This window comes from Pyrus communis, chromosome 3 (assembly GCF_963583255.1).
Source record: "Pyrus communis chromosome 3, drPyrComm1.1, whole genome shotgun sequence".
NCBI lineage: Eukaryota > Viridiplantae > Streptophyta > Magnoliopsida > Rosales > Rosaceae > Pyrus > Pyrus communis.
Genome location: NC_084805.1, coordinates 2828560 through 2950505, shown reverse-complemented (window position 1 = coordinate 2950505; position 121946 = coordinate 2828560). Strand labels below are relative to the sequence as shown.

At 37.3% G+C, this 121946-nt stretch overlaps 13 protein-coding genes, 1 long non-coding RNA gene and 3 pseudogenes across 21 annotated transcripts; 10 read left to right on the top strand and 7 right to left on the bottom strand.

Annotated features, from left to right (window-relative positions):
• The first annotated feature begins 2678 nt into the window (after positions 1–2678).
• LOC137729087 (disease resistance protein RPV1-like) lies at positions 2679–7073 on the top strand. The gene is made up of 5 exons (XM_068467913.1): positions 2679–3321; positions 4162–5263; positions 5484–5762; positions 5881–6303; positions 6392–7073. The coding sequence occupies exons 1-5, from the start codon at positions 2861–2863 to the stop codon at positions 6494–6496; spliced, it is 2370 nt and encodes a 789-aa protein (XP_068324014.1). The 5' UTR covers positions 2679–2860; the 3' UTR covers positions 6497–7073.
• Positions 7074–27212: 20139 nt separating this feature from the next.
• LOC137727657 (uncharacterized) lies at positions 27213–27578 on the bottom strand. The gene has a single exon (XM_068466480.1). The coding sequence runs from the start codon at positions 27576–27578 to the stop codon at positions 27213–27215; it is 366 nt and encodes a 121-aa protein (XP_068322581.1).
• A 1565-nt stretch (positions 27579–29143) lies between these two features.
• On the top strand, positions 29144–43576 carry LOC137727788 (uncharacterized). 3 transcript variants are annotated; one of them, XM_068466608.1, is made up of 12 exons: positions 29144–29676; positions 30615–30677; positions 33510–34025; positions 34537–35632; positions 36318–36596; positions 36711–37538; positions 37679–38181; positions 38671–39742; positions 40167–40433; positions 40551–41327; positions 41616–42086; positions 42923–43576. In XM_068466608.1, the coding sequence occupies exons 3-12, from the start codon at positions 33562–33564 to the stop codon at positions 43058–43060; spliced, it is 5895 nt and encodes a 1964-aa protein (XP_068322709.1). In that variant the 5' UTR covers positions 29144–29676; positions 30615–30677; positions 33510–33561; the 3' UTR covers positions 43061–43576. The 3 variants fall into 3 exon arrangements, with proteins under 3 accessions (XP_068322709.1, XP_068322707.1, XP_068322708.1); XM_068466606.1 differs by having other exon boundaries at positions 40548–41327; XM_068466607.1 differs by lacking the exon at positions 30615–30677 and having other exon boundaries at positions 40548–41327.
• Positions 43577–44727: 1151 nt separating this feature from the next.
• LOC137727656 (MA3 DOMAIN-CONTAINING TRANSLATION REGULATORY FACTOR 2-like) lies at positions 44728–47255 on the top strand (annotated as a pseudogene).
• Positions 47256–48358: 1103 nt separating this feature from the next.
• Positions 48359–50337, top strand: LOC137729366 (uncharacterized). Its single transcript, XM_068468304.1, has 2 exons — positions 48359–48759; positions 49818–50337. Exons 1-2 carry the CDS (start codon positions 48406–48408, stop codon positions 50028–50030), a joined length of 567 nt encoding a protein of 188 aa, XP_068324405.1. The 5' UTR covers positions 48359–48405; the 3' UTR covers positions 50031–50337.
• Positions 50338–52029: 1692 nt separating this feature from the next.
• On the bottom strand, positions 52030–55951 carry LOC137729365 (ras-related protein Rab7). 2 transcript variants are annotated; one of them, XM_068468302.1, is made up of 7 exons: positions 55698–55946; positions 55574–55600; positions 55224–55323; positions 54960–55106; positions 53418–53498; positions 53202–53347; positions 52030–52396 (listed from the first exon to the last, which is right to left on the bottom strand). In XM_068468302.1, the coding sequence occupies exons 1-7, from the start codon at positions 55748–55750 to the stop codon at positions 52327–52329; spliced, it is 624 nt and encodes a 207-aa protein (XP_068324403.1). In that variant the 5' UTR covers positions 55751–55946; the 3' UTR covers positions 52030–52326. The 2 variants fall into 2 exon arrangements, with proteins under 2 accessions (XP_068324403.1, XP_068324404.1); XM_068468303.1 differs by lacking the exon at positions 53418–53498 and having other exon boundaries at positions 55698–55951.
• Positions 55952–57081: 1130 nt separating this feature from the next.
• LOC137729363 (uncharacterized) lies at positions 57082–65802 on the top strand. 4 transcript variants are annotated; one of them, XM_068468299.1, is made up of 9 exons: positions 57082–57393; positions 57486–57537; positions 58426–58499; positions 59105–59203; positions 60901–61044; positions 61211–61262; positions 61943–62016; positions 62522–62611; positions 65673–65733. In XM_068468299.1, the coding sequence occupies exons 1-9, from the start codon at positions 57269–57271 to the stop codon at positions 65716–65718; spliced, it is 756 nt and encodes a 251-aa protein (XP_068324400.1). In that variant the 5' UTR covers positions 57082–57268; the 3' UTR covers positions 65719–65733. The 4 variants fall into 4 exon arrangements, with proteins under 4 accessions (XP_068324400.1, XP_068324399.1, XP_068324402.1 ...); XM_068468298.1 differs by having other exon boundaries at positions 57083–57393; positions 65670–65802; XM_068468301.1 differs by lacking the exon at positions 65673–65733 and adding an exon at positions 63383–63837 and having other exon boundaries at positions 57083–57393.
• Positions 65803–66573: 771 nt separating this feature from the next.
• On the top strand, positions 66574–70603 carry LOC137729362 (polyadenylate-binding protein 3-like). The gene is made up of 7 exons (XM_068468297.1): positions 66574–67028; positions 67463–68241; positions 68395–68472; positions 68632–68721; positions 69330–69626; positions 69815–70039; positions 70149–70603. Exons 1-7 carry the CDS (start codon positions 66773–66775, stop codon positions 70365–70367), a joined length of 1944 nt encoding a protein of 647 aa, XP_068324398.1. The 5' UTR covers positions 66574–66772; the 3' UTR covers positions 70368–70603.
• A 406-nt stretch (positions 70604–71009) lies between these two features.
• LOC137727655 (uncharacterized) lies at positions 71010–72278 on the bottom strand. Its single transcript, XM_068466479.1, has 4 exons — positions 72216–72278; positions 71394–71661; positions 71211–71300; positions 71010–71077 (listed from the first exon to the last, which is right to left on the bottom strand). Exons 1-4 carry the CDS (start codon positions 72276–72278, stop codon positions 71010–71012), a joined length of 489 nt encoding a protein of 162 aa, XP_068322580.1.
• Positions 72279–72892: 614 nt separating this feature from the next.
• LOC137729361 (uncharacterized) lies at positions 72893–74634 on the top strand. Its single transcript, XM_068468296.1, has 3 exons — positions 72893–73238; positions 73335–73499; positions 74302–74634. The coding sequence occupies exons 1-3, from the start codon at positions 72942–72944 to the stop codon at positions 74398–74400; spliced, it is 561 nt and encodes a 186-aa protein (XP_068324397.1). The 5' UTR covers positions 72893–72941; the 3' UTR covers positions 74401–74634.
• An 831-nt stretch (positions 74635–75465) lies between these two features.
• LOC137730128 (DEAD-box ATP-dependent RNA helicase 39-like) lies at positions 75466–80988 on the top strand (annotated as a pseudogene).
• Positions 80989–83106: 2118 nt separating this feature from the next.
• LOC137727262 (embryogenesis-like protein) lies at positions 83107–86329 on the top strand. Its single transcript, XM_068466112.1, has 3 exons — positions 83107–83688; positions 85406–85474; positions 85890–86329. Exon 1 carries the CDS (start codon positions 83154–83156, stop codon positions 83679–83681), a length of 528 nt encoding a protein of 175 aa, XP_068322213.1. The 5' UTR covers positions 83107–83153; the 3' UTR covers positions 83682–83688; positions 85406–85474; positions 85890–86329.
• Positions 86330–88147: 1818 nt separating this feature from the next.
• Positions 88148–91488, bottom strand: LOC137727529 (LRR receptor-like serine/threonine-protein kinase RGI5). Its single transcript, XM_068466380.1, has 2 exons — positions 88647–91488; positions 88148–88530 (listed from the first exon to the last, which is right to left on the bottom strand). The coding sequence occupies exons 1-2, from the start codon at positions 91486–91488 to the stop codon at positions 88148–88150; spliced, it is 3225 nt and encodes a 1074-aa protein (XP_068322481.1).
• A 9717-nt stretch (positions 91489–101205) lies between these two features.
• Positions 101206–104545, bottom strand: LOC137728767 (GTPase LSG1-2-like). 2 transcript variants are annotated; one of them, XR_011067940.1, is made up of 6 exons: positions 104058–104545; positions 103672–103942; positions 103529–103585; positions 102972–103051; positions 101461–102864; positions 101206–101420 (listed from the first exon to the last, which is right to left on the bottom strand). XR_011067940.1 is itself a non-coding variant. In XM_068467525.1 (5 exons), the coding sequence occupies exons 1-5, from the start codon at positions 104279–104281 to the stop codon at positions 101760–101762; spliced, it is 1737 nt and encodes a 578-aa protein (XP_068323626.1). In that variant the 5' UTR covers positions 104282–104545; the 3' UTR covers positions 101206–101759. The 2 variants fall into 2 exon arrangements, 1 of the variants encoding a protein (XP_068323626.1); XM_068467525.1 differs by having other exon boundaries at positions 101206–102864.
• An 885-nt stretch (positions 104546–105430) lies between these two features.
• LOC137729354 (uncharacterized) lies at positions 105431–107818 on the top strand. The gene is made up of 2 exons (XR_011067989.1): positions 105431–106547; positions 106654–107818. It is a non-coding gene; the product is annotated as an uncharacterized lncRNA (long non-coding RNA).
• Positions 107819–108152: 334 nt separating this feature from the next.
• LOC137727654 (protein PIGMENT DEFECTIVE 338, chloroplastic-like) lies at positions 108153–110977 on the bottom strand (annotated as a pseudogene).
• A 2040-nt stretch (positions 110978–113017) lies between these two features.
• Positions 113018–115200, bottom strand: LOC137729141 (uncharacterized). The gene is made up of 2 exons (XM_068467984.1): positions 114868–115200; positions 113018–113739 (listed from the first exon to the last, which is right to left on the bottom strand). Exons 1-2 carry the CDS (start codon positions 115073–115075, stop codon positions 113528–113530), a joined length of 420 nt encoding a protein of 139 aa, XP_068324085.1. The 5' UTR covers positions 115076–115200; the 3' UTR covers positions 113018–113527.
• Between the last annotated feature and the right edge of the window lie 6746 nt (positions 115201–121946).

Below are 121946 nucleotides of genomic sequence, written 5' to 3'. Positions count from 1 at the left end.
CTGTCCCGAGCCCTCTCTCTCTTCCTTTCCTATCCTCTTTGTACGAACACACCCAAAAACCATCCAAACCTTCACAGATCGAGGAAACAAATTACATATTCGTGCTCGTGAGGTCCTTGGGAGTTCAACCATACCCATTTCAGGTAAGGATACCTTCGTTTTCACGTCGAACTCAGGATACCCCGATTTGGTCACTGTTCATGCACATGTTAATTTTTGTGTTTTTGGGAATTTCAAGCTTGTTGGAAGCTTGGTGAGGTCCTTAGGAGGCTCGGGGTGGTTCGTTTGAAGGTTTTGGACGTCGGGATCGTGAGTTACAAGGTTGGCCAGAGTTGGTGGTGTTTTCCTGGCGAGATTCTGTGGATTTTAGTGCTTGAAAGTGGTATGGATTTGTTCCTCTTGTTGTAAGCTTCATTTTGGTACCAATTTTGTGAATTTTGGTTGAAAAACGAAGAAGTTACAAGGTTTTAAAGTTTTCTCGATTTTTCGGCACCTGCGACGGCGCCGGAGCTCCGCCGGAGAAGATAACGGAATATTCCGTCAGTTTGGACGGAATATTCCTAACGGCGTTAACGGAATCCGTCAGTTTTAACGGAATATTCCTGACGCCGTTAACTGACGCCGTCAATGTGCTAGGCACGTGCCTGCGTGTGGCCGTGCCTTGGTTGGCGCGTGGGGGCGCGTGCGACGGTGGAAAATTTTTCTAAAAATTTGGGGATGTTCCTGAGGTTGAGTAGATCACGTTGGTGTATTCATACACCCCATTTGAGCAATGTATGAGAAGTTATTTCATAAGGTTGGTTATGTGCTTTAAAATTAACGTTTTATAATTATTTCGCATATAGGTGAGACCTATCCCGAGGACGAGCGCGGTCACTCGAGGTAAGGGGGTTACGACCCTTCTACATATCAGTGAGTGGGCTTTTGGTTTTCCGTATATACCTATATACTTATACTTTTCCCAGAAAGTGAAATGAAACGTTTATACATTTATATGCCATGCTTATTGTTTGCCATTTATTTACACATTATTAGTCGCATATGTATATATATGTCTGGTGCTGCGGACGCACAGATAAGTGCCAGGTGAATTATGATTTATGTTTATGTTCAGTAGTGATTTGAGATGTATAGAGAGCTCATAACCTGCACCCCCGGTGTTAGTGCTCCCGCCCAGAGTTGGGCACAGTCCTTCACGTGATGTTCACCTCCCGCACCACACGCTCATCTTGGATCCAAGTTAGGTGCACAGTCCTGTCGTACAGACCACTTTAGGTGGTTTCGACTCGTAGGTGACCCGCGATTATTCGCCCAGCCTTCATGTGATTGTAGCACTTGAGCGTACTTATATTACACCCAGGCCTGTCGTACATACCACTTTAGGTGGTTCCGACTCGTGTGCAGGTATAGTTAGTGAGATGGAGATTTGAGCTCTAGATTCAGCCATACAGGTCACGTTAGGTGACTCCGGCTGACAGATTACATGACATTAATTTGACATTACCTGAGCACTTGCATTTTTCTTCGAGGCTTTTGGCATGGCATATTTCTGACCATGACTTTTATAGATATATGTATACTCTATTTTCTGGGAGGTATACAGGTTTTACAGCGAGGGGTTAGAACTTTGTTTATGAAATGGTTTTCGAAAAGCTTTGTTTTTGCCCACTCACACCTTTTGTTTTGCGTCCCTCCAGGTTCTAGTTGGCTAGCACTTTTGGTGGCTCCCCAAAGGATTTCCCCGGCATATCTGATAGATTATCACCAATGTAGGACCACCTTTGGGTGTGTTTTTGTAGTGTTATTTCTCCCGGACTGCATTAGGTCTTCAAGCTCTGAACTTTGTTTTTCACACTTACGCTTGCACATGTATGTTCTTACGTTGTGTAAAGCTACTTCTTTTTATTTATTCGTATTTTTATTATTATTTTATTAGCTTCCGCACTGTGCACATGGTTACGTCACTTCCACGTGACGCCCAGCATGCCCTGATTTCAGTCGGGGTGTGTCATCATGCTATCCATAGAGTGGTTCAAAGAATTCCAAAAGCTTCATTCACCTAATTTCTGCTTTTCATATAAAAATTCTTTAAAAAAACTCAAACATCTTTCAGTTTAAATAACATTAATCTTTTGTAACAATCTCTTATAGCTTCGAAACATATTTTTTTCATATGGTTTATAATCACACAACAATGCGCGGATTATACTTCTAGTGAAAGCTATGATATTTCATAGTTCGAAATAAAAACTTGAGCAAATTGATAGGAGCACAATGACATTTGCGAGGATTCTTTGTATTTGTATCATTTTTTTCCTTCTATACATTTTTTCAACCAAAAAATCAATTGTGCTACAACATTCTACGATTACATTGAAATAAGAGTTCAGTCCTGATTTTTACTATTTATTAAGAAATTCAAAGTTCAAATAGTGGAACAATTACCTGGTTTATCATATAGGAGAACAGTGAAAAAGTTACTAAGAAATTGATAACAAGCCTCAGGGCAGCGACAATTTGCAGGTTGAGATGACAACTTGGCATTCACAGCCTGTAATTCCTGGATTTTTATTTTCAAATAAGTTATTAAAACTATACATGCGTTCAAAAAATGTAAATACTTTGAAATAAATCTGATATTATAGGATGGGTTAGAGGTAAAACTGGATGTGGTTAGCAATAATCTTTGAAGATATATATATTTTTTTTTAACAAGGTACATTTGTATGGTCAGCATTTTCTTTTGTGGACTTAGAAACGAGGTGTAGTGGACTTTGCCAGTTGGATTAAAAATCCATCTGCCCATGTTGCCATTTTGCAGTTCCGATCAGACATCAGAGAATCGGTGACTTGCCAACAGATGGATAACCAGGGGAGCAAGTACGACGTGTTCTTGAGCTTTAGAGGCGAAACACGCAGGGGCATCACGGACCATCTCTACCATAGATTAAACGACTACAAGTTCAATGTCTTTCGGGACAAGGACAAATTGATTTGTGGGGATGTTATAAAAGAAAGTCTGAATCAAGCAATCAAAGAGTCCAGGCTTGCTGCCATCATGTTCTCAAAGGGGTATGCGGAGTCCAGATGGTGTCTTGATGAGCTGGTGGAGATCATGGAGTGCAGAAGAACACTGGGTCAACTTGTTTTTCCGATTTTCTTCGATGTTGCTCCTTCAGATGTCAGGCATCAGACTGGTAGTTTTGCAACCGCGTTTCGGAACCATCGACACAGGTTTGAGGTTGAAAAAGTCCGGCAGTGGAGCAATGCTCTCCAAGCAGCTGCAAACTTGAACGGCAAGGATTTTTCAGAGACTGACAGGTAATAACTTTGCTCATTTCCTTTAATCATTGCAAAGCTTAGAAACTCTAATATATAAACCCTTGATCTATCTCACTAGATATTAGTGTATAAGATTCAAATCTTATACTTTCTGATTAAATTCTGTACCCGTCGGAATTAAGAGCAAGTCCACTCCTCCCAAATTGCCCAAGTAATTGGGTGATTGTATTTCCCAAGACCCACAAAATTCTCTCCACCCCAACCCAAACAAGTCGGGATATAGGTGGGCGCAACACCTCCCGACTGGGCAGTCGGTGTGATGTCTTGCTAACGTCAGCATGACGTCATCGTCTCCAAACGTTGATTTACCCTCGTCCCAGGCCGCCAAACTGTCGTTTGCAGAAATTTCATGGATGTTTGGGTCGGATTTGCGGTCTGGGAGAACGGCTCAGCATGTAGGTGCTGGATTGAAGGATGGATTTGATAAGTTTGAGGGACGAGGACTCTGAGTGGACGATCGAGAGAAGATGGCGAAGATTTTACTTGGTGTTGAAAGGGTACTGAAAATGGCAGAAAGGAAGTCGAGTGAAGGTGGTTATATGGAGATCATGGCTCTGTGATTCGGGGCAGGGAGAAGCTGCAGAAGGATTTGGTCTCCACGGCAGAAAAGAAGGATCAGGAAAGAGACAAAAAATGTTTTTATTAATTTTTTAATATTATTTGTCTGGGCGAACCATTTACGGGATGGAGTAACTACCCAGTGCCCAATTGCCTGGGCAGTTATTGTCCGGAGTTGCTCTAAGGTATATATTGGTACATTTTAATCCTTCAGTCTCATAGTAAATCTTACTTTTCCTTAATTACGAATTTTAATTCCAGGTATGAAGCAGAGTTTATCACGGAAGTTGCTCGCCAGATCACTAGACAACTGAAGAAACCACGCCTTCATGTAGCCAAGTATAAAGTTGGAATAGATTCTCGCGTGCAAAAAATCAGTAATTATTTAAATGTTGGAGGATCAGAGGGTGTTCGCATAATTGGAATTTGGGGGATGGGCGGACTAGGTAAGTCCACGATCGCAAAAGCTATTTTCAACAAATACTACTACGAGTTTGATGGTGCATGTTTTCTTGAAAATGTGAGAGAAGATAAGAAACTGGTTAATTCGCAAAACAAACTTCTGTATGATGTTTTGGGACCGGGCCACATAAAGGTGCATATGGCCGATGAAGGGACCGAGGAGATAAAAAGAAAACTTTGCAACAAAAGCGTTCTTGTCATAGTTGATGATATAGACTCTGTGTCACAGATAGATACATTAGCTATAAAACATGACTCGTTTGGTCCAGGAAGTAGAATTGTTATAACAACAAGAGATAAACATTTGTTACAGATACCTGGAGTGGTGGATGAGGTATGTTCTCTGCCGGCAATGAATAACGATGAAGCTCTTGAGCTCCTTAGTTGGCGTGCCTTTGGAAAGAGTTCTCCTAATGAAGGATATCTCGAAGTCTCAAGAGAAGCTGTTGATTATTGTGGGGGTTTACCATTTGCACTTGAAGCCGTAGGTTCTTACCTATGTAAAAGAGACACAGAGAGATGGACAAGTGCACTGGAGAAATGGAATGAATCACAGCATAATCTGAAAATTCACGAAATTCTTAAGATAAGTTATGACGGGCTTAAGGATGGCGAGTGGGAGGATATATTCCTTGATATATCCTGTTTCTTTACTGGAATGGACAAGGACCATGTCATGGCAATATTGAATGGGTGTTACCTTGATCCAGCAACAGGTATTGAAGTACTCCAGCAGCGATGCCTTGTAACTGATGATCCAAATGGCAATCTGATGATGATGCACCGTTTGATTCGGGACATGGGCAGAGAAATCGTACGTGCTAAATCCCCTAAGAAGCTTGAAAGTCGTTGTAGATTGTGGAATCATCGAGATGTAATAAAAGTATTGAGGAAAAAACATGTAAGTACATCCTCAATCAAAATGCATTTGAAAAAAGATACTGATCTTATTTACTGAATTATTTGAAAATTATCCCTGTAACACAGATGACTAATTTAGATTTTTAAAACAAAACTGATGTCTTAGCTCTATGGCATGGATCCAGTACTGGTGCTCTGCACCGGTTAAAGTCTGAGCAAATAACCCTTGTCTTACTTTATTTTCTTTTCCTTTCTAACAGGGAACGGAAGAAATCGAAGGAATCGCTTTAGATCCTCCAGAATCTGGCCAGCTTAGCTTCGATACAGAAACATTCAGAAATATGTGGAACCTGAGATTACTCCATATAAAAGGCGTAAAGATCACTGGAGACTGCAAAAATCTTCCCGAAGAGTTAAGATGGTTAAGTTTGTCTTACTTTCCTCTGCAGGTGCAGGTCAGACCAGAAGATTTTAATCAACCAAACTTAGTTGACATCGACCTGAGTGGTAGCAATATAGAACTCTGGAATGACAACATGGTACAATACAAACCCAACCAAACTATTAATTTTTTCCACCGGGCTTTTTAAATACCAACATCATGCTTTCTCTCTTCCATTTGAATTTTGATATTTGTTTTCCCTTTTTGTCTCACAGTCACTTGAAAAGTTGAAGTTTCTCAATCTTGGTTATTGTGCTCAACTGAAACAATCACCAGACTTTTCAAGAATCCCAAATATTGAGATATTGATACTCGAAGCCTGTAAGAGTTTGTCAAAGATTCACCACTCTGTTATACTATTGAAGAACCTTAAGTATTTTTCTGTTGATCATTGCAAAAGCCTTCAGGAAATTCCAAATTTACCAACAAATTTGGAAATCCTGAAAGCCAATGAGTGCATCGCATTGGAAAAGATGCCAGATTTTTCAGCAATGTCGAGAATGAAAGAACTGCATCTGAATCACTCCCCCAAGCTCACTGAAATTCCAGGCTTGTGTAAGTCATTAGACTCCATGAAAAGGATTCGTATGGAAGGGTGTACCAATCTCACTGCTGCTTTTAAAAATGAAATCCTACAGGTCCTCTCTCTCTCTGCACCCATCCGTATACAGCTTATATATACGTGCATGTATTAACTTTTTGTACAAATCTTACTCCATGGTATAGGGAATGAGCGCGAACAGAAATGGTGTTCTTTTTCCTCCCGAAATAGGGGTTTACCTGGAGCAGGAAAATTTAGTCAATCAATTTTCCAGTCTTACGACACGTTGAATTGCGTAAAAGAAATTGATGTCACATATACTGGAGACTTATACCGAGGATTTCAGAGGCCAGGCACCGCAAGGTGGTTACGAGTCGACGATGTATTATTGAGTGGGCTTTGTTTTCTAACCCATATTATGTTTATATAGTTTCCAGAGTGATTTTATGAATGTTTTACATCATGCCACGCTATTATTTAGAAATGTTATTTGTTGAGGTCGATTTGAGATTTATGAAATTATTTTGGCATGATAATACATATTTTATCTGCTCATCATGCATGTTGACACCAGTGTCTAGTACTTGTCCGGGATCAAGACTAGCTTCATGTATATGTTCACTTTGCACCGTTATGCTTACTTTAGATTCATTGTAGGTGACAATCTGTATTAGTTGCTTTTGTATCTTGAACTCGTGTGTGACGCACTTAGCACCAGCTTCACGTGTATGTAGTACTTGAGCGTAGATTTATTACACACAACTTGTTCCATGTACCTCTTTCTCCATGAACTTCTGTGTGTGCATATCATTAATGAGCATATTACTTGTGTGTTTGCTTATCATTAATGAGCAGATTATGTTACAATTGATGAGATATTTGTGATTTACCCATATTCTTAGCATATTCGCTTTTATACTATTACTGGGTTTTCATACTTACTTATATGATTTTACAAGGGTTAAACTCTGTTGACTACCCTCATATTTCGTGGTTTTCAACATTTGGTACATCAATTTTTTTTCGTCCCAGAGTTATAAGAAGAAGAAAAAAAAAAAAATCGAATCTGCAACGCAAAAGAAGAAGAGGAAGAACAACAACAAAAAAAAAAAAGAAAAAAAAGAAAGAGCAGCTCAAACCCAGTTCGTTCCACCCCCTGCCCTGCGACCACGAACCCGAACCCAGACCATGAACTCCGTATTTTTGGGATTTTCAGTGTGGGTGAATTTCGAAAATACTTTGAGATGAGGAGTTTGAGTTTGAGATGATTTTTGGACTGGTTTTGTGGCAGATCTCCATTAATGTGGACGAACTGGGTTTTTGTTTTTTTCCTTCTTCTTCTTCTTCTTCTTATGGGTTCTTCTGGGTTGGGGGTGGGACTGGGTTTTTTGTTTTTTTTCCTTCTTCTTCTGGGTTCTTATTCTTGTTCTTGTTCTGCGTTGGGGACCGCCCCGGGGGGGGGGGGAGTGATAGGTTTTTTTTTTTAACTTTTATTTAATTAATTATTTTAATATTTTTAATGACACGTGGTGCCCAGTCATTGTCCACCTAAGTGCCACGTCATCACTTAACGGGAGAATTAACAGTTTGACTAACGGATGTATGAGACTGTCCCAAAATTAACACTTTAGGAATGACTATGGGATGAAAAAAACTTGATGTACTAAATGTTGAAAACCACGAAACATGAAGGTAGTAAACAGAGTTTAACCCATTTTACAAACTATAAGGGTTTGATAGTGAGGGGTTATTATGTTACGAAAAGCAAGGGTTTTAAAAACCCTTATTTTTGCCCATTCAAACTTTTTGTTTTGCACCTCTCTAGGACTTAGTAGTTGGATTTTGTGACGACGAGGGATCATTGGTGGTTCTGATATTCGGGTACAAAAATGTAGGAATTCTACCTCCTATTAGTTGTATAATATCCATCCTACCCAGTATGAGAATATTCTCTTTTCTACTGCAATGGTAACTATGCTTTGACACAGCATGCATTGTAACAAGGGTTTATTCCTGCGCTGCGCACTCTCACTCTTAGTAAATTTAGTTTTAGACTTTAATTTTAACTATGCTCTGACACTACATGTTATAACTCTCACCATCTCTCCAGGTGTCAGCCAACATGCCCAATGGCAGAGCCACATGGAGGCCAAAACGATCTTGTTGTTTACGTTCGCGTGCCACAAATAAAGTACCTACAACAGGATCTTGCTGCACATATTTGGGCCAAAAGAAGCATGGAGTGGGCATTTAAGTTTTTTTTTTTTTTTTTTAATGTTGTTTAAGTTTCATATTTAGCCTATGGCTCTTTGGCTCCCTCGGTTGGAGATGGTTTTTTGGTCAAAGGGCTATGTTTGGGCTATGGCCCTTTGGCCCCCTCAATTGGAGATGAAATGAAATATGGTATGACACTGTTCATTAAAATATAATTTCTTAGATGGCTATAGGCCTAAAGCAAGCCATCTGGCCCTCCTTCGGTTGGAGATGGCCTAACTTCCCAAAACCTCTTAAATATATACTTAAAGGCTTGGATGTCTTGGGCGTTTTAGCTTTTGTCTCCAACTGGCCATGTGTCAAAATTCATCTGGAAGTTGGTGTTGGAACCAAATTCGCGCGTCGTCATGAATGGTAGTTGTGCACAAACTCAAGCAACGTACAAAATAGTAAACAACTATGAGCAAGCCTAAAGCCAGGGTAGGGGAGCCGGCCAATGGCTCTTCGATGGTCAAGTTATTGAATGATTTTAGACTCAAGCAGTGTGCAAGAGAAATCAAGTGTTTAGATTGCATTACTAGAGCAAGTGCAATTTAATCACCAACCTTCTCACTCCTCAGTTACTCATTCTCTTCAACAAGACCAATATGGGCACTTTGCAGTTCAACCAGCTCCCTTTTCAAGTTCTCACTACCAAACAGGGCACCTTGCAACTCCACTTCCTTGGACTCAAGCTTACTGGCAACCTTCTAGAGATGAGTTACTTTGTTATACACGGAGACAAGTTCCTGGTCTTTGGCGAAGCTAGAAGATCGAAGTTCAGAGTTTACACTTTCAAGGTCATGGATCTTTAGTAGGTTGAGGGCAAAATATTTATGTGTAGCCTCTAGCAGCCCTTAAGACATAACGAGCCTAACCTTCAAGTCATCAACTTTTTGGCGAATTGCTTCCAGCTGCACAAAAGTGGGGACAGAGACATTGGATCCTCTCAAATTGGTAAGCTCAAACTCAAACTTTTCAATATTTTAGGCAGTCGAATGAACTTAAGCTACCCTTGCCACCTTGACCCCCTTAGCAACCCTAGTTAGGGTTGGGCACGGGCTGGGCCGGGTCCAATTTTGAAGGAATCAGACCGTACCAAAGTTTAAAAGAAATGGGCGAGTCCAGGACAGGTACAACAGATTTTAAAATAGAAATTGGACCGAACTCAAACCGTTTAATACGTGCTGATTTGGTCTGGGTACATGGGTCCTCTTTTTTTGGCAAGAAAAAAAAAACACAATTTTTTTGTCAATCAATTGGGTTATCGACAAGGACTAAATAACAGCAGAAATCTCAGTAATTGCTCTGAAAATCTCTGAGTTGAAAGCAAAACATGGTAATATATATGATATCCACATTCAAACCTTGTCGTAGATTTCAAGTTACAATCTTCTATGTATAATTGATTTTTTTACAACAATTGCACATCAGCACAGATTGACGGAAAAAATACAACATCTACCCATATTGCACAGTTTGAACACAGATCACACAATATGACTCAATAAACTGGGGAAAAAAAATACATAACAAGATAATATCATTGTAGGAAAAACATCTGAAAAAGGTGTAGTGTGAATAATTGTGCGAAAATGGAATAAGACATAAACTATTGCATCGTGGTTAGCAGATATTGAAAGTGCACTTAAAAGATAAAGGACAATGGTCATGCATAGAAATCAACCAGCTTAGATCAAGAAGAAACCATTACCCAAAATAAAGTTGAATATGAACCCATTAGCCAACAAATATATAACTAATAAATTATAAATAAATGAACAATATGATAAAAACCCATTAGATATACAGAAGCACATAGACAACCACAAACCCGGATGAATGAACAATCTGATCAAAACCTAGATGAATAAATGAACAATCTGATCAAAGCCCTATGATTTATAAATTATAAATAAATGAACAATATGATCAAAACCCAGATGAATGAACAATCTGATCAAAACCATATTGCTTCATAGATAAATGAACAATCTGATCAAAACCCAGATGAAATGAGTATGAGAAATTACCAATTCCGCCAGAGACAAAGCTGCGATAGCTTCAAAAGGAATACGAAAGTTGGACTGACGGAGAGTGATGGCTCATGACGGCGGTGATGTCGGAGTGGTGTAGGAGATAACTAACAGAGAGTGACGGATGGGAAGGGACAATGCACGCTTGACAGGGAAAGATAATCGAGTTCGAGGTCTAGTGTCCAATGACATAGTCGAGGGCTCGAGATGAAAGAGAGACTGAGAAAGAACCTAGGCTAAAATTAATGGTTCAAATTAAATGGTAGCTTACTCTTCAATCTCGTTCGTCCATTGCATTTACAAACGAGACGGGCCGGGCTGGGTACTCGTTTTTCTATACTTTAAGAACCAGCCCGAACCTTAAATTTCAAAGCTCCGCCCTACCCTATTTCTCTTTTTAAAAATTAGGAGCCGGCCCGTACCCGTCCTGAACCTTGATTACCCGCCCCGACCTACGGTTCCTATATCTGTTTGGCCACTTCTAGCCCTAGTAGCTTCCTGATTAAGACGCGTGGACTCAGCAGCTAGGATCAAAGTTTTATGTATAGTAGTGAGCAAATAAACCTTTCTCAAGCTAGTAAGACGTTTCGAAAAAAAATATGAGCGAACTATCTACCAAACTTTGTTAACAAATTTGGCACGAGCATCAAGGTCTTCAAGCAGGCCAGCCTTCAGCAATATACAATTCTCAAGTAACTCTTCTAAAGCAAACTCGGTGAATTTCTCACAACTGCCAATGGAAGCAGTTTCTTCTTTTTCAGTAGGCAAATCAGACACATCAGTAGAATGAGAGGCAGGCTTAGGCACCACCTTAGCAATAAAATGCACCTTCTTGTTTTTCATAGGGGCGAGTCTTTCGGAAGCTGAACTAGACTTAGCTCTATATTGTTGTTGCAGGACAATATTGGTCGTAGAGAATGTTGAATAGATTTTCTCCAAGAGATCCTCTTCAATCAAGTCCTCATTACAGAACTTGACAAGTGATCAAATTCGACAAACTTCAGAATTGAATTTATTCACAGAGTTAAAGTCTTGGAAGCTCAGATGCTACCAGTGTATCTTACTTTAAGCAAGAAGATGTCCCTTTGGTGATCGAAACAATCGGCCAAAACGACCCAAAGTGCTTGTGGATCTTCCTCAACAAGGTACTCGATTTGCAGTGCATCATGACTATGTATTCGGATGAAGATCATGGCAGTGACTTTCTCAGCTTTGCCAACCAGGTTATCTGTCTTAGCTTCAATGAATGGGCACAAATTCTTTGCAGTGAGGTGGAGCTTTACGTCTTTGACCCACTTGGGATAGTTTCTTCTGGATACCTCTAAAGCAATGAAGTTAAGTTTGTTCAAATTCGACATGTCTCTGTTACAAAATAGATGGACGAGAATGTGGTTGGTATAATGGAGACAAATCAATCCATTCACATAGGGGGTAAAATATTCGGGTTCTAATAGACATTTATTGGTTTAAATTTACATTAAAAACTTCGGGTTTTCATGGGTGATGTTTTGAAAAAAAACTTCGGTTATTCAAACAAGGCCTACTCCGAAAAAACTTTGGGTTTCGAAAGAATTATGAACTTCAAGTTCATAGGTTCCTGCAGGCAAACACAAATATATAGATTGAAATAAGCAAATAGGTCTTCGAGGCCTGTGATTATAATTGAATTAATTATTTGGACTTCGGGGCAAGATTAAAAGGTTAGGCAAAAAATTATAAACCCAATAGTGCCTAAAAAATAGGCGTTTAAAACACGGGGTCCAAAACAATAGACGAAAGCCCACTGGTGGGCTGAGTAATTTTGTGATATGAAGTTTAAGCCCAAATCTGGGCTGGGATAGGCACAGGCCCAGACTACACAAAAGGTGGGTTACAATTGCAGGCCCAAACACAGAGGCCCAACAGAGGTGAACTTCTATGTTACGCGGATACGGATGCACCAGCATAATAGGCTGGGATCCGATGTGATGCAGTGCAGGGAGAGCACCTCAGCACAATGGCTGGGATCCGCTGCTATGTGGTGCATGGGGATATATCAAAGCCCTCTTGGGCTGGTGTCGTTTGCGGGCCAGGGATTCATCTCAGCTCAGAGGGCTGCTAAATTGGGCTGAGGTAGCATAAACAAGCAGCAAACCCAAAAAAGGTGTTATGCGCTGTTGGCTAGAGGGTCCGACGTCCACTTGGGTTAGTGTTAAAAACCTAGGACGCCTAGCGGCCCTGGGTGCGGGTATCGAACCAAAAAATTCTCCAATGCCGCTTCAGACGGCCTTCCCTTGGTCGGTCATGGCACGGTGATGCATGAGGTTCAACTAAAACCGTAAGTTTTGGACGAAAAACAAGGTTTCAACGTTAGGGGTCTTAGAAATCATAAGGATTCAAATAAGCCTTTGAAAATTCAACAAAATTCATCTGATTTTTTGAAAAACCTATCGTCACCGACGATAGTTGGTCCCAAAACATGACGGCAGGTCATGGTTTCCTCTGAAAAACGGCAGTGAGGCCGTGGTCGACTGCATGCAGCGCTGGGTTTGTGGCTTTGAAGCTAAAACGACATCATCTTCTCAGACGTAGCTCGGGGTTGTGCTCCAGTGCATTACGGCTCGAAACCAAAGGCTCGCTAAGATTTCATGAAAAACCCTAATTTTTTTTCAATTTTTTTTTCTTAATTACATATTATAATCCTGCATAATCAAGGTATAATTCCATGCATGAACAAATATTTGATGCAATTCATGGCAATAGTAATTCACATAATTCATCAATTATGAATATAATGCATATACAACTTATGTTGAATCTAGAATTTGTAAAATGTAAAGTTAGGTCATGCATTTAGGGCTGCAAAAATATTGAAATAAAAACTAATGTTTTGGAAGAACCTAATTGCGTAATGATAATGATGAATTGGTTTGATGCAGAAAATTCCACGTCAGATTCCTAAGTGCAGTAATAGGAGCATGTTGATAACATGTTGTGGCTCATTTAATTTGACAAGGGAGAAAAGGGTTAAACATCAATAGCAAAGAGATAAATGTGTTTGTAGGGTTGTAGTGAAGATGTGTTTTTCCCCCTATGTACTGCCTTTATTTATAGTAATGGAGGGAAAAATCCTTCTACTCCAAGAAATACAATCCTAATAGAAAAGAATAACTAGTATAAAATCTAATTTAGGATTTACACAATCACACTTTAATATAATATCTATAACAAATCTGTCTTTTTGCTTATACTAATACTCCACTAGTTGGTTTGAATTTTGGATAACAGGTCATGTCCAATTTATCTCAGTAATGATGAAATAAACTATCATAATAAAAATAATTAATTAAATTTTTTTAACTTATATATTGTAATACAATATAATACATTTTTAATCCAATATATATTATAATTATCGTATTTTATAGTAAGTTTTTTAATAGTTTAACTTTAACATTATCACAATATATTTTTCTTAACGGGTCGAAATGAATTACCTACATGTAAACCTGTTAAGGATCTATTATTAACATGTTCTTAACATATGATATAATAATAGCTCAATTAATGATCATATTAATCTAAAATTTATTATTTTTGTGTCGTATTAAAAGATTATCAGGTTTACTTTAACACGTTATTAAAAGATTATCAGGTTTACTTTCAAGTTCACGTTCTACCGTTTGGTACGTGGGACGAGATGGAACGGAGTGGGACGAGGTGTTCCGTCTCACATTTGGTGTGCCTAAAACGGGTGGAATGCGTTGTTCCACGGGACGAGTTTTTGGTGAATTTTCGTTCAGCCTCACCCCCTGGAACGACTTGTTCCATATTCGTGGAACATAAAATTATATATTTTAAGACAAAAATGCCCCTCTCCTAGGTTTACTTTAACACGTTATTAAAAGATTATCAGGTTTACTTTCGGGTTCTCATCCTCCCGTTTGGTATGTGGGACGGAACGGAACGGAACGGAGTGGGATGAGGCGTTCCATCTCACATTTGGTGTGCCTAAAACGGGTGGAATGTGTTGTTCCACATGACGAGTTTTGGATGAATTTTCGTTCAGCCTCACCTCCTGGAACGACTCGTTCCACATTTGTGGAACACAAAATTATAACATTTTAAGACAAAAATGCCCCTCTCCCATTGTTTCTTTCCTCAGATCTCAACTTCTTCGTCTCCTTCTTCTTCCTCCTCACTTCCATCCAAGCCCTAGTTCTCCACGGCATCTCTCAATATTTAGAAATGGGGAAGCTATCCAAAGGCAAGAAATTTGAGAATTTGGGGAAGGGAATGGTCACTCCCATCCAAATTGCCTTCATCGTCGACCGATACCTCTGCGACAACAACTACTTGGTAACCTGCTCTCTTTTCAGAACTGAAGCTTTGTCCCTCATCGCCAAATTGTTGATTTGAGAGGTACCCACATGGTTTTTCCCAACGATTTGTTCGAAATAAATCTGAAAGATTTCTTATTTGTCTAATTTGGGATTTGGGTTTTTCTGTTTTTTGCAAGTGTCGAAGAGTTGCTGAGCGTGATGAACACTTACAATGTCGGCGAAAGCCCGCAATCTCTGCACCTCTGGCTGTGGCTCCACAGTCATTCAATATTTTGGTTCCATTCCGTCCAACGCATACCAAATGCAGAACGGAACAACCGTCATACTTCGTCCTGCCTATACCAAACATAACACGGAACGGAGGTTCCGTCTCGTCCCATTCTGTTTTGTCATGTCTCGTCTGCGTACCAAATGGTAACTCAGAGAAAAAGCCATCTCAAACTGTTTGCTTTTAAAGATAGACAAGTTGGTCGTACTATATTTAATTTAGAGGTGTGCTATATCCACACACTCCATTTTACTTTTCATACATCCCTTAATAATTTCTGTCCATTGATCTTCTTCAATTCATCTGATCCGAATGTCGAAAATTAAAAAAGTGTGTGAGAAGTAAAATATGATGTATGAATATCACACCCCCTTAATTTATAGGGTTCTCATTTTTAAATTCTCATAAATTTGAAAATTGGACTTGTCAAAGAATCAAAAGTCTTTTATTATAATTATAATAAAAGGGAGAAAAGATAGCAAGTCATGCTGGGAGAAAAGATAACGTGTATGATGATAACGTGTTTAATTGACCCAATAAAAGGATAACGTGTATGATGATGAAGAAGCAACCAAATGGCGATGTCAGCAGCAGTACTCGCTGTCGTTCACCATGAGCACAGCTACCATAAATCCTAAAGCCACTCACGTGGCATTCAAACAGAAAATGCAAAACAAAAGCCTGCCCTGATTTTCTTAGAAAAACTAATAGAAAAAGTTTGAAAACTTAGAATTTTAATGATAAGGATAAAATAAAAGAGAAAGTAAATAGTATCAAGATTAACTTTTTAATATAAAAAAATAATTTTCAGTTAAAATGAATAATATCCGAAATTTTTCGTTAAAGTTCCTTATTTTCTTTACTTCTGCTGGTCACCGAAAGCAGCCCATGGGGGAGCAAGTGGACAACAAGCGAAGGGGATGGGGTGGGAATCAAAAAGAGCATCCAATGCCAATTGCCAAAACCTTAGCCACTCACGTAGCTTTCAAGCATTAGTCACGATTAGTCACCATTAGTCGTGGTCTTCTTTACTTCTGCTGGTCACCGAAAGCAGCCCATGGGGGAGCAAGTGGACAACAAGCGAAGGGGATGGGATGGGAATCAAAAAGAGCATCCAATGCCAACTGCCAAAACCTTAGCCACTCACGTAGCTTTCAAGCATTAGTCACGATTAGTCACCATTGGTCGTGTTCGTTGTTCTTATTATTATTACTAGCATATAGGCACATATAAAGTGTGTGAAATTTTTTATTTTTTTTATTTTCGAAGTAGAATGAGGGATGAAGAGAGTGACAGAGAATGCGGGGGTGTGATTTTTTTTTCTTCTTTTTTTAAGTTTTAATTAAAGATACTAGCAGAGAGCACACACACTCTGTGTGTGAACAATTTCTCTTAATAAGTGCTTTTTTTTTAATATTACATAATTACTGTTTTGTCCTCCTTATGTAAATATTGTGTATAAAAAATGAGGGTAAAATTGGAAAAGTAGGTATATGATTGTCAATTTCTAAAAAAATGGTAAAATAGGAAAAATAGGGATATGATCGTCATTTTGTCAAAAGGTACATGACTATGTATTTTGCCCTCCTTTTTGTCAATAGTGTGTATCAAAAGTGAAGGTAAAATTGGAAAAAAAATGGAAAAAGTTGACAAGGAGGGTTCTCTTAATAATAGCATGGATGTTAGGATTACATGTAGATGAGGTTTTGAAAAAAAAAAATAGCAAAATTTAGTTGTGTGAAGTAACATTTCTGCCCATATTATTTATTCATGTTTAGTTTTAATTAAAAGGTTAAACTGATAATTTCATATAATTTGGTTGACAATGAGTGTTTTATTAATATGTAGTTTAGATTATTATTATTATTATTATTATTTTAGTATTTTATTATTAGATGTTATCTACATCAAATTAATCAAATTTCTTTTAAAATGACCAAATTGGTCACAATGGCACAAAATCGTTTCAAATTCCAAATAGTGCAAAGCCGTTTCACATTTCAAATGGCACATAGTTGCACCAAAACATCCCAAACTACATCAGGTTTGAACTCATCGAGGGTGTAGGCAATTTAGAGATTCAATCTAGATGCATATTCACAAAACCAAAAACAAGTCCAAACCAAATCCTTGGTTCACCTCAACCAAATCCAAATCAAATCCCTAGTCCATACAACCAAATTCACCAAAATACAAAATCTTTCTTTCAGTCATTCACTCATCGAAAAATCTAGAATGATGCCGATTTGATTCTGCCAAGGATGCGTAGTCAGTCTATTATCATATTCTAGACGCAATTGCGTAACCAAATCTTTCTTTTTCAGTAGGTCATTCACTCATTGAAAATGTTGAACTACGAGTTGCTTAATCGCTTAAAAATGGTATGTAAGCAATCTAGGGCTCCACCTAGGTGCAGCCGCAAAACCAAACAAACATATCGATCTCCAAAATTCATTTTTATAATCTTAGAAGCAAAGCATATTCTATTCTAAAAAGAAGGGGTGTAATTAATAAGCGCAATAACGCATCGTCTAGAATGGATCAAACTCAAAATTAATAAAACCATATTTGAAAAAATGAAAGAGGGTGAAATTGGATCGAGTAAATTGTATGTTACATTTTTTGTATGACTTATTTTTGCTTAACACTCAATTGAGAGTGCAGAGTGTATTAGAGTCGGCACAGGCCCAATGCGAGTTGGGCAACCATTTGTCCCCCTTAAAAAAAAAAAAAAAATTAGGAGCACCAAAATTATGAGGGTGGTATATTTATGTATGTTTTCATAATAGTGTAAATATATACAATTTAGTTAAATACTAAAGAAGTTTAACTAGAACTAGCAATTTTTGTTGTATAAAATTAATAAGAAGGTCTTGAGTTCAAAACCCATGTGTGTGTGTATTTACTTTTCAATTTTTACTAATTTCTTTTGATAAGAGTATACATTTTTTAAATTTGGTCAAATGATCAAGAAATGTAACAATAAGCAATGATTTATGCTAGTGTTTATATCACAAATGGTCATTGGAATTGAACCAAGATGGTCTTTGAAATTGAAAATCAATCAATGTAGTCCCTAAAAATAGATGTCACAAATCAATGTTTCATCATAATGCTGTAAAAAATTCTATTATGTCATGATGTTACACATAAATAGGGCCCACAAAATGTAAGAGTTTTTATCACAAATGATCCCTGAAATTGACCCACATGATCAAGATGGTCATTGAAATTGAAAATTGATCAACATAGTCCCTGAAAATAGGTATCGCAAATCAATGTGGTCATTCTGTCACACTTTAGTAAAAAATTATGTTATGTGCTAATGTGGTTTAATAATTAATTAAAAAAAGTTGTCAAAACACACTTCTACACACTGAGATTATCTCAAGGCAGAGCTTGACTGTCTTCGCGTCACCAAGATTGGTGAGGAAGCACCTAATAAGCTTTCAAATATTAAGGTTATAAGACTGTCGATCGCCCAAATGTTGATGGTGGAGTCACAAAAGTCGTCACCAAATGTGGTATCGATCCTGGTCTAATTTGATGAAGGGTGTAACGATGAGTGTCTTGAGATTTTTTTTCTTAGAGAAGAGACGGCGAAGGTTACCACAGATGAAGGTATAGGAGTATGGATTGGGATCAGACGTGATTGCAGGTCTGAGATTTTAGGTTGACAATATTTTTTAATTAATTATTAAATTATTAGACCTATTTCTAATTAATTTTTTTTATTTAGTTAGACTTGTGGGTCCATTTATGTGCCACATCAACACATAACAAAAAAAAAAAAAAAAAAAAAAAAATATATATATATATATATATAATTAGAACTAAAGAACCAGATTTAAGACATCTATTTTAGGACTACATTGATTGGAGATATTTATTTTAGGACTACATTGATCGATTCTCAATTTCAGGGATCATTTGTGATTAAAAATGACTTGTGGGATTCATTTATTTGTCACTTCATCACATAACATAAAATTTTGACATAATTATGACGGAATGACTACATTGATTTGCGACACCTATTTTTAGAGGCTTCATTGATCGATTTTCAATTTTAGGGAGCATTCGTATGGAGTGAGTCAATTTCAGAGATCATTTGTGATATAAACCTTTATTTAAAATTAGGTCAAATATCAGTTTACTACCCTCAAGTTTCATGGTTTTCAACATTTGGTACATGAAATTTTTTTCGTCCCAGAGTCATACCTAAATTGTTAATTTTGGGAAAGTCTCATACATTTATTAGTCAAACTGTTAACTCTGCCGTTAACTGATGATGTGGCGCCTATGTGGACAATGACTGGACGCCACATGTCATTAAAGGGTCCACGTAGAAATTAAAAATTCAAAAAAATAATTATTTTAAAAAAAGTTATAAAAAAAAAAAAAAAGAAGCAAAACCCAGATCGTCTTCCCCAAATCCCCCCATGCCCACCTTCCCACCCACACCCAGATCTTCTCGTCGACTCGTGTCCCCCTTAACCCAAACCTTCCTTCACCACCCCACTCTCGCAATCGCAGGTGACGCAGAGGGTTGGGACTCTCTCTCTCTCTCTCATGTCGATTCTCGATCTCCTCATTCTCAAATCTGGGAGCGTGACCGCTCGAAGTCTCCCTCATCGCCTCGATATCTCCATCAACGTCGAAGAAGTAACGGTCATCAAGGAAGTTGACAGTGAATTTGATAGCGAGGATGAAATCGATAGTTGAGTTCATCGAGTCGTAAAAGAGCGTGAACGGGACTTGCTCATGGCGTCTGCTAAGAGGGTTGGCGAAATGGATGTTGCGGTCGTAGGTGACGCAGAGGGTCAGGACTTCTTCTTTCTCTCTCCCCGAACCTTTTTCTTCTTCTTCTTCAAGTTCTTAATCCCAGCTGGGGGGGGAACGGTCGATGGGGAAGATCTGGGTGTGGGTGGGTTTTTTTGGTTTTTTAGTTTAGTTTAGTTTTTTTTTTTTTTAATTTTGTTAATATTTAGTTAATTATTTTTTTGAAAATTTAATTTCCACGTGGACCCCTTAATGACACGTGGTGTTCATTCATTGTCCACACAGGCACCATATCATCAGTTAACAGTCTGACTAACGGATGTATGAGATTGTTCCAAAATTAATACCTTAGATATGACTTTGGGACGAATAAAAACTTCATGTATCAAATGTTGAAAACCACGAAACTTGAAAATAGTAAACTGATATTTACCCTTAAAATTAACAAGGAGGTCTTGGTTTCAAAATGCCATGTGTGTTTTACTTTTCAATTATTACGAATTTCTTTTCATAAGAGTACAAAATTATAAATTTGGTTAAATGATTAAGAAGTTTAATTTGAAGCAAAGGTCTCTATTGTTAAATTAACGAAATGTCTTGAGTGCGAAAGTTTTTTTTATTCTTTTTATTTTTTATGAAATTTTGTTTGGTTGTTATTCTTTTTAATTACTAGCTAGTAACTATGTGGGTATCAACTTTTGGACATTCATTCTAATTGAAGTGTAACCTTCAACAAAGAGTAATGTGTATACTAATTTTTTTTAACCAAATTTGCAAACCATATGATGTGTAACCAATAGGAAATAAACACGTAATCAATACTTAAGTAATAATCCAATCATTAATAATCACATCATACAATTTCAAATTTTGGTTTAAAAATTTAGCATCCCTTAGCATTAGCCTTCAAGAAATTAATGTATGTATGTGTTTATCAGTACTAGGTTTAATTTATTGTTCATTCATTGCTTGTACATATCGATTAAAGACTTGAAAATTTGGTTATTTTTTTCGTCCCATATTGACAAGGTTGGTAAATAAGAAAGAACAGCTCATGAGGTACATAAAATAATTTAAAAGTTTAGATATAAAAGAAACAAAACTTATCATCCATCTACTTGTAACATCTCACATCGCCTAGGGGAGTGGATCCTGTAAGCTTTATATGTATATTCCCATCTCTACCTAGTACGAGGCATTTTGGGAGCTCATTGGCTTTGGGTTCCGTAGGAACTCCGAAGTTAAATGAGTAGCACACGAGAGCAATCCCATGATGGGTAACCCACTAGGAAGTTCTCGTGTGAGTTCCCAAAAACAAAACTGTGAGGGCGTGGTCGGGGCCCAAAGCGGACAATATTGTGCTACAGCAGAGGCAGGGCCCAGGATGTGGTGGAGCCCGGGTCGGGATGTGACAATTTGGTATCAGAGCCAATCCCTGGTTGGATGTGTGCCGACGTGGATGTCGGGCCCCTAAGGGGGGTAGATTGTAACATCCCACATCGTCCAAGGGAGTGAATCATATAAGTCTTATATGTATATTCTCATCTCTATCTAGCATGAGGCTTTTTGGGAGCTCACTAGCTTTAGGTTCTATAGGAATTCCGAAGTTAAGCGAGTAGCACGCGAGAGCAATCCTAAGATGGGTGACCCACTGGGAAGTTCTCGTGTGAGTTCCCAAAAACAAAACCTTGAGGGCATGGTTGAGACCCAAAGCAGACAATATTATGCTACGACGGAGACGGGGCCCGGGATGTGGTAGAGCCCGGGTTGGGATGTGACATACTTGTAAGCCTGGGGTCTCTTGGTTCCCTTATCTCAATACAAAATTTGTTTTTCAGTGTTTGAAAATTATTGAGTTTGAAGTACTATTTTAAGTATAATTTTATCGAAGTCTTACGTATGAAAACAAATAATGTTTCTTATATGAAGATGGGACACAATTTTTTTAGATTGCCATCCAGGCTTTTAAAATTTCAGGACTGACCCTAAGTGTATATGATTTGCCTGACTTGTATCCATATAATAAAATGTTCATAATATAAAATTATATTTATCAACCAAAAGAGGGTAAAAAAAAGGTAAAAAGATAAATTTGTCTTCTACAAGAAAACATAATCACGGGCAATAAAGTAAATTCACACAAACTAAATTTTACAGTTATTTTTTTAAAAACCTCACCCAAGGGTGATCCTAACATCATCTAATTTTTCGAAAATAAAATATAAAAAAGAAAATTTCTCTCTCTAATCCACATTCCCTTTTTCTCCTTTCTCATTCCCTATTTTAAAGTAAAAATAAAAAGGGTAATTTTATTTGAACCTAAATATTATCTCACAACACCCAACTTGAAAGTTTTGTTTCATGAACTTCGTATTTTACCCTAAAAAGTAACTTCAAATAAACAGACAAAGAAACCCATTGAGCACGTTAGCAGCAACTGCCGTTGACCTTCTACCCTCACTTGTCATTGTTCAGTTTTTCTGAGAAACCTCCATAGGGATGGATCTTGTTCTGAGTATTTTATTTTCTTCAATGAACTAATAATTAAGCTCCTGATTGTTGCTTGGGAGATAGAGAGAGAGAATTGTGGATTAAGCTGGTTTTTGATTTATGGGGTTGATGTTTTTCTTAAGATTTTGGGTTTGATGATGGAGGAGAATGAAAAAATAGAGAATTTGGGTGGGGGTGGCAACGGTGAATTTGAGTATGCACCATACCTTTTTCTATTAGGGTTTATGGTTACAACGAGAGGCCAAAATTGAGAGAGAAAGAGTGGTGACCAGCTACTCGATGGCGGCTGACGAGGAGGAGGTGGAGGCTGCTGTCGTCTACAACATCATAACCGCTCTTTTTTCTCTTACGAATCTAATCCAATTATGGCAACATTCCTCCTATTCCAACAACCAAACTCCACGATCCCTCTTGATTTTCGACGACCCACCCATTTGCCGGTTGTTAATTCAATAATTTTTTCTCTACACCCATTTTTTATTTAGGTCAAACTTGGAATATAATTTTTTTCAAAAAAGACAATGGGTGTAGAGATAAGATTGCAGGGTTCAAAGAAAATTTCTCAAATAAAAATTATTTTCACACACAAAGTGTGGGACATATATTAGGGAGTGTAGTCAAATAAGGATTTGGAAGGATTTTAAAGAATTTTTATAAGTGATGGATTTGATAGAATTTGTTAAATCTCAAGGATATGAAGGGATTTTCATATAGATTTTAGAGGAGTTGTGTGGACTTTATTTTATAGATTTTAATGGATTTGGAATGACTCTATTTTCATTTATACATATAATTTTTTTTAATAAAAATACATAAATGAAAAGCTTTTGCTCTTCCCCTCCATCCTCTACTCTTTTTAGTAGCAAAGTTGTTTGCGTCCCCACCCTAGATGTGGACCCACTTCCAGTGATTGTGCAGCAACCTAAGGCCATCTCCAACCGAAAGGTCCAGATGGCCAGAGGGCTGTGGAATCTGAGAGGGTCCCACATAATCGGAGAGGACTGGAGGGTTGGTCAGAAAAATCATCTTTCATGTCGGTTAATGCTTAAGAAAAAAATTCAAATGCAACGCCGTTGCATTTGATTTTTTTTTTTTAACAGTTTTATTATTATTTTTTATTTACAAAATTTTTCCTGTAACTTTTATTTTTCATATTTCTTTTAAATTCTATTTTTTTCCTATAACTTTTATTTTACAAAATTTGTTTCATATTTTTTTTTTAATTCCATTTTTTCCTATAACTTCTATGTGACAGCCCATCCCAGATTATTCGTACCGTACACGTGAAATGACTGTTTTGCCCCTAATGATTTTGTTTCGTTGTGTGGTCGTTTTGGGGATTTGGTTGGCTGCATTTGGACCATACACACACCCACACTCATCCTCATCCTTCTGCCCTGTCCCGAGTCTCTCTTTCTTTCTTTCCCTTGTTCTTCATATGTACAGACAAGAACCCAAACCCTTGAAAATGTTACGGATCGAGGAAGAAAATCATACCTTTATGTTCGTGAGCTTCATATGAGTTCAACCATACCCGTTTCAGGTAAGGAAACCCTTGTTTTCACGTCGAACTCGAGATCCCCGATTTTGGTCACTGTTCATGCACACATAAATTGTTGCGTTTCAGGGAATTTGAAGGTTGTATGAAGCTTGGTGATGTCTTTAAGAAGTTCGGGGTGGTTCGTTTGGAGGTTTTGGACGTCGGGATCGTCAGTTGCAGGTTTGGCCGGTTTTGGTGAAGTTTTTCATGCGAGATTCCGTTGGTTTTAGTACTTGAAAGTAGTAAGGATTTATTCCTCTAGTTGTAAGCTTCATTTTGGTACCAATTTCGTGAAATTTGGGTGAAAAACGAGTGAGAAACGAAGGTTAGAAGTTTTTCCAGTTTTCCGACGACGGCGACAGCGCATGAGGTTCGCTGGGGAAGACGACGGAATATTCCGTCAGTTTGGACGGAATATTCCTAATGGCGTTAGGTTAACTTTAACAGAATCTATTAGTTTTAACGGAATATTCCTGACGACGTTAACTGACGTCGTCAGTGTGCCAGGCACGTGCCTGCGTGTGGACGGCGTGTGTGGCCGTGCCTTGGCCGGCGCATGGCGGAACGTGCGACGTAGGAAAATTATTTTAAAATTTTGGGGATGTTCATGAGGTTGTGTAGATCACGTTGGTGTATTCATACACCCCATTTGAGCATTGTATGAGAAGTTATTACGTAATGTTGGTAATGTGCCTTAAATTAACGTTTTTATAGTTGTTTCGCATATAGGTGAGACCTATCCCAAGGACAAGCGCGATCACTCGAGGCAAGGGGGTTACGACCCTACTACTTACCAGTGAGTGGGCTTTTGGTTTTCTGTATATACTTATATACTTGTGTTTTTCCCAGAAAATCAAATAAGTGTTTATATGTTTTAAAGGCCATGCATAATGTTGTATATTTACTTATGCATTTGTGGTTGCATATATATATATATATGTATTGGTGCTGTGGATGCACTTGTAAGTGCCAGGTAAGTTTATGGGTTATGATTGTAAGTTAGTAGTGATGTTAGATGCATAGAGAACTCATAACCTGCACCCCCGGTGTTAGTGCTTCCGCCCAGAGTAGGGCACAATCCTTCACGTGATGTTCACCTCCCGCACCACACGCTCATCTTGGATCCAAGTTAGGTGCCCAGTCCTGTCGTACAGACCACTATAGGTGGTTCTGACTTGTAGGTGACCCGCGATTATTCGCCTAACCTTCACGTGATCGTAGCACTTGAGCGTATTGATTTACACCCAGTCTTGTCGTACAGACCACTTTAGGTGGTTCCGACTTGTGTGCAGGTTTAGTTAGTGAGTTGTGGACATGAGCTCTAGATTCAGCCGTACAGGTCACGTTAGGTGACTCCGGCTGACATGTTATTTATATTGTTTATCGTTACCTGGATTACCTGCATTATTATATCGAGGCATTTGTCATGGCATATTTCTGAGCATGTTTCGATATATATATATATATATATATATATATATATATATTATTTTTTGGGAGTCTATACAGGTTTTACGGCGAGGGGTTAGTGTTTTTGTTAATGAAATGATTTTGAAAAGCTTTGTTTTTGCCCACTCACACTTTCTGTTTTGCGCCCCTACAGGTTTTAGTTAGTGGCAGCTTGGACGGTCCACGAGGATTTATCGGTGGTTCTGACAGAACATCTTAAGAGTAGGGTTACCTTTTGGCGTGGTGTATTTTTGTATTCGTTCTTCTGGACGATATTTAGGTTCCTGTGCTCTGAATATTTGTCACTCATACTTACACTTGTACTACTTTGTTGTGTAGTTGTTTTTATTTGTTCGTACTTTATTATTATTCTAAGCTTCCGCACTGTGCATGTGGTTTCGTCACTCTCACGTGACAGCCAGCACGCCCTGATTTAGGTTGGGGTGTGTCATTCTATTTCACAAAATTTGTTTTATTTTATTTTAAATTCTATTTTTATCCTATAACTTCTATTTCACAAAATTTATTTCATATTTTTTTAAAGTATATTTTTTTCCTATAACTTCTATTTTACAAAAAAAATTTCATATTTTTTTTAAATTATATTTTTTTCCTATAACTTCCTAAGTCATTATACAACATTAAATAACATTAACCAATATACAAATTATACAACATAAAAAAAGATATTTAACAACAAGAAACTTAAACAACATTTTTAAAAACATTTAACAACATAAAACTTAAACGCATACTCCATGCTTCTGTTGGCCTAAAGATGTGCAATAAGATCTTGTTGTAGGTACTTGTTTGTGGCACGAGAACGTATCATTCTATAGGCACATGTACTCATTTATAGAGATATTACCAGTTCTTAGATTGAAAGGCAAATTAGGCCCATTATATATTTTTGCACGAGCCTTTTTTGACCTATTTGGATCTTCTTGGTTGTTATCAGACTTTCCATCAATATACTTATCTCGCTCATCCTCCACTATCATATTGTGTAATATGATGTAAGACATCATGATGGAGTTTAAATTTTCTCGACTCCACCCTCTTGCCGGTTCGCTAATGATCTTCCACCGTGCTTGTAGAATACCGAAAACTCTCTCAACATCTTTCCTGTATGCCTGTTGGTGTAAGGTAAACAACTTTTATGCGTCATTCCTAGGGTTTGGAATTGCTTGGACATGTGTTGTCCACTTTGGGTAGATGCCATCTGCCAAGTAATACCCCATATTGTATTGACGGTTGTTGATGTAGTAGTCAAGTTGAGGTGCTTTACCTTCCGTCAAGTTATTGAAGAGGGGTGAACGCCTAAGAACTGTAATGTCATTTTGGGATCCAAGGACTCCAAAGAAAGCATGCCAGATCCATGTATCATATAAGGCAACCGTCTCTAAGGTATCGTTTGGTATGCAAAAGGGATGGGACGGAACGGAATGGGACGGGACGGGACGGAACGGAGAGGGAGCAAAGATGTCCTCGGATGGAAACAAGGAGGAAGAAGAAAGAGACGGAGATGTTATAATTTTGTGTTCCACGGATGTGGAACGAGTCGTTCCAGGGGGTGAGGTGGAACGAAAATTCACCCAAAACTCGTCCCGTGGAACAGCTCGTTCCACCCGTTTTAGACGCACCAAATGTGGGACGGAACGCCTTGTCCCACTCTGTTCCGTCCTGTCCCACGTACCAAATGGTACCTTACACAACAGTTAGCTTTCTCAACCTTCTTCTAAAGCTTCTTTGCCATCCGGTGGGACAGTTCTTCCAATCCCAATGCATGCAGTCTAATGACCCTATCATGCTCAGAAACCCACAGTCTTTAGCTTTGCGAATGAGCTAATTCAAATCTTCTTGATTTGGCTTGCTGCGGTACTCGTCTTTGTAAACATGAACAATTATGTCACAAAATTGTTCAAGAGTATCAAGGCATGTAGACTCAAACATACCATGGGTTTCTTTCATCGAATCAGTTGGGGAGCCATAGACCATCATTCGGAGTGCAACAATAACCTTCTGATGAGGTGAGAAACCAGGGTGGCCCGCTCTGTCCCGTTTCTGTCGAAAGTATGGATTGCCCTGCTGGACATCACAAAGTAATCGCTCGAAGACACGACGCCTCATCCGGAAACGACGTCTGAAATCCTCTTCTGTGTACACCGAGTTGGGGTTGAAGTAATTGCTCATCAAATTGGCATGCGACATCGCTCTGTTTCGTGGTTTGTACGAACGACCAGCAATAAAGCCACCTCATTGAGGTTGTTCCTCAGTTGGCTGACACATTATGGCTACTGCTCTGTTTTGTTTGTTGCGCCTTACTTGAACTTCTTCATCAGACTCCTCATCTTCTCGTCTCATTTACGTCCATTTTGCTTCCAATTTGGAATTGGATGAGGACCCCTAGTTGGAATTCGAAGAGGATCCAAAGTTGGAATTCATTTCAAACTTGAATTGAAAAAGATTGAATTGAAAGAGATTGAATTGAAATAGATTGAATTCAAAGTTGTGTGAATTATAGCCCAATATCCACCCTATTTATAGCAAAAGAAAAATTCAAATCCAACGACTAGCTGACGTCACTTAGCTGTTAGATTTGAATTTAAGTTGTAGTTTTTAAACAATAAATTATGTTTGGCTCTATGGCCATTTGACCCTCGGTTGGAGACGGTTTTTTGTGACAGAGCTAAAACGAGCCCTATGGTCCTTTGGCCTTCGGTTGGAGACGAAGACAAATATGACCTGGATTGTTCATTAAAATATTAATTTCTTAGAGGGTCAGAGGGCTAAAACGAGCCCTTTGGCCAGCCCTTGGTTGGAGATGGCATAGGACATCAGTTTTCATTACGAGAAACCCTAAATTTGAGCCAAACCATTGTGCCAAAAATGTAGACGGAAGCACAAGCTATAGTTATGGCACCTTGAGGGCAACTATAAATGTGAAAACAGGGGCTCACGCGGTGCCGATAACATAACTGTCACAAGGAGAAAGAGGAAGTCTATGATGAAGGTGGCAATGCGGACAAGTAGCTTAGGGCTTTAAAATTGAAAGCAATTATTGGATTTGAAATCCTAGGGGTTGAGGTGACATTTTATTGGTGGTGGTTATATATACTTCTACTCTCAAATTTATTAAAATCCTTCTTCATTAAAATCTTTGCAAATCTTTGGAACTTTCACTACATCTAAACTTGTGTGGACTTTTTAAAAATCATAAACGACTACCTCTAAATTTAGATGTATTCTCTAAAACCCTTTAAAATCTGAATTTGAATACATTATAATTTCAAAACCTTTTAAAATAATCATTTAAAATCCTAATTAACTACCCTAAATTTTAAACTTTATTAAAATCTTATCAAATCTTAATTTGACTGCACTCTCGTTAGTATATGTATACTAAAAGAAGTATATCTACCCTCCTATTCTCATCTCTTTCTATCATCTCCTCTCACACATTCCTTTTTGTCTTATTATCTTTATAAAAAAATCAATATAAAATGTTAACATTACTTAACTAGACCGTTCAAATATGAGGGAATGGAATGATAAAGAGATTAGGAGGGTAGAGAATCCCTTCCATACTTAAAAAGAGAATTAAGATAAATACACTGTTCCTTCTACAGTGTGTTGTCGGTTTTACGCATTCTTTGTTTCTTTGGTACTGTTCATTATACAGTGTAATTCCGTTTTTACCCCTTTTTTTTGGTTCTTTGGGCGTTTATTTCATCTCTGCCTGGAATTGCAGGAGTTCCAGAGAGTTCTTTGTTATTTTATTCTCACCAATTCGTTGCTTCCTCCTCCACCGCATAATTCTTGCTCTGCTGCCAATCCAAACCGAAAACTGCTCCTATCCAAATTTTCTCACGCTTTCATTCCTTCCTCCTCCGCTGCGAATCGAAACCATAAATTTCTCATCCAAATCAATTTCGGTTCCCTCAAATCCCTAGAACCCCTAAACCCAATTTTCTCCGGATCGTTCCTTAATTCAGCGGCAAACACAAAACCCTTTTCTGTTGCTACGAGCATGAGGATGCGGCCGAGATTTCTTACACCTTATTCTATCACTACTGTGATGTTTTCCACCCCAAGTTTGTGTTGATTTGATTTCTAAGCCTCCCCAAAACTTCACCTGGAAAAATTTGCACACCAACTGGCCTTTTAAATTGCTGTTGGGAGATTTTATCTCTATAACCTACGGATTATTGTGATTTAATCCCTAAAACTTCTGTGATTTTTCCGACCCGTATTCGAAGATTTCGGCGACGGCGTTGAGGTTGTCTCAACCTATTCCTCATCGCGTCAGGTACCTTATAGACTTATTGCATGTAAAGATACAAATTTGTGATTTAAAATAATTGAGTTTTAGTAAATTATTATTATTTTTTGAACAAAAAGTTTTAGTAAATTATTAGTTTAAATATCTGGGTTTGGAGAATTATTCATTGAATTTATGGGTTCTTTGATGTAATTTTATCTGAGATTCAGTAATTTCTTATAAGTTTCGTAGAATTCTTCGATTAAATTTCTGGGTTTGGTAGTGGTGTTTTATTTTGTGTGCATTTGAATGAATCTGGTAATTGGATTTTGGATTTTTTGAGTGCTTATATCCGAACTCTCTCTCCCTTCATTTTCCATCAACCTTTCTACTCAAATACTGTCGAAAGTGAAAATTTGTGGAAGGGGAAAATATTTGTTGTTAGGGAAAAGCTATATTGTTGTTAAAGATTGGAAAGAGCTGAAATAGTTGAAATGTGTTTGCTTTCCATTTATCTCAGTTTTATCCGGTGTAAACACTCACTTCTCTGGCTCTATTTTTTTGTTTGTTTTTCTGGGTTTTGGCAAAAAAGTGGTAATTGTAGATTTTGATATTGAAGGGAAAATGATAAAAAGGGCTGAAAGAAATTTTTATAATGATTGAGGGTTTTGTGTGACTGTAGTAGTGTTCAGTTGAATACCCAAGAGACCAAAAGGGGATTAGTGATGTTCTATCTGAATTGCAGTTCATTGGGGACATTTTGATTAAGTAGAAGAAGGAATAGCTTATGAGAATTCGTCTTAATTTTAGATCCAACTCAACACTAAACCCAACGGAAACCACTGAATATATATGCTTTCTTATCAATTTTTTCCCAAGTTTTTCGTTTTCATTCTTCCCTACTGTTGTAATAATTTCATTGTGCCAGGATTGTGTTAATTTTTTCACTGCAACTTTGTATGATTTCTGATCATTTCATGTCTTAGATTCAATATTTGTGAGGATGTTGGACCCAAAGAAGAAGATATCCATCAGTTGATAAGGAAAAGGTGAAATACATTAATTTAGTAACATTATTATCCGAGATTTTTTTTTATGACTGACATTAAACATTTCTTAAGATTTTTTTGAAAGTGTTTAAAAAGAGAAAAAATAATATTTAATAAATAAATGATTGAATCATATTATTGCTATCGAATTGTGAGGCTAAGCCTGCACTCCTACCCCTTAGTTTAGATAATATCGTTTGTTAAAAAAAAAATCATTTGACAACTAATTTAATCACATTATTATCTGTCTGCGAATTTTTTTTTATAGTGGCATTATATGCCTTTTAAGATGTTTTGAACATTTTTAAAAATAAAAAAATGGGTAAAATACGAAAAATTACCTCAACTATTAATGTCACAACATTTTCATACCTTATCCTTTAAAATTGTTAATGTCATATCTCATCTTTAGAATTTGGTTAAATGTTATACTTTCCGTTACTTGGTCGTTTATTTTTCAGTTAAATACTAACATGATTTGATTCGGAGCGTATTTTCTATTAAAAAAATATTAAAAACTAAGAAAAAAAATGTTTAATATTTTTTAAATATTAAAATAATAATAAAAAGTAAAAAAAAAAACCCTCATTTCGTTCTTTCCCCTCCCCCTTCCTCTTTCCTCTATTCTTCTCATTTTCATCTTCTTCACCCACTTGCAAATCTCAACAAAAAAAAAAAAAAAAATCAATTTGTCTTTCCCCACTCCCACACTATTCTCGCTCGTGCAACCCAAAAAAAAAAAAAAAAACTAGATCCTATTGATGGGAAGATGAATGTGCAGAGAAGGTAGAGGATGGGTGCGGAAAAGGACTTGGAGAATGGATAAGAGTGGTGGATTTGGAGTTTGATAGGTTTTCAAATTTTTTTTTTTTGTCCTTTTTTTCCTCTTTCTCTTCCTTTTGCAAGGGAGTTGATGGTTTTCAAATTTTTTTTTTCCCTTCTTTTTTTCCTCCTCCTCTTTTCGCAAGGAGATTGATGGGTTTTCAAAATTTTTTTTTTTTTTTCTTCCTTTTCTTCTTCTTCCTTCTTCTTCTTCTTCCGCGTGGAGAGGGGGGAATTTTTTTTTTCTTCCTCCTCCTTGTTCTTTCGCATGCGGGTTGATGAGTTTTCAAAATTTTTATTTTTTATTTTTGATTTTTTGGGTTTGTAGGTGAGGAGAAGAAAATGAAGATGGGGAGAAGAGAGAGGAGGGGGAAAGACGAACTGATGTTTTTTTTTTCATTTTGTTTTCAACTTTTTATTATTATTTTAATATTTAAAGAATATTAAATTTTTTATTTAGTTTTTAATAATATTTTAATAATTTTTTAATAGAAGGTGGACTCCAAATTAAGACACGTCAGCATTTAATTGAAAAGTAAACGTAAAGTAGTGGAATGTATAATATTGGACCAAATTCTAAAGATGAGATATGAAAGTGTCGTGATGTTAATAATTAAGGTAGTTTTTTGTATTTTACTTTAAAAAAATTGAATCACATAATTGCTGTAAGGCACTAATTAAAAAAAAAAAAAGCACAACAAAATTAATTTAAAAAAAAAGCATTGTTAAAATGATGAAAATGCCCTTGTCTTATTTGATGCATTATTTTGGAATGCTTTTGAATTTTTTTGTCTTGGGGTTTCTGTGTCTAAATATTTTTGTTGAAGCTTGGTGACATCAAAATTACTATTCACTTTTCTATTGGTTTTATTAGTTTTATATATGGATTTATTTATACTCCCTGCAACATATAAAAAAATCAACTGTGTTGTCATACTTTTTTGATTTAGCTTTGAGTTATGATTTATGATATTGTAATGGGTTTGTTCTCATAATTCATGTCAAGGCATTTGACTCTGTTGGTTCCATGTTTGAAGTCAGGAAAACTCATATGTTGCTTTTGCAGTTTGATTAGCAGTTGCTAATTAGAATTGGCTAATTCTTCTTCATATAAATATTTAACAAGTGTATGATGAGACCAATTAGAATTAGTCAGCTTATGGATGTGTTAACATGTTTAAGTGGTAGTTATTAAACTCAAAAGATTTTTGGTAAAGAGAAGAGTGAAATACTGAGGAACGAATGAAAGTTGGGACATGGAAAAACAAGATATTTTCCTATTTATTGTGTATTATATCTATATGAACATCTTAATTCCAAACTTTTGCTATGTAATATATTCTACAAGCACCTATCTTTTGTTCCATATTGAACACAAGTATGAGAATAGATTTTGATAATTTCACACGTTGAAAACAATTTTAAAACCAGAAACAATTTTAAAACTAGCGGCATTGCGTGCAGGCATGTGTTGCTTGTACTAAACTAGATAACGATTGAGACGATGTAGCACCATTAACATACCTTTTGTCTTTTTTTTTGGATAGAAAAAGCATTCATTAAAAGAGAAAAGCCCCTTGGGTGACAACTGTTATTTTTTTTATGGAAATGCGGCTGTTATTTTGTTTTTAACAAACATTTGGTTTAATCTTTTAGTACTATGTTTAGTGATATTCTTTTTTACTTCTAAGCGAAAGATTTTAAATTTGATTTTTGTCAAAAGCAATTTGGCAACAATACTGTGGAAGCTTATTGTAAAATTTGGTCTACTCCCACGCTCTGGTAGTGATAGACGCTGTTGTGTGTTAAAAAAACATATATTTGGTTTGTTAAAAAAGCAAACATTTGGTTTTAAAAAAGATAATATTTTCTTCCTTGCTGAGCACTTTTGTACCGTTGGATCAAAAACAAAAATGGGTGGATGGATCTTATCGTAATTGAGTCATTACTTGCCCGTTCCGACTTTTCTTTTCGGAGTTTTGAGTTTACTTTTCCTTTACGGTTCTGTAGATCTCAAGTTTGCTCTGTGCTGCCTGCCAACAAATCCCTGGAGTAAGAATTGATGGATTCATCCTCCAAAGAGGATTGCAGGTACGACGTGTACTTGAGTTGTGGAGGTGAAGACATACGCAGGACCTTCACGGGCCACCTTTACTGTTCATTAAAACATCACCGATTCAACGTCTTCATGTACGATTACAAACTAGAAAAGAGTAATGGAGGTATACCAGAACGTCTGATTCAAGAAATCGAAAGGTCTAAGGTTGCCGTCGTCGTATTCTCAAGCGGGTATCTGATGTCCGAGTGGTGTCTCGAGGAGCTGGTGAAGATCATGGAGTGCGGAAAAAGACTGGGTCTAATGTTTTTTCCAATTTTATATGATGTTGATCCCTTAGATGTCCGGAACCAGGTTGGTAGTTTTATGCAGAAGTTTCAGAAGGTTAAGGGTGAAAAGATGCTTCATTGGATAGACGCTCTTTATGAAGCTGTAAGTTTGGCCGAATTAAATTTGAGGAAGACTGACGGGTAAACTTTTTATTTTCTTTATTTGTGTGCTTTAAATTTCCGGTCCCTTTTTTTTCATTTATTTATTTATAATGATTAAATCAGGCTTATAAGTTTTAAAGTTAGTTTGATATTTTTAATTTTTACTTTCAGTTTTGAGTTTTAAAGAAAAACTGTAAAACAAAAAATGAAGCTTCTTGTTATGGTTTTTTTTCAGTTTTCACAATTTGGCATTCAGTTTTTATTTTTTGTTTTCAGTTCTCATTTTTCTGAAAGTTGAAAGTTGTTAAGAAATAAGATTTTAGTTTTCAAAAAAGTGAAAACAAAAACTGAAAACCGAAAACGAAATGGTTATTAAACTGCCCCTTAAGTTTTCACTTTTGCTTTGCTGAATTTTAACAACCAAGATTTGAGTTTAAGAAATTGTAATGGTATCCGGAGATTTTGACTCATCAAATTTTGAAAGATTAATGTAATCTTGAAGTTGCATAATAAATGTTTTACTTTTGCTTTGTTCAATTTTAACCCCCAGGCATGAAGGAAGCTTTATCAGGAACGTTATTGCTCAGATCGCTCAAAAACTGAGCTGCACCACATGCTCAGAGGTAGCCACCAGCCTAGTGGGAATAGATTCTCGTGTTCGAGAAATTAGTAAGCATTTAGATGTTGGAGGATCAAATGATGTTCGCATAATTGGAATTTTGGGTATGTGCGGACTGGGTAAGACAACAGTTGCACAAGCTGTTTTCGACAAACATCATCATAGTTTTGATGGTGCAAGTTTCCTTCAAAATGTGAGGGAAAAGAAACTGGTTGATTTGCAAGAACAACTTCTTTCTGATATCTTGAAACCGGCCTACATAGTGATAAGTTCTATGGATGAAGGGACCGAGGAGATAGAACAAATGTTACGCAAGAGAAGTGTACTTGTCGTAATTGATGGTGTAGACAGTGTAGAACAATTAGATACTTTGGCAATAAAACCTGACTCCTTTGGTCTAGGGAGCAGAATTATTATAACATCAAGAAATGAACATTTGCTAAAGATACTTGATGTGGATAAGATTTGTACTCTACCAGCAATGAATGAAAGAAGAGCTCTTGAGCTACTTAGTTGGCATGCCTTTGGAAAGAATTATCCTAATGAAGAGTATGTTGAACTCTCAAGAAAAGCTGTTGGCTACTGTGGAGGTTTGCCACTAGCACTTGAAGCCTTAGGTTCTTATCTACGTACAAAAAGCACAAGCGAATGGGAAACTGTACTGGATAAATGGAAAAGATCACAGCCTTATGGGGTAATTCACAGAAGACTTGAAATAAGCTATGAAGGGCTAACTGATGATGACGTGAAGGCCATATTCCTTGATATCTCTTGTTTCTTTACTGGAATGAACAAGGACTATGTCATGACAGTACTGGATGGCTGTCAGTTTTATCCAGAAATAGGAATTCAAGAACTCCAAGATCAATGCCTTGTAACTGTTGATAAAGAAGGCAATCTCATGATGCATGATTTGATTCAAGGCATGGGCAGAGAAATTGTGTGTGCAGAATCCCCTGACAATCCTGGAAAACGTAGTAGATTGTGGCATAATGAAGATATAACAGACGTATTGACAAAACAATCTGTGAGTACTTTCTGCAATTAAATTTGATGTTAAATGCGCATACTAATGTGGCAGAGAAAGGAACCTGTAAGAGACAACAAAGGAGCCGATTGTATTGAATTTTCTCAAATTAAATAGCAGAATCAACATGTCCTGCTCTTCTTAAGTGCAATTTGTTAAATATGATACCCGTAACAGAAGCTTGCTAAAGATGCCTAACTAATGTAGACAGTTGTAAAGGACAACTCTATGGTTATTATCCAGACATGTGTGCACATTATAGTAGATATATATAGGGGTGTGATATCCACACACCCCTTTTTACTTCTCTCACACCTTTTTAAATTTTGGCCGTCGGATCGGATGAATTGAAGAAGATCAAAGGACAGAAATTAACAAGGGGTGTGAGAGAAGTAAAAAGGGGTGTGTGGATAGCACACCCCTATATATATAAGTACATAGCGTAGATATATATATATATATACACATATATATATAAGCACATCCTAGTAGATATATAATAAAAATTGCCTATGAGAGGTCCCATGTTCTATATTGTCTAATTGTCTACCTCTCATGTGGTTCATCCATCCAATTCAGGGCTTTGTGGTTCTGATATATGAATTAATTATCTTTTCCCGTGCCAATAACCCTTTTCTTTGTTTTTTTTTTATTATTTTAACTTTTAATTATTTATATGTAATAGGGAACGGAAGACGTTGAAGGACTCGCTTTAGATGTGCAAGAGTCTGATGAGCGTAGCTTCAGTTCAGACTCGTTTAGAAACATGCAGAGTCTGCGATTGCTCAAACTCAATAACATAAAGCTCACTGGAAGTTACCACAATCTTTCCAAAGAGTTAAGATGGTTGTGTTGGCATGGATTTCCTCTGGAGGTCATACCAAAAGATTTTGATCAACCAAACCTAGTTGCTATTGACCTGAGCTATAGCAAACTCATACGAGTTTGGGAGGATTCCGATTTGGTATGATATGGCCTCAACCAAATTATTTATTCTTTCTTCCAAGTTTTATAAACATGAACTCCTTGCTTCCTCTTTTCCGTTTGTATTTATTTTGGTTTTTTTCTTGTCTAACAGTTGCTCGAGAAGTTGAAGCTTCTTAATCTCAGTCATTCCCATAACCTGGCACAAACACCAGACTTTTCAAAACTCCCAAATCTCGAGGAATTGATTTTGAATGATTGTGAGAGTTTGTCCGAGGTTCATTCATCCATTGGGAATCTTGAAAGGCTTACTTTGGTAAATCTTGAAGGCTGCAAAATGCTCAAGGATCTCCCACTGAATTTCTTTAATTCCAAGTCTATTGAAACTCTTCTTCTTAACGGCTGTTCAAGATTTGAAGACTTGGCTGAAGGGTTCGGAAAGAGTTACCTTAAGACAGCAGATGGCTCACCTATAAGACAAATACTAAAGTTGAGGTTTTCATCTCAATATGGAGTGAAAGAGTCACCATCAACTAGTCTTTTGCCCCTTTCTTTTCATGGCTTAAACTCTTTACGGAAATTAGATCTTGGATGCTGCTCTTTAACCGATGATGAAATCCCGAAGGATCTTGGGAGTCTAATTTCTTTAGAAGATTTAGATCTTCGAAAAAATAGTTTTTGTAGCCTACCAAGTCTCAGTGGTCTTTCTACGCTTGAAACATTGTGTTTAGATGATTGCACAAACCTACATGCAATCCCAAATTTACCAACAAGTTTGAAAGTCTTGCGAGCGGGTTTGTGCACTGCATTAGAAACAGTGCCAGATTTTTCAGAATTGTCGAATATGAGAGAGTTGTATCTAAGTCATTCCTGCAAACTCACTGAGATTCCGGGCTTGGAGATGTCATTAAACTCGATGACAAGAATTCATATGGAAGGGTGCATCAATCTCACTGCTGATTTTAGGAAGAACATCCTTCAGGTCTCTCTCTCTCTCTCTCTCTAGTCTGTTCTCTTTCTCGTTCTACCACACACCGAAGCACTTGTATAAGACACCATATATATGACACATGCATGCATAACAATGTATTGTTGTTACAAATCTGGCTCTACATGGTACAGGGATGGACTTCTTGTGGATATGGTGGCATTTTTCTCAATGGAAATTATATTCCTGACTGGTTTGATTTTGTCAAGGGTGATCCGGATCCGGTCAGTATTCACATACCTCAAATTGTTGGTCGCAATTTTAGCGGGTTGACTCTGTGCTGCATATACTCTTCAAAGACACAACGTGAAGGTCCTCTCGGCATTATCGTTAGCAATAAAACCAAGCGTACTGCTTTGCTCGCCCGGATAACATATGCCTCGGTACCAACTTCCTGTACACTTGATGACCATTATCTTTGGCAGGGGCATATATCGAACTATGTGCTAAGTTTGCAAGGAGGGGACAAGGTCGATATAGTTGTAATGCCTGTTGAAACCGCAGATGCTTCTGTGAGAGTGAAGAAAATAGGGGTTAATCTAGTATGGGACAAAGAGATGAAGGAAAATATGCATGATTCAGACTTTAATCTCTATGATTTTGGCCTACATCCGGATTGGTTCTTGGGAGCTGATGGGTACTTTCTTATCTCTTTTTTCCTTTCCCGTATTTTGTATTTTTTTTTCATACACAAGTATGCGGTACCTTAGTTCCTTCTTGCAGAAGTTATTAATTGGCTACATAATGTATTGGTCTATTTAACTCTCATATTTATCAAATGTCAACAAACAATGAACTTATATAACTACGGCTTAGGGTATTTGATTTTAAACATTGCAATGTAGAGCTTCCAGACTCTTCCATGAGAAATCTGTGTTATTTATGGTCAGATATTGAGCGAGCCACATGAATCAAATATTTGATTTTACACATTTATGCATACATAAATATAAGTTCTGAAGTTCATAATGCTTTAATGGTTTTTGAAGATTTTGATTTGGGCTTTCAAATCTTCCACTCTCAAGCATTGTAGTCATAGTGAGTAAGATATTAGTTCAATTTAATTGTGCCATTTTTTAAGTAGATCTTACTTTTGATGAATTTTGAATTGAATTTTACCTACCAGGTATGAAGGATTCAGTACTAGAGAACTGAAGAACAATTACTTGGACGTAGCCGTACACCCAGTTGGAATAGATTCTCGCGTGCAAGAAATCAGTAATTATTTAGATGTTGGAGGATCAAATGATGTCCGTATCATTGGAATCTGGGGTATGGGCGGACTGGGTAAAACAACGGTTGCAAAAGTAATTTTCAACAAATATCAGCACATGTTTGATGGTACAAGTTTTCTTCCAAATGTGAGAAAAGTTAAGGAACTGGTTGATTCACAAAACAAACTTCTTTCTGATATCTTGAGATCGGGAAACATGAAGGTTAGTAGTATCTATGAAGGGATCAAGGAGATTAAAAGAAGACTTGGCAACAAAAGAGTACTTGTTATAGTAGATGGCGTAGACCGCGATGCACAGTTAGATGCATTAGCTCTAAGGCATGACTCATTTGGCCCAGGAAGTAGAATTATTGTAACAACAAGGGATCAACATTTGCTAAAGATACTTAACGTGGAGGTGATATGTCCTTTGCAAGAAATGAATAAAGAAGAAGCTCTTGAGCTATTTAGTTGGCATGCCTTTAGAAAGAATTATCCTAATAAAGAGTACGTTGAGCTCTCAAGAGAAGCTGTTGACTACTGTGGAGGTTTGCCACTAGCACTTGAAGTCTTAGGTTCTTATCTACGTTCAACAAGCACAAGTGGATGGGGAACTATACTGGATGAATGGAAAAGCTCACAGCCTTATAGGGTAATTCTCGAAAATATTAAGACAAGCTATGATAGGCTAAATGATGACCTGGTGAAGGATGTATTCCTGGATATAGGCTGTTTCTTTATTGGAATGAACAAGAACGATGTCACGACAATATTGGATGGCTGTGACTTATATCCAGAAAAAGGAATTCGAGAACTCCAAGATCAATGCCTTGTAACTGTTGATACACAAGGCAATCTGATGATGCATAACTTGATTCGAGACATGGCCAGAGAAATCGTACATGCACAATGCCCTGACAATCCTGGAGAACGTAGTAGATTGTGGTATCATGTGGATGTAAAACGCATATTGGTGAAACAATCTGTAAGTACTTCGGCAATCAAATCTTATGTTAAATATGAACTTCATTAAGGGATAACTATGTGCCACCTATTATTTCAATAATTAACTTTTAAAATTAAAAACGCCAAACCCAACCAGTAGATGCTGAAGCAGTTACCACTCACCCCTCCAACCCTCCACCCATATTTTTCCTTTTTTAATTTCAGAAATAGAAGTCCAAAACAATATTAAAGGCACACGCGTGTGCCAAGGGTTTAGTAATACGTAGAGTAACACCGTGTAACCGATGCCGACTGAGATACCTAATTAATTTGGTAAAATGTAAATCACAAGTGAATTCTTGTTCATGCATCTAATTCATTGCTTTCTTCATGTGTATAAATTCTCTTGTCACGTGAAAATAAATTTTGTCTTACTTTGTTCCTTTTTTCTTTTCCTTGAATAGGGAACTGTGGCAATTGAAGGACTTGCTTTAGTTACGTCTTTTAATTCAAGTACAGAAGCATTTAGAAAGATGCGGAGTCTAAGATTGCTCAAACTCAGTAACACAGAGCTCAATGGAAGTTACAACAAATTTTCCAAAGAGTTAAGATGGTTGTGTTGGCATCGATTTCCTCTGGAGGTCATACCTTTAGATTTCGATCAGCCAAACCTAGTTGCTGTTGACCTGAGCTGTAGCAAACTCAAACGAGTTTGGGAGGATACTGACGTGGTATGATACGATCTCAAACAAATTATTAATTATTTTCTTCAGCTTCTGTGAATACCAATATCTTGCTTTCTCTCTTGTATTTGAATTTTTATTTTGTTATCTGTTTTTTCCTAGCAGCTGCTCAAGAATCTGAAAATCATCAATCTCAGTTATTCCCATGACCTAACAGAATCACCAGATCTTTCCAAAGTCCCAAATCTTGAAAAACTGATATTGGTAAACTGTAGAAAATTGTCTCAGATTCACCCATCCATTGGGCATCTTGAAAGACTTTCATTGGTAAATCTTGAAGGCTGCAAGACGCTTCAGTATTTTCCACGGGATTTCTATAAGTCAAGGTCAGTTGAGACTCTTATTCTTAAAGGCTGTTCATGTTTTAAAATGCTGGATGATAGCTTAGGGGGGATGGTATCATTGACAACACTTCAAGCATGCCATACAATGGTAAGGCAAGTACCATCTTCAATAGTAGGATTGAAGAACCTGACATTTTTAGGCCTTAGAAACTGCCGGTTAACTGATGATGCAATCCCTAAGGATCTTGGGAGTCTATTTTCTTTAGAAATATTGGAGCTTGATGGCAATTTGTTTTATATCCTACCGAGCCTCAGTGGACTCTCCAAGCTTAAAATGTTACGTTTGAGTTCTTGCAAGGATCTTCGTGAAATCCCAGATTTACCAACAAATTTGGAAATCTTGAGAGCGAATCATTGCATTTCACTTGGAAAAATGCCAAATTTTTCGGAAATGTCGGGTATGGTTGAACTGCATCTAGATTTCTCCCCCAAACTCACTGAGATTCTAGGCTTGCATGAGTCGTTAAACACTATGAGAAGGATTCATATGGAAGGCTGCACCAATCTCACTGCTGCGTTTAGGAAGAACATCATACAGGTCTCTCTCTCTCTCTCTCTCTCTCTCTCTCTCTCTCTCTCTCACGCACACATAAACATGCACAGATACACGCGTAAGACATGCATATACTAGAATATATTACTTATGCATAAGAATGACGTGTACATGCTGAGTTTTAGGAAGAACATCCTACAGATCTCTCTCTGAGAGCTGTATTCTCTTGCTCTTTCTATCACACGCCCACAGAGGCACTGTACATGACACACGCATGCATAATTAAGACTTTTGCTTCTACAAATTAATCTGGCTTTACATGGTATGCTCTAGGGATTGACTTCCTTCGGACATGGTGGCATTATTTTTCTCAATGGAGTTTATGATATTCCAGAGTGGTTCCAGGTTGTTGGTATTCGTAAGTCCAATGATGTTCGTTTTAAAGTGCCCCAATATTTGGGTCGTAATTTTAGAGGATTGACTCTGTGCTGTGTTTTCAACCGCTGTTGTCCTGGATTTACTGTTACAAATATTACCAAGGGTAAGGCTTTGCACATCCCGCGAGAATCTTCATCCAGTTTCACTGGTCGTGTACTCCGTTTGCAAAGTGTATTATCAAATGATGTACTCCGTTTGCAAAGTGGGGACGAAGTCTCGATTTCTGCAGTTACGACAAGATTGGGTGGGATGTGGCGATTGATGAAAACAGGAGTTAATCTAGTCTGGGATGATGGTGATGGCGGTGACGCATACTCTAGCAAGGACGAGATTGTTGCCGTACCAAGCAATACTATGTCTGACGAGGTTTGTACTTCCGAAATTATTAGAGTTATATCTTATATTTGCCAAATTTTAGCACCTAAGTTTAGGGCATGTTTGGTATTTAACTTGAATCCAACTTTTTAAACTCAAAAATAATTTTCAAGTTTTAGGCCTTAAAAACTTGTTTGGTATAACTATTTTCAAAAACTGAATTCAAAACTAACTCAAAAATATAGTTTATTCTCCAAAAACACAAAAAGTGAGTTTTTAAACTAACTTTTTTTCTTTCTCTCCCTCCTCCCCTCTTACTCCAAATCTATCTCTTTTCTTCTCTCGCCCCCTTCTTTTTTTTTCCGATCATTTTCGTCTCTCCTTCAATCCGTTTTCTTCATTCTCTCGGTTCTTTCTCTCATTCCTTTTCCTCTCTATCTCCTTCGATCCTCTCTTCTTTCTCTTTCATCCAATCATCTTACTTGCTTTCCTCGTCTCTTCTCTTTCTCCCTCGACCCTTCTTTTTGGATTTCTTTGTTCAGTTTGAGTTGTAAAATTTAAAATTTTTAATTCGCATCCCAAACAAGTTTTTGATTCTTAAAGAAAATTGTTTTTAAGAAAAGTTCTTAAGAACTGTTTTGGTTATTTTTATTTTTTGTCCTGTTTTTATTTTTGATTTTCTATATAATTAAACTTCTTTAAATTAATAGCCTCGAGACCCAGGAAGACTATTATTTAGCAAAATATTAAATAAACGATAAATTAAAAATTTATTAATTTATCAACGTATTTTGTATTTTATTAAATACTATAAATTGTATTTAGTTTCTTATCTCAAAGATGTAAAGAAATCAACAATTAACGATAGTTGTATACTTTTTTTCTAGACTCTTCCATCTCCCTCATTCCACACGGACAGTTGTCCGCCCATGGCTTCCGATCTCAAAATGCGTGGGAAGGAGGTGTCCATCTATGACCCCTTGGAGTTGGCCGTAGCATCTGTCAAACCAAAGTACGGGCTTTAATTCTACCAGAAGCTAGAAGAAGTGGTTGTGACTATATTCGCCAAGGGCATACCAGCCAAAGACGTTAATGTTGAGTTTGGTGAACAAATACTAAGTGTTAGCATTGATGTTGCTGGTGAACATACATATTATTTTCAGCCTCGCTTATTTGGAAAGATAATACCTGAAAAGTGCAGATTTGACGTTCTGTCCACCGAAGTTGAAATTCGCCTGGCTAAAGCTGAACCATCACACTGGACATCTCTTGAATTCGGCAAGGACAACTCTGTTCCACTAAAGGACTGGCAAGGACAACTCTGTTCCACTGAAGGACTGGACATCTCTTGAATTCAGGAAGTACAACCCTGTTGCACCAAAGGCGTAAAGGAAAAAAAAAATTTGGCAAAAATTGAGGGCGTTTTTGTTATTTTATTCTTATTTAATGCAGAATTTGTATGAAATGATCAAAATGATTGATTGTGAACAAATTCAGATGCTGATTTTATCGATTTTAAACATCATAGATGTAAATCACCACATCAAAAATGTCATGCCCCAAACTGTTAGCGAAGGGCATGAACTCTGGACTACCACTAAAGTAAACAATCAGTCACCTTAAGCTTAATGGAGTCTGAAAAATTCCTTCAATACTCACTCGACCAGAAAACCTTACATAACTAAAATTCCCCCGTACTTTCCCCAAAAGGGTAATAAATTCCCTTTCCTTACGCCTAGCTCCACATGAGCTATTACAATTCTTCTATCAAATCTCATTTTTCTCTATTGAAACATTATTAGTTTTCTCTCGTAAACTTAAGAAAGCCCTCTCACGCTCCACTAATAATTTTTATGATATCATCATTTTCATGCACTATTACTGATAAAAATTGAGATTTCACCATAAAACTAATTAGCAATATGTTATATAGGGAATAGTCCCACATCTTATAGGCCCTTGTAGGATTTCGATTTCGATTTCTGATCATGGTTATATATCTTTGATTTTTGCTTTTATTCTCATTTTTCCATCTACATATCTTATGTGTTTGCCCAATAGCTCTTTAGTTTCTGATTATTTATATAATTGTGTGTTTCTTGAATTTGTTGCAGACCTGCATTTTCTTCTTTCCCAACATGGCATTGGCAGGAAGAAAGTGAGGTGACGTTGAATTTAAACTTTCTCAGGAGAATTCATTTAATGGTGAATCTTGTGTATTATATGCAAAGATTTCATTGTACTTGTACGTTTCTTGCGTCTCAAGTATCGAAGGGACGTCCTGTATAAATATTTTGTGTGATTGCGCTGGTGAATGGTTGGCTAAGTGATTCAACACATTCTACAACTTATGCTCATTAGTCTTTCACATATTCGTTAATCACCTGAGTTGTCTGCGCATGAACTCGATTGTTGTTAGATATGGAGCAATTGCTGAAGATGTCCTAGTATTATTGACCATTGAATTGTTTTATTCTTCTTGTGAAACAGGCTCTAATTGATTCTTAATTTTGAGGCATTCTCCGTAGAAATAATAGATTAACAACGTAGTAAACATATTGGAGATTGGTGCTGGTGATCACAGCAGAGAGCTTGCGATTTATTCGGTTTTACCCATCACAAACAGAAGGTATTATATGTTGCCTCTTGAAAACTATTGAGTGAGCAGGCTTGAGTTCAAAAGATAAGCAGAATGGACTTCAGTGATGGGTTTGTATCAAAGGAGCATCGGGAGCTGCACCGATCTGCTTCAGAAAGTGCAGATCCATTATCTGCGTCTCCATTGCCCGTTTCTCCAAGGTCCCATAAGTTCCCTAAATCTTCAAAGTCCCCAAAGTCTCCAAAGATTCAGGGGAAACATGGAAAAGGAACTCCACTCAAGCATGATAGACATTCACATTCTGCAGTTGATGGCCGTCCTAAAAAGGGTAAACTACACTTTCGAAATTTTCTCATGGATTCGGGTTGAAGGCATTCTTTCGCATTATATAATTGCTAGCAAGAGGCACTAGCGAACAATGTTTTAGACAATGTCGTATAGCTACATATTGTTACCTGACGTGTGCCTTGGAAAGTTAACTCTAGGCATTTACCATTATCTGATGGTTAATAAGCAAAGAGTTCTGAATGTCAAAATTCAAAATTAGGTTTTTACTCTTAATTTTATGAAGATTATCATAATGCAGGTGGTTCTGGGGCTAAAGGCACCTGGGGCGGGTTACTTGATAAAGATGACAGTTTCACTGCTGACCCGAATGACCCAAACTTCAATAGCAGTGAGGTAAGTAACTGAACAGCTCACACCTTCATATTTAACTCTTTTTGGATCTTGTTATGAAAAATGATCAGTTTATTTGCCATCTTCAATATTGATTGTCTTATTTTCATTGTGTTTACCAATTACGTGTATTGGTTGCAGGAATGTGAAAATTCCGATGCAAGAAAAGAGAGGGTCGATTTTGAGGAGTACAAAAAGAAAGCTACAATAGTAGTGGAGGAATACTTTGCTACTGATGACATTACCTCGACTGCAAATAAACTTAGAGAGCTTGATAGGCCTACATACAACTACTATTTCGTAAAGAAGCTTGTCTCTAAGGCGATGGATAGGCATGATAAAGAAAAAGAAATGGCTGCTGTTCTTTTATCTGGACTATATGCTGACTACATTCACCCCCCACAAGTTTACAAGGGGTTCTGCAAATTGATAGAATCTGCGGATGACTTCATTGTGGATATACCAGATACAGTTGATGTCCTTGCACTGTTCATTGCCCGAGCAGTGGTTGATGACATACTTCCTCCTGCATTCTTGAAGAAACAAATGAACTATTTACCCAAAGATTCGAAAGGGATTGAAGTATTGAAAAGAGCTGAAAAGGGCTACTTAGGAGCCCCGCTCCATGCAGAAATCATTGAGCGGCGATGGGGAGGTAGCAAGAAAATGACTGTGGAGGATGTCAAAGCTAAGATTAATGATTTGTTGATAGAGTATGTAGTGAGTGGTGAGAAGAAAGAGGCGTGCAGATGCATCAAGGATTTGAAAGTTCCTTTTTTTCACCATGAAATAGTTAAACGAGCTCTTGTAATGGCAATGGAGAGGTGTCAAGTTGAAGGCCAGCTACTAGATTTGCTGAAAGAAGCTGCTGAAGAAGGTTTAATAAACTCAAGTCAAGTATCAAAAGGCTTTAGTAGGATGATTGACTATGTTGACGACTTATCACTCGACATACCAAATGCACGGGGTATATTGCAGTCATTGATCTCCAAGGCAGCATCAGAGGGCTGGTTGTGTGCTTCATCTTTGAAATCACTCTCTCTGCAACCAGAAAAGCGATCTTTAGAAGATAGTGTTCCCAATCTATTATTCAAGAGTACTTATCTGGGGATATCTCAAAAGTAAACAGTAGTCTAGAGTCTGAGAATAGTACTTATTCACCTGAGCTGAATGTTATCTTTGTTAAAAGATTGATAACTCTAGCAATGGATCGGAAGAACAGAGAGAAAGAAATGGCATCCATTTTACTGTCATCCCTGTGTTTTCCAGCTGATGATGTTGTAAATGGGTTTGTGATGTTACTAGAATCTGCAGATGACACAGCTCTGGATAATCCAGTAGTTGTCGAAGATCTTGCAATGTTTCTCGCTAGATCTGTGGTGGACGAAATTCTAGCCCCACAGAACTTGGAAGAGATTGGAAGTCAGTGCTTGGCACAAGAGTCAATTGGGAGCAAGGTCCTTAAAATGGCCAAGTCATTGCTAAAGGCTCGGCTTTCTGGGGAGCGGATATTAAGGTGTTGGGGTGGTGGTGGCAGACCTGGATGGGCAGTTGAGGATGTGAAGGACAAGATTGGGAAGTTGCTGGAAGAGTTTGAGTCTGGAGGGGATGTAAGAGAGGCTTGCCGCTGCATGAAGGAATTAGGCATGCCATTTTTCAACCATGAGGTTGTCAAAAAAGCTCTGGTGACGATTATGGAAAAGAAGAATGAGAGACTTTGGATTTTGCTGGAGGTATGTTTTGGCTCTGGACTCATCACAATGAACCAAATGGCAAAGGGGTTTGGTAGAGTTGCAGAGTCTCTAGATGATTTGGCTTTGGATGTTCCTAATGCCCAGAAACAATTTACACATTACGTTGAACGAGCAAAGAATGCAGGGTGGTTGGATTCCTCATATTGTTTCAGCAAATCAGGACACAGTACAGAGAATGGCACTGGCTAATTAGTTAGCAAGTTTCTTAATCGCACATACGAGTGTATGCACACAAAATATGCATGCAACCAAGCATATTGTAAACAGCTAGTTACATTTTCCTTGTCCATCATCTTCTTTAGCTACTCTCTCCTCCTTTTTTTCTGGCTTATTGATCATTGATCAATTGAATACTGGTAGATTTTCTTTTGGATGAATAGGAGACTATTTTTCAGTGTAATCGCGGAATAAGCAGACTGAGATGCACATGATTATCTGGTTTCTCGGCACAAGAAACGCAATAAATACTGCAGAAACTCAAAAGCAAGTCCATTACCGATTACTAGCTGATAAACCCATCACAAGATTCCTATTCTCAACACTGTTCTTTACATTGGGAAGAACTGTAGCATGGATATATCTAGTTTCTTGTGTGACAAGTAAACTGAATTAACTGATCTTTCATGGGGCATTAAGTCTTGTTAATTCTACTTTTTATACGTCTCAGAGCAGTGACAACAAATGCATTCCAACAGAGAATCTCTCATTCATATTTCATCAAAACTGTAGCTACTCATCTAGGCTCCCAATTCATACTAATATACAAGAGTTTTTTTTTTTTTTTTTCACAAAACAATATGCATCTTGTAATCCTACCGGACGCAGATAAATTGACCAACAAAAAAAAAAAAAAAAATCAGGCGCGGGTAACAAAATGTTTTGATTAAATTTTTTTGGTTATAAACTTTAAAATACACTACAAAATCTCTTCAATTCTCTCAACTTTTTAAAATTCTTAAAAATAAATTCCTAATTGAATGCACCTGGAATGTTATAAACTTCTTTAAAATCCTAATTCGATACACTTGAATTTCTAAAGATTTTAATAAAATATCTTAAAATTCTGATTGAATACAAATTGAATTTCAGAGAATTATTTACCATTCAAATTAAATAGATCTAAATTCATTAACAAAAATTAAAATCTTTTTAAAATCTCAATTGAATAGGCCCGGCTAAAATCCATGAGTTATAGAGGACGTAAAGGTGAACCGCCTGCAAGCATGTGCGTGTTGACCCGTTTGCCTTTGATGCCTCCGATGCGCACCTCAAAAACAAAACCTATAAATAATACAACACAAACTTGGACATAAAATATTGCAACCTAAAATCCAAAAAAATGGACGAGAAAGCCGACAACAAAACCGTGGAAATCGAGGAAACGGGTCCAAAATCCGACGGGTCTTCTCCTAATCCGAATCTCAAAACTGCGAGGACGAAGGTTCCAGAAGTGGAAGTCTGCCTGTATCGACAAGGGAAAGGCCCGATCGACACGTTCAAGTCGAGTCTGGGAGGTTGGGACCAGAACCAGTTGGAGGTCGGAGACATTCTCGACAAGTATGGATTCAAATCGCTTTACGCTTTCAATACCGAATCGGGTCGCGGGGTTCCGATCCGGTTTAACCCTAGAAACGGCAGGTCTATGCTGCCGTATAGAGATGGAGCCACGGTTCACATCGACGGAGAGCCTAAGGTAAAATTTTATAAGATTCACCTTTTGTTAGAACATGATTGCCAAAACCCAATTGATAAAATTAGTCAGATGAATTATCTGTTTGGATGCCGAGAAAATTGTATTGCATTGTATATTTTTTTTGTAGTGAATTGTATTGTATTTAAATAAGGGAGTTTTAACGAAAGTACTGTTCATTCTAGCAAAAAAAATCATATTTTTACACTAAAAACTCAATCATGTACTATTCATTTTATCTTTTATTTTGTCCTTATTATTAACCCTTAAAGTTTTCAAGCCTTTTTCATTAATTTTCCTTTTAAATAAATTTACTTTGCATGTGTGAGAGATATATTAGGGTAAATACATTTAATGTTTTTTGGTTTTGGAGTTATATATGTGTTTTCAGTTGTCACTCTCAGTTAGCAATATAGTAGTTCCTCTTACAATTAGAGGCTTTAGAATTTAGAGCAAGAGATATTAGCAACTTACTTGGTTGAATTCGAGCCATCGCCATCGGTTTTCATGTTTCGATTAGTTTAACTTGCTGCATTTCATTTGTGGTCTAAGCATGTAAATGATTTAAATGCCCCTAAGAACCCTACGTGATTCATCTTGTAGAGCTTTGATTGTTTGTTTGATAAACACCGAGTTTTAGGACCACATATTCCTAAAAAATAGGATTTCACGTCGTTGTTTTGGTGGATGCTTAAGCCCATTTTTATGACGAGCAAATGTGCAATCACCCCCTTAAAGTGATTGGGTTTAGGCACCGTGCTAATAGCACTGTGCCACAACAACACAGCGGTGTTGTTAACTGTAACATGAATAACTGCCCACTAAATCCATCTCTAGGATTTCAATTCGTACCTTGTTTGTCGTCTATTTTATGAGCAGTCTGTAAGGAATTGTTACCTTTCTGTATAATTTGTGTTTCCATACTCCCATTTCCTTCTGATCACGAATACTGAAAGAGGAACAATTGTTCTCTCATTAAAGTGAAACAGTGACACTTCCAGTATTCTTTTGGTGCCAGTTCTGCTACTGAGTTCTTGTATGTTCATATTCTCTTAATGCAGGATTCCATGATCCAACCAGTGACGAAAATCTTAATTGGAGTAGCTTTTATGACCATCCTGATAACTTTGGTTTTGAGGGATCCTCCGCAATGGATCCAGAAATTAAACATTACTGGAGGTAACTTCCCTCCATGGATCATCGCTCTCGTGATCATAGTTTTTACTCGAATGAGGAAGAGAACCCGGGATTTGCTGAAAAAGTTTGGTTGGTGAAAGGCGCCATTGATGCTTCTCTTGTAAGGTTCATTAGTTTCTCCAATTGCTCTCAAATTTTGTTAAAAATTGATTCGTAATCACTGAAAGCTACTCTGAAGTATTTACTGAATTTTGACAAAAAAAAAAAAAAGATGCTCATCCGCGACAAGCTGCATGGGGATTAGACTTTGTCACAAAGTGTAATCCCCTTGCAAAACTTTTGTGGATGTACTCACGGGGTTAGTTTCCATATTTTCCCGCTTACATTTTATATAGCTTCTGTAAAGAATCCAAGATATTGTATGCTTGATTTTTGAGGTTTTTTGAAGAGGATTGTGCATTTATTGATTTTGAACTGCTAGTAAGCTGGCTATGGAGGTTTGAGACATTATTCGAAGGATTTAAAAAGGGAAGTGTTATTGACACTCCAAAAATCTCATTCTACACTCTTCATAAGTGTATTTTTCTTTCTAAATATAGAAAGTTTGGAGTGTAGAATGAAGAATTTGGAGTGCCAATAACAATTCCCTTTAAAAAACAAACTTATTTTATGGTATGCTGCAAAAGTGTATTCGGAACCTCGGAAAAGGATTAGCTCTGTCTACTGGGCACTGGTCCCAACCTGAAACCCGTCGGCTGTTGCCTAGCTCTTGTTCTTTAGGTGGATGGACGATCACCTCTCTAATCATCAGGTGCTTTGAGACCTTAAGCCCTTTCCCCTTCCCATCACCTGCGGAACTTAAGCACTACCCTATTGCATTAGGCAGGTATGAATATAAGGTTTATTTTCAGCAACTCCTCTTGAAACTCAAACTCGATCTTACTAACCCCTGAAACTTATTTCGTCTTATTTCGTCTCACCTGATTCACGCGAAGTCAACTCGCTCACTACGCCCCATTGCCATACGTTCCGTCAAAGAATCGATATGATGACTTGTGCTGCAAGAATGATAGAGAATCCGTTATAATGATTTATGTGGCAGGAATGTCAGGGAAAGTGTCGTCATTTCACGAACAAGGCCATTGATTATTAGGGAGTAGGATTCTCTCCACTCTTTTTTTCCTTCCCCTCCTATTTGAACGGTCACGGTTAAGCCACGTCAACATCACATCTTATATTAATTTTTTATAGCAAGAGAAAAACAAAATAAGAGAATGTGAGAGGAAGGGGATGGAAAGAGAAGGGGAGAGAATTCTAGTCCGATTATTAGAACCGCAAAAAAATCAACCTAATTCATCTCCGCATAATGTAAACGTCAAAATCACATGTCCCCGCCAATTTGACTCTTTTATTTTGAAATTTCGTCAAATCCTCTCTAGTACATAACGTAACGCGATTTACATTTCAAAACCTATAAAGTCTTCAAAGTCAAGGAATTGAAGAAGTGAGGGAGGGTGGACAACTGAAACAACCAAGATTTTGGTATAGTGAGAGGTTTTGTGTAAGGGGAGGCTTATTGCTAGCAAAGATTGTTGGTTTTTGTGTCGGGATTTTGGTTTGATTAGTATACATGTTGCAGGAAAATTGAAAATTGTTGACACATAGCTGTAGTTTAGGGTAGGCTATGTTATGTAGGTTTCGTCGAGAGAAACTCTTGTATCCACAGAGATACCATGTGGCAAACATCCATTGAACGGCTGGTGCACATTTCGAACATATAGCATTTGAAGCGAGAGGGAATTGGATCAACTAGCCCCTAGTCAACATGATTCCCGAATTTTAGGTATTTGATTATGGATTTTAAGATAAGCCAACACTTTCGATTCTCTTATGTGTCAGTAATCACCCGGAAGAGCCTAGAAGTGAAATGATTCTCATACATATGTTTTAATATACGCAAATAATTCCAGAATCAAATGACTTCAATTCTCATTCTTTGTAAGTAAACATGGCTTGGCGTATGATAGAGATTACTAAACTAAACTATAAAGCTATAATATGTAAGATGAATATCCGTACTTGGGGTACATGGTAAACAAAAGTTGTAAAAAGAATCAAAGATAGTAGCTCAATATCACATAAGTCAGTCCATCCCATATATTAACTTTGAAAATTCCATGAAGTTGATTCTCTCACAAGTCAAAACTACAAGCATCGATTTCGTTTCCAAGGTCAAAGCAAAACTCATAGCGACTGCTTTCCTTGGCGTTCCTCTGACAAAAATAGGGACTACTTTCCTCAAATTGGAAAAAGTAGAGCATCGCTAAACAACAGAACTTAGTATACATCGTGTACAAACAATGCCTATGAATCGGACAACAAAATAATGAAAATTAGGCAACCCAGCATTGGAGGTGAATTGCTCGAATAAATTCAGCATGCACAGCCGCCACCTCCTCTCTGATCGGACTCTGTAACAGCCTCCGGGACACCCTGGAAATATCTGCAAGTAGAAAGGAAAAAGGAACAATGATGAATAAGGCAGGTTTGGAGGGTCATAAAATACCTCATATAAGCATACAGCAATAATAGCAGGAAGATAGATACTGATGCCCTGTAGATATACAGTTGGGGTAAACTGTAAGGTAATTGAAAGTTGGGGACACCATAAGCTGATTGAAAGGTTTTCATGTTCTGAAGGAAAATTTTCATTATAATCATATGCTTATTCTACAAAGAAGTTTTTGACGGAATTTGGAAAGATCAAGATCAGATGCTTATACTTTGATTGCTTTACAGCAAAGATCCGTTATGTGGGACAACGAGACTTAGTTTAGTCATCTGCTTCCACACAGCCGAGCCCCTTACCTCGTCTCAAGCTGTACTTAGTCCAATTCAAATGCACATCCTCTGATGCGACCGGTCAAACCAGGCTTTATCTATACTTACAACTATTGTGACTGGTGAAACCAGGCTTTATCTACGCATGCGACCATTCTTCCCTAAAAGATCTTAACTAAGTTCTAAGAAGACCAATATACTAGGTTTTATCTTTCATGTCATAAAAGTGAGAACTAAAAACTACATTCATAATGAAAACTATCATGTTCATTATCTAATTCTTGTCTAGGGTTATCAAATACACTATTATCAAATACACTATTATCAAATACACTATATAGAATTATCGATCCACTATGCGGATGCTTCCAAAAGAGAGCAGATGCTCGTCTTCTGAATCTGGAATAGCTGATGAACTTAAATATATTCTAAAAAAGAACTTGGCAATATCCTCCATATAAACTTACATGTCCTGCTCATGTTCATTTGCAAGAGCAGTCTTCGCAATACAAAGAAATGCACCATCAACGTTGTAATCCTCTTTTGCTGATGTCTCAAAATAAGGTATATTCCCCTTTGATGCGCACCAGTCCTTTGCCTTCTTCTCCGACACCTGTAAAGAAAATAATTAGAATGATGTACATGGACAAGTTGTAGACAGCACTACAAATGTGTATCCTTACCACACGACTGTTCCCCCCATCTATATCAATCTTGTTACCAAGCAAGATAAACGGAAATGTCTTGGGATCGGGAGGGTTGGCCTGGGAAACAATTAGAACAGAAACGATATACGCATTAAAACAAAATATATGCATTTTCTGAAAAAAAAAAAAAAAAAAAATTCAAATTACAGAACTGTACGCCAAACTGCTTAGGCTTGAAAGGTATATATTTACAACTTTCAAAACTGCTTAGAGACATCTTTATCAAACCACTATGTTTTATAATTAAATCAATGACAACATAAAATAAGGTAATCGTGTTAATTCAGATAAACAAACTGTTATAAGGAATGTATAGAATTAAAGAAATAAGAGAAAGGCAGCCTTATGTAGCCATCCATGGAAAAGCAAGCACAAAATGGAAAATTAAAAGCCTATAGCATGGAAACTTAGTACCATCCGAGGCTCAACTGTCCTCTCGTGTCAAATACACCATAAAACACACACAGAACAGCATTTGGAAATTAGTGCTAAAATGGTAATTCATCTGGAAGAATCCTCTGCAAATTCTACAATTTTTCAGCTGAAGCAAGAAATGATGGATGGAAGTAAGATAAGCAACCTTTACTCCCTACATGGGAATTCCCTTCTTGCATACGACATAAAGGTCCCAGGAAATGGAGCATTGATGGAATATTGATTGCTTTTATACTTGGGAAGAAAAATACTTTTGCATTTGTCTCAAAGGCCAACGAAAATAAGGGGAAAAAGAGAGAATGGTTAATAGAAAAAACTAAAACGTCCAATATCAGAATTGTATTCATTTTACTTAAAAAACTCTTAATTCTTCCTCCTTTTTTCTTGTTACCTCTCTCATTAGACAAAAACAATAGAAAACATATATATTATCAAGCCAACTCTAAATAAAAAACAAACCAATAAAAAATAATTACGCATTAGACAACTACTATTCAGTATTTTTAAGCTCTAAACTAGTCTTCCCTGCCGCCATATTCATTCTTCAGTCTAGAAAACCCCACTACCAAAAGAAATTGTTATAACTTAAGTAGCTAGCCCAAGATAAAGCAAATAGCTCATTATTGATCAAACTGCAGTATGAACAGAAGTGATACAGAACTAGCATTACTTCTCTAAGGCAGTTATATTCCATTGTGCCAATGCTGCCAATGTTTACTCAAGTTTTATTATGTCAATTATCATGAACTTTTCTCCTTTATTTAATTCACTTGGGAGGAGTACTATATGCCTTTTTGGGAGTGCAAATGATAGGGCCCTTTTGACGAACATATATCCTTGCTTGAATATAGAATGACTGAGAAACGCTATGTGTGTGTACACATTTATATAAGTAGTTCGATCTTGTAACACAATTGGCACACTATGCTACCAGATAACAATAAGAACTGCACCTCAGATCCTCAACATATGTTTCCAACTGATAATGGTCCTACTTGAGAATCTCACAGCACAGTACATCAGTTTGGCAAGAGAAAGTTATCAGATAAATATATAAAGAATTGAGAAAGGCATGAAACAAACCTGCTTGAGAAACTCCTCATGCCAATTATCTAGAGTATCAAAGGACTTCATTACGTTAACATCATAAACAAGAACACAGCAATCTGCTCCTCTGTAGAATGCAACTCCAAGACTCTGAAATCTTTCCTGCCCGGCTGTGTCCCAAATCTTCCAGACGAAAGAAAACAGTTAAAACCACATAAATTAGCACCCACAATTCCAACAATAATTACCCTAAATTATACCAAACAGAACACTGAAATACCATTGAACCAGAAAACCCACTTGTAAAGTGACGAGCCTGTCATCGATTTGGAGTTCTTTGGTGACAAAATCGGCACCAATTGTAGCTTTATACTGCTGACTAAACTTCTTGTGCACATATCTAAGCCATCAGTTAAAGAACCACACAGTCTTAACACCCAAAAAAAACATAATTAAACCGATACCTCATTAATATAACAGTGCCCCATCTCTAGATCATAAACAATATCCATCTAATTAAACTTAATTCACCTCAATTAATTAGATTTCTGAGATCGCACGACGAAAATTACACAAATCCAACACCGAAATTGGAAAAAAAAAAATTAAAATTAACGAAAATAATCTCACAGATGGTGAATGAAGGATACTGGTTCATCAACGAGGTCTTGCCAACCCTAACAGAAGAAAAAAACACAAATTTAATCCCTAAAATTCACACAAAATATAGAAATAAACTACAATTGCTGAAGAATCAGAAACCCTAAAACGTACCCACTGTCGCCGAGAACGATGACCTTGAGCAAGGTTCGCCTGCGCAATGACATGGCGACGAATTTAAACTGATGCCAAAGGCGAAAATTTCAACTATTTCGACAGTAAACAGATTTCACGCACCAAGGCGATTGATTGGTCGGCGTGTTTGAATTTTTCTTTCCACTTTTATTTTTATTTATTTATTTTTTTTTTTCTTTCTCTTTCTAGGAAAGGAAAGAATGAAAGGGAAGAGAAAGAGAGAAGAAAGGGGGCGCCAATTTCGATCGGTGGTTGTGTTGTTTTTAATTTTTGGAATTATATTTGTGTACGTCGGCAGGACGGACAGCAACATATATTATTACAATGACAAAGACCACAAAGACCAAGTGCCAGGTGACATTATTATATTAAGAAGTAAGTTTAGTTTAGACATGTGTATTTTGGGTCCCACTTATCCACACAACAAAAGTGGTTTAGGATGGGGGCCATCACACTAGGGTGGGATTAAAAGTTTAAATCTTGATTGCATCATGCAACCAAGTTGTAATTTCAGCTGTCTCATCCACCAAACCAGGAGCCAAGCGTTAAATCCAAGCAAATGACACGTGTTGACCTTTTCACATGAATTTGAGCACGCGCTGAAAAATTAATAAATTTTAAGTAAAATTAATAAAAAGGGTTTGAAAGTTTTGAGTTTTAATGATAAAGATAAAATAAATAATAGCATGATTGACTTTTTAGTGTAAAAATATGGTTTTTCATTAAAGTGAATAGTATCATGGGTTTTTCATTAAAACTCCCTAAATTTTAAAGAGTGAAGTCACAATATATGTATAGTTCCTCTTCATGATTATAAAGGTTGAGTTACTTAGTATTATGATTTAGTGATATTTTTTATATGTAAGTGATTTAGTGAAAGATTTTACGTTCAATCTTTATTAAGGACGAATTTGAACCAAACTATTATAGCTAATTCTTTACGAAACTTAACCTTCATTTTCACCCCTATAGATAATATTGTGTGTATTACAAAAAGAAGTTTATGGAGGATGAGAGGGAAACTAACAAAAGCTAAATGTCCAAAGAATTTTACACTCAATACTATATCCTAACGCTCTCTAGCTCTTATAAGTAATTTATATTTCTTTTCAAAATTTGAATAGTAAATGAAAAAATAATTTGACAAACAATAACATAATTACAGTAAATAAATTAGTTATAAATCTTTAATACTGAACACAAAATCGTATATGCATGGGCAAATGCTGATTCTTAATCAAGGTGTTTATTTCATATTAGTAAAACATAATTCGATTTAAAATTTTGTTTTTTATAACATTATCCTTTAAGTTAGAGGGGTTGTGGGAGAGGCAAACACATTAGCTAAAGCCTAAAACAGCACTAGTTAATTTAACTACGGAAGCGACGTGGAGCTCTGGCGTCCGCGCGCTCCCGTCTTCCTTGAACCTCAGAAGCACACCCACAGGCCACAGGCCACAGACGACAGAACACAAGAGCCGCACGCACACTTGCATTTCAGTCGTCAAAACTCCTTTCTTTTCTTCTTCAATTCCTGTGAGGCGGAGGCAATGGCGAATTCTTTGGTGATTGGCTTAAGAGTTCTGTTTGCAGCTTTGGGCTGCGCGATGACCATCACTCTCGTTTACACTCTCTCCGTCGACGGCCTTCCCTTTCGCAAGGACCTTCTTACTCCGTACTCTCTCTCTCTCGCGTTCATACTCCCAGTCTTTTGTTTTTTCTGTTTGTTTAATTATTTTGAAAGTTTTGGGATTTTTTCTGTTTCAGGTGGATGGTCGCTACCTTGATTGATTTCTACATCAATGTTGTTCCTTTGGCGGTATGATCTTAAACTTAAACACATTTTTCTGCTAAGCTTTCATCGAATTCTTGAGGTTCCATCGTTGTAATTGTTTTTGTAATTTTTCTTGTTAATTCCGTCTTCTCTTTTTTCTTTTTTGTTGGTGCTATATCATTAATATCATTGTTTAAAAGGGACAAGGCTCCCGCAAAGTGGGGTCGGTATCATATGCAGTCTTAACCTTGATTTGCAAAGAGGTTGTTTCCTCAACTCAAACCCGTAACCTTTTGGTCACAAAAGGAGCAACTTTCTGTTGCATCAAGGCTTGCCCTCCATTGATAGCTTTGTTTGAAATGGATAAAATCATAATAGTTCATTTGACTTTAAAGATGACAAGAAAGAAGCATATGAACAACCGTACAGTTTCCGTAATTGATTGCAGTGAGTGTCTCGGGGTACTTTGGTAGCTAAAAATTTGCTAGATTAAGGCTTCTCGTAATCGTTGGTATTTCTATGAGTTCATGAGTCTAGAATGTACGTTGCTTGTTAACCAAGTATACTTCCTGACATTTTCTTATAGATTTATTTCTTCCATGAGGAATGGAAAACAAGAAAATCTTTCTAATATGCCAGAATGCTTGGTAAACTTAATGAAAAGTGTCACTGTTTTAGTTTCTTCCCCTTATTTTTGGGGGATTATGGCCTCTATGATGTTGTTGTATTGTTATTTCATTTTGAGGTGCTTAAAGGCTCCTCAATTATATTTAGACACGAGATATATATTACTGGCTGTTTAGGTTCTTTTGGTCTCTTTCGGTCGACTTGCTATTTCATCATGCATTGAATTGAATCTGGTGTAAACAAAATTGTGTGCGTAGCTCAGTTTGACATAGAATAGAATTATATAAGTTATGTCTATCTTTTCAGATTTGGATTTCCTACAAGGAGTCAAACTGGATTATTGCTACATTATGGGTTATACTACTAGTATGCTTTGGAAGGTTTGCTTTCTACCCTATACTAAATATATTCTGAATGTGCGTGTGGGGTGGTTCAGTAATGTGGTTAGACAAACTTTTTTATTACCTACCACATTGGGTTTGCCAGTGATAGGCTTCTCTCAGTTGGTCTTGTATGGTTGAAATTTCAACCCAATACTGTTGGGTCAGATGGTTAAGTTTCTCAATCCTGATCTGGCTGGTCCCAGAAACACGTCCTAATCCTATCAGTCAGTATGACTGAATTTTGAGATGTGGTGATTGTATTAGTTGTTACAACACCTATGTAACAGAGCAGTGGTTCAAAGTTCTGTATTTCTACTATGTTTTCTTTAATCGTTATGTAGTTTTGCTTCTTTTCTGGTATCAGTTGCCTTTTTGTATTTGTGTATTGATTTCTTTCCATTTCATGACAATGATTCTTGCTCTAATTTGAGTGTGAAAGTTTGATTTGAGCTTGCAATCTTTTTTTTTTTGACCTGTCATGCTTGGTAATATTTCAATGTGTTAATATTTGTTTGATTTTTCCGTCACACCCAATTTATCTGGTTCATTATCAACTTTAGTTTGTTATTAATTTGTTGCTATTCTTTGGTTTCTGTTTCTAGTATCACTACATGTGCCTACATTCTGTTGCAATTTATGAAGCTATCGACTGCAGAATCGCAAGATCCTATGTACTATGTTCTGTTGCGACATTCAAACGGGTAGGTAAACTAAACTTCACCTTAGTGTATCGTGCTCTAATGTTGAATCAAATTATTGTATAGAAATTATAATAATGAGAGATGTGCATAGAGAAACTTGTCGGTGGATGGCAAAGTGCATGGAAATTGGTTGATTTCCATCTGATTTCCTTCTTGTGCTCTCTCTTGATTCAATTAATGTATTCTAATTTGATTTATCACTTAATACAATGTTCTTAAGTTGTAATCTCTGGGAAATATATTCAAATATGGCGTGGTTATCAATTACATGAAAATGACAGAGAATTTTAATTTTAGGAATTCTGATATTACTTAATTGCTGAATCATTATAGTTTTTTTTTTTTTTTTTTTTTTTAATTATTATTTATAGCGTGCAACCCATTAGTGTTTGTAGAATTTATACCTACGGCATTGAAAAATATTTATTGTGTAAGAGAAAAACTGATTTACCAGAGGAGATGGTTCGAATTTGTCTGCTTGAGGTGTAACAAGGTGGGTGATATTCAAAAACTCGGATTTAAGTTCTAGCAGAGAAAGAGGACTTTCTGGTTAGCACAATTGCAGTGGAGGAAACAGAGTTTCCCCTTTTCCGAGGCAGCCATGAAAGTTTATTGAAAAGGAGATTGGAGATAGGAAGACAAAATAGCATTGTTGGCTATTATTGGGGTATGAGAAGCTGTTGTGATATTGGCAACTGGCTGCAAATGAAGGAAGGTGTGTTATTGTGAAGACTGGAGAGGCTATTTGAGAGAGGAAAGGGGGTGTAATTGAATGGTTCTTGTTGAATTGCTGCTTTGCAGCGTGGTGCGATAATACAAGAAAGGCTGGCTATATTTGGAGATGGGAAATAATATAAGAACTGGATTGAAACCATCAATATAGATTGTGCTCTGGTGACCATATAGAGGAGTGACGTTTTTGGATTATTTCTATTGAGTCTGCGTTACTGTGTAAATGTTAACTTAATACATGATGTTATTTGTTTACAAGTAAACACTTAGAGAGGAATTTTGCTTAAACAAACTTTAAACTAAGGAGTTCACTGTTGGGCTTTATTTGATATATGAGCTCTGTATGATCACTGAGCTTTGTCTGATAATGGTGCATCATAATTCATATGCATGTGACCATATACTAGAACTCGTGAAGGTTTGTTGATACACGTCATAGGATAGGACACACACGAAGATGCACGTCTTATTATGCTTATGAAACTGCTTATGCTGCTCCATTTTCTTTATAAATATGGTTTCTCATGCAGCTATTTCTTTTCTGTTAGATAAAGTTCTATATCATAGTATCATACTAAGCTTAATCAGTAATGGTGGTCCAACAGTGCATGTGGCTGGACATCTTACATGATTTCGTTTCGGAATATTTCTGAAAACATGCACATGCATGCACACACAACCGTCTTATGCTAAGAAAGTATGCATATGCCGGTGAAGATGCTGCTTTTCTTATCATATCTTTCTTTCCATCTTTTTCTCATTTTCCTCTATCATACTCCCAGCTGGAGGTACTAATGTTATAGATTTAACTGGCAATAAATCTGATAGCATGGTACAATGCAAGAGTTACCCTTATTGCTTTGGGTCTCTTGATGCTGAGAACACTTTTGTACAATGCAAGAGTTACCTTTATTGCTTTGGGTCCCAATAAAAACTGATTTGATTTGATACATGTTTTCATGTAGTTATGGTACGGAAAGTAAGAAGAAGTGCTCCCACGTTATGATTGCAAGAGTTACCTTTATTGCTTTGGGTCTTTTGATGCTGGGAACACTTCTGTACACTCTCTTAACAGATGGTACTCCTTTTCGCACAGAGCTTTTGACTCCGTAAGTTTTTATTTATTTATTTCAGTCTCATGTGGTTCTTGCTTCTTGCGAACTATTTTACTGTGTAAGAGAGAATATTGGCATAGTAAGCAATGTTTTAATTGAAGATTTTGATCGATCTTTTCAGCTGTCATGTAATTAAAAGTTAGCTGCTACATGTTTGCAGGTGGATGACAGCAACACTTATTGACTTTTACATCAATGTTGTTGCTCTATCAGTATGTCTCAGATACTCATTATATTATGCGTGGTTATTTATGCTCTCAGTATCTTGTGAGAAGTAGGCCAGGGGAGTTAAAAGACGCCAATAATAAATTGACAGAACTCGTTAAAGCCATGCATATAACTGAAATTGATACCAGTTAAGCTGCATCTTGAATAAACATTCAAATAGCTTTAGGCTCATTAATCTACCGTAGAGAATTTTCCCCTATGGTCACTTTTTCCTTACTGAACTTTTGCTGATTAATTATATTTTGAGCCAACCACCGAGTCAGGGTGTGATTCTGTTAAATCTGTTTTAAGTGAGTTTGTCAACGATTGGAGTCTTAAAATACAATGTTAGAAAACATTCATATGCTCAAAGAAAAATGTTATTGAGGAATTCATGTTATGCAGTAATTAATTGCTAATGAATATTCTAAGATTTGTGGCTGAGGGTTTCTAGTTGCCTCAGTGATTGTTATCTTTCCCTTCTTTTAAGTTCATTTGTATGCTTGAAAAGTAGAAAGTAGTGATCAATTTAGCATCATGGTGATTTTCTGAACCTAGCGGTTTTTAACCTTCGTCATTTAATTTACTTCCGATCCTTGCTAGTGAGTAAATGTTTTGAATATATCTTTCTGCACATTTGTCTTAATTTTGAATAAAGATCTTCTTGCTTTTGTATAAAAATCAGGTTTGGGTAGTCTACAAAGAATCAAGTTGGACTACAGCAGCTCTTTGGATAATCTTTTTGATAAGTTTTGGCAGGTAACTCTCATGGTTTTAAACATCAATATACTTTCCGCTGAGAAGACGTCCATTCTGTAATTTTATAACAGCATAAATATGTTCCACACCTATGTAAACAGGGCCTACTTGCAAATTTGTAATTTTGATAGACAATACATTGAGACACACAATTACTTGTTTCGTATTATCTGTATATATACAGATAATATATATGTGTGTGGTTTTCGGAAGGGGAATTCATAAAGTATGGTTATTTATAGTTGAGAAAACTTTTTTACTTTGAATTTTTATATACTTTTTGTTTTCGGTTTTCATAAGTAAGTATTCAATAATATACATAGATTGATGGTGAGAAAAGACAAAAATTGTATATGGGATGGCAAAGTTTTTATGATAAGATGATATATTGAGTGTGTTCTCTTTTATCAACTGGGTTTGCTCTTTTCGTAACACAGTGAATCTGCTGCTAGCCCATTAGGGTCAATTTTAATATATTAACCTTTTTGTTCTCTCTACTTCCCAGCATTACCACGTGTACCTATATTGTCCGGCAGCTGTTTCTGTTGACATCCCAAGATCCACTCTATGTTGTTCTACTAAGAAGTGGTAGTAGGTAAGCCAAATTCAGTAAAGCTGTTTTGCTGTATTTATCAAATGCTGTTTGGTTTGTTTGGAATGGAGACTAAGTGCAGTAGAAAAAATTTTGGTTGAAACTTGAAACTACAGGATACAAACTTTGGTGTGTGTGAATGTACATGGACAAAAACAGGGTGAGAATAGTTGTTAAGTTTATTCGGGGTTGATAATCAAGATTGTAAGCGGGAGAAGTGATGACTAAAATAGTTGGACAATGATATTGGAAATATGTGGATGAAAGTCTGATTAATGGGATACAAAAGAATCAAGTCTCAATTAGTGAAATTGTTAAGCTTTCTTTGCATTTGAACTGGTGAGCTTTGTTCTTCTAGCTGGAAGAATCTTAACTGCAGCCGCTGGTAGCTTAATGAAACAGAAAAAGCAATCTGATTTGCATTTTTTCTTTCTGTTTCTATTCCAGGATTGTTTTTCTTGTATTTGTATATAAACCGGCCATAGATTTACCCTGGAAATCTAGATAATTTTGAGGTGTAGGAAACAGGTTGGCATTTGGCAAGTAGGTGGGACAGAGAGAAGTCTAAATTTTGTGTAGATTTTGAAATGAGTAGATTTATGAAATATACAAATTGTCTGAAATCTAGTTTTAGGTCCGAAAAAGTTACTTACGACCTCTCTAGGATCAAGCTGAACTAAAGGTAGAGACTTGGAATTTGTAAAGCATGTTTAGCGTGAGGATTAAACACTTGAACTGTGATTTGAAGTTTGTTTGTTGTTTGCTGTAGGGCAGAAAGCAGAAGTGACGGAGCTTTGATCTGATGAGACACTGTAAAATTGGAGGTTGATGTGCAATTCACGACCTGTATAGCGTGTTGATGTGCAATTCAAGACCTGTATAGCGTGTTTCTGTGTGGCATATTTTGAAGACGCTATCTAAGAGTGCAGAGTGCATATAGTCATATCTATATTTTGTTCAGGAGAAAAGGCCACTTGAGCAGTCTCTTTGTAAATTTCAGAATTAATTTTATGATTCATAAAAAGCACCTTCTAAATTTCCAAAACAGAAAATACCTCTCGGAATGGGAGCAAACATGTTCATGTGTAGAGTGCATATGGTTATATATGATGCAGAATATGTTATCGTTAAAAATAATTATCGTTGAGTGTTGCTTCATGTTGTAAAGACTATTGTTTTCACTGCAAATCTTCTCAACTGATCAGACTTTGTTTTCGATCGATTGTTCATTGACTGACGTATAGAGCATTGTACTAAAACTGTTCTCGGTCTGATCTTGTTCTTCGATCTGTTGAATGATGTTGTTTGGTTGCCTATTGCATTAGACAAATTGGATGCAACTTCCAAGGTATGGTCCTTTTAAGGTCAATCCATCGAGTGACAGAAGACAACGAAACCGTCAATTTATTGACACTAGAACTAATGGTGAACTGTCTAATGCGATACTGAACCAAACAGCATTATTCGATCAATTGCAGAAGAAGTTCCGATTGGTCAAACATTTTATGTATGATGCTGAGAAGCTAGTCAATGAACGATCAATCGAGTACAGGGTTGGAGCAGTCGAGAAGCAAGAAATAAGAATGAATGGGGTATCATGAGTTCAGATCCTCTCCAGATCTCACTGTTCAGAGCTCTAGGACCAAGAAATTTAGACTGCTCAAATTGAATATTGCAATCCCCATTAGTCATTTCTACCGGCTCACCTCACACAAAATGAAGGTCCAGATCTCTTTCTCTTGAATGGTCTAGATATTTTTGTCCTTGGGCTCTAAACAGTGAGATCCGAAGAGAATCTCAACTCGGTCTTCTCACATGTGTTCTTTACCATTAGTGTTAGACGTGATAAGACAAGATGTGACAAGCAGACATGAGGAATGATAGAATAGTATTTGGTGTGATGTAAAGCAAGGAATCTTATCTAGAATATATTTGATCTCAAGTAAAGTATAGTTGATTAAAGAGATTCCTCCTTGTCATGTGTAAGTAATAGACAAAACAGGAAGATGCCTTCTGTCCTGATAGTTCTAGAAAAGGTCTGGAAAAGTTCCTCCTAGACCTATTAATATGTGTGTGTATCCTTTGCAATACTCAGACTTGATTAGGACCCAAGTAAAGACAAGTTGTTTGTATAAGCTTCCTTTGTTGAGTTTAATTCTTGTTTGAGCCATCCTAAAGAATGGAGATCCTAGTTAGTGTAAAGCTAAGTTTTCAAAATATCTCCCTAGACCTCTAGCTTCAACCACCACAATCCTGCAATTGAACTTCAATTGGTTTCACACTAGATCTATTTCTGTCTATAATTTGAAGATTGAACACAGAGTTTACCTGAACTCTAAACCCTTCATAGTGAACTTTTCATTAGACATAAAGTTCTCCCATTTTATACCAATTTGGTTTTCAGGTCACAACAAGCATCTTTGTGTTAGATATTGGTTTATTAATGCTAATGATAACATGATACTTGAATTGCATTCACATAGTTGTTGCTAGCACCACCAAGTCCCAGATTAATGGATTGGATTGGCGTTAGTTCCTAAATTGTCATATGCAAGTAATTAGACTACTAGATAACAGAATTCCACACCTTCTAATAAAGGTAAGGACCACCAATACAAAAAAAATATTCCATGTCTATTAGAGAGAGGTTCCAATGTGGTCTACCAAATGTAGTTGTCATAACATTTTAATTGTTGTCTGTGTAATCATATAATTTTGTCATGTTGTGTTTTTTACCTGGTTAAAACAAATTATATTTTTTTGGGACTTTTTTAAGCAACTAAAAACACTAATAGAAAAGCCTTTTGGGTGACCAGTACAAGAAACATCAAGGTAAAGCGCCTGCTTGACGCAATTGAGGGTATAATTAATTCAAGGGTAAATTACACAAGATTACCTTAAGTATGAATCGAACCGTAATCTTATATCTCTTGTTTTAAACATTGCAATGTAATACCTCAACTTATTAATTATTTGCAATGTCATACATCTGTTAAATTTCTATTAATTTGGCCGTTTCATCCCCGTTAAAGCAACAAATGACTCCATAGTTTCTTTATAGAAGCTATGCACAAGGAATGATAGAACATGAAGGTGAGAGTGGCGTCTAGTGTGCGAGAAGGAAAATGCGGGACGGTGATGGGGAAAGGGTGCTTAGTGGTGGGACCTCTTCATTCTTTTATTGTTGTTGTTACGAGAAATTTTTCCAAGTGACGGGAACACCATGACACGTGGTGTTCCCTCACACATTAGGATTTAGTTTTATTTATTTATTGAAATATAAAATTGAAAGATATTCAAGATGTCAAATCCTAATGTGTGAGGGAACACCACTTGTCATGGTGTTCCCGTCACTTGGAAAAATTTCTCTGTTGTTACAAAAGAAATTCTTAATTTTTTAATATTTAATTAATTTATCCAACTGGTGAGTGGACCCGTTAACTGCCACATTAGCAACTAAAAGTTAAATTGACATAAAATTTAATGAAGGTCTGACATTGCAACAAATTAATAAATTGAGATATGATAATGCAAGGTTTAAAATATGAGGTTAGAGACATTGCTCTAATTGTTTTTATTGAACCAATTCACACAGTTGTATATTGGGCATTGACCAACCAATTATCCATGATTTTTTTTTTTTTTTTTTTTTTTGTCAACGCCAATATTTTCCATGATGAAATATACAAAAAGGCACGTTCGGAAAATTAAAGAGACGTGTCCAAAAGCCCTGGCCAACCGTAACCAACAAAGTGGGCCAGCACCAACTGCCGTAAAGCAAATAAAAAGCGCGACCGCATCTCACATAGAATGCCACGTCATCTACCGCACGCGCGCTTTCCCTACCTTAATCGTTACGAAGTCCCAACGCACCGCTTCGATTCGCTCTCTCCGTATATATACCACTCTTCGTCTCTGCTTTCCACCCTCTCTCACTCCTCTCTCGCCCCTTCCTCCAGAGAAGAACAAAATAAAAAAATAAAAAAAATCCCCCGAAAATAAAATCTCCGTTTCATTTTTTCCCAAAAAATAAAATTCATTCCATTTATAGAGCAAGTGAAACCCTACTCATCACTCAAAATTCAAAGAATTCTCCGCGAACCCTAACCCCTGATTTCCCATTTTTCCCTATTTATTTGATTATTTATTCGATTTTCTTCTGCAATGGCGGCGGCGGTATCGGGTCCGATGGCTCAACCAATGTCTCCGGCCGCTCAACAGGCGCCGCCTGTTGCGGCTCCATCGGTTTTCGGGAACGTGTCGCTGTACGTGGGCGATCTGGACCCGAGTGTGAACGAAGCGCAGCTGTACGATCTGTTCAACCAAATGGGGCAGATCGTTTCGATTCGGGTCTGTCGGGATCAGAGCCGAATGCAATCCCTCGGCTATGCCTACGTTAATTACGGCGATCCTCAGCACGGTCCGTTCTTTTCGCATTCTCGTAATCTGTCTCTGCGTTTGCCTGTTTGATTCAATACACAATGTCTGTCTTCTGTTTTTTTAATTTTGTTGTTTTAGTGTTCCGTGAATCTCATTTGTTTACTAATTTGAATTTTGTTTCTGTTATTGTTGTCTTATCGGATTTTGTTTCGTTTGTATAATAAAATGATATTTGTTTTGCGAATTTGTTGGAAGATTCTGTGATCGCATTGTTTATTGTCTGTGTTTGTCATTAAAAAATGCAAACAGATTGTTTAATCTTTTGTTTGTGTTTTGTGGATGAAGTTGTAGACTTGTATAGGATAAATTAAACTACTGAATATTTTATTACCCCTCCGTCTCCGTCATTTGGAAAAAAGTAAATTTTGTTTACTAGGAATTGATTTCTGTAATTTTTTGCCGTGTAACTTGCAGCCGCTAATGCCCTGGAGGTTTTGAATTTTACTCCTATCAATGGGAAACCCATCAGGATTATGTACTCTCATCGTGATCCAAGCATTCGGAAGAGCGGAAAGGCCAATGTGTTCATTAAGAACCTGGACAAAAGTATTGATCATAAGGCGTTGTTGGACACTTTTTCAACCTTTGGCAACGTACTTTCTTGCAAGGTTGCACTTGATGGCAACGGTCAATCGAAAGGGTATGGGTTCGTACAGTATGACAATGAGGAATCTGCGCAGGAGGCAATCAAGAAGCTGAACAAAATGCTGATAAATGGAAAACTGGTTTATGTTGGATTGTTTCAACGAGGCCAGGAAAGGAATGGGCAAAATGGATCACCACATTTCACTAATGTTTATGTGAAGAATTTGTCAGAGACAACTACAGATGAAGACCTTAAGAAAACTTTTGGTGAGCATGGTAACATTACTAGTGCGGTTGTTATGAGGGATGGTTCTGGAAAGTCTAGATGTTTTGGTTTTGTTAACTTTGAGAAGCCAGAAGAAGCTGCTGCTGCAATTGAGAAGTTGAATGGGAGCACCGTTAGTGGTGACAAGGTTTTGTTTGTCGGGAGGGCTCAAAGGAAATCCGAGAGGGAGATGGAGTTGAGAGCTAAGTTTGAACAGGAAAGACTCAGTAGATTTGAGAAGCTACAAGGTGCTAATTTATATCTCAAAAATCTTGATGACACAGTAAATGATGAAAAACTAAAGGAGCTATTTTCTGAATTTGGAACAATAACATCATGCAAGGTATATCTTATTTCAACTGTACTACTGGTTTGTCTTTCCTGATTATGTCTCCTTTGTAGGTCCTTTTCGAAAGGTTAGCTTTACTTATTATTCCGAAGCTCTCCTAAAAAGTAATATATTAAAAAAAAAATGTTAATTTTCTTTATTTTCAAGGTCATGCTTGATCATCAAGGGGTGAGCAAGGGTTCTGGATTTGTTGCATTTTCTACTCCGGAAGAAGCCAATAAAGCCGTAAGCTTTTTATTATATGCTGAATTCTTGGCACATCCTGCAATTCACCTTTTGTCACACCTCCCTCCCCCACTCCCCAACACACACCCCCCCCCCCCCCCAAAAAAAAAAAAAAAAAACAGTTTTTGTGTTAGTAACTTCCCTTTTTCTCTTCTTCAGTTGGCCGAGATGAGTGGCAAGATGATTGGACGGAAGCCTTTGTATGTTGCCGTGGCCCAACGCAAAGAAGAGCGCAAGGCTCGATTACAGGTAGTTTTCTTCATTGCATCCTCCTTTTGTCGTTTTGGAATCTTTAACTTCTTGTAATGTAGAATTGTACTCGTAGGTTCTCATTTGAGGATAAGAATTATATAGGCATCTTACGAAACCAATTATTACTAAATGGATCTAGATGGTGTGCTCGCTTTGATTTCATTTTTCAGTGTTGTAATTTTACATGCCTCTGATACCTCTGATATATGGCATTTCTCTGCATTTATGATAGAAAGGATCTGCAGAGGGCTCGTCATACTCAACTTTAGGAGGGGGCTCTGCTTAAACATTTTGAGTCTGATTGTATTTTATATTTAAGTTTACAAAGTTGGTTTTCTTTTCTAAAGCTGATTAACTCCAATGTAAGGGGCGGAGTACAAACTTTACTATCTTATTTTTAGCTTTTTTCATCAGTTCTTGATTTTTTATATATAATCTGAGCATCAACTTTCATTTTCTATTAGCTTTGGTGGTCCCAGATATTGGTTAGTCTGCACAGATTCTCTTTTTATTTTTCTTCTCGTGATAAACGGAAGCTTCAGTTGTTACTCATTTCCATTATTCCAAAGAAACATTACAGAGGTGACCTTTATCATTTTTTTCAGGCACGTTTTACCCAAATCCGAGCACCAGGTGGGATGTCACCATTGCCATCAGGAATTCCTGCATATCATCCTGGGGCACCTAGACTTGCCCCGCAACAACTGTATTTTGGTCAAGGTTCTGGCATTCTACCCCATCAGCCTGCTGGTTATGGCTTCCAGCAGCAGCTAGTGCCTGGCATGCGCCCGGGCGTTGGTCCAAACTTCATTATGCCATACCAACTTCAGAGGCAAGGTCAACCTGGGCAGCGGATGGGTGTACGGCGAGGTGGGAACTTCCAACATGTGCAGCAGCAGCAGGTGCAATAGTTTCCTGATTTGGCATAGCAGTTTTCTTTTCATTTGCTCAAAATTTCGATACCACTAACTGGTTGTGTAATTTAATTATCGATCATGATGCATTATATTACTACATCACCTGCTCAATAGTCACTATTGTCAGTTTTTTCTTTCACCTTCGATAATTTCTTACTCATCCATTATTTCAGTTACTGCACCGTAATTCCAATCAAGGCTTGAGATACATGGGCAATGCACGGAATGGAGTGGACCCATCTTTGGCTCCTCAAAGTCTTGTGGGTCCAATGATGCCTTTGCCACTTGATGGTGCAGGGCTGCCTATGTCTCCTAATGATATCCATCGTTCTGGGCCGTTGCCAACATCAACACTTGCTTCTGCTTTAGCTTCTGCTACCCCAGAGAATCAGCGTTTGGTATGTTCTTTAACCCTCTTGTTATTACTCCTTCAACTTGTGTTGCGTTTTGTGCCATCTGTGTTTTTGTTCTAGACTCACTAATTATTATTGTGTTTGAAAATTGCAGATGCTGGGTGAACAACTATATCCACTTGTTGAGCGGATAGAGCCTGAGAACACGGCTAAGGTGACTGGGATGTTGCTAGAGATGGACCAGACGGAAGTTCTCCATCTGATCGAGTCTCCAGATGCCTTGAAGAACAAGGTAGCTGAGGCAATGGATGTTCTGCGTACAGCTGCAACGAAGTCTGACGTTACTGATCAGCTTGGTGCATTGGATGAATGAGTGAATCTCCCTCCATTGCATTTTTGGGTACTAAGGCCATGTTAACTTTGCATTGGTAGTCGGATTTTTTTTTTTCCGAAGAGTATCGATAGGTATCTGGTTTATTTTGCGGGATTTACGTGGCAACTCAAATGCTTAATTTTTTTAGGCTTGAGGGATTGAAAGGCCTAAGGTTGCTAGGAGTTTGTTCAGCGTCCTTCATTTTTTCTTAGACTTATTTTGACAATTTTGAATTTAAGATATCAGTTTGATTATTATCACTATCTTTATCAATATTATTTATCATTTGTTACGTTTTTTTTTTAGTTTTGATCATTTTATTGTTGTTGAGAGGCAAAGGGGATATTTGCCAATGAATTAAAGCGGAAAGTTGTCGTAAACCTTTACTTGGACATTTTTACATTGTCTTAAGTGATTCAAAGACATAACTCAGGGTTTTGAGACAACGTCTCATCGTTTGCACTTATGGTCTCATAGTTTGTTGTTGTCTTGTCGATTTCATTGCCGCATTGGCCAGCATTATCTGCAGATTTTCTCCTACTATTGTGTCGCAAGCCATAATCGCCATCATCGTCTTGGGTTTACATGGTAGTGTAGCCTTTGTAGCCTGACATGTTCTTCTCGGTTCCTGCTCATCTCTCGTTATAAAATGCCCTTGTACTTTGAACTGTCCTCCGTGATTGTCAGCTCGCACTTGACCTGCTCCGCGTCTGCCATTCAAATGCATTCAAGTTAATCATACTCTGATGGATGATCCTTCTACCTACGCACTGGTACTCCTTTGTGGAAGGGAGATGACATGTTAGTTCAAATTCCTCGTAGAGAAAACTGGTTTGTGATTACGCGGCTCATCCACACCATATTTGTTCAGCTTTGGTTTCTTCCACAACTCCGCTGGAAACTCAGTTACAATCCCAGGCTCAAAACCATAACCTGCACCGAAACCAATCAACTGATAAAACTCGTTACAATCTCCCCATCACATTTCCTGCTTCGTCTTTGTCATCATGTTGGCGCCCTAATTACCTTCCTTGGAATCCAGGTACTGGGTCCTATCAGTTCGTTCTTTCTTCGCGGTCTCTTGCGAGCAATCGGAAGAAACAAGGGTATCTTGTTCTTGTTGCTTCTGTTGTTGGTGTTGGGTTTGATGGGCGGACTGGCGCGACATGTTGGATGACTGGACGAAGAGGCGGAGGCCTTTCTCCATGGGACCTTGAGCAAAGATTTGGCGGATGAACTGCTTCTGATTGAAGACGACGTATGCCCATTTATTGCTTTTGTTCCTCTGCTTCACCTGCAAATTTAATCAGCATTGGTTGTGGGATCCATTTTACAACGAACTTCAACAATCCGAAAAATATATTTTGTAAGTCTTATTCATAAATCATATATGCAAAAATTCAATTTCATCCGAAACCATTTGCTCATTAAATTATTACAATATATATATATATGTGTGTGTGTATGTATGTACGGTGGAGCATTGGCAGCACTGAACTGCGATGAATATGGGGGCATGTTCTTATCTCTCTGATTTCGGATTCCACAAGTCGATGTGGAAATTTTTTTTTTTTTTCAAACAAATTTTTTTAAATTAAATGTTAAATTAACTATTCACGATATTCGAATTTATGCTGTTATATAAGGTCTCAAGATCTTTATGCTATTGTGGTAAAAGCTTACTTGCGGTCGATGAGGGATTTTGATGTTTCTGAAATTTTTGGAGGCGATTTGATGTGGGGTTTCGGCCGCAAACTTTGGAGATTCAAATCGGGTTTTGAGGCCAATTCTTATTATTTTGTTTATTTTTTATTTTTAAAAGGTTCTCGTTGCTGATATGGAGAGTACCTCCAAAACGGGCTGGCCGGCCCAATCCTGAAAGTACAGGTTACAACTTACGAGGGGTACCATAATTTCTTTTTGTTTTTTTATACAAGAGCTTCATGATTAAATCTTCTACACCATGTGAAATTTCTATGGCCTCGCATGACATATATTAATTTTATGATAAAAAAATTAAGCAAAGATAATAAATGCATATTAATCATTTATTAGGATCATAAAAGCCCTATTTAATTTTGGTTGCAAAAGATTTAGCCAGAATCTCAACCAGATCTTAAAAAAGTAAATTCTTTCATACGTTTTTTTTTTTTTTTTTACGAGTGAATAATTGAAATTTAACTAATTGAGATTTATTCGTGCACATATTGAAGCTACCAAAAGAGTTTATAACTTTCTATCATGGGGCGAGCCTTAAATTTAGAAACTTTTAGTATAATGGGAGTACGAACATACTGAATATTATAATACAAATAATTAAAGAGAATTGTTATTAACATTCTAAAAATTTCATTTGCCAGACTCAACTTTCTATAATGAAAGAAAATACACTTATTTAAAGTGTAGAATAAAAACTTTAAAACATTAATAACAGTTCTTTAATTTTTTTTAGAGTACATTAATATTTTTACACAAAAAATACAAATGATTAAATGCTTAAAAAAATATAACGACTTGTATTGGAAGGCGTGCCAATAAAGTTGGAAAGGAATCCTCAAAGTAAACGCCGCCACCATGTCCTTGGACTCTCACATAGAGAGGGTCCTCTGGACTCCCGACCAAATCGCCGCCCGTGTTTCCGACCTCGCCGCCCAAATCTCCGCCGACTTCTCCCTCTCCCAACCCCCTGCCCTCGTAGGCGTCGCCACCGGCGCCTTTCTCTTCCTCGCCGACTTGGCCCGCCAAATCCCCCTCCCCGTCACCGTCGACTTCATCCGCGCCGAATCCTACGGCTCCGGGACCCTGTCCAATGGCGCCCCCACGATTTCCTTGGACTTGAAGGTCGACGTCACCGGCCGCCACGTCGTCCTGGTACGCCCTCCTTCCTTACCCTATTCTCTGTAAGACTCTTAACAGTTGTAGTTGTGCACGTTGTTCCTAAATGCGACGCCGTTTGGTGTGTTTTAGGTTGAGGACATTGTGGATACAGGAAGCACAATTGAGCGTCTGATTGCACACATGGAATCGAAGGGCGCTTCGTCTGTCTCGGTCTGCACGTTTCTGGATAAACCATCGAGACGGAAGGTTCATTTTCAGCTTCTCAGCAACGGGAAATTCTACCGCGGTTTCGAGGTTTATATACGTTTCTTCTTTCCTCTTTTTAGTCTTTAGTTGAATGTTGCAAACAAGTTACTCTGAAGAGGAACCCTTGCTTTCGATACTTGATTGATTCGGTTTTTTGATGGATAATTATTTGGACTGCTTAATGCGTTTCTGCGAAAATGTTCACATTCCTAATAGAAATGGAGAGGAAAAGTCTTTCTTTGTTTTTTTATTCGAGTCTTTTGCAGCTATGATCGACTCTTTCACTCTTCACTCTTTTGCTATTAATCTGCCTTCGTTATTCAACAAGTTGTTCCAAAATCTCAAAGTCGCAAAACAAAAAGTGGGTGTGGGCTATCGATTTAATTAGAATCACAACTTTGTATGCTAAACCAACAAACAAACAAATAATAATAATAATGCTTTGTTGGGTTGATCGTCCCTATTCGGCCTTTATTAGTTCTAGCTTAAAAAAGTTACAAAATCATTACCAATTTATGAGAACTTTCCTTTGTGTGTGTAGGATATCTCTAATTAAGTACTTGAATCCGACACGTTTTTCATCCTTTTCATCACGTAGAGGTGACTGAGATATTCTATGATCTAACGGCTGAGAATTTATATATTGTGGAATCATCTTATTGATTTCCCTATGTAGAACTCTTAGAAGTTCTGAAAATGAACTTGAATTGAAGTTATGTGCTCTTTGCAAGTGTCGGTCTTGAATGCCTGAGTATTGCAGATGAGCTTTTGTATTGTTTCTTGTGTATTTTTTGGGCTTTGGAAATTGACTTGTACGCTGTCAAACTTATCTGTTTATTTATATCGGCAGTGTCCAGATTACTTTGTTGTGGGCTATGGAATGGACTTTGATGAACGTTACAGGAACTTGCCGTACATTGGTGTATTGAAGCCCGAGCTGTATAAGTGATTTGATTTTAGCTGCCACGACGAGGAAAGTAATTTATTGTTAGTGTTTGGAAGTGATCAGATATGGAGATGATTGGTGTTACTTTGGAGCATGTACTTCATTCGATATTTGAACAAGGTGTAGCTGGTTCAAATATGCGAACACGGTTACTGAATATACGATGTTTGAACAAAGTGTTGCTGGTTCAAGTACATGAACCTGCTTACGGAATATATATTTCACCATTTTAGACTACATACGTTTGCACCCATTAATTCTGCACTGACATTTCCTTTTCTTCCTAACCTTTAATGCTGTGGCATCGTGCTGCGAAGGCCGGTTTTCATCTTTTCTTCTTAGGAACTGTTGGCTGCTTCCTACAGAAGGAAGTACTGATTTTTACTCGAAACTGTTCTGTGTTCTTATTAATACCCATCAAGTTATCAACGGCGGGACCACGGTGTTGCACTGGTTATGAGCAGTTGCTTCCTACAGAAGCACTCTGAAACGGGACTTCAACTGTTCGTGCCAGTTAAATTTTCGATCTCATTCTACTAATTTTCCTTGCTATGTACAGGAGGTGAATAAGCTTTTGGTAAATTTTTATAGGGTTTTTATCATGTTTAGTCTCTGAAATTGAACATTCCAATCGAAATCCATCAATTTGGTTCCTGAAAATAGATTTGCAACTCAATTTGGTCATTCCGTCAGCTTTTATGTTAGTGTGCTGATATGACACACAAGTGGTTCTCATGTAGACCACTTAAATTTCCTCCAACAAAAAAAACCAAAAAGCTATCAGAACAACTAAATTGATTTGCAAGACTCATTTTCAGGGTATTCCAGAGACCATTTTGATTGGAAGGTTAGAGACCAATTGTGACTGTTGCCGCCAAAAGAAAAATTGACTAAAATAATCATAAATCAGTTCCTCAAATAATATTAACTAATCAAATATAGACGACATAATAATTAAATATCGACAATTATATGCCCGAATTAGGCTGAATCGGATTCACCTTGGCTTGAGTTGGATTCTTGCGTACCCAAATTAGGCCGAATCGGATTCACCTTGGACACCTTCCAACCCGCTCCATCTGGTTTCGGGGTTTATCTTGTCAGGCGACCATGAGAAGGTTTTGTGGCATAGTTGATAGTTACCCATCATTTCTAAGAGAACCATAACCAAAATTTGCATTGCAAGGAAAACGCCATGGGAGGAGTTTCAAGAACTCTCCTCACTTTCTCTCTCTCCTCAAACCTTTTCGCCTTATCACGTCTCCCTGCCTCCAAACGCTTCTCTCTCATCAAACCCACCAGGGTTTAGGCCTCTTTGCACCTCCACAGCCACAACCACCACCACCAGCCCCGCCGGCACGGTTGATTTTGATGACGAAGTGAACCAACCGTTGAAGCGCACTCGTTGCTTCTCGAGAGGCTGCGGCTGAGGCACCTCAAGAGCAATGCCAAGCCACAAGCCAAAACCGACGGCGGAAATTCAATTGGGGATGCCCAGAGGCAGAGCGATGAGTGGTTGGGGAGGTCGGAGAACAGGAAGAAGAGGGAGGTTGGGAGTTTTGGGGAGTTGGGTGTGAGCGAGGAGGTCATTGCGGCGGTGAGAGAGATGGGAATTGAGGTTCCCACTGAAATTCAGAGCATTGGGATTCCGGCGGTGTTGGAAGGGAAGACTGTGGTCTTGGGTTCTCACACTGGCTCTGGCAAGACTCTGGCTTACATGTTGCCTCTTGCCCAGGTACTTTTTCTTTGCTGCTTCTTTCAAGATTCAAATGGAATTGTTTTTCGATTACTTTTTGCTATGTGGGTTTGTTGAAGTTGTAGTAAAGCGCTGGAATGATTAGTTGTGTTCAAACTTTATTTCGATTGTGTTTTCTCACCATGTAAGCTGTAATTTACATGTGTTATCTTAGGAGCCACCTTACGTATCAGGTTGGATTGTGATTCTTTAGGTTGCTTAGATTCTACCTGCTTGTATTTTCAGCAATTTTTAGAAGCAACTCAAACAAATTCTAATAGATTAAGCTATTTATCAAGGACAAAATGGAAATCGTGAGCGAGTGTGATGCGTTATGTTGACGTTGCCTACTCTTGCCTGTGTTGTAATTAGAATTAATCAGAGGAGTGCTGATACTCTGGGAATTTTGTAGCTGTTGAGAAAGGATGAGGCTGAAGGTGGTATTCAAATGAAACCCAGGCATCCTAGAGCTGTTGTGCTATGCCCCACAAGGGAGCTGTCTGAGCAGGTTCTTATACATTGTTATTCAGAATTTAGAACCACCACCTGTGGACTATGCATATTCTATTGACATCTGGTCTGTTTTGTAGGTTTTTCGTGTTTCCAAGTTTGTCAGCCACCATGCAAGATTCAGGTCTACTATGGTAAGTGGCGGTGGTCGGTTGAGACCCCAGGAGGATTCATTGAATAACCCAATTGAAATGGTAGTTGGTACCCCTGGCAGGGTTCTCCAACATATTGAGGATGGCAACTTGGTTTACGGTGACATCAAATATGTGGTATGTTTATTCGTTTATTTAGTTTTTTCTATTAGAGTGTTGGTAGATAATATGGTCATTTTAAATTGTTATCTTTGATGAAGAAAAACATACCCTAGTAAGTTGTTGGTGCACTTTGTGATGTTGGTAATCGCTTATCAGGTATTGGATGAGGCAGATACCATGTTTGATCGTGGCTTTGGTCCAGACATTCGCAAGTTTCTTGTCCCATTAAAACATCGTGCATCGAAACCCGGAGGGCAAGGGTTCCAAACTGTTTTGGTCTCAGCAACAATGACAAAGGTCCGGTTACTTGCATTTCATTTTATTTAACAAGAAGCTAAATTTATAAGTAGGAAAAAATAGACTCCAATTGAAAGTGAATTGTTCCTTCCCCATTGTCACTAAGGAACTCTTTGTATCGTTGAAAAGCTTATTTGGCTTGTTTATATTTTTCTCATAAAAATATAAAAGTATTTCATGAAAAATGAAATCCAGTTCGTATACTGACATCACTCTACAGCTATATTTGTATTTCTTTCTGATATTTTTGGGTTTCAATACCTATTAATTTATTCTTACAGGACCAAGTTTAACCATGTAATTTTACTTTATCATGCTACCAAATAAGGGCCAGGTATAGGAATGGGCCAAGCCAACCAATGAGCTGAGCCAAGCCGAGCTAAAACCTTTGAAAAATTATTCAAACTCAGGCTGAACATCTTGATATTCGGCTCGAATTGGCTTATTTACACTCCTATGACATATAGTAATAGAGTTATCCTCTGAACGTATCTCTTAGTTGAGCTGTTGGAATTTTTCAGACGATCGCTTATGACAATGTTATATACCTTTGACAATTGTAATCTGGATAATATCTTGTGCACAAATTGTGTCTTCTATGAAGTCAGTCACTTGACCCTTATGATATTTTTCAGGCAGTGCAAAACCTGATTGATGAGGAGTTCCAAGGAATATTACACTTGTGCACATCCTCACTGCATAAAAAGATTGCACCTGCACGTCATGATTTTGTTAAAATTTCAGGTGCTGAGAACAAGCTGGAGTCACTTCTACAGGTCTAATTCTGTGATACCCATTTTCTTTGAGCGCTTTACTTATCAAGTAGTAGTTGTGTCTCATGATGCCTACATGTACGGTGGCCATAAAGTTAATCTAGCTGAAGTGGTTGCTAAACGCATGGTGTAACTGAAACGAATCAGGGAATTGTGGCGACCGAGGGTACTGTGGGGGTATTGAGGAGAGAAAGAGGGGGAAGTTGTGTGTGGGAGTGAAAGAATAGGGACTAAATGAGGAGTTTGGGCAGGGACCATTGGTGATAAAAATGCAGGAAGTTATTTTATCACTATTGGTTTTTATGCATTTCATCTTGGCTTACTGATGAAGGTTTTCTACATGAATAGATCATGGTTCGATATTGCAGTGGTCTAACAATAAAATACTTATGTGGATTTTGTGGTAAATGCAGGTTCTGGAGCCAAGTTTAGCAAAGGGAAATGGAATAATGGTGTTCTGTAACACATTAAGTTCCAGCCGTGCTGTGGATCACTTTCTCAATGAAAATCAGATCTCTACTGTCAATTATCATGGTGAGGTGCCAGCAGAACAAAGTTGAGACACTAAAAAGTACTCTCTCTCTCTCTCTCTCTCTCTCTCTCTCTCTCATAATAACCTTGTACTTGTATTGTTATTTTCACTTTAGAAAGAGTCCATACTGTTGTTGTTGTTTTATTTTTTTTTTTTCTCTGTTCATGCTACAAGCATGATTTTTTATCTGTTGCTTTTGTTTTGTTTGAGTAGAGTTTGGTTGTTTTTATCAATACAAAGCCAAAGTTTAAGCTGTATGAATTTTGGTTTCATTTTTCTCTTGTTTTCTTCCTTTCATTCCCCTTTTTATGTTAAAAGCATCTATACACATCTAAAAAAATCTGTTTTCATGCTATACAGTTTGGAAACGTAGCGTACTGTGAATCTGGAACATTGATTAGTTTGCTTCTTGCCTGAATGTGTGGCCCAGACACACAAGTGCATACAATTTCATACACACACTTAAAATTAATGTACATCACTAGTGTTCAGTATTAGTGCTTAGCCTGACGGCTTTCTTCTAACAACTCATACAGGGTTGAAAACCTCAAAAAGTTTAAGAACAACGATGGAGATTGCCCTACATTGGTATGCACAGACCTGGCTGCAAGGGGACTGGACTTGGATGTAGACCATGTTATAATGTTTGATTTTCCCTTGAACTCTTTAAGCATCAGATATCTGCTCTGCGTTTCAATGTTAAATAATGTGCTATCGTATGTAGGACTTCTATATCTTTCCTTTTTCTTTTTTGGAATCTAACCTTCACCCTTATTTGACCGTTAGATTGACTACCTTCATCGTACTGGAAGAACTGCTCGTATGGGTGCACAAGGTACACATTCATTTTCTGTTTGCATTTTTATTTAGTTTCCTTTTTAGAACTACAAGGAATGCACATCTCTACCACACTTAGGTGAGTCTTTTTTCCTATTTATGCTTGAATCTACCAACTTCATCCACAAAATTTTGAATCAATCGAAGATGAGGAATTTTAACATGATATTGAATAAATAAAACAAGGAAATTATTGACAGTATTCCATTGTAAGATTAGTTTTCATTTACATAATACAACAAAGAGGAAAAGGAAAGGAATAAGAAACCACACGTCTTGTGTAAATTCTCGAGTGCTCCCCTTTCCGAAAGGCCACAGGACTTTCTGTATCTGTATCTCTCAAAGATTGAATATACGTTGGAGCAATTCTCATACTTTGTGACAATCTATTTTTTATTTTCTTTGTTTGGTTACACTTCATGCTTTAGACTTAAGTGTAATAATCTCAAAATCAAATAATTCTTGTAATGCAGGGAAAGTGACGAGTTTGGTTGCTTAGAAGAACCTCATGTTAGCGAACCAAATTGAGGAAGCAATAAAGAAGAATGAACGCTTAGAATCTCTCAGCGTAGACAGCGTCAAGAGGGACATTGCCCGTTCGCGAATTACTCCGCAGAATGGAAAGAATGTAAAACTGGTGAGAGTCTCAAATTAGAAAAACAAGAGCAGGCCAGCATTTGCTCCTGCAAAATCTGCAAAACCATCTTTCCAGTCATCGAAGTCAGTAAAACCTTCCAGAGCAAGCAGCTTGAAAAGAGCTCCTTCCAGTGCTAGCAACTTGAGAAAGGCTCCTTCCAGTGCAAACAGCTCTAGAAAAGCCTCTTTTAGTGAGAAGAGGCAACCAGAAGGCAGAAGATCCAGTACGGTTAAATCAACGCCCTCAAAGTTGAGTGTGGTTGGGTTTAGGGGTCGGGCTTCTTGGTCTAATAAGAAAGAATCGTTGGCGTCGAGCTGATGGTAGACAAAGTTTTAGATATAAACTATCTTGTAATATTTAAGTCTTGAATGTTCTTTGCCAAAAAAAATGTTGGCAGTCTTGCCGTGGTTCTCGATATCAAGAGCAGGCCAGAATCCCTGAAAATCGCCCATTAGGTTAAATACTGAATTGTGTTATAAGTTGTCACGTAATACATCGATATCACTGGTTTGAAGGACAAGGAAAGAAAAGAAAAAAGGAGGTATTGATGACGCCGGAGGTTTTGGAAGCCTTGTTTACCTCCAGGTTAAACGAGGAGTCTTGTCAGGCTTGACGATGTTGCCCTCAGCGTCGTAGATTATGAAGCCCAAAAAATCTGGTAGCTGGCACTTTCCACCCGTGAGTATGTTCTTCTGCCAGACCGAGTCTTCTTCCCGCTCATCACTTCTTGGACAACAGGACCATCGTCCAAGAAGTCTGTGCAAGCATTCCACTGGCGGCGCCATCTACGCAAATGAGAGGCACACATGAGCAACGCCACGGCACAAAATGCGAGGGTCATTGCTGCCAGACCGGCTTGAAATGTGGTCGGTAGGGAGAGTGCCGAAAGAAGCTTGCGAGCCATGTTGAAGTTGAGGATGGAATTTGGGTTTGGAGTTGCTATTGTCTCAAAGTTTTATATAGAGCAATAGGAGAGGAGTAGAGTAGTTGAAATTGGAGGATTTGTTAGGGTTTATATGTTGTGTGGTTTTGGTAATCTTTTGACCTCCATTGTTCGTTGATATTTTGGTGAGTTTAGGTAACAAACTCATCTACTAAACTTTTTTGTTTTGGTAATTTTAATTTTAAGATTTGGCTACGATATTTATATGTATTTAATGTTTAGGGTTAGGGCCTAGGGTTTAATACAATCACCATGTATACTTATAACCATAGGATTTAATACAAGCTACAGGTCAATTAATATATTAAGGGGAAATGCTAGCGAAATTTCCAATTGATCTCGACTCTAAATTTTATATTGGAAATTTTCACAATCGGTTATTTTTTATGTCAATCTTTAAAGACCATTTTTGAGAAAATTAAATGAACTTGAAATTGTTTAGTCATCTTATCGTTTGGTCTTATAAGGCTTAATCCAAGCCGAGCCAATTCAACTTAGTGTCTGAAACTAGTCTAGTCTAAAACAACAATTGGTAACATGGCTTATTTGTCGAAATGTCCCCTGAAACTGCCATTGAGTACCAGTTTACCTCCTGAAACTGATTTTGTCTCACTTTGCCCCCTGAAATTGATATTTTCAACTCTTTTGTCTCACTTTACTCATTTCACTAATGGACTGTTAAATTTAAGGATATTTTAGACATTTCAATTTTAACACATTTATTTACCTCTAGCCTACACACTAAACAAGTCTCAATTTTTTTTTTGACAACTCTAATTCAAACTCATAAAATTTGGGCATTTTTAAAATAAATTATTCAATCAATAGAAAAATTCCGATAAACAAAATCAGTGTATCAACCAAAATAAGGGTTACATTTGTTCATAGAATCATTTCACTTGCAAAACATCCATGTATTGCCTCGAAACTTTGCAATTGAAAAATATTCATTACAACAAAATCATTATACCATTAAGCTATCCTATCCAAAATACTTTCCAAACAAAAAAAAAAAAAATCATTTAAAGCAAATGTGCACAGTTTGAAACAAAAAATTTACATCGTTGAGCACCGATTCCACTAGGCATGAGCTTGTTCAAGCTCTGCACATTTGCTTTAAATGATTTTTTTTGGTTTGGGAAGTATTTTGGGTAGGATAGCTTAATGGTATAATGATTTTATTGTTGTAATAAATATTGTTCAATTACAAAGTTTCGAGCCAATACATGTATGTCTTGCAAGTGAAATGACTCTACGAACAAATATAACTTTTATTTTGGTTGATACAATGATTTTGTTACTCGGAATTTTTCTATTGATTGAATAATTTATTTTTAAAAATGCCCTAAATTTATGCATTTGAATTAGAGTTGTCAAAAATAAAAATGAGGCTTGTTTAGTGTGTGTAGGCTAAAGGTAAATAAATGTGTAAAAACTAAAATATCTAAAATACCCTTAAATTTAACAATCCATTAACGGAAGTGGGTAAAGTGAGATAAAAGAGTTGAAAATGTCAGTTTCAGGGGGCAAAATGAGACAAAACTAGTTTCAAGGGGTAAACTGAGACTCAATGACGGTTTTAAAGGACATTTCAACTAATAAGCCTTGGTAACATTAACAACTAGGACCCACCACTAGTAACAAATTTTACTAAAGGTTTCTAATTTTTCTTCCATAGTACATATCACCGAGCGATTCAAAACTCGATAAAATATTACATATAGAAATATAATAAATCTTTATAACGAGAACAAATTTTGAATGGTACATACTATTGGCAAAGGGATCATCTCCGAATCCCTTCCACCAAATCCACCCAATCACCTAATCCGGACCCTTGAAATTTGATCTAAAGGCTAAAGTTATTATAACTTTTAAAAAAGTCTCCTGTTTGTAGCCGTTTGATCAAATTTCAAGAATCCAGATTGATTGATGGAGTAGATTTGGTGGAAGAGAACAGTAGAGTATGATTTTCAAACTATTGTAACCTCGTAGCTGGGCCTTTCATCAAATTTTCATAAAAGAAGGGAAATGATTGAGTGCTTCGAACTAAGTAGCGATACTTCGAAGGTTTTAACCGTTAAAATTTAACAATACAAAAATTTAGATCTGATATTAAAACAGTGTAGGGTTTAGGGTATTCCGGAGCACCAAGCATTTTCTTAGTTATGAGCGTGAGGGGTTTTAATTGTTCTTGTAACAGTTTCTGTTTCTGTTCTGCAAGTCGGGAGAGCAACAATGAATCATCAACGTTCACAAATTGCGCTTTGCAAATGGCTCTTCCAGCACTCTTTCCACCCTTCTCCGAAGCTCTTCTCCCTCAACTCGCTCTCGACGAGTCCTACTTGGCGAGTTTCCGACTCGGCTCCATTGCCGGAACCCGAGATTCTTCTCAACAAACCCACAACAACTCCCCACCATTTTCTCCATCCAGCTCTCTCGAACTCACCGACCCAGTTCGTAGCTCGCCGGAATGTGAGGCAATTCAGCGGCGGGCCGGAGGAGTTCGATCAGAACCAATTGGTGGACACGATCAACCTCAAGTTTGCAGAGGCGAGGGAGGAGATAGAGATGGCCATGGAGTCCAAAGAAACTGTTTACTTTGACGAAGAGGCCGAGTGCGCTAGAGATTCTGTGAAGGAAGTGCTGGAATTGTATGAAGGTCTATTGGCTAAGGTGCCGGAGAGCAATAAGGCGGCGTTGCAGAGGTCGATGGGGCTCAAGATTGAGCAGCTCAAGGCTGAGCTTCAACAGCTGAATGAGTGAAATTAAGGTTGGTGGATTTGGGGTTTTTCCCTTTTCGTCTTATTTCGATGAATTTTCGGTAATGATTTGATTTAGGTTTTTCTCATTTTATTCCCTTTTAGGAATATTTAGGCAAAGAATTAGTGGCAGTAGAAATTAGGGATGAATATTTGAATAAAGTGGAAATTGGCGTACTTCGTAGTTTATGCTCTGAATTGCATTCCTGCGAACCGTCCTGCGGTCTGTTAAATTTCTTGAATTCTTATACAACAATGCCTATAGTTATATCTTTCCTTTTTTTTTTATATATGTTTTTGTGATACAATTCTTACTTGATTTTGGGATTTAAGTTGTGCGAGATTTTGACCCCTAAAAAATAGAGTTGTAATGCGATCTTACCTTGTAGTGAGATCCGCCCGTAGGCAATATTAGTTTCTGTCGATCAAATGCCCGATAAAATTAACAAGTCAGACGGATCTTGTATAAGAGATAAGTAATGCAACAGGAAGAGAATGAAAAAAGATGTAGAAAATTAGTCGCCTAATGAGTGCGCAAATCAGGCCAAAAGAAATAGGGGGAAAGAACAAGCCACAAATAAAAGATTTGTTTATTTTCTTTCTTCTTAATGGAGCCATTGCCTTGGCCAATCTGGGAAGTGAACCGTTTATAGTCAATCTTCACATGGTACCGGAGTGTGTGGACAATTGTCTAAGACTCTAAGACTATGTTTGGGTAAGGGATTTGCAAGTACCAAGGTTTTTGGGCTAAATATAGTTATAAATGGACTACAAAAGATTAGATGGAGAGATTAGAAATGCAGCACATGATCATTGCAAAGACATAAGATTTACAAATTACTCCTTTCAAGTAGTCATTTACTTAATGCATTGTATCCACTCATTTCAAATCCCTCCACCTTTTTGTAATCATTTCTAACTATTTTTAGCCCAAATCTCTTGGTACTTACATCCCTCATCCAAACATATTGTTTATTAGCTCATATTCAGGGCTTCTGAGGGAGCCAAATCCTTGCAGATTCTTATCCTACTCCATCATAGTAGCCAAGTATGAAAGAACTCGAGAAAAAAAGCACCCTCATCCTAAGATTAGAATTCTGCTCTATGCACTGCTGTTACTTATACTAACCTCTGATTGATTGCCATGCAAATGGAGAAGAAATAAAGTCTCGTCTTGACAAAATTTGAGAAATTTATAAAGAAGGAAGTTAACTCTATTACCAAAAAGAAAAATACACAAACACAGATAGGTCTAATTTTAAGAACAACAAACCTGTTTGCTTGGTAGTTTGGTGAAATTTGAACTTTCCTGCTCGGTAATTGACGATCCAAGAGCTTAAATGGTTGATTATCATTTTACTAAAATCATTTTGTGATTCGAACGTGACAATGCATTAATGAGATTTGGAGTTATTTTGGGCCCGCCAAGCTGAGGATTTTACTTTAGTAGGATTTAAAACTTATTTATTCTTTCTCACTTATTGTTGAAGTATTTGATTAATTTCAGGTTCTTTGTTCATTTGGCAATGTCTATGGGCCTTATTTTGATAGGTTTTCAGACTTCAAGCATTTTGTTTGAGCATGTAGATAGAGTTTATGCGTTCTGTCTCTCTCCCTCTCTCACTCACCCACCCATATACTTTTCTTCTTCTCTTATGGAATCTATATTCTCTCCTTTCATCTATTATCCTCACTGATGTCGGACTTTCTATTGTCCTTTGCTTTCAGAAGTTAGGACCCACAATGTAGAATAGAAGAGACCAAAACAAGGTGGAGAAAGAGAGCAATTGGGAACAGGTATGTCAAAGAAATCAATTTCCAGAAGAGGACATAGTTTCTCATGTGGTGGGAATGGGGGGATATCTAAATTAGTCCTTGGAACTACTGTATGGTGGCCTCCCAATTTTTGGAGGCACCAAAATTTGAATGTACCCTTACTCCTCCACCTTGACGATTTTGGGTGTGCCATTGTCTTTCCATGCCCTAAGTATAGATATTTCTTTATCTTCCTTGTTGGTTTATTGAAAATGAAGCTTTAAACGGAAGGAGAACCCTTGGGGCGGTGGCTCTGCTGTAATTGTTTGTTTTTATCTTGTAGATACTATTAGCGATGTGTGCGCTGAGCATTAGCTATTTAACTCAAATGATAAATTTAGCATTGTATCCTACTTGTGGTGATGAATCTAAATGATGGATTTGATGCCCTGATCAGTTCAGACATGGCACGAGGCTTGAGTTGAGTTGAGTTGATGGACACCTCACAGCATGATCTTTTTGGAAGAGTGGACGCACCATGTTATCTGCATTTCTTGTGCAACATTTTGAGAAAAAGGAACGAAACAGATAATGCGGTCGACAATTGAAGTCTTGCATTGTTTGTGGTAGGTACTGCTCTTGCTTCTCTGGTGGTCCTTTGGCCATGAGGTTGGACTCGAGCTGATGAAAACTTCTCAGGTGGATTCTTTTGAAACACTAGACCGAGCATGTTATCTGTAGTTCTTGTGGTGGTACCACTTTGTAATACCTTTCAGATATTAGTATTGATATATATACTGTGTTTGTGGTTTGCTGCATGCACTGCACTTGCTCAAATATTTTTCTCAATATCTTATAGATTCAATCAAATGTAAGACCTTGGGTGCATGAATAATTGTAGCGCTAGATACACTAATTGATGCGTCAGTGTTTCATTTGTTTTTAGTTTGGACCACTTTCGGACCTATTTCAACCCAAATGACCAAAAGTTGGTGTAACGAGTTTGTCAATTGTTATTACGCTCGTACCCATTTGAAGAAATTAGACAGATTAATTAATATCCAACTATCTTGTGGAATTAGAAGGAATAATGTTTCATTAATGACTAATCCATCTACTCTCAAAAAATTTCAAAGTCGGTCTTTATTTCATCAGCACACTATTAATATAGCGAGTTATCCAGTCAATCAGATCCTCGTGTTCCAAACTCGACGGTTTTGTTTCTGTGCCCAACGGCAAAACAGAAGCTGTGTTCAAGAATACAAGGATGAAAACATGGAGGCACACACACATTAAATCTGCTGTGCATCCACCTTTCTTTTCTGGGTTGTATTTTTGGCCATAATATCCGGATTGAGAAGATTTGACTTAGAAGACCATCAAAGACAAGTCTAACTAAACAATGAAAGGTGAGAGTTTGATTATCATATTGACTATTCTGCTTTTGAACCATCCATCTTTAAAATAGCATCCACTAGTACTGTCCCAATTTAGCGGTATTTTCTCTATTTTTAAGTGAGATATTTTAAGTTACAATTTTTGTAGATGACGAATTCGATACCAAATTATTATAATTAGCGTATTGTGTGAAATTATACTAATTTCTCGCTCAATGTAAATTATCATTATATATGAAAAGGGTAGCGCTATCCACACTTATTTTTGCTTCTCACACATCTCTCAATTTTTGGCTATCGGATCAAATCAATTGAAGAACATCAATGACCACATAATTAATAAGGGTGTATAGAAAATAAAAAATGAACGTGTGAACAACAATATCCATATTAAGAATATTCAAAACGGCATGGACGAAAACAAAGTGGAAGAAAATAGAGGCATGGGGGACAAATCTTGTGTCTGCTTAAGCATGTGGGGAAGCATGCCCTGTTTCTCTGTCTCTGCTTTTACGCTGCAATTCAGCCTAAGGGCATAGTTCTAGTGCAAGTTGTGGGGAAGCATGCCCTGTTTCTCTGTCTCTGCTTTTACACTGCAATTCAGCCTAAGGGCATAGTTCTAATGCAAGTTGTGGGGCATCTGCTTTCCATTTTTCCTTCCTAGCCTCCCATGTTTCTGATTTTGTTTGCCATATGCGACAGATTTTCTCTTAATCGATTTTCATACTCCATTTTCTTTTCTTGCACTCCTCTTACGCTCTCACTTTAGTAAAGATCGAATAAATCAACGAAGAATCATTGAAAAATTCATAACAAAACAAAAGAAAATGAGTGTATACGCAGAAAACGGGTGTGAAAATCATTACCCTTTTTCTTTTCTATTGTTTGAAACTGAGAATTTGATCTCCACACAAAATAGAATTATTCAATTTAGGCTCAATAAGATTTTAGGGCTGATAAAAATTAGTGAACATACATGTTATATGATATATCCTCTTTATTGTAATAAGCGTACTTGTTAAACGTAGTGCGTAGTATTTCTCTTTCCAATGTTGAAAAATCCCTTGAGTTTAAATTTCCCTCCGCGGTTGATTATGAGAAGAAAAAAGCCATAGGAATGAAAGCATGTTAAAAAAATTAAAGCAAGAAAAGCAGGGGAAAGTGCGATTTGAAGCATTTAACCAGATTAACGTCTCAAAACTGTACAAGAAACCTAAAGCCATCACCATTCAAAACCATGAATCCCTCGCTGATATTGTTCTAGAAAATTAATCACTGAAATTGTCCTTGGAAGGTTTAGAAAAAGGATTAAAACCAATTAACTTTGATTTGAAGATTGCTTTATTAGGGGTTGGGAGGTTTTTCCCCACTCTTCAGGCTGGCTCTTAACCTCCATTAGCAATGCCACCACTTCTTTCATGGTTGGTCGTTCTGCCGGCGAAGAATTCACACAGAACATTGCTATTCCAAGTGTTTGCAGCATCTCCTGCACCATTTGATCTGGTAGACCTTGGAGCTTTGTATCTAGTATTGATACAGCTGGTTCGAAACTTCCCATCTTCTTCTTCACCCATTCAACAATGTGTAGCCCGTCACCAATCTGTGGCTGAACAGCGCTACGCCCACTTAAGATCTCCAGCAGAACCACACCATAGCTGTAGACGTCACTCTTCTCCGTTATGTTCATTGTGTATCCGTACTCTGCATTCGTAATGGATTGAGATTATCAGTTGAACAAGATTGTGACACATAAATACGTTCATAAAACGAATGTGACAACTAATTAGAAAGCAAAAAAAAGAAGTAGCTAGTTTTACCTGGGGCAATATAACCATAAGAGCCGGCTACTCTCGACATTGCGTGGTGGTATGTAGGAGAGTTCATCAGCTTTGCCAGACCAAAATCTGCGAGATAGGCTTCGTACTTTGAATCCAGTAGTATGTTATTGCACTTGACATCCCTGTGCAGAATCGTAGGGACACAATCGTGATGAAGGTATGCTAAACCTTGAGCTGATCCAATTGCAATCTTGTACCGAGTTTCCCAGTCCAAGTTCCTATTCCCTTGCAATAGCTGCTGCAGATTGCCATTGGGAATGTAGTTATAAAGAAGCAGCTTGACACTTCTATTCGAACAGTAACCTAGGAGCTTCACAATGTTCCGATGGCGAATGTGTCCAAGAATTTGAATTTCTGCAGCAAAAGAGTCTATTGGCTCTTCCTCTTGCTTCGTTTTCCATAGCTTTTTCACCGCAATCAAATCCCCATTGTGCAATTCGGCCTTATAGACGATTCCAGAACAGCCTTTTCCAATCACATTTTCCTCCTTCAAACAATCCAAGATGTTATCAATGGTGAAATTGAGCTTCTGAAATGGGATGAAAGTCCATGGATACGAGAAATCTTCAGCCCCCGACGACGCTGCCATTGCTGCTAAAGATTTCTTTACCATATATCTATGATTTCGCATAATAAGAACCCACGAGGCAACAAGTGCTATGGTGACTGACACCAGAATCACAGTAATTAAAGCAACAGTTTTTGCGGATTTCAAACCATTCTTTTGCATTAGACTTGAAGAACAAGTAGTCCCATCAACAGACTCACAAAGATGTGGATTCTGAGCATATGAAGTCGAAGAAAGAGTTCTGAAAAATGGCGTAACTGGGATGGCACCTGAAAAATTGTTGCAGGAAATATTTAGGGATGCGAGACTAGTAAGAGAACCAAGAACCTTAATTTTTCCGTAGAGCATATTATGCGAAAGGTCCAGTGATTGCAATTGCGTCAAATCTGCCATTGTCTCTGGGATTTCTCCAGTAAAACTATTCGAGCTCAAGTCCAAACTTATTGTCAAGCTTGTCACACGACCAATTTCGGGTGGGATTGGACCGGAGAGGCTGTTGAAGCTCAAATCCAGCAGAGTTAGCTTCTGCAGGTTCCGGATAGATATTGGTATCGAACCTGAGAGTAGATTATTGTTCGCAATGAGCTTGTTCAAGTAACTTAAGTTGCCGAAGCTCCAAGGAATTTCGCCAGTGAAGCTGTTCCTGCTCAGATCAAACTGCTCCAAATTCACAAGTTCCCCAAGCTGAGTCGGGATTTCGCCACTTATATAGTTGTTGTGCACATCCAACAGTTCAAGAATTGTGATGTTGGCAATCTCAGTTGGCAATCTTCCAGAGAAATGATTCATGTACAAGTCGAGAAACACGAGGTTTTGCAGCAGGCCTATTTCCTTTGGAATCTGTCCCGAAAGCTGATTCTCCCCAAGCCTCAACCTGACTAGAGATTGACATTGTGCAACGCTTCGAGGCAACCCACCTGACAGAGAATTCCCCAACAGCAAGAGCTTGCTCAGCTTCTTCAATCCAAATATCTCTTCTGGGATCGACCCGGTAAGCTTATTTCTTGAAAGATCAAGTGCATAGAGCTCAGTGCAGTTGCCAAATGAAGCCGGTATAGTTCCCGATACAGAATTACCCCACAAGAAAAAACTCTGCAAGAGCTTGAGATTGCCAACCTGCCAAGGAATTGTACCTGACAATTGGTTCTTGTCAAGCTGAAGAGCTGTGAGGCTGGTGCAGTTGCTGAGCTGGGATGGAATTGCTCCAGTGAGCGAATTATCGGAGAGATGAAGCTGTTCAAGAACCACCAGCTTCCCCAAGTCTCTTGGGATTGGTCCAGAGAGATCATTGGCAGAAGCATCAAGAACAACAAGGGAAGAACAGTTTGAAATCTCAGCTGGGATTGGTCCTGACAATGCATTGCCCCAAACAAGCAGGCTGGTGAGCTTCTGCAGTTTCCCCAATTGTGGAGGAATCGAACCAGTAAGCTTGTTCATATGCAAATACAAATTCCTCAGCTCCGAACAATGCCCGAGTTGCGGTGGTATTGAGCCAGATATCTCAGTATCATAAAGAGACAGTGTTTGGAGGTTGATCAAGTTCCCAAATGTGGATGGAATCACACCCGAAAGGGCGGTAGCTGCCGCGCCAAAAGTTGTGAGGTTGGTGAGCAGGCCTAGTTTGGAAGGGATTTCGCCGGTTATATATGGATTCCCTCCAACACGAAACTGTTGGAGCGAAACCAGAGAGCCCAACTGAGACGGTATTGAGCCGTTGATGAGGTTGTCTTGGAGACAAAGCACTTGGAGGGAAGTGAGGTTGGCAAGTTGTTGAGGCATTTTGTCTGAGAGTCTGTTGGAATTGAGGAAAAGGAATTGGAGGGTGGAGAGATGGCCGAGCTCCGGAGGAATGGGGCCGGTGAGGGAGTTGGAGGATAAGTCGAGGAGGCGGAGATGGGTGAGCTGGCCAAAGGAAGGTGGGATGGTGCCGGAAATGTTGGCGGAGGAGAGGTTGAGGAGCTGGAGATACGAGAGGGAGGAGAGCTGCGGAGGGAGAGAGGAGAGGTTGAGGAAAATGTTGGGGAGAGAGAGTGAGATTACTCTGTTTTGGGGAGAGCATGTTATGCCTTGCCATGAGCATGGTGTTTCACTTGATGAGTCCCATGAGGAAAGCACAGAAGATTGCTTTGCAGGGAGGAGGGAGAGAAGGGCTTGGCCATCAGAGGACAGAGAGGTAATTAATGAGATTCTTGTCATGGTTATGAAAATCAACAATGTGAAGGAAAATAGAAAATGGGTTGTGTTTAGCTCCATTTTTTGAGTGGTTCTGGGGCAAAATTAGGGCTTGAAAATGGTGGTGGTGTTGAAGGAGGAAGATGGTGGTGGTGGAAAGTCTTGGTGTGAGGAGACAAGATGCATGTGGGAGGAGGTTTGTGGTTAATGAGATGGGAGAATGCTTGAATTTTACAACAAGGTGTTGAAGTTGAATAAGTTGAAGGCATGCATGTGAATAAAAAAGCTTGTGTCACCCATCTTTAAAGTGGATTAATATACAGTTCAGTTGAATGTTTTGGTCAAAGCAAAAATGGTGGAGTGTGATGTTATCTTACCTGAAAATGCTAGCTCTCTCTTCTATTTTGCAAAAATGGTGGAGTGTGATGTTATCTTACCTGAAAATGCTAGCTCTCTCTCCTATTTTAGTGGTGGTTGATCAGCTGGTGCTCTGGTGGTGGTGGTGGAGATGAGAAAGGTTCAAAAACTCTTTCTGGACTGATTAAAACAACCAGAAATGGTGGTGTGCGTTTGAATAGTTTCAAGGTTGGAGTGGTGGTGGTGGCTGTGGTGGCTGTGGTTGCTATGAGGTTTGAGGTCTAAGGGAGGTAGAGACTACTACTCACTCTTTTTCTCCTTGCTTGTGTTATGTTTCCAAGACTTTGAAATCCCCATTCCTATTTGCAATATAGTATCACCACTGATTATTATACTCTAAATTTCATGCACTTCAAGGAAAGGGTTGAGCGTCCCTTATCAATTCTAGTGCCCAAATTACCCTTTAGTGGAGATCGTGAGGGGTCCTCATTTTTCTCTCTAATACACTAGGGGCAATTCTAGCACACTGAGTGGTGTTTATATAATTTTTCTCACTATATTAACCCAGATGTCATTGTTTCGTTATTTCAAAACAATCATGTATTATTATGTGTTTTAAATTTTACAAATAGGAATGATTGTCTTAACTTATAATAACTGTCACAATAACTTCATTTCACATTCGGACGTTCATCTCTTATAAGCGATACTTGAAACCTTTAGACCATATCCAAAGGAGATGTCAAATTTTGAACACAAAATTTAAATTTGAATGCTTATGTGGCATATTGATATTTTTATAAATTTTGTTTTCCATATATCAAATTTAAACTATTATTTATTACATTATTTACTGTTTATAGTTGTGATTAGTATTTTAAAACAAAAGATAACTATTAAAATTATAAAAATTATTTATTAATTACTAAAAGTAGATTTGAAGCCCTGGCAATTTTGACAGCAACTTCCTCTGCTGCCTTTCCATGTCATGCCACATAGGAATTGACATTTTGGTTGGAAAACAATAATGATGTCTTCTATTACTGTTATTGCTGATGTGGACTTTTTGACATCTCCTTTGGAGATGCTCTTATCTTAAGGACCTGGATGTTAAATTTGGAATTGAATTGGGGTAAAATATGCCTATAATTTTATATATCAACTGTGAGATAAAACTATTTGGATCATATTTACTTTGTTGATTGTATTATAATGGAGGTAAGAGATATCTATGTAAGTGAATCTCACTTTCATAAAAAAAAGCTATCCATAAAATAGTTAGTGAGATGTTATCAGAAAATAAAATAATTAGTAAATTTGATGCCAAAAGAAATAGATAATCCAAGTAATAAGATAAGTACTTGCATTTAGTCCGAGACAGAATCAAAAATTTCAGAGTCTATTAGGGCATGGGGGTGGCAGGCACAAGGAGGAGAGAGTGCCTGCTGCCTAGGGAAGAGAAATTAAAAGACTTTGATGAATGATAATATTGGAGTGAGGCAGAGAAGGGGGCATGGAAGATTGCGAAAGTTTAAAGGGTTTGTTTGAAGTAAGCAAACCATTTTCAATGTCTTTTTCCTGCATAATAAACTATGCGACCTTACTGGATATTATAAGGAGGGAGAGGAGTCGGGCTTTAGGGTTAGCGTGGAGACAGAGGAACTTTTATTGGAGCATTAGGGTTTATATTTGTTTACTGCTGATTACTGTGGTAGGGTGAAATTAAGTAGAGGTGCTGTGATTTGTTTACCGAGGGAGAGGTAGTGGGTTTGTTTTGGGAGTGGGGCGGGCAAAAGAAAATTTACATCATCAACATGAAAGAGAGAGGGGGAGGGAGAGAGGAGAGAGAGGGTTTATGAATATATTAGGGCACAATGCACGATTAGGGTTTTATTAGGGCTTTAGGTTTTTGACTGTATTCTAAACGATTCAGCGGCATGATATATATTCATCTTATTATTCTCCCTCTCCCTCTCCCTTTCACTCTCCCTCTCCTGCAAATCAAATACCCAATACGATCGATTTTGCCGCCCATGAGCACGTAAAAGATGTAACAACATCTACAATGAAAGATGTACAATGCCTTAAATGAGGATGTTATAACTTAAATATCAATTTTGCATCGGTCAAGAAAATGGGTATTTTACATCCCTTGAAAAAAAAATTCATTGGAGAGCTTTTCGGTCTGTGAGAAATGTAAAATGCATATTCAAAGGCATTGTGGATCTCCTATTGGACATGCTCTAAAGATTTGTTAATGCTACTTTGAGAAAATATATTATGACAAAAAAAACAGTATCTTTTTCATCTTAAATTTGACCCAAAGGATTTGTAACTTAGTTGGTAAAGATGATTCACCTTTGCAACCGAGGTCTCGATTTATAATCTTTATCCTCTCAACATCACTTGTATCAAAGAAGAGAAAAACTAGGACAGTTGTGTACCAAAGGCTTATTAAATAACATCTTAAGCCTCTTCAACAGTTACTAATGGATATCGGTTAGATATGATGCTCATATTCTAATTACTATAGCGATCCTTGTCACGTAGTACTACGGTTGAGTGGTATTTCTCTTCACTTGTAAGTAAGAGATCTTAGACTTGATTCTCGTCAAAAACGAATTTGAACTATATTATTACTAGCCCATTGTAAGGTTAAACCCACCCAATTCCCATTAATGTAGATAATATCTTCTTTTCAAAGAAAAAGAAAAAAAATTACTATAGTGACCCTTAACCTAGTCGTTGTCCATTAATTACTACTCATTTTTCCATCAATTCTCCATCTCCGAGACATGAAAATCAGTTGCTGAATAGGCAGTTGACCAAGGAAATCTCAAATCCCTGCTGCCAGAATTTTTTCAGTCCAATGCTTCACCGTACATTTCACCGCTGCGCAATTTGGCCATAGTTACTGAAGGACTGAATGCAGAGGTTCAAGTAGAAGAGTACTTAGCAAATAGAAGTTTGATAAGCGTGCTATTTTTTCTTTCCTCCTCACTAAATCCAGTGATTGTTCTCAAAGTTAAAATTGCTAACATATTGGAGCTTAGTTTTTCGACATTTTTAGGTTACAACAGCCAAACAACCTCGTTAGCGAGGCTATTGGAGTCTCTTAGGATCTTAATTAAAACATGTGTCTTCTGTTATTTTGAGCCTAAATCCTACAATTAGGATAGTGTTAAATGGTTCGTCAAGAACCTTTTAGAGAGTCTGTATATTGTTTGTGTGTTCCTTAAATAGCCAGCTGACACAGGGGGATGATGATGATGAATGAAATGAGTATTGTTTCTCATTAAATTCCTTGTATTTTCTTCAATTTCCTTCATTTTTTATGTCTTCGGCTTCGGCGGTTGATGGATACAGTTGTTTCATATATCAGTTCTATTTTCGTCCCGCACAAAAATATGTCCTTTAATAATTCACTATAAAAGTTCTGTCATTCGTAAAGGAGTATCGATCTCTTCACAAACATCATCACTTTACATTTTCAATTGAAAGTAACGGAGATATGATGTGAACTTGATCAGTAATCACCCGTATATATTACATGGAAGAAATTTGTGGATATGTATCAAATTATAATTTCTCTACGTCTTGTTCAAACTAGTATTTTTTGGGAATTGGAAGGAGAGGGAAATTTTGATTGAGATCTATATATCGTAAGTGAGGTCAGGCCGGGATAGCTTATTCACTATACATGATGTCGGCTAAACTTAAGCTACAAGCATTTCAAGTGATTGAAATCCATCAATTTATAATTGGTGGCATTAACCACATGAATTTTCAAATATTAAGTGGTTGGTACATAGTATTGACCAATGAGAAATGTTAAGGAGACTTTCTTAAAAATGAGACTTTCCATGTACTATTTATCACCTCATACTTTTTACACAATATTGTTTTATAATGTTGACACGAGAATTGATATTAAACTATTAGCATTTCTCACATAATAGGAGTAAGATTCTCACATAATATTGACCAATACATAGTCGAAAAAAATAATGTAATTAGATGTTAAATTGGAAATGAATGCAGGTTCATATTCCTTAAGTTTGAAGTATAATTAAGTCATTATTTTGATTGTCAAGCAAGATATTGAAATTGTAGGGGTTTAGGGCTACATATATAATGAACATTTAAAAATAGGAGGGGTTGAGGGTTAAAGCAGCAAGACACACATAAAAGGGGTACAATCGGCCGCTACATCTGGGGTTATACAATATTTTTAGTCGTAATATAATAATTGTAAAGCTATGTAATTTTGTAGTATTGAAGTCTGAGTGCAAGGAGTTTGACTCACAGCGTCTAAAAGATACAACTGTTCAATAAATTTCACAAATTTTTTTTTATTGTATGTACGTATCACTGAATGGTCCGAAAAATCAACAATTACATCTTGCATACAAAATTTTTTCAAATTTTTGCAACGGTCTTATATAAAATTTATACCATTGAGTTATATGTATCGTTGTAAATAAAGAAAACAGATATTATCATGGCCCTAGCTATCTCACCAGTGATGGAATCTAATCTCTTCAATGAATTGAGAAAATGAATGCATGTCAAAATAATACGACACGATTGAGTAGTTAACAATGAAAATGGTCGCACTGCTGTTTTGCTGAGTATAGAGTATTTGTGATAATAGTACCAATATTTTTAAATTTAATTTCTATAGGGTCTATATTAATATTTAATATAGTATGAAGAGCTTTATCATCTAAATATGTGGTTACGTGTTTAATTTTCCTTATTAGTCAGAGCCATAAGCAGGGGAGTGGACAGGTATAACATACCAGCATGGAAGTGGGTTTGCACTTTACAGTATCTTAAATATTGTTTTATTATTATCGTTAATGATTTAGCACTAGATGTTATCATTTTTTTATATATAATAGTGGACGAGGGGTCAAACATATAGAAATGAATACTCTTAACTATTACTCGAGTTACAATTTCTTGCATTCGGTATTTATGCTTCTAAAAACCTTATCATTTTTTTGTTAAGATAAGAAAGGCTTTGTCACAACGGTGTAGTGTAAGCTAAAAACCCATATATGCCTAAGTTAAACTTAATAAAGGAGAATAAAACACAATTACCATTTTTATGCATGAAAATGAACATGCCTTTATATAGTGCTAGCCATGGACTTGTGAATGATTCGTTAGGGCACGTGTGACACTCCCGAAGTGGTTGGTTAGCACACCACATTATCCGATCTCTTTAGCCAACAATGGTTGATTATGGGATACGTGATGAATTGCATCAATTGAGAGTCTTGTTAAGGGACAACTCTTAACTAGCGTTGGAGGACATGACATATGTTTGAGCAATGATTATAAGGATCGTTATCCCTTGAAGATCATGTTGGTTCTTTCCTTGCATGGCCGTGCTGGGCAAATCTCTTATGCGAGCTCTTTTGGACTTGTGGATGTCATTTGGGCTATATCATTAAGCTTGCTGAGTGGAAGTGGTCTATTGCTTCGGTTTACATGAGTTCATCACGTGAGGCGTGGAGAACACCTAGTTCCGGCAGGGGTATCACCTCTACTGACACCTCTGCTGGCGTGATTTATGGGAAGACATCTCTTCTCGCGTTTAATATTCAACTCGCATAAATGACTCAAGTGTTGGCATATCCTTAAGAGTAATTTTGTCAATTGAGTCTGCTTCGGCACATTCAACGTCCCCTCTGAACCGATGAGATTTGGTTCCGACAGTAGGCCCCTAGACAATCTTTGAAATCCCACCGATGGACAAATTCAGCTCTTGCGCTGCCAGACAAAGCTTGTCTCATTATCACACATGAGGATGCCTAAACTGTTTTCTATCACGGGGATGACTTTCTTGGCTATATTTTCTTCTTTTAAAATTGTATCATGGAGCCCCAAACCCTAATTAGTTAGGGCATGACAGACAGATCTAGGGTTTAATATAAATGAAATGGAAAATCATCCGTATGGAATAGAAAAAGAGAGAAAAAAAACATGAAGACGACAAAATCAGCCGCACCGCAGACTAATTATTATCGAATCGAATATGTGTATGTAAGTGCCTGATGCAGAAAATAAATTAATCTCTGAAATTGTAGGGTACCTAGGGTTGGTAAGGGCCCTTAACTTAAACACTAAGACGAACAAATTAAGCTAAATTTTGAGAGACATCTTGCTGGAATCCTGTTCTGGGTCAATAGAAGGAAGACTTCTTTGCATGAATACATGTATTATTTTCCTCATTCTTTCTTCAAGCATAATTACTAAACATATATTCTACATTACTTTAGTCCTCACTCTTTTTTAGTTTTTTGGTAAAACCTTTCCGAATAAAGGAAAAGATTTTATTCTAAACAATATATTACAAACACAGGCCCACTAACAAAATAAGACCAGAAACACAAATGGACCTCCCAGCTAACCAAAAAAAGCTCAACCAAGAGCCTAACACTATAGACAGAACAAAAGAAACTTCTCGACCCCAGCATACACCACCGTAATAGTGTTTCACGATCAACTCAGAACACTTCCTCCAACAGATGCCAATAATCAATCAAGCAGTTCCCCTAGAAACCAACCACGAAAGCCACCCCGATCTCAGCCAGAAATTAGAAAAATCCCATAGGATTGCTGTGAACACGAAAGATTCCTTGAAACAAGAAACCAGAATAAACGTGCACAAAATAATATTTTTGTGTTTATGATTTTGGGGTTACGATCTCTCTCAAATTTGGTCCTCTGATTCTATCTTCGTATGGTGTAGGTTTGTGGATGAGTTGTTGATCCAAAGGGCCGTCGGGGCTTGATCTAAGGATGAACAGTTGATGAACGGATCTTCAAGGGGCGTTGGGCTTGATCTTGAAGAATAGGTGTATGGATTTCTTCAAGGGCTTTTGGGCTTGATCTTGAAGGTTGATGGATGAGCAGATCTTCAAGGGCTTTTGGGCTTAGTCTTGAAGAACGATTGGATGTGTGGATTTGTTTGTGCTGTTGATCCTCGTGGCCGCTGGGGCTTGATCTTAGGATGAACGATGAACACTTTCTTCAAGGGCCGTCAGGGCTTGATCTTGAATAATGGTTGTGTGGATTTCTTCAAGGGTTTTTGGGCTTGATCTTGAAGGTTGATGGATGAGCGGATCTTCAAGGGCTTTTGGGCTTAATCTTGAAGAACAATTGGATGTGTGGATTTGTTGAGGTTGTTGATCCAAAGGGCCGTTGGGGGCTTATGCTTAGGATGAACGGATGAACACTTTCTTCAAGGGCCGTCGGGGCTTGATCTTGAAAGAGGATTTAACGAAGAACGAAGAGAGCTTTCTTGATCCTTCGGAATTCTTGGGAATTTGGATGGTTGGAAGCTTTGGAGTTTCAAAGCTTCAAGGATTTGGGGAATTCTCTTCTAATTTTGGAGTAGAGAAATGTATTTGTGAATTCCTTGATGCTTGATACCTTGATGGAGAAGCCTATTTATAGGCTTTGAGAATGAATCACCACCACAAAATATTTTTTTCTTTTCCAAGCACCATTGCCTAATTTTCCCACTTAAGGCAATATTGAAATTGAAGTGGTGTAACTTATGGCCTAATTTCCCACTTAATACCATTTTAAACTTGAAGTGGTCTAACTTATGGCCTAATTTCCCACTTAACATCATTTTAAACTTGAAATGTGTATGCTTTGTCATTGCCCAAATGAGAAAAACTTGCTTTGATCCGTAATGGATTGAAGTGTGCTTACCTTGTCATTGCCCAACATGAGAAGAAAAACTTGTTTTGATCCTCAATGGATTGAAATGTACTTGCCTTGTCATTGCCCAAAATGAGAAGAAAAACTTGTTTAATCCTTCAAGGGTATTTCTTCCTATTTTGTTGAGTCACACGCCATGTGTACAATTTGTACAACACATGGCGTATGCCATGTATGCCTTGACACGTCAAAACTTCAATGGCATTGGTGAACATTTGTTTTACTGAAATTTCGATGTCTACAATTGCCACGAACAACACTGCCATTGAAGGCAGACAGAGAGGAGGAGGTGGTGTTTTCAACAATGTGAGCTGATGCGCCCACCGGAGCTCAATGCACCCTCTCGAATGGTTGCAACAAATTGCGATGAAAACTTACTACAAAAAAACAAAAACAAAACAAAATTAAGATCGTTTAGTCAATCAATTGTAGCAAGTAGATAGACAGTTTGTAATGTTTTTACCGAAGATGTCCATTTATTTTTATACAGTTTGATAACTAAGTGATCTTAGTTTTAATTGATCTTTTGTAAAGATGATTTTTACATATTAATTTATAATATGAACAATTCCAACCATAGATTTATAAGCACAAAATTTTGTGAATAGGACACGGTCATTGACGGATCTGGGACTCTAACCTAATAGGGTTTCAATGTAAAATATTCAAGTGCGCGCAACGCTCAAAATAAATTTTTTTTTTTCATCGAGGAATTTAGTTGAGCACTTAGTAGACATTTCGTCATCATCCTAGTTCTATCGATAGCTTCCAAGGCATGATGCCAAGTTTTACCTGCCAAGGCTTGTCCCAGGGTCTGCTGAGCATCACTTGCCAATGTCTGTCGAATTCTACCTGAGAGATATTTCATCGAACAGTTTGTGGGCATACTTATGTCCCAAGAGAACTCCCTGAATCCACCCTTGGCCACGACGTATTTTAAGAAAAAATTCCTCCTTAATTCTTGAGGAGCCAAGCCTATTATATATCATCATGTGTGTATTTATATATAATTTTTTCTTTTATCTTCATACTTACCCTTACTTTTGTTCCGCAGTAGAAGTGAAATATAAATACTTATCCACCACTCCCAGTGCTAACATCACCATTGCCTCTCTCTAGTTAATTCCTATGATCACGCTTGATAGTTGCTACTCGTCTTAAAGGTTTTCTATTCTTCTTTTTCTTTCCTTGCATTTGTATTTTGTCAGAGGAAATTGATCTTCTTCGCTGCTTGGACCCAAATTCACACATTATGGTATTAACTACGAATGAAATTAATAATACGCTAACTTGTGGTGTATTATCGAGTTTATTAAATGTTTGAGATCATATTTCCTTTGTCGTCTGAGTACAACGATATATTTACGCTAAGAGGGTGAGGGTAATAAATTGATTTTATACTCGTCATCCATGAGATTCAAATCTAAGACCTCTTACTTAAAGGTTAACAATTCTTATTGATCAATACCAAATGACGTGACACATGCAGCTTTGCAATTGGATGAGAGTAAAGAAAAGGGCATCACAAAATTAACTTCTAATAAAAAGATTTGATCACTTTGATAGAGGAAGTCACTTTGTTTCCTTTACTCTCAGATTAATGAGAAGCGAGAGTAGGAAAGGGAATCCATTATCTACATATTTGGGGCCTGTGGAGGTTCTGAGGTTTATGTCGTTTGGGCACATATAAACAAGGGGTTCTATTTTGGATTTCAATTTGTGAACTCTATTTTACCAGTGTCGAATTTGTAGTACACAATTGTCAATAAGAAAACATATAAAAAAGGGAATAGGCCCTTCCATCCATATCCAACGGGTCCTTCGATCCTGTCCGTTCAAACAAAAATCGAATGACCAGAAATTAATTCCATGTTCACCTTCACCTTCTCCTGTTCATCTTCACCCATCTTCCCCTTCTCATGTTCATCTTCTTCTTTCTTCTTCCCTGTTAACCTTCCCATGTTCATCTTCTTCCCTTTTCTCCATCTCTCTCTCCAGCTTCAGAATTGAAAGATCCAGAGGATCCGGAGAGAATCCCGGTCCTCAAAACAGAAACACTCTTCAGCTACATAAATGCTTCCTTATACTTTCTTCACTCACCCTTGTTGGTGTGGTGGGTAGGGCCGAAACAAAGTTATGGGGATGACACCCATGCTCAGGAAACAGAGTTTGATTGCTATTACACATAACCCATATGGATTCTAAATTGCAGCACAATAGGCTGAATAAAGGTTTAAGGGTGCACGAATAAACTATCCAACCTTAACAGGACCGGTGTTCGCTGGTTTCTGAAACACTCTTACAACTGGCATTCCATCTCCACCATCATTGCCTACCCTCCAGGAGCGATCCTTTTTCCTCTGAGTCTTTTTGTGTTGTTTATGAGGCGCAGTGGGCTTCCTGACAGCGACTTTCTTCTTGGTAGCAAGCCCATTAGCTATGTCAAATGAATTGAGGTCTTCCAGGGCATGATCAAGCTCCGGCTCGTCTTCACCTTCATCATCTTCAGAGTTTTCATCATCAGAGGAGCCTGACTTATGATGTTCAGGTAAGACGTTTCCCACATCATCTTCCTCAGCAGTCATTCCAGGGGGCATTTGATAATGGGGCAGTTTCCCATCAATGTAATCCTTCAAAATTTGGCGGGCAGCTTTTGTTTCATCAGGAAGTCCACTTGAGGCAACATAACCACGAGAGGCACAATAGGCCCTCAAAAATTCTGCTGCCAGAGGTGGTCGGGACTGCAGTTCATAGGATTTGGGTTTGGGCAGATCAATCCTGTAAACCGCCTCAATAACATGTCTTGGAACTCGATTGGCCACTACCTGCACAGCCTCCCTATTCTCGGTCATTCGATCAATTGGCAATACACCAGAAGCAATCATCTCATGTCTAGAGCTTGAAAACGATGGAAAGACTAATCCAGGGCAATCACATAGCATTAACTCATCAGACATAATCAATGTTTGGAAATGCTTTGTCTTCCCAGGAGTAGAGGTAACACCTGTCTTCTTCTGGCCTACCAAGGCATTAATAGTCGAGCTCTTTCCCACATTTGGATATCCAACAAATCCCACAACTACATTACTGGAAGCTGAATTTCCAACAACACTTCCACTTCGAGAATCATTGGATCCTGATTTCCTCAGTCTGACTATTTCTTCTGCCTCAGATTGTAAACGAGCCAATAGCTCAATCCTCCCATATATTTTAGTATCAGGGTCTTCTGACTCGTGCAGGTTATCTTCTGTCCACGGGGAACTGAGATTTTTCCCTTCTGTAGCTGCTGTAGCGGCTTTAGCCGACCAAAACACAAAGAGAATATCTTGCGAACAGAAATAATTAGCCCACTTCTCTCTGAAAAAAAGAAAAAAAAAAAAAAAAAAAAACAAGTAATAAAAATATTTTAGAAGGGTGTGAAGTTGGAGAACAGATCAGCTGATCATGGTTACAAAAGTACGAACCTAACAGATAAAGGTAAGAGATCTGCTTTGTTAACAAGAAGCATTGTCCTTTTGTGCTTGTCGACCTCTCGTGCATAAACCTGCATTAAGTAAAGATAAGTACTGTTATTCAAAGTTATCCTCTAGTTAAAAAGGAAAGGCTCAGGGTTTCTCCATTTCAAAGTATCTTGATAGAAAACTTTAAACGACTTGTCCCCTGAAAATTCAATGGAAGGGACTCACCATCAAGAATGATGGCAAAAAGTTACAACATCTCTTTCTTTGTAACAGGTATAAACTAACTTAATCCTGTTAGCACTCTATATGTTACTAAACACACGGTTAACAGTAACAACTCGTTCTTTTGAAACCTCACAAGTGAATGTTCTTGTTTCTAGAACCAATGAGTGTTAAGTAATTTTGTCACATTCGTCATTTTTGAAAGCTATATCGCTATCAAGCACTGCCACCAATTAATCACATTTCAAAGGTTAAACAATGTGCTTATCCACCTATCATCCATTTGTCAACAAACACGACAAGGTAATGTAAACGAATGATAAAATTGATAACATTACCTCAAGATCAGGGCAGCGATAGAATAGCGGGTCTCGCGCATCAACAACCATCACAAGCTGAAATAAAATACAGCACAATATTATTACACAACAATGATTCATAGTGACATTGAAACAGAGACAAGGCCATTGGCCTATCTTACCAAATCGCTACGCTCGACAACCCGCCATAGCTGCCTCCAAATATCGAGGTTCTTCTCGAAAGGAGTAAGGAGAAGCTTGTCGTTCTCCTCAAGCCTGGCAAGGCTTCTGCGCCAAGTCAAGAAGGCTTGCCTTTCATTGTTATCCAGCTCCTCCACAGACATTTGAGGGGTCCACGCAGGCCTCCGCGGCACCCGCAGACTTCCGGCGTGCAAGGCCTCCTCTTTCCTCTTCTGCTCCCTCCCCTGCTCCGGGGTTATCTCATTTCCATCTCTTCTCTCATAGCAAAATTACATAAAAATCAATTCGATAATCCCATAAAAACCAGAGGAATTTGGAAAATTTGATTGATTGGAGGGGTAAAAGGGGGAAATAAAACAGAACTTACAGGTCGATGAGGAGGTTAGGGGCAGGGTGGTCGAGGGAGAAGAGGCGGTCGGCCTCGTCAGCTTGTTCGACGATGGCGTCGATGTCGCTGACTTCGGTGACGGATTCGAGAACCTTCTTCTGCTGCCTCTTGTACATCAGGCCTTTCTCTTTCGTTTGCTGAACCAGCTGGTTGTGCTGTCTCACCAGAGCCCTACCCAGACCCGTCTTCTCGTTCTTACCCATTCTCTCTCTCTCTCTCTCTCTCTCTCTCTCAGAGTATCAGATGGAAGGAAAGGTGGTGGTTTCGATGGAGGTATATGCCGGGGAGAGGCGGGGATTGATGGCGGCCGGGGAGGGGGAACTGAGAAAGAACTGGGAATTTTTTAAGGAAATTATTAACTTAATTTTAAGGCTTTATACCCACCGTTCAGATTGATCTGACGGCTACAGTATAAATGTGTACACATTGGTATGTGTGTACTAGTTCTAGGGTTTAAGATTAGATATTTGTATGTAAGTATTTCGTTTATACTTTAAATTCCAAATTTCTTTACACTAATATGATCGATAATCTTAATTGAGTTTTTTTTTTGTTTTTTTTTTTGTAGACTTCTATATCACAGAAGAAGGACGAGTATTTTGTTAACATCTTCCAATAGCAACCAGACACATCAATGAAGGAGTTGACACGTGATCCACAAGTGTCTTTACAATTGTTGATGGATGGGGATGACGAAAGAAAAGGCAAAGAATTCTATGGCTTAAGAGAGGGTCAAATTCGAGACCTCGAGGGAACTTCTTCTTCATCTAGCTCTCATTCTCCAAGCACGACGTCTTCTAGACTGCAAAAGTTGGAGATGAAGGCCTTCGCCTTAAAAAGAAATATATTTCTTTTTAATAGGAAATTTCGAAAGAGAAAGGCATTAAAAAGAAATTTCAAAAAGCATTAAAAAGAAAGATATTTCTTTAAAAATTGATTACAACCAGAAAGCTCTTCGCCTGTTTTTAGCTGGATCCAAGAAAGTTGCAACCCGAGTTGTCCGTATAAGAATGTCTAATGCATCATTATCATTTTTTACAGTCACCGTATAGACAAACAGGTTTCTGCACAACCACAAAACGAATAAAAAATTGCATAGAAATAGAACAACCTAAGAAAATTTTTGGATTGTGTTTCATTTTTTTTATTAATTAATTTTTAACAATTTTGATGTTCACACATTCCAACTTGTTTTTTTTTTTTTGTGTTTCATTCGGGCTTGATTTTCATTCGGTCCTGATGCGCCAGATGGAGGCCCAATTGCAAATATGGCCCATGTGCCCATGATCCTCTGAGCACCATGCTTTTCTTTCAAAAAAAAAAGAAAAAAAGAAAAAAGAGTCGCTATATAATAAACCCTAAACATGCTCGGGTGCGGTGGACAGAAGAATCGGCGGTTTCAATTCAGGTAACGCTCTCTTTTCTTCTTTCCAATTTCTTTTCATTTTGACTTCCTCAGCTGTATACCCATAATATTTCTTTTTGAAACAAGATATGGAAACTTGACGATACTCTGTATCTTAGCATGACTGGTAGCAAGTCGGTCGTCGAAAAGATGAAAATCGATACTAAAAATTACCCTTGACGATACTCTGGATTCTGTTTTATTTTTTTCTCGCATTTTATAGATACTCTCTATTTTATAGATATGGAAACCTGTTACAGATACTCTCGCATTTTATAGATATCGTCTACGGGTACCTTGTTTTCATTTTTGACGCATACAGGTTTCTGCAAAAAAAAAAAAAAATACCAATAAATTCTGCAAAAAAAAAATACCAATAAAAAGTTGAATTCAAATAAAACATAAATAATTCAAAAACAACATACCTGATCAACAAAACTATAGAAAAACGAAGCAGCATTCTAATAATTAAGCACCCAATGACGAATCTGATCTTTAGTGAAATCGGTACGTTTATTATCACCAGCAATTTTTTTTCAAGTATTAGAAGCTATTCAGAGAAACATCTTTAAAGACAGGAAAGCTTTTCAGTCATGGTAAGATACAATGCTAAAAATATATTCTCTTGTATCTTACCTTGATCGCTGTGAAAATTTGAAAAGCTTTCCTGTCTTTAAAGATGTTGCTCTGAATGGCTTCCAATACTTGAAAAAAATTGCTGGTGATAATAAACATCCTGATTTCACTAAAGATCAGCTTCGTCATTGGTTGCTTAAGTATCAGAATGCTGCTTCGTTTTTCTGTAGTTTCGTTGATCAAGTATTTTGTTTTTGAGTTATTTATGTTTTATTTGAATTCAAATTTTTATTGGTTTTATTTTTGTGCTTCAAATTTTTATTGGAATTATTTTTACAGAAACCTGTTATTTACAGGGTATGCGTCAAAAATGAAAACAATGCACCCATAGACGTTTCTCCTCTTGCTGAGAACGCTGGATTTGATTTTCTCGGATCTAGCATTAAACAAGCTAGGTAGTACTTGGGGGAAACTGAGTTTTTCAGAAGGTATCCTTTTTAATCCTTATATATTAATGTATCAAACCTTAAATTTTTGTGTGTGTGTTTTTTTTTAATTCGAATATTTTAACGTCTGCTGTATTATAATTTATAGGTGTGAGGAGTTTGAAAAAGATGGCAATGTGTCTGTTGGTGACATTTTTGTCCAATTTGCGAAGAACTACTTTGCTAGGGTCTGTTCAATTCTAAAACAGGTAGGATTACATACATATTTACATGCAAGCCCACTGAAACAAATTTTCATACGTAACGAGGACATGAGTGCACCATCATACTGGAGATGAGAGTTCAATTACAGGTGAAGATATATGAGACTATGAATTTCCCGATCTTCAAATGTAAGATTAGTCCTAAAACAACATAGTTTGCCCTTTTTACCTGTCCGCTATCAAGGAATGTGTGCGTTTGAGATGAATGGCAAAGTTAAACAGTGCTTTTTCGAACTACCAATATCACAGGCCAACCTTAAGCATCACCTTGGTTCTTGTTACTTTTCAAGCTTGAACCATTTCCAATTTGCATACCTGCTTAACTTATTAAAAATCAGTGCATCATCTTCAGGGGATTCCGCCTTTAAGATCGGCGAGCACAGCGGTCACCTTTTGCCTAATACTCAGGCGAAACGAGGGGATGGTGCTACCTCACTGTTTGATGAAAAGAGGCCACACTCACTTTCAAGGCCAGCAATGCTGCAAGCCAAGAAAAGTTGAATTCGGCATCAGTTGGGACTTTCAAGGCCTGCAATGCCACAAGCCAAGAAAAATTGAATGCTGCAAGCCTTGCATCTTTTCTTGTTTTCCAAGAACCATGATGTTTTTGTCTCTCTTTTTTGCAGAACCTAATAAACAAAAGGCATGAACCTGAAACTTCAGACCATGGTTCACAAAAGCTTCATCAGCAAACAAAATGTACTTAGAGCAATCCTCAACATATGAAAAATGTTTTATGAAACAACAGATGTTGTTGTACAAACCTTGTCAAGGCATGTTATTTTTCTCCACTGTGGACGTCAGAGAAAAGTACACTGCAGCTCTGCTATGGGACCTATCTCCATCGTGACTGCCTTTTCCACCAGAGAGCACAAAGGCCTTTTTTCCAACACGATCATCATCTGTCCACTGAACTGAAGGTCTTCCATTTTTGTTTACTGGTGCGAGGCTCATGCATAAATAACTTGTACACACTTTTGCAAGCTACAAGAATGTGATACATTTCACCTTGCATATGGATATATTATCTTTGTGATACGTTTCAAACTACCAGAATAAATCTTCAAGAATCAGATGAAGTTCTGAAACTTTTCAGAATGGGGCAATTCTGAGGAGCAACCATTTGGTAAAAAGTATTACATAACTGCATGCCTTTTCAGTTTAAAGTTCGGAATTTTGATTGGGGTGTGATATCCACACACCCCTTTTTACTTCTCAACACCCTTCTAAGTTTCGACCGTTGGATTAGGTGAATTGAAGAAGATCAAAGGGTAGAAATTAACAAGGGGTGTGTGGATAGCACACGCCTTTTGATTTATATGCTGAATAACAATATTATGTCTTCTGATCATCTTCATTCATTTAGATACATTGAAAGCTAATGCTATTTTACTTCCAATTTGTGGCGTTCTGATCTTTCAAAAGCACAACAACACACATGCAACATTTCTTCAAAAGAGACAAATTCAGGGAAACTATGACCCAGTCTGATTTTGAGGTAAGTTTTAAAGCTAGCATACCTCCTGTTAGTTTCTCCTATCCTCACTTGAGCTCCATATGGAAATATTTTCTTAACGGCTCCTTCCAAAAGTGTTCCTTCCTTAAGGTTTAACAGTTCCTGTAACAATATATAGCAAACCGATGTCAGTTCTGAAGAAAAATAAGATCATAAATTCCAAAAATAAAAAATGAGAGAACACTCAAAGCAACAAAAGAACATGAATAACTTTAGTGTCAATATCCTAACTGACCCAAGCTTCTTTCTCACTCAATACTAAGTCATTCTTAGCTTCGTCTATTCGAGTAATCTGCACATGCATCCGGCAACCCACCCACACCATTAGGAAATATATGCAAGAAGCAGATTAACAAATCAAATTTATGACACTATATTAGAAGGAAAAAGTTAAATAATGAAAAGGTGTTGGTGCCACATTAAGAGGCTGAGTGAGATGAGAATACCCGGCCTACCCTGCCCTGTTGCTGATTCCTAGTCTCAATACTTGTACAAATAGCTTCACCAGAAAGAAGATTTTCAAACTTCAATTTAAAAATCTTACTTAAGTTCAAACACATCACGGACACATTGATTAACTATAATATATGTTCAAAAGATGACAAAAAAAATCGACAAATGTGGAATCTTGATGAAAATGAGAAAAACTTCTAAATGAAAATTCTTGATATTTGTAGAGGTATAATTGCCTTATCCACACTCTTAAGTATCCTCATTGCCTTCACTATACCTTAAGGCTAAAGCACACTCTTATCATTATGAAACACTGGCTTTAAGAAAACAGTGTATAATGGATTGTTTCCAGTGTTTCAAGTGCTTCAAGCATTGATGTTAATGATAACTCTGGCTGGTTGGACTATCTAAGTACATAGAATTTCCAATTATTATTCTTGTATTTTCATCTCTTAATAATACTGACATCTCAAAGAAATTGCTTCATTTGACGTTGATAGTGTCATAGAAAGAAGTAGTTCTAGTGGATACATGATATCAGTACTGATTGATGGCTTGGATGCATTAACATAAAGAAATACAAATCATACCAGAAATGTAGCTAAATGAACACTACATGAAAATACACACACACACACACATTCCACAAAACCATCAACAACTTACATTCTCTCTCAATTCAGTGAAGTTGTTCACTTTACTCATTAAGTAAGTTTTTGGAAGGAAAGCTCGGAGACCCTAATGAACCAAATTGTGAAATGTTAGTTTGGAAACAAATACACCTTCACAATTTCACACACAAGACAAAGACACAAACCTCAATTCTTGTAAGAAGGCCTCCAGTATTCCATTCTGTAATTCTAACTTCAGTAGGTTCATTGAGTTGTTTTATCTGTACATCATGTCGAAAAGCTTTAGGAAAAATTTGGAATACATTCTCACCCAACATCACCAGAGTGTCATGAGCTAAATGCTACAGTCAACGTAGTAGTTGCGAAGAGAAAATCAAGTATCAAGAAGTCATGATAATAAAAGACTTAGTTACGAATTAACAAATAAATATGGTCTAAAAAATAACAGCAAAGGCAAGATAATCCGAAAACGCACACAATAAGTCATGCAGCAAGCACAAGGATTCACCATAAAAATTGCCAATGCCATGTCCAATGAATAGGAAAGAAACAAAACAAAGTGAGATAAGAACCTGCCTCACTTGATGCCAAGCAATTCGCCTAAAGAGCGTCTAGTTGAAAGCAAAGGCCTACCACCGAGCGTTCTTCCAAGGACCTCGGCAAACAAAACAGTGCCGGTTTCAACAACTGGACCTTCCGGCACAGGTCCCCTCATCACAGCTTCAGTTGCCACAATCCCCATCTTCCCTCTGACCATAATCTCTTCGGTGTCAAAATTCGTATCACATAACAAGTAATCCATCTCTGTCATACAAGGCAGCACCTCCTTAGTCCTTAGCATTGTACCCAACAAGTCTGCCCCCACATTCACGTCGAGTTTATTCTCATTACCTGAAACAACTTCAACCACAAAATCACCTGGTTTCGGTTCGTAATACTCCACATTAACGTTCTCAGCTCCCTCATTTCACCATCCAATTCACTTTCTTCCTCAAAAACTCCCGCCTCACCTCCCTTCTCTTCCACTCCATCTCCATCCCCACTATCTCTCGGAGCGAAAAACTTCAAGAAAGGCGCCAATGCCTCGTCTTTATCGACCTTTTCAGAGTCTTCATCCGGTTTTTTGGAATCTTTATCCACTTCTGAAGCAGACCCATTACTCGTAAGTACAGGGGAAGGCTTAACAAGCAGCTCAAACTCTTCATTCTCTTCAATCCCATCCCCTTCAAACTTGTTACCCAAATGGATAATTGGAAAAACATCATACACCTCACTCGTAGAGCAAAACGTAACCCGGGTTCTTCGCCAAACGGGAAAATTCCTACAAATTTTCAGACTTTTCGACAACCCAACCGTGGAAAACGAGCTATAACTTGAAGGTTTAGCAAAAGCTGAGGTTTGTGAGTTGAAATTGTCAATTTGAAGTGACGAGCCGGGGAAGGAGATAGACTTACAGGGGTCGACGATGAGTAGCATACCTGTTTTCGTTATCTTGGGCACCTCATGAGATTCAGCTAGAATTTTGCGTTCTAATCGGTTTACTGTGCAAGGCAACGTTTTAGAAATCTTACTTCTAGACATTCCGTGACCATAACGTTTTTTGGGCTTCCACAAACATCTTTTAAGACTATTTTGTAAGAAAATCCAATTCAAGTAAAGTCCCTAGGTTAGATTTACAAATTATTAATTATTAATATCTAAACTACATCCAAAATAGATATTAATAATAAAATTCTTTCAATCAAAAACCAATAGAATTACAATTATAACTTTTAATACATAACTGAAAAAAAAAATTAGAAAAGAAAAAAATGTGGGCATTAACACAAGCAACTTTTTACTATTTTTTTTTTTTCTGGGAAAATGATCCTTGACGGATCCTTTTCTTGGGGATCCTAAGGATCCCGTGACCGTTCATCGTATATTGTGCGGTCAGAAATCATTTCAAAATTTAAAATTTAAAATTAAATATAAATAGTACCTAACGAAAACTGACTTCACGATGTACGATGAACGGTCATGATCATGGGATCCCTAGGAAAAGGATCCGGTGAGGATCATTTTCCTTTTTTCTGAACCATGTCACTCAATCGCTATACTCTAAACTCGCACATCCTCTCTCTATCCTTAACTGCCAACCTCATTAAAAAGTATGGGAAATTTAGTAATAAAATTTTTGTTGGTTTTTTATTTATTAAAACATTACCCACAAATGATTTTAACATCTCTAAATATTAAAGACTAAAAAATAAAAAAATTAACCTCTCTCCCCTCTCTCCCATTCCCACGTTGTGTCTCACTCTCTTCCTCTCGCCTTCCAATTTAAAAACAAAAATAAAAATGTTGTGTGTGGATATATGTTAGTATATAAAGTCAGAAGGCAAAAAATGTTAAATGTTCATCATTCTAAAAATATCCCTCCTAAATTAAGATTAACTAAATTTTAACTTAAAAAACAATCTACTAACAGAATAAAACTACACATGCAGTAGACTATTTTGTCCTTTAATTTTTAAAATAAAAATATAAAAAATATTTAAGACAAAAATAAAAGGAATAAAATTACAAGTAAAAGATAAAATGTAAAAGAATAAATTACCACAAGCATGAGCATGTGGTAAGAGGCGTATATATAATGGAGCACTCTAAAATGGTGAAACATTTAAAGTACCATAAATTGCTCCTTAAGAATTTTAAAATTACAATTGAACTAAAAGAAGTTAAAATATTCAACAATTCACTTAGTATTACGATCTAATGGCATTTCTCTTCACTTGTAAGTGAGAGATCTTATGTTTAGATTATTGCCAAATGCGAATTTGAACCACATTATTGTTATCTCATTCATTGTGAGTCTAAGCCTATCTCTTTTTTCTTAATGTAGATAATAATAATATCACGTTTTAAAAATAAATAAATAAACATTACAACAAAGATTAGTTTTGAATGAATTTAAACTTTATAAAAAAATAACAAAACCCCAACTAACGTGGGGTTTATGTTTAACTTCTAATTTATGTTCAAATGATTTTTTTTTTTTTTAATAAAAAATTTGGATTCTTTTTGTTTTTTTTTTTGTAAAAAGCCATAAAAACCTTAATTTAACATACAAGAGGCTAGTATATACAAAAACTTGACACGCGTTCTTCTTTCTAAAATGAGATGGAGTCGTTAATTGTGAAAGACCGTTTTAAGCCAAAATTTCATTATAAATACCGCATAGTATTAACTAAAGCTTTCATACTACTCAATTGTATCGATATTAAGAAATTGACTGAATAGATGAACTATAAACCTCAAGTTCCCTTCATTTCTGCATATTTGCTGGTGCTTTTCCATATAACTCTTCTCTTGCAAAGAAATTCAAAGGGCTCTAATTGTATGAACTTTATAACCTGCTATCCAACAATTCCCTGTACTAAATCTTCAACTCCTTCGCATAAATAACATGGAGCACTTTGACCGTTGCCTAGGGATAATCCTGCTATACAACTATTCCCACACGATTGGTGATAAAAATAAATAATGCTAGGAAGATCAACTTTTTTAAACCAAATGATGTAATTCCTTTCTTTTACTAGTGAAAAGAAATACCACTAAACTTTAAAACTAAATAACCATATCCTTCCACTTCGCACAGTTAATATATAATGGCAACAGCTTGTATTTGAGACGAATTAAGTCGCTCCACGCACGGTACGAACAAACTAAGGCCGCTAAAGGCTAGTACAACCCACAAAGTTTTCACCATAGTTTATATATATATATATATATGCTCTCTGGAAAAGGATCATCTCCATATCTCTTCCACCAAATCCACCCAATTAATCAATCCGGATCTTTAAAATTTGATCCAACGACCCTTTAAAAATTATAATAACTTTAGCCGTTAAATCAAATTTGAAGGATCTGGATTAGGTGATTGGGAGGATTTGGTGGACAATTTGAAGGATCCGGATTAGGTGATTGGGAGGATTTGGTGGACGGGATCCAATAGGTGGAGAAGGGGAGGGAGAGATCTCCGGCTCCCTTTCCCTCCCATCCAGTAGGTGGAGAAGGGGGAGGGGAAGATTTGGTGGAAGGGACTTCCCCTCCTCTCCAGTAGGTGGTGAAGGGGGAGGGGGAGGTGCCAGTGCCAGCAGTTTCCTCTTGTACAAGTTATACACCAGGCTTGACCATAGCTCTCTGTGCAACTATTTCACCAGGGTGGGCTACTTCTGGGTCCTCCTGACAACACCAACAGACTATTTCAGCATAAGGGCTGACAAGTACGCCGGATGGGACAAAATACGTCAAGGGGCAGGTTGCAACAGTGTGGTCATCCTTCCAACAAATTATACACGTACCATACTTCTCTGATTCGGAACCATCTGTGCCAAAACCAAAAAGGAAAAAGAAATAAACACCGCTGACCACACAACTTACGTTCAACGAGTAATCGTTTTCATTTTAATCCAGAAATGTATTGAAAGACAGTAAACCAATCGACAACATAAACAGAAACATATAAATTAACAGACAGATGAAATGACATGTCAATGATCGCTCCCATCAACAAATTACTAGTTACTTATATATAAGTATATAATCCTTTCTGGGTCATGCATCGCAATCATTCATGCACCAAATGAAAAGACTTGAGCAGCGAGTTATGCAACTTGAAAAACTTTGGCACAATATTTCCTCAACCCAGTGGCAATAAATCATCAGACCTCTCAACCTCTAGTTATATGAAAGCACTAAAGACCTAGAGGAAATAACATGCACAAAGGAGCATCTCAAGGCTCACAAGGTAATACTAGGAGCAGAAGGATAAATTTCACAAAACTTCAGCAATCAATTTGATTCCGACATGAAAAAAAACCACAATGGGTAAGCTAGAAAGAACTCATAATTAGGTAAGCTCGACATACCGACTCATTCATGCACCAAACGAAAAGACTTGAGTAACCAAGTTATGTAACTTGAAAAACTTTGGCACAATATTTCCTCAACCCAGTAGCAATAAATCGTCGGACCTCTCAACCTCTAGTTATATGAAAACACTGAAGACCTAGAGGATATAACATGCACAAAGGAGCATCTCAAGGCTCACACGGTAATACTAGGAGCAGAAGGATAAATTTCACAAAACTTTCGGCAACAAATTGATTCCGCATGAAAAAACACAATGGGTAAGCTAGGAAGAACGCATAACCAGGTAGGCCAGACATACCGACTCATTCCGCCGATTCGTGTATTGTAATTTATATTGAAAACACAAAAGAAAGGCAGTACTTGAAGCTAATTAGCAGTGATGGTGAAGTAATTGACCATTCTTCTATGAACAATCCAATTCAATTAAAGTTTAATTTGTGTAACTATTTTCAAATCTAAGAAAAATTGCTATATCAAACAAAATTTTATTACATACACCAAAAAGCAAATAAACACAAGTTTCGAACTCAGGAATTTAAGTATGAAATTAAATTTCTGGCACAAAAAGAAATTAAGCATACCAGAATCCGACCAATATTTTTCGTCAGGATCGTCCGCCTCTGGTCCTTGTTCCACAGCCGCCTCTGGTCCTTGTGCCTCTGCCGCCTTCGATCCTTGTGCCTCTGGCGCCTCCGATTCTTCTGCCTCTGCAAGCCGTGGTTTTTTAGTAGGCCGCATCGGTTCGTGATCAGGAAGGATCCGGCCGGATTCTGGTGTCTGGGGCGGCATGGGTGTGTCTGTGTGAATTGGAGAGAGAGATCGGGAAATCTAGGGTTTGCTCTTGCGGTGAGAGTGAGAGAGGTAGCGTACCAAATGCGAGAGATACCAACCTTTATCCTTCGTCCGAACTTATCTCTACTATTAAATAATGCAAGGGGAGGCCCACCATTTAACTCATCCTTAATGTCGGTCAGAAATTGAAAACAGGAGGCCCACCGACACGCGGAGCAAGAGCCGTTGGATTATTTTGCGTTACTATTTTTCAACGGTTCAGATGCTAGCAAGATTAGGTTAAAGTTTCAGATTCGTGTACTTTGTGTTTCCGCAACTCTGTCGGCCGCTTTGTATTTCCGGGCCGTTTAGGCTCAATTCATATGCATCGCTAGATATGAAATGAGAAGATCTGATATGAAATGTTTACTGGATGCATATATGTTCCAAAGTTTTTCCAATTTTATCATATCTCAGAAGGCATAAATCTGTTTTTGTTAATTTTTTTTTGTTCTTGTTTAATTTAATTTTGTTTTTTTTTTCGTTCAATTTACGAATCTAGTTGATTTACTTGTGCGTGTTTTTTTCTACTTTTCCTTTAATTCTTGTGTTTTTAATTTGTATTGGTTTGTTTTGTTTTATTGAATCTTACCCCTTCTATCAACAAATTCTAATTGATTTTTTTTAAGTTACAAAAGTTATAATTTTTTTTTGTTTGCGTTTGTTTTATTTTTGTCGTTTGATATTTTTTTTCAGTCTTGGAAATTGGTTGATACATGAAATCCAATTGCTGAAACGATGATTGTTTTGGATTGTGTTTCATTTTTTTTTTATTAATTAATTTTTAACAATTTTGATGTTCACACATTCCTACTTGATTTTTTTTTTTTTCATTCGGGCTTGATTTTCATTTGGTACTGATGCGTCAGAGGGAGGCCCAATTGCGAATCTGGCCCATGTGCCCATGTTCCTCTAAACCGGTGGAAAAGCTAAAAATTGTCGAAAGAAGAGCCAAATTAAAAAGATAAAAAGTTCTAAAAAAGTTTAGGAATCAAATCATTAACACACAATATAAATGTCGTTGATAATTTAAAGTCCATCTTAGTTTATCATTTACACACTACGCATGATTGCTAAACTGTAGAATAGAACACCGTAATTAAGCTAGATTTCAAACTTTCCTAGACATATAATATTGGGTAAATTACCCTTTGCATCCTCAAGTATGGGTGCAATTACAATTTCATACAATATCTTTAAAACATTTGAATTTCATACATTTGCTATTATTTCATTTCAATTTAGTACAACTGTCTCAATTTCTGTTAACTTTTTCGTTATTTATTTTTATTTTTTTTTCCCTAGGTTGCAGGTTGGCCTCGGGTTGGGGGGGGGAGGGGAAGACGAAATGGGGTTTTTTTATTTATTTAACTTTTTTAAATTAATTATTATTTTAAGATTTAAAAAATATTAAATGATTTTTTTTTAGTTTTTAAAAATATTTTATTATTTTTTTAATAGAAAGTGGGCCCCACCTCAAGCCACATCAACATTTAACAGAAGAATTGACAAACAATTGACGGAATGTATGACATTAAAACAAATTCGAAGATAAGGTATGACATTGAAACTTTTTAATGACGAGGTATGAAACTGTTAATGACCCAATAGTTGAGGTAGTTATATGTAATTTATCCTAAAAATTAATAAAAAAAAGTAATTTTATTTAGAAATGTTAATATAAAAAGGAAAAGAAATTAAAATATAATTTGTTTTCAAATAGTGGGTCCATACTTTACTTCTACACTCATCTTCAACCTCTTTGTCAACCCTTCCCCCTTCTACCCTAGCCTAAATCCTTCATCCAGCCACACGTTTATCTCCCTCCTCGCTGCCACACACTCGTCCTTCTCTCTCTAACTCAACCCCCACCTCACTCTTTCTCTCTCTCTATGCTTTCTGTAACTTCCAACAATGGCATTACGGTTAGTGACGCCGATTTCGAAGCTCCTTCAGTGCTCTAGCAATGGTCGTTCCCCCCATCCAGCCTTTTCGCAGCAGACTCTTCCTCGACGATTTCGTTGGCTTATACAGTAAATCGAAGCGGACCCGCAGGAAATTCGGAGCCGCCTTAAAGAGAAATAACAAATCTCGATTAGATCCCTTGTCGAAGCCTCCCTCTCTGCCTCCTGCTTCTGTCCTGTAGTGGTTGAATGCAGTCGAGCTTGTCCCGTCTTCTGGGTTGAGTTTGTCCCATCTTCTGGGTTCTTGCATAAGTTGTGTGTTTTCCTTGGGTGGTGCGGATCTGGGTTCTTATAGTTTGGTAGGTCGCAATGAATTTTTGTGATTTGAACCACTTTTCAATCTTTGCGTCAATTCTTTGAAATTCATATATTTTCCAGCATTCTTGTTTGTTTTGGATTTGCAATGGAGTTTCTGTATTAGTGCTTAATGCTAGCAAGGTGGAGACTTTGAGATGGGAGTAACGCAAGTAGAAAGGGAGAAAGAAGAAAGACAAATCACCACCATGTCGGCGCAAATCGTAAGAGGTAGAGCTGGTCAAGGGAAGCGAGGGAGTCGAGTGGCTCCTAGAGAAGAAGAGAGAAGATAGTGAGGGATGGGCGGAGGCCAAGAGAAGAAGAGAAGGGAAAGGGTGGGCTGCAGAAGGAGAGATGGGCACTTTCTATAATTAAAAATTATTTTATTAATTTTTAATCCACGTGGCACAAGTATAATGGGCCCGTGAGATCCACATAAGCAAATAACGGAAAAATTAACAGAAATTGAGACGGTTGTATGGAATTGAAATGAAATAATAACAAATGTATGAAATTGAAATGTTTTAAAGATGTTGTAAGAAGTTGTGATTGTACCCAAACTTGAGGGTGCAAAATGTAATTTACCTTATTATATTGCTCTTAACATAAACAAAGGATTTTAATCAATATGACATGCTAATGTTAATCTGCATTTTATGTAACCATCGAAGTCATAGCATTCGGGAAGTGGGCTATAAATGTTTTGACTACTATAATGAATTTTTAGTATAAAGAAGTATAACAAAGTGTGTATTGCGACTTTTGAGCTGAAAACTGCCGTTGATGCGTAACAAATGGCGCACAAGATGAAGCGTAGGAGAAGAACCTGCAAGGCTGCAACAAGGAAGCAACAGATTGATAAAAATCCTGAAACAAAAAAGAATGAATGTCACTTGATAATTCAAACTAGAATGCCCAATACAAATCCATCCAAACCTACTCAAAACAAGAGAATGCCTCATTCCAACTAGAGAAAACAAATTCAACTTGGAAACCATAATTAGCACCAAACCCAGATAAATTCACACAAATCATACAAAACCCACCTCACTTCTCACATAGATCTCAAATCATCAATTAATTTAAATTATGCAAATGAAAATAAGAGATTTACCTAAAACTTGACCGTGGCTAGTGGAATAGTGAGGGGCGACGGCACACGTTTTTCAAATGGCTGGACGGCAGTGGCACGAGAGAGACTCTTGCAGCCCTTGCTGTTGATTTTCGCTCCGCAATGGCAGAACAAAGGTTCTGCAGCCTGCAGTTGAATTGTATAATGCCTAAATGGTCCCCCGTTTATGTTATTTTCTTTTTAGGACCAACGAACCGTTTCATTTATTTTTCCATTTTAATCCCAAGCCCAAAACGACGTCTTTCGGCCTGAAGACTTAGAATAAAAAATGGGTCTTTTGATACGTGGGCCTTAATTTCGAATTTTTTGAACAAAAAATCTACAGTTTTTAAAATTTTAATCAAACATTTTTCTACTAATTTTTAATCAAAAAAATATAATTTTTATTATATTTAATTTACCCATTAATATCACAAATCTCCTAGAACCACAACAAACATCTTATCTTATCACAATTCGTTTGAAAAGAATTTTTTTTTTACTCAAATAACTTTTTTATTTGAATTCTAAAAATACTCAAACAACCTTTTAACATACAATTATGAGATACCAACAGGATCCTCTTCGGATCATTTTGATAAGGATTCTGATAATCCGTGAATCGTGTCAGTTCATCATATTTCGTGCAGTCAATATTTGTCAAGTACTATTTGTGGTTAATTTTAAATAAAAATATTTAAAATTATTTTTGACCGCACGATGTATGATGAACGAACACGATTCACAAATCTCCGAAATCCTCATAAAGAGAATCCAGCGAGGATCCGGATTTTAAGAGATATAACATGCACGCATATTAAATATTATGTACCAAATGATTGGCACATTATATAAATTTTATTTGGGTATGTATTAGTATTTTGGTACGTTATAAAATATTACTTTGGGTATGTTATGCAATTTTTTATTTGGTTCATACCAGGTTATTAGTACGTTGTGTTATCCTTATTTTAATTATAAAATAACTCTTTTTATTTTATTTTATTTATAATCTATATAAAATGATGGGTTGAAAAAAATATATATATATATATATTGCAACCAATTAATCTTCATCCCACTAGATATAATTGAATCCTTAAATTGAGAAAGATATAAGATTTCATAAAAATAGTAATAAATTGATTAATATTATTGAGAGCATTTTTTTATATGAAAATGAATTTAAAAATAAAAACTTAAGTTAAAAATATACCTGAAATATAGAGTTTAATCAACTATAAAAGCATTTTGATCAAAAGTTAGAAAGTAACAAATGTTTAATCTATAAACTAGCCTTCATGCATGCGCGTAATATTTTTTGAATCACGACATACTACACGCGACTTATACGTTTTAAATATATTTATATACGTAAATTGACAAAAGGAATGTCAAATATTTGAAGTAAATAAATAATTTTAGATCATGCTAGAAAAAACTCCTCATAAACCAATTAAAGCAGCTGAATTCTATAATAAAATCGGTCTCTTTAGAATTTACATTAAGAAGAGAGAAAGTAATATTTAATAAACAATTGATTGAATCACATTATTACTAACTCATTGTGAGGCTAAGCCCACCACCTCCCCCTTAGTGCAGATAATATCTTTTGTTAAAAAAAAAATATTATCTAACAATTAATTTAATCACATTATTATTCACGTGAAGATTTTTTTTTATAACCGGCATTACACACCTGTTAAGATGTTTCGAACGTGTTTAAAAATAGAGAAATTGAATCACATTATTGCTAGTCTATTGTGAAGTACTAAATTATAGAAAAAAAAATTAATTATTAAAAAACAAGGTTAAAATTACAAAATTACCCTTGTATTATTTTATGTATTCTTTTTTGCTGCTTTTGATTTTTTTTTTGGATGAGGGGCATTTTGGCCTTATTATTTTTTGTCGAAGCCGTGACCCCAAAGTAGGGCTCTGGCGCGCGTGCATAAGACATTTTTTGAATTATGACGTGCTACGCGCAATTTATACGTTTTAAATGTATTTATATGTGTAAACTGACAAAAGAAAAGTCAAATATTTGAAGTAAATGAATAATTTTAGATCATACTAGAAGAAACCCCTCATAAACCAATTAAAGCAATTGAATTCACATAATAAAATCGGTCTCTATAGAATTTGCATTAAGAATAGAGAAAATAATATTTAATAAACAATTTATTGAATCACATTATTGTTAGCTCATTGTGAGGCTAAGCCTACCCCCTCTCCCTTAGTCAAATTCTTTTTGGCAGAAAAGAACAACGTACTATGGGAGAGAGCCAAAATCTACATAGAAAACGAAAAGAAAAGATGGGTTGTGGTTAGGTTGTTGGGATATGCACAAACAGAATGATCCGGTAAAACTAGAGGCTGTAGGATAAGATTCAAAACATATTAAACCAAAAGCCAGTATATAATTTGTGCCAGTGTGAGATGATTCTTGACAACTAAATAGAATCCAATGAAACTGAAATTCACTTTGGAGAAAGAGTAAGTCGTACCAATGTGAGATGATTCTAACTGACGGGAGATATCTGATGAAATTCATCAAAAAACCACTCGGAGGAGATGAATTTTTGCAGAAGACGAAAGTGAGTTTGTTTACTTTTTGTATATATTGTGGGGATTAAGTGATGATTTGAGATCTTTAGAACGTGCGGTAAATGGTGGTTCATTTTCTAGTATTGGCAACTGCTGTTCTGAGTGGAAGTGTGGAGAGTTTTAGTTCCATCAAGAGTGGTTTTCTTTTCTTTTTTTTTTTTTTTACTTTTTTTTATATTATATATATATGTCACATCTCAGCCCGGGGTAGATCATTTCCTGGGCCCGCTCTACAACCGTAGCACGATATTGTCCGCTTTGGGCTTACCATTCCCTCACGGTTTTGTTTTTGGGAACTCACGATCAACTTCCCAGTGGGTCACCCATCATGGGATTGCTCTAGCCCCCTTCTCGCTTAACTTCGGAGTTCTGTAGACCCGAAGCCAGTGAGCTCCCAAAAGGCCTCGTGCTAGGTAAGGATGAGAATATACATATAAGGATCACTCCCCTGAGTGATGTGGGATGTCACAATCCACCCCCCTTAGGGGCCCGACGTCCTCGTCGGCACACACGCGGCCAGGGTTAGGCTCTGATACCAAATTGTCACATCCCGGCCCGGGGCAGATCGCTTCCCGGGCCTGCTCTACCACCGTAGCATGATATTGTCCGCTTTGGGCTTACCATTCCCTCACGGTTTTGTTTTTGGGAACTCACGAGCAACTTTCCAGTGGGTCACCCATCATGGGATTGTTATAGCTCCCTTCTCGCTTAACTTCAGAGTTCCTACGGAACCCGAAGCCAGTAAGCTTCCAAAAGGCCTCGTGCTAGGTAAGGATGTGAATATACATATAAGGATCACTCTTCTGAGCGATGTGGGATGTCACACATATATATATATTGTTTTTGTGTTTTT

Bases quoted from the DNA above. Each gene is read 5' to 3' on its own strand.
- LOC137729087 (XM_068467913.1), top strand. From the start codon at position 2,861: ATGGATAACCAGGGGAGCAAGTACGACGTGTTCTTGAGCTTTAGAGGC. The intron at 5,763-5,880 runs GTACAATACAAA...TTTGTCTCACAG, and splicing joins AACTCTGGAATGACAACATG to TCACTTGAAAAGTTGAAGTT. The intron at 6,304-6,391 runs GTCCTCTCTCTC...TCCATGGTATAG, and splicing joins TTAAAAATGAAATCCTACAG to GGAATGAGCGCGAACAGAAA.
- LOC137727657 (XM_068466480.1), bottom strand. From the start codon at position 27,578: ATGTCGCATGCCAATTTGATGAGCAATTACTTCAACCCCAACTCGGTG.
- LOC137727788 (XM_068466607.1), top strand. From the start codon at position 33,562: ATGGATTCATCCTCCAAAGAGGATTGCAGGTACGACGTGTACTTGAGT. The intron at 34,026-34,536 runs GTAAACTTTTTA...TTTAACCCCCAG, and splicing joins AATTTGAGGAAGACTGACGG to GCATGAAGGAAGCTTTATCA. The intron at 39,743-40,166 runs GTAAGTACTTCG...TTCCTTGAATAG, and splicing joins GCATATTGGTGAAACAATCT to GGAACTGTGGCAATTGAAGG.
- LOC137729366 (XM_068468304.1), top strand. From the start codon at position 48,406: ATGGACGAGAAAGCCGACAACAAAACCGTGGAAATCGAGGAAACGGGT. The intron at 48,760-49,817 runs GTAAAATTTTAT...CTCTTAATGCAG, and splicing joins ACATCGACGGAGAGCCTAAG to GATTCCATGATCCAACCAGT.
- LOC137729365 (XM_068468302.1), bottom strand. From the start codon at position 55,750: ATGTCATTGCGCAGGCGAACCTTGCTCAAGGTCATCGTTCTCGGCGAC. The intron at 55,324-55,573 runs GTATCCTTCATT...CTGATGGCTTAG, and splicing joins AAGACCTCGTTGATGAACCA to ATATGTGCACAAGAAGTTTA. The intron at 53,499-54,959 runs GTTTGTTTCATG...ATTGTTTCCCAG, and splicing joins ATGAGGAGTTTCTCAAGCAG to GCCAACCCTCCCGATCCCAA.
- LOC137729363 (XM_068468298.1), top strand. From the start codon at position 57,269: ATGGCGAATTCTTTGGTGATTGGCTTAAGAGTTCTGTTTGCAGCTTTG. The intron at 57,394-57,485 runs GTACTCTCTCTC...TTTCTGTTTCAG, and splicing joins CGCAAGGACCTTCTTACTCC to GTGGATGGTCGCTACCTTGA. The intron at 57,538-58,425 runs GTATGATCTTAA...CTATCTTTTCAG, and splicing joins TCAATGTTGTTCCTTTGGCG to ATTTGGATTTCCTACAAGGA.
- LOC137729362 (XM_068468297.1), top strand. From the start codon at position 66,773: ATGGCGGCGGCGGTATCGGGTCCGATGGCTCAACCAATGTCTCCGGCC. The intron at 67,029-67,462 runs GTCCGTTCTTTT...TGTAACTTGCAG, and splicing joins TTACGGCGATCCTCAGCACG to CCGCTAATGCCCTGGAGGTT. The intron at 68,722-69,329 runs GTAGTTTTCTTC...CATTTTTTTCAG, and splicing joins AGCGCAAGGCTCGATTACAG to GCACGTTTTACCCAAATCCG.
- LOC137727655 (XM_068466479.1), bottom strand. From the start codon at position 72,278: ATGGTACCCCTCGTAAGTTGTAACCTGTACTTTCAGGATTGGGCCGGC. The intron at 71,301-71,393 runs GTAATTAGGGCG...GTTTCGGTGCAG, and splicing joins GTACCTGGATTCCAAGGAAG to GTTATGGTTTTGAGCCTGGG. The intron at 71,078-71,210 runs GTAATCACAAAC...TTTGAATGGCAG, and splicing joins ATATGGTGTGGATGAGCCGC to ACGCGGAGCAGGTCAAGTGC.
- LOC137729361 (XM_068468296.1), top strand. From the start codon at position 72,942: ATGTCCTTGGACTCTCACATAGAGAGGGTCCTCTGGACTCCCGACCAA. The intron at 73,239-73,334 runs GTACGCCCTCCT...GGTGTGTTTTAG, and splicing joins CCGGCCGCCACGTCGTCCTG to GTTGAGGACATTGTGGATAC. The intron at 73,500-74,301 runs GTTTATATACGT...TTATATCGGCAG, and splicing joins AATTCTACCGCGGTTTCGAG to TGTCCAGATTACTTTGTTGT.
- LOC137727262 (XM_068466112.1), top strand. From the start codon at position 83,154: ATGAATCATCAACGTTCACAAATTGCGCTTTGCAAATGGCTCTTCCAG.
- LOC137727529 (XM_068466380.1), bottom strand. From the start codon at position 91,488: ATGGAGCTAAACACAACCCATTTTCTATTTTCCTTCACATTGTTGATT. The intron at 88,531-88,646 runs GTAAAACTAGCT...TTACGAATGCAG, and splicing joins TTATGGTTATATTGCCCCAG to AGTACGGATACACAATGAAC.
- LOC137728767 (XM_068467525.1), bottom strand. From the start codon at position 104,281: ATGGGTAAGAACGAGAAGACGGGTCTGGGTAGGGCTCTGGTGAGACAG. The intron at 103,943-104,057 runs GTAAGTTCTGTT...CTATGAGAGAAG, and splicing joins CCTAACCTCCTCATCGACCT to AGATGGAAATGAGATAACCC. The intron at 103,052-103,528 runs GTAATGTTATCA...TACTTAATGCAG, and splicing joins ATCGCTGCCCTGATCTTGAG to GTTTATGCACGAGAGGTCGA.
- LOC137729141 (XM_068467984.1), bottom strand. From the start codon at position 115,075: ATGCCGCCCCAGACACCAGAATCCGGCCGGATCCTTCCTGATCACGAA. The intron at 113,740-114,867 runs GTATGCTTAATT...GTTTTGGCACAG, and splicing joins AAAATATTGGTCGGATTCTG to ATGGTTCCGAATCAGAGAAG.